Consider the following 121,896-nt stretch of genomic DNA (forward strand, 5'->3'; position numbering starts at 1 on the left):
TTCCTTACCACTGTCACTTTGAGTAGTGCAGAAATCTCTCTGAAGAAATTCAAACGCACATAAATGCCTGGGAGTGGAGACTCTGCTTATTCCCATCACCAGCGTCTGCCTCTGTGCCTGATCCATCTCTGTGCAGGCCAGTCCCACCACAGGAGGCCATAAATGCCCTTACAGCTCCCTTCAAGCCCCCCGAGCCCTGCCTGCGCCATGGTGATGGGGAAACAGCGGTTGGACAACTGGCCAGCGGAAACCCTTTGAAATCACTCTGGATGGGGCACGATGGAGGGCAGGTCTCTCCCAGGGAAGGGTTTCATTGTGCGTGAATATCCTGTATCCCAAGTGATGCTTTCCATGCTGATTTAGGCTCTGCCCATGCAGCTCATCAGGTTTTCTGCCGCACGGCGTGCTTTGATGCGGTGGTTTCTTTCCCAGGGCTGCCGCAGCTGGTGCAGGCGATGGAGAGCGGCTGGTGCCCAGGCTGGTCGCCCCACACAGCCCCTGCACAGCCCCCAGCACCAGCAGACGGAGACGGATGAGCTGGAAGAGGAGCCCAGGGGCTTCCAGCAAGCCCGGAGGGTACCTGGGATGTTGACCACCAGCCAGCAGGATCCCACCGGGCCAGAGAGGCCATGGAGATGGCAAAACTTAACGAGAAACAGGCAAAACTCACAATAATAAAAGCCTTTCTCTGCGTTTTCCTGAGCCTCGTGCAACATTTAAGCTGTGCAAGGGCAAGGTAAACTCACAGCACACAGGGAATATTTTATATATCACCTGTGGGTTTTTTTTGGGGAATGAGACAAGTCTTTACTCATTTTGCTTTTGTGAGGTTTGGGAGTTTCCAGAAGCAAATCAGATGCCTTGAAAAATAGGCTAATGTGAGCGTGGGGATGTCACACACATCCCCTAGCAAAAGAGGCATTGGAGGCAAGCCCAACAACCCAGGTGCTCCTGGTTTGTGTAGCTCTAGGATGATGATGATCCAGGTAAGCTGGAGGAGTAGAGATGCCTTATTGCTTGATAAAAATATAAATTGTCTGGGTGCAGTCCTGAGGTCTGTCAAGATGAGATTTCACTGCCTCGGTCTCCAGTGAGATACTCAGTGAGGCGGGTGATAAAGATGAGGCCAACAGAGAGGCTGGGAGAGGAGGATCAGAGGAGAGCAAACGTGGCCACATCTACCTGCAGCTGTCAGACATCAGAGGGAATGCCAGAGGGTTACACTGTGACAGCGTTGACACAGCTAGAGGAAATATTTAACTGGACTCATTTGCCATGAGGTGTCATTGGAATGAAGATCCAACACGTCCAATGAAAGGATGAGGTGCAGCTAGTGCTGTGGTTTATGAGGGATATAAACCACCACGCTTCAGGGAGTGAGCCAGCCATGCTGGACGGAGAGGAGGAGGGACGCTGTGGGCAGACAGGCATTTTCTGGTTTTCTCCATGGAAAAACCTGCTGGCAGAAACTGCAGCTGGGTTTGCTATCTGTCTGCCCATGTGGTGACACGGCAAAGCACCGAGGATCACTGCTTGGAGCTGTCTCCATATGGCACTTCTACAGCAAACCAAGCTTCTTCCTCCATCTCGTGCATCCTGCTGTCACGGCTGGATCTGTCAGGACAAGGTTCCTGTCCCTTTGCCTCCCCTGCCCCGCATGCACTGGCAGTGCTCCATGAGCACTGATGGGACAACAGTGAGTCCTGTGGGCAACTGCTCAGCCTGCACCAGGTGGCCCACCCACCAGCACCGCGAGCACCTGAGGGACATCTCCAGACCTTCGCAACCCAATAGTTCTGCCTCAGAAACTGCAACTGGCAGTAAACCAGGGCAGTTAGCCTATATCATCCTGAATTATCATGAGTCCTCATCCATCCCGGCTTTTCTGCCTCTCCTTCTCCCAGAACTTTGCTCTCCCACTAATCAAAACAGAAGTCTCATCATCCAATGTCAGCTGCCTGGAAGGATAAAAATAAAAGGTGGAAAGTGTGTGCCTTCAGTACAAATAAATAGGTGCCATAGAAGGTAATCTAATTATGCAGTGATTGGATTAAGCAGAACAAACTGCATTACACCCACAAAATATCTGCCCTGATGATGCATTTGAGGCATGGTCAGTGTTTGGCCAAGTGATGGGGTTTGGATGGGAGGGCTGAGGAGCAGCTCCCACCCGGTGCCATTGGGATCATTGCGGATACCTGGGCTCACCTCCACTTTTCTCGGTGAATTTGGCTGCTGGCAGAGAGGCTAGTACTAAAATGCTCTTGTTGTCCACTACAAATTTTCTGTGCAAGAAAAAAGTACTTTAGAGCAGATGAGCCTTATGGCTGGACTGTGACCTTGCATGACCGAACCTCCTGGGCGATTACATGGGACAAAGTGGAGCAGTTAAGGGACAAAAGGGAAAAGCTCACTGTGGGTGTGTGCTACTCAAAAGTAAAAGCCATGAGGTGTTTATATGGGAAGGAAGAAAATATGGAGTTTACAGCCGATAAAGGTTTTCAGGCAGGTCCTGGAGCCAAGCACCCTGACGAACACACTGCAGCCCAAGCACACCTCTAATTAGGATTAATTTCCCCGCTGCTGTAGTTAATGCATTATATATTGAAACCATTTGTGTTCATTTGTAGCAAATAATTACTTTAAAATGTTATCATTCATTTGGGTTATTTGACTTCTCTATTAATTCTATAAATAATTGTTTAAAAGATTGTGTTTAGGTCAGTGAAAAGCATCAATATTATTCTGCTATTGGTTGACAAAGGTGGTGGAGTGGCTCCTCACAGTTGGGACGGCTGGTGCCTGACCTGTCGGCATCAGCTTAGACTCCTCTGTCCCTACCACCTTCCCACCGCTCCTCGGTGACACGGGCTGAAAATCACCTTGTACCTCGAACTTGCTGTCTCTCTCTCAATTGCTAGGAAATGCTCTGATTTCAATGTAAAGGTGCGCCCACATCCTTTCTTGCTTCCTCTTGCTGTAAATTGTCTGTCCTGTGACACCTAAAAGAAAACACGGTCTTCTTAATCACACCACTCGATAACACAAACAGAGGTACAAGGTAAAAGGCGGCAGGGCAATAAGCTCCTCCGTTGTGTGCCCTTCAATCTGGCTTGATAAATGGAAATTTTGCTGGGAAATTTTTCGTGCGTTAACATTAAAAGGGGAGCAAGGTTATTTTCTTTCCTTACGAGGCGAGACAAAAGAGCCCTGCTTTTGGATTCAGCAACATTAGTCTTTATTTCAAGAGGGGAAATTAAATAAATGAAACTGAAAGCAGCAAGGAGGGAAAAGCCTTCTCTACAGAATTTTAAAAAATTATTTCTGGGTCTTTCCACATCCTCCCAATGTTTCAGCCAGTTCCATAAAGCATTAGGGAAACACAGGGACCCCATAAGCACCTCAGCAACCACCCCTGGCCAGGGGGAAGGGAGAGCAGTTCCCTCCCACTGATGCTCCAACCCAGCAAGCTGCCAAAATTTTCTAAAAGTAACCCATCAATTAGGTGATTCTCTCAGAAGAATTTATTCCAGGTAAATCCAAAGGGAGAACTTAAAAGCTCTCTATGTTTAATTTGATCAAGGCTTTAATAACATCTGGTTGGATTAGCAGGTGGGTGCTGCTGCGCTCCTCGGAGCGGGACTGGAAATGGCCTTCTGCAGCACCACGTTTGCTGTGCTTGAGTGATTTCCCCACCAAATTTGCACCGTTTGCAAGTAAAAAGGATACCGTGGGATTTTCGTGGCGCAGGGCTCCTGCAGACACCCCCTGGGAGCTGGGGGTCCCACCGGCACCGATCGCCCGCGTTGGCACCGGGGGGCTGCGGGGTGTGAGGATGGTGGAGGAGCTGACTCCGGCAGAGCCCCTGTCGTGCTCAAAGGGGTTTGGTGCTCTGTGGGGTGGCTGGGGGGCTGGTGGGGCCAGGAGGATGAAGGGGCAGGGGATGGGGCCTCAGCCGCTCTTGCGCCTCCTGCGGTCACATCTCTTGCCTGTGGTGGGGCTGCTCCTGGCGAGGCGTCACAGTGGCTGGCACCAGAGAGGGATTTTGCCTCCCCTTAAGTCATGAGAAGATGATTTAAGGGACCGAAAGCTTCAAGCCAGGACTTCTAACCGAAGAGACACATTGATTTTCTGTAGCTGATGGAATAAAAGAACTACTGCAGTGCAAAAAAGAAAGAAGAAAATTTTATTCAAAAAGCCACGTCGGCACATGCTGTGTATTGGTGGGGCTGGTGCACCAAGGTGATGGAGACCCCCATCCAGGCGGGGGAGGCTGGGCATCGCACCCAGCTGCAGCCCAGCGAGGAGGGAGGTGTTACCTCTGCTCGCCAGGAGGGACCTGATTTCCTTGCTGGCTTTTCTGTGATGCCTCAGACATTTTAATCCCTCACCCCTCACCAGGGTTTTTATGTCCATCTTGCAGATGAGGGATGGAGGGGATCACACAGGACCAGCACTGGGCCTCCCTCTCTCTGGGTCCCTCCTTTTAGGGGTGCAGAACCTCAGCTGCACTCTGAGGTTTCGGGACCGAAGTGCATCCCTTGCAAAATGAGTACCATAGCCAGTGGGATGAGAACAGGGAAGCAGCGAGCTGGGGTGTCTCTTGCCCCGCGAGGGTACCCAGCCACTGGCAGCAGGGTGCTGGGAGGTTTTGCTCCTCTGCTATTGAAGCCGCTCTGCTGGGAATGAATAACTGAGCTCCCCTTGCCTGTGCCCTAATCGCCCGGCCACAGAGTCAATCGCTCGCTTTCTCACTCACTTTTCCCAATGAATATTTCATACCTCCCCGAGGCAGTGATGCAGCTTGGGCAGCCTGTGCATCTGAGCCCTGCCGGGATTTCGGGGAGTGCCCACCTCCAGTCCGCCTGCCTGGGGGGAGAGGGTGGGAAAAGGCAACGCATTGTGCAAAAATGCTTTGAAATGTGTCACCAAGTCGTCCCCGGTGCTCGCAGCGAGTCTGGTTTGGTGGCTGCATCTCTCAGAGAAGGGATGAAAGGTGGGAGGGCTGCGGCCGTGGGGAAAAGCAAATGGGGGTGGATTTGGGGATCCGTGGGCATCCTGACCCTTGTCAATGCTGGATCCAGGTGATACCCACGGTGGTGGCAGCATCTCACCACAACACCCCACTTTCCCTGGCACTTTGCTTTCCCAGGAAACCCCCTGGACACCATCCGCCTGGTGACCATGAGGAGCTGGGAGTGCTTCCCTGTCGCGCTGCGGAGGCACTTGTTAATTCTCTATTTCTTCCTTAATTACACAAAAGCAAAGACCATTCTATCATCGCTTTACAACGCCGCAGCTTAAACCCGCTATTAAGGCAGGAGTGTTGCGGCTCAGACATTTTAATTAACATGAATGATCTTACCTTTGTCCACAGCATCTTTTTACACATTATTATATCAGGTAATTGTTAAACTACTCACTGGTTTAGAGAGGTCTGTACTTTTATTAAAATGTCCTGCTTTTTCTGACCTGGCAGATTACCCACATTTTTAAGCCTAGTATTTTCAGGTGATTTGAGTTAAATCCATCTGCAAGAAAGCAGATTAATTATTTAAGGTACTGGTGGTCTCAAGTTAGGAAATGGGGTTTGGTCAACATTTTTTCAAATTTTAGGAGTTTCAAGGTGCTCCCAGAGCTGGTTGGGAAATCAACTCCCTATTGACCAAAGCTATCAAAAGAAATAACTGAATAGTTTAAATTAATTTGAAAACTTTTCAGACTTGTGGGAGGGAAAAAAAAAAAAAAAAAAAAGGATTCATTGATTTTTAATGTCCTCTTTCTTGTTTCCTCTCTTACCAGAAAAAAGGTTATGAGAGAAATCAGGGGCTCTTCCCTCAGGAGAGAAAACCTCCTCCAACTTTTTTCAGCCTTTTAGAAATGCTGCCTGTGTTTTTTTGATGTGAAATTTCATTGAAAATGAGGGAGGATTAAATAAATCCCAGCCCAAAAACCCAACTCAGACGCACTTTCAGGGCAAACTCATAGGCAGATGAAACTGCCACTTCTCGCTAATTTTGACCACTTGAAGATATCAGTTGTAATCTCAGATTGGAGAAAATGTAAGTACTGGTTGAAGCATCTTGCCCGCAGCCACCCCTCAGCCCCAAGGGTGGGCAGTGATCCCGCTCCATTGCTAAAACATGGCCTGGGGGCTGCAGGAGGCTCAGTCCTGCCCTTCCCAAGGGCAGCTCCAGCTCCTGAGTTTGGAGAGCGATCAGGTGAGACCAACGTGGGGACTTGGGCATGGGATGAGACTTTTGCCTCTGCTCAGCAAGGACCAAAGCACCGGGAAACCCCTGAACTTCCATCTCCTCCTCACCCCAGGTTGCTGCCTGAGGAGCAAGAGGGGAGCTGAATTAGGACAGACCAGGGGGGAAACCCCAGCACTGCTGCCCTTCCCCACCAGCACTGGGAGCATCAGCTGTCCCCAGCCCACAGCGAGCACAGGCTGTGGCACGTAGAATGTTTGATGGTTGCTCACTGCTCTGTTATCCCTGGAGGAGAAGCACCTGAAGGCCCTAATGACCTTACCCAGACTCACCTGAGACACGCACCCACCCATGGTCACTGGGGCCCTATTTCAGCTCAGCCTTGGGCCAGTAGTATTGGTTTAAGCCTTGCCTTCTGAAAGTACCTTGGGCCCATGTTGTCCCATCTCTCCAGCCCTGTCTCCTTTTGCTCCCAGCTGCTGGACTCTGGTGGATCCCTGGACGTGGTTCATGGCTTATTGTATGTAGAGGTGTCGGTGGACTCTGTGGGACTTTACCCCACTGGTGAGGGTCACCCTTGGCTCCCAGCTTCTCCTGCTGCTCTCTAACAGTAAGTTGTTGCGCTTCGGATGGTGGCGAAGGCAAAGCTGTGTGCTTATCATATTGTTATGCAGGGCATGAATCTGGTAAAAAGAGCTGGAAGGCAGTCTGGCGTAAGGGTTTATATTAATTTTTGCCATGTGTTTGATCAACCTGGGACTGGGGTGGGTCTGCTGTGGTGTTAACCATCCTGCTGAAGAGGTGCATTTGAGTCATATAAACCATGTAGAGCAAGGGCTGTTGTGTTGTCCTGCCTCTGAGAACAGCCTCTACCACTGCTGGGCTGTGGGCCAGGTCTGTAACTCCCAAACCCACCCCCAGAGGAGGGGAACAGGGACCAGCTCTGACCTGCAGCCCTGTGGACATGGCACCTGGGCATGGGGCTCCGCAAGGCTCCTCTGCCAGCATGGGCAGCTCGGTGCGGCAGTGATGAGAGCTGTGGTTAACTGCGTTAATTATATTCATGTTGCTAGGAACACTGTGAATTACGTTAATAGCAGCATCTGGGGAAATTACATCTTCATTAATTGGTCTTGATTGCTTTTTGGCAGATGTGAGATGTTTTTGACTTTAACATGCAGGACAAAATTTATTGTAGTCAACACATGCAGTAAATGCTCAAATACTATTACCTTGCCAAGCTAATTAACTCTCTGAAGAGGTAGGAAAGACCTACTTGGTCATCTCTTCTTTTCTCTCCTGCCCCAGCCAGGGCAGGCCCGTTTGCTGTCAGTCCATGCTCTAGTGCTTCTTCTAGTAGAGTTTTAAATGTTACTTTGAAGTTAGAAATGGTAATAACATGGTTGGCAGACACAGAAAAGCAGTCATGGGGCTGAGGATGCTTCTGACACCACGTGTTGTATACTGGAGTTGGCCTTGTTCCTTTCTGGCTTTGATATTCGCATAAGGCTCATCCTCATGGATGTAACTTGGTGACAATCAGGTCTATTCACATGTTTCAACTCAAGTAGGTTGGTGATTTGGAGACCTTTGATCTCATCATGTCCCTAGCTGGAAGATGAGGCTTACCCAGGCTGGGCTGTCCCCAGGAGACCACCACTGGCTGGGAGATGGGCCTGTTGGGTGATCAGAAGACAGTTGTGGCTAAAGCAGCAACGATCTGTGTGCAATGCATGGCATCAATCTCTGAAATACTTTAGCTTTCAGTCAAGGTAGCAGCAAACAAGGAATTAAACCACATTTCAATGAGCTATTGCCACGTAGCAGAGAGCTCCATTTTTAACTATGGCAGAGATCCTAATCTCTTTGGATAAAAACCCAAAGCCCTGAGCGAATGCAGAACGCAGGGCAGAGGTAATGTATTGCCTCCCTGGGGAAAAGCAAGCTAAAACTCAGGCGAGGCATTGAGCTACTGGTAACTTATGAGGCTGTTTGTCTGGGGATGGTGATAAGTTTTACGGCCCCACTTGTTCTGCCTTCTATTTACACAACAGCATTTTTCATTTTAATAGAGTTTTTTTCAGCCAGCTTGGTTAGGGCTGCTGCTAATTGGGGTGGATTCATGTGTCCAGCCAGGGCAGGACAAGGCCAGAGCTGGTTAAATGGAAGGGTGAGTTTTACTGCCTGGCACTCTGGCTGGGCATTGCCCAGGTTGGGGCAGCAGGAGGAAGGGGTATGGCAGGGGTGAGAGAGGAATTTAGGAGCAAGTTTAACCCTCTGGCTGCCATGGAAGCTCAGAGGTGCCCTCCCTGTGGCAGTGATGGGGCAGAGAGTGACTCCTCGTGAGTCAAATAGCCCCCAAGGAGATGAAAACCTTTTTGTGGGAGACCTTTCTGACCTGTCACCTCTTTTGCTGGGAAACTGGGTTTAAAATTTCTTTGGTGCTTGAAGGTGTCAGCTTCAGTCCTTCACAAAGTGGTTTTCACGGGTTACCACAAGGAATCAGAATTTATTGTTGGGACAATCTCATCAGAGCTGTGGAAGGGGCAAAGTTTGTGCCCTCAAATCCTAGAGCTAGATTTTACTAAGAAACTGTAACATGTGCTGAGCAGGGAGCTTTTTCCATCACGCTGCCCCTGTGAACAGGTGAGCAATAGCACAAGGACCAGGACAGCTGTAAAGCATGTGAGATCTGGCTGCAAAGCAATGCTTCTGGCTTGTGGGACACTTTGACCCACTGCAGGGCTCCCCAGGTCCCTCAGCACAGGGGCTCTGGAGATTCTGTTTGCATTCCCAGGGCCTCTGGGGGACTTTCACAGAAATCCTCCCCCATCCCTGCACCACAACACCTGCCACCCCTGTTCGCCACTGCCCTACAGTCCTCCCCAAACCCTGGATGCTGTGGTCCTGCCAAGCTGACTGTTCCAAGGTGACCAGAGCTTCCAGCTCCCTGTCACTCCACTAAAACAGACAAACCTCACCAATTAGATGGGCAAATATATGTCTAGCAGAGTATCCACTTGGGATGTCTCCAAAAACACTCTGGCTCTACAGGCAGAGGTGCCATCGTCCCACTGCCCCTTCAGCTGACGTGGCAGCATCAGTCCCCACCTCGCTATAGGATCAGACCTCTTCACCCAAAGGACAGAAAAGCGTTGTGCAGAAGAGCAAGGCTCCTGTTCCTCACTCATTCAGTTGAACTAGGTAGTAAAACCAGGCCACCCATTTGCAATGATTTTTTCCCCATCAGCCACTGTTGTAGTAACAACAGAAATGTCAGGAAATTCCCCCAAAGAGGAAGCTTGCCCATGCCATACACCCAAACAGTTCATATTTGTAGCCAAGAAACACAGCGAGGAGCTTACTAATTGGCAAAAGTACTAATTTGTGGCACTGCCTTTATTTTAAAGGCAATTAGCACTGTGGAAGGATATTCTCTGCCTCTTCAATATGGCATGTTTGTTAGTTAAAACTTCAGTTTATGGTTAATGCTGCTATATCATAACATATGTTGCAGCTCTGCAGTTGAGTTGTTCCGTCGCATCAGCCAAACAGAGCCAGAGCAGAAGTCCTGTGAGATGTGAATGTGGAGGGAAACAGTGCTGTGAAATAAAATGGTACTCGCTGAGATGCAGTGGGGAGGTTTCAGTGAAAGACTAAAATTCTGGAAGATGTAACTATCTGGGGTTTTCCCTTTCTGTTCTCTTGTGAGGTGGGACTTTGTGGTTTGGGTATGGTTTTGTCTTTGCAGACAAGTAAAGTGCAGATCCCTCTAGGTGAGGGCTGCGCTCAGGGCTAGAGAGTAGCAACATCAAATAGGCTAGGGGAGAGAAAGCAGACTGGTCTGTGAACTGCTTTGGAAACCCAGTTTTTGGGGCAGGTAAGACCCAGCACTTCCATCAGGCAATGAGGATAAACGGGACGTGTGTGGGCAGATGAACGTGCTGGCCAGCCTGAGGCTTGGATGGGTCCTCAGGCTGGAGCATGGGTTTAACTTCATCACTGAGCCATGCAGTCACAGCCAAGTATTGTCACTCAGCTAAAGCAGAAATGACAAACACGTCACCACTGTGACCACTCTGGTGATGGCTCCAGGCCACCATCTCAGCTGTTGTCGTGCCCACTGCTGACAGGGAGCAGGAGATACTCTTTTGTGGGGGGGAAAGAAAGTTTTCTCTTAGTGGTTGCAGAGGGCTAGGTGATAGGTTCCTGCTCTTTGAGCCAGGCTGTCACCAAAGAGGACAGAAATTTATTTTTAAGGCTATGAATATGTACAAGCTCATCTGAGCTTCTCCATGCAGCAGCCATGAATGTCGAAGTGGTGTCAGAAATCAGTGTTTGGCATCCTGCTAATCGGGTCAGAGCTATAAATTTCTCTTATTAGCGCGTGAGCCATTTGCCATCCATGAGTTTCTGAATTTGTGGTCATTTCTCTCTCTACCCCCGTGTGCTGAGTGTACAACTGAGATTTTTATATTGCGCCTCTGAGACACAAAGTCATGCTGGTGCTTTTGCCTGGCATTCTAAACAGGCTTGCCTGCCCTCCTCCCTGGCCCCTTTGCTGGTGGCTTCTGGCATTGAAATCACGGGCTGTACCTGGACAGGCAGAAACCAGGACTCTCCCCAGCTGGGGGGTGTTTGCTGAGATTGGGAGCGATGAGCCTCTGAACCCATGTGGTTCAGCCTTGAGAATGGCTGTTCCTGTGCTGAGACAGGTCCTCTGACATGGATACTGGAGCCTCTGCCCACGGAGCCTGCAAAGACCTTCCAAAATGTTCAGTGAGCCCTGTCAAGGACAGTCGTTCTGAATACAAAGGGAGGATGTGTTCAGAGCAGATATTGCGGGGGGTCTGTTCAGATGATCTGTGTGTTGTGAGGAAAAGCTCAGCTAAGGCAGTTCACACTGAGGGGACTGGGAGGTGGTGCTGCCATCCACCTCCTCTTCTACTTCACTGCTTGGGTTTTTCCTCCCTCGCCTATATATCTCTTTTTATTGCAAGATCGTTTTTGCCTAGTGAATTAAAATGAAGTGTTTGCAACCCCTCCTCCCCATTGCAGCTGCCCCAGCAGCAGTGCTGGTCTCTGCTGGCCCCAGCCTGAGATGGTCTTGTCGCAGTGGTGTAACCCCATTGAGACAGTTTGGTGTATTAACACAAAACAAGAAAAGTGGATTCGCTCAGATGCTGCTGAGAATGGTATGTAGGTGTCACCAGGGTCCGAGCCCAATTACGAGGGAAGAGCAGGACATTTGAAACAGCACATTTCTGGGGTAAAGACAGTGCTGAAATGGCCCCTACTACTAACCCACAGCCACTTTTCAAAGCTAAGGTCTCCGTGTACCGCTTCGTTTCCCTTTCCTTCCCAGCCAGTGGAATGAGAGCTAAATCCTGCCCCATACAGTAGCTGAAGTAACTGCATCCCAAAGAGTCCATCACCATAAGGTTTCTGTGCTTGTGAACCTTTGTGCCTTTTCAATTTAATTCTCTTCCAGGTGTATTAGGGTTTTTTTTTTGGGGGGGGGGGGGCGCTTTTTAAACAGCAAAGTTTCCTAGGTTTCTGACCCATTGGTGCATATCTAGAGCACTTACCACTGTCCATCAGGGCCCTGCCAGCCTGCTGTCTGTATAAATGCAGAGAGAAAGCACCTTTGCCATCAAGTTTTTTAAACTATAAGTTGCTGGAAGGCGATCTTTGTGAAAACTGCACTAGCTTCGTGTATTTGGCAGGGAATAGGCATCAGACAAAGGAATTATCAGCTGGAGAGCCAGTGGTGCAGGGTTATGCATGTGGAAACAAGTTAATGATAGAAACTGATTCGTAGGTGCTAGTAGACATGAGCAAAGGCAAGTTTTGAAAGCAAAGGTTTCACAGGACTTGTCCCAGAAGAACCCCTCTGAAGCTTTGGCAAATGCCATTCTCAGTTGCCACCACAGACAGAAAGCAGAGATGGTGACAGCATCCCAGGAGATCTTAGCAGCTTTCTTTTTTTTTTCTTTTTTTTCCAAGCCTCCATGCATAGCTTCAGTGTTAACCCATGTTCTTGCCTATATTTCAAGTTCCATAACCTTTTAATCAAAGGACCACTCAGCCTTCAAAAATGAATCCAAGGTCTGCTATACTTTGAAGAAACAATAGTCTTGTATAGCAACTACTTACAACCAAAAGGGAAAAAAAGCATTAAATTTTGATTGTTATGGTAAAGAGTAGGACAGAGGTAGAAAGTCATAACTGCTTTGTTTTGTTCCTTGGAGACTGGGAACTGTGCACATCTAGCTTTAAATAAATCATAACAGTAACTTCTCAATGGCCTTTTGTATCCCAGCTTCAAGTGTTTCCGAACCAGCTGAAAGCCACTTTCTTGCCAAGGGTTTTTGTCTCGCTCCATCCTAGAGCTTTGTGACAAAACTGGAGTTATTTTGTGGAAAGGAAGGAGTAGGTGCATTAACGAGTGCATTACCTCTTGGCTGAGGTTAAGTTTATCTGAACTTACTATTTCTAATGTGATCAACTAATCACTTGTTGACCAGTTTACTTTAATGTGGTCAAGGGCTGCAGTCTTCAGTCGGTCTGTCTTCTCCCACTTCCCACTCTTAGTCCCTCTCTGCTCTGTAACCATGTCCCAGCACTCCCACTCGAGTCTATTGCCAAGCCATACTTGCTTCACAGCTGAGAGCTGCAGAGCACTTTAAAGATCCCATCCACACAACAAGGTGGAATCATAACTGTGTGTGCTCTGTTTTGGTTATAACACTGAGAAACTGATTAAACACACCTTTCTCTTCCCAGCCATCATTAACCAGTTATTCTTCTTTCAGCTTAACTTCAGTCTGTCACTTAACCATTAACTGTGTCTATCTGTACCTAAAAATTATTTGAAATGAAACATCTGGCTTAAACACCCAGAACAAGGCTGCCATTTGGTTTCTTTATTTTGAAATGATAAAGCACTCTGGCATTAAACTCTTCCCTCCAACAGCAGCCGAGCCACTAAATTGATGACGCGTGGATTAACCAAACAGTCTAGCAAGTCATTGGTAGAAAGGGCTGCTTGTGAGGCGTTCGGACTGCCATCTGAATCCATTTGGTGTGCAGGTGTTTCACAGACATTACTCGTTACTAATTCCTTTCTGGTGCAGCGTAATTTTCTGAAATGTCCTCCTTCATTTTCATGGAGAAGATCTGTACCGTCACCTTCAACTGCAACTGTGCCTGTTGAGCTTGTTTCTTGAGACTGTGGTAAAACTTGAATAAGATGAGGTCCAAAAGGTATTTTCTGCAGCTTTTCTGCTTTAAGTGTTGAAAAGTCAAATTCATGGGTCAGTAATCTGCCAGCCTCTGGTTCACAGCTAACTTCTCTTCTCTTCCTCTTGCACGAAGTGCTTGTCCTTTGCTCTGCACCAGTGCTGCTGGAACATGCCGGCTCTGCCACGCTTGCCTTTTGACACTTGAAATATGCAGACACTGCTTGATTCAGGTACTGAAGATTGATTTCATGGGATGTTGCCTCAACCTAAGAAAACGCACAGGATACACTCAGTTAAAAGGAGAGATGTTTCATTTCAGCATTGCGTGATTATCTTCCATGAATTACTTTTGCTACATGAAGGGAAGAAATTTAAAATTCTTTTTCTCAGGCAGCAGTAAGACACAGTGGGAGCTAAGCAAAATGTCAGTAATTCTCTGTTATCACTGCTATAATGGGAGCAAGAGAGGGCTTACCTCAGTGGGATTTAGCCAGAGATCTCCATCACTGGGATTTTCTGCTGATTTTATGGCACACACCAGCACCCGAGTTATTGCTTCTTCTACACGGGCTTCATGATCTGCATCCTGCCTCAAGGGAACAGAAAGTGTTAGGAGACAGGTGAGCACTTGGGTCTCTCCAGAAAGCTGGAAGATCTTGGGAAGAACTAAATGGCTGGCCTTAGTTTGAAAGCCATGCTGATGTGTGCCATGTCAGTGAAAGGCTTCAGACTTGATGTTCCTACTCATGCCGCTACATGGGTAACAGCACAGGCTTTGGTGTCTGGTGCTACTCATCTGAACCAGAAAAAAATAAGTTGCGAAAAATAGGTTCTAGTCTGTTTATAATCTTTTCCCTTATTAGTGTTCTGGCAATTGAATCTGGTGCTTGAAATTAAAATGTAATGTTAGCATTTGATTTATCTATGCATTTATATAAGTCTTTAGGACTAGAAGGACCATGGAAGTATATAGCAAATTTTATATATCTACATCTCATGCCTAATTTAAGTACTTAAAACATACAGGATGTTACAGCAAGACAGCAACTATTACATCTGGGGGCTACAGGGGCACAAAATGAGTCTTAAGGAAATTCAGGAAATATTTCATCATGTAACATTAGCTGACATACCACTGCAGTTTTAAACATGAGTAGAAGGAAAAACATGTTTCCTCTGAAAGCTCTTTTGCAAAACTAAAAACTAAGTTAACAACTGGCTCTTTCTTTCAGGCCTTCGCTTCCTTCATCATCCCCTTGGGCAGCTGGATATTGGCTAGTTTAGGATGGCAGATCAAAGATTTATGTGATCTTTTTTAGCTTTCTTGTATGTGGAAGGAGGCACTAAGACTCTCTAAACAAGATGGGTGGCTTAGTTATTTCAATGACAAGTGCCTAGGAGTGGATACATAAATTTGCTTCCATTGAGGTGCTTAGGCATGCAACTTTCGGAGGAAAGATAAACCTAGTCCACTCTTAGCCCTGAACTGCCTAATTGTGGTTTCAGGGAACATGTCAAGCAAACCACACATCTTGCTAATATGAGTGAAGGCAGTAATTCAACCTGGAACCCTGAGCAGAATTTGGGACAGAAGCAGGGGGAAGTGCTCTTAGTGCTTTGTGGCTTCAAAATTGGCTTATTAATGGCCTTGTATAACAAGCCCCCAAATCACAGAGTTTGGTCTCTACGTGTGGAAATTATTTAAGGTGTTGCACTCTTGGTATTCAGCCTGGTCTGCTGAATAACAGCGTTGTACTGATTGCATGAGAGCATGTTAGGAAGCAAGGAATACTTTGACTAGCTCACGTCCAGCTGAAAACAAATTAAACTTCTACTCTAAAGCCTTGCCAATATAATTAATGGTTTCACTAGGACTATAGATGTTGGCATGATTCACATCTGTCAATATGAAAGCAGCTGGTAACAGCTGCAAGCAAGAACTGCTTGACTTGGTAATGGACATGTTCTCAGTATTGTCTTTCAGCATCCATCTCAGAATTTGTTTCTATAGATGGATTGCCCAACACCTAACAGTGCTGCCATTGTCAGCTGTGGGGATAGTTTCTGTCAGGAAATTTCACCTGGGTTGCAATAGCTACACATGTTTATGGCAGCTTTTGATATCCAAGGAGTGGGGTGTCTGTGTCACTCATTAGCAAGATCAAGCAAACATTCCTCTGTTCATGATGCCACACAACTACCTGCTTTTGGTGTCACCAAACAGGATCTTGGTGACTTCTGCAAGACCTTTATGACCAGAAAGGCCATGGAGTTTAGCTCTGCTTTTTTTTTTTTTTTTTTTTTTTTTGTGCAGCACATAAGAACAGCTGGAAATGCTGTTGCTAACACACCACCCAGCCAGCCGGGAGTTACCAGCCTGGCACAGCTGATCCAGCCCTGACCTGCTCCTCCAGAGAGGGACAATTTGGGAGGCACAGCTTAGGGTGCGAGCATGTGTGGTGACATCAGGGTCTGGGCGAGCACAGGGCACACAGCCAGTTCCTCTGAATTACCTCAAAAGCTGCTCCAATTTAAGGCAGGCTTCAATGGTTGCTCTACAGAATTGTTGGTGCTTTCTCTGGCACCAGACACAGCATGACTGTACTTAGGGCTATGTAAGAGCTCGGGTGGGCTGTGGCCTGCTGTCCTCTCTAAATACATAGTCTCATCTGGAAAATTTCTCCATAAGGGAAGGAAAGATCCAAGTGAGTTCCTCTGCTCTGCAAATGGTTGGCTTGATGTTGGTATGAGAAATGTATCGTGTGGTCTTTGAACAGCAACTGAACATGTGTGTTCATCTCCCTGCAGATTTCCAGTCTAATAAAGGTGTGGGGTTTTGGTGGGTTTTGTGTTTTTTTTTTTTTAAAAAGCAATATGTATTTTAGTGAGGCAGATTTCACAGGCCATTTCAAAGGGTCTTTTTTATATTAAGCTAGGATTAATGATAAAATAATTTGAATCAGAAAACCTTCTGGAGCACTGAGATGACATCCCTGGAACCATCCCATACATACTGGTTAACATGAGCAAGAAAAATCAAAGCCTGGGGAAAAGAAAATTAATTAAATACTTGAGAAAAATTCAACTCCAGGCAAATAAAAACTATCACAGAGAAATGAAAATTCAAAAATCCTCTGCCACCCCCTTCCTATCACATTAATCTGATTTAAAGTCTAAGTTACCCTTGCACACAAGCATGTGCTTGAGACAGAGCCGTTTTGTCTTCCCCTATTCAGCATAAGTCTAGTTAGCCCATAAAAAATTGGACATTAATAGCTTAGCTTGTGTTTAACTGTTTGCCTGATGGAGGTAAACTTGCATGTGATTTCTGCTGAATTGAGGCTTCAGATCTGGAACCCTGGGAGATTCTTCAGGAAAAACTGTATCCCCAGTCTCTTGACTATACACCCAGTAGGGCTGCCCCTGGCAGACAAGGGACAGAAGTGCAGGCAGATATGGAAATGCTACATCACCATGACATGAAAAGGAAAAATACCAGTTCAATCCAAGAGTTTATGCTGACAGTGATGGGATCAATGGATTCCACGTAGTGCCACCAGTGCCTTGGAACGAGCAGGACCTGGAATCGGAGATATTGCATGAGGGTACTAGCAGAAGCCTGTAGAAGGATAAAGTGTTTTAATCAAGGTGACGTGGGATGCGGAGACAGAATGAGGCAAGGAATAGGGATGGGGTAGGAGGTGATCTTTATTTCCTTCTTCTAAAGAGCCTTTTCTCAAGGTTTAAATGCCCACTCTCTCCTCCCATTGTATCAATGCTATCATGTAAGAAGTGCACATGATCTAGAACTACCTCTCATCCAAACTCCTCATGTGAATCAGGACTGTAACCTTATAACTGCTCTAGGAAAGCAAGGTCTGGCTGCACAAAGGGAGCGCAGCTGGTGCAGCAGCAGAGCCGGGCTTTGGAGAGAGGCTCAGCCAAGCAAGAATTCTTTTGTAGACTCTCCAACTGAGCAGACCTTCCAGTTCCTTTAGAAGGGCTGCCAGCTGGCTTCCCCAAAGAGCAGGTATCCCAATGCTCATCTAGGTGATTAACAATGTGCAGCCTTAATTCTGGTAAATAATGACCAGTATTAAACTTGTCACTTTCAGTAGACAGGCTTTTAAAATAAGCTGTCCCAGAAATCATGGCAATCTAGTTTAGATCGGAGCTTTACAACTGTATCAGGATGATAGCTGTGACATAAAATTGATTCTAACCCATGGCTTTTATGGTACAAAGACATTAATGTTGTTTTGATGATATAAGACAAGCTTTACAGATTACTGAACATTAACATAGAGCTATCAAAAGTATAAAAGATGGTTTTTGACAAGGAATAAAAATGGTCAGAGACAGATAAAAATATATACTTCAGAACGGGGAGAGTGAAGCAATGATCTGTATCTGAATTGCGGACAAGTCTTTTTCTTGGTAGGTACAAATTACTTTAAAAGAATGTTCTGCTACTGAGATAGCCCTGTGCTTCATTACAACAAAACACAGCTAATGAGAAAATGTCTGTATAGGAAACAATGACGGTGGCCCTAGTCCTGCAAACACTTACAGGACAGTTGGAGCAGAGGCATTTTTGGGCCAGAGGACAAAATGTTCTCCACAGGTTTCAATTTAAGTCAAACAGACAAAGCATTGGCTCTCTAAAGGTCAAAAACATTTGGAAATTATACTTCAATCCAGTAGAGCATACAAACCAGAGAAGGAAGTCAGTCTGTGAAGGGCTGTTATTTAAAAAATATCACCAATTAGTTATTCCTGACATCTAAAAGTGTACAAAACCCTACACAGTCTGAAGCCAAAACATGTTTTCTAACCTGAACAATTTTCAGAGTCGTGCTTTTACCACAGAAACCTACACTTTAAATGAAAAGTGCAGTTGTATTAACCGTTAGCAAGTGTTGACCCACATGTCATTGACTGCAGAATCATACCAAAAAAAACCAAGCACTCATCTGCCCTATAGGGGATCTTACACTGAACTCTGTTAAGGAACGTGGGTGCCCTCCAAATGAGAGGGTGTAATGATAAAGCCTGGAAAACTTCATTATACAGCAGAAGAAGGCAGAGCTGCTGGAGTAAGTAGCTGTTTCCAACAACAAGGTCCTTACTGTGAGACTTGTGCAGGACGAGTGAGCTTGTAACAGGCTGGAGAAGCGGATGAAGACACCAGGGAATTGGGGAATGGTGCAGAGGGACTATGTAGCAAGGGAAAAAAAGTGAGAGGCAAATTTAGTGTAAAAAGGTTCAGTAAGGCTGCCTGGAAAAACAAGATGGAAATTATGAATGGAATGTGCTGGCCCAACACAACTTGCATTGCAAAGCAGAGAATTACTTTGGAAAGAAGAGGTAAGACTAGGAGGAAAATACAATCCCCCCAAATAGTCCAGTCTTTTCAAAGCAAAGAGAAAGAACTTGATCTTTGGAGAGAGTCATCAGATTTTACTTGCCAGCAGGTTAAGGGTAATAACTGCAAAGTTGTGCATTTCTGCAGCTGGCACTGTTTGCTGATGCAATTTATTGAGCTATGACCCCAAGAGGCAAACCAGGTACTATAAAGACATTTGCTCTCCCTCTTTTATTTTTGGGTAAGCTTATGCTTATTAAAATAAGGACTTTTACCAGCAAGAAAACTGAAATTATCAAAAAGCAAAAAGGACTCAAACTGTAAGGAAGATGAAATGGAAAAAAAAAAGTAAAAAAAAAAATACAGCTGGCAACAGAGCAGCAGAACTAACAAAAGACAAAAAAAATATCCAGCAAAGAGAAGAATAGGATTATGCTACCTTTGCAAATTAGTATTGTTCTTGGTTTGCAAACTAGAAGCAAAAAAAGCCCCACAACAAAACCAAAACAAACAAAAACCCACTGCTACCTCCTCCAGCTATCAATTCCACAATAAAATAAAGCAGATTCCATATGTTTATGAATATGGGACACAGATTTAGCTATATTTGAAACTACATTTTAATAGGCAATATTATAGTAAGCCACAGTGAAATAACACATGCACACAAAAACGCAGTAAATGTTTTACAGGGAAAACGTAAAGTGCAAAAGCAAGACAGAACTATTCCAACGTAAAAGATAATATTTTGTTAGCTTGCTTCCTGGAGAATATATCTAGTTTTGTGGGCTGGGAAGATACTGATCTAAACAGCAACTAATCAGATAATTTTAATATTTAGGCTAGAGGTAGGCAAATTTAGCAGATGAAATCAAAGTAGGACAGAAATCTCAGAAAAGATATAATGAAATTCTGGTCTGTAATGGGAGGAAAGAAACCAAGAGAACAGTTGGGTGAGCAAGTGGAACAATGCTGAAGACTTGTACAGCACAGAGAACAGAAAAGGTTTAAATTCTCAATGGACATGATTAACTTGATACAGTGCAAAGGTAGGGCAAAGGTGCGATTGCTTCAGAAAGAGAGCACACCCTGAAGTGAAATATTATACCAAGAAATTCCTGCTCATTAGAAAAAGGTTTTTGGGTAAATGTGCAAGAAAAGGAAGCACCAAAGAACGTCAGTGCGATGAAAAGAAAAAGATGGGAGGCTACGGGGGGACCCAAGCAAATCCCAGAGCTGTTTGCAACCCTGGCAATGAAAAATAAAATAAAGAAATGCATAGTCAACTCTGTGCGAGTGCTGCCACCCCAGCCTGTGCCCCGTTCCAGCTGCCGCCTGGCTGACCTGCTGCTCTCCTCCCTCCCCAGCTGGGGTCTTCCCACCTGCTGAAACAGCGCCAAGGGCCACTGATGCCAGGAACATGGCACAGCCCCAGGGAAATGCACAGGGAACAGCAGGGAATGGGGCTGTCACCGTGCTGTGTCCACAAGGACCTGGCAAGGGACTCAGGGAAGAGGTGGAAAAATAGAGTTGGGAACTGGCAGCTTTCATCTTTGGTTTGCTGGATTTTTTGGAGGGTGCTCATGGGGTTCTCCATGTGAGTTGTACACTGGTGTTTTCATCACCAGTTCTAGTGTAAATTTGGCTCCTGGACTTTTCTGCCTCTTCTGTGATGGAGATGACAGCTCTGGTGTTCAGAGGTTGAGCTGGGCTGTCTGCCTTGTCTCATGGGTGATTTGAGGCCAGCTCTCTAGTCTCCCACACGAAACTTTTTCCTTCCTTCCCTAAAACAGAATTATCAACAGTCTACTATACATAAAGCTGCAGACAACTCTGAATTCTCCTTTTCTAAAAAATCTCTTTTCCGTCAAAAGTAGTTTCTCAATGTAACCCTTTAGAAAAAAAGTATTTTGCATACATTGTGCTGGAACATTTAATTGCCTTTTAAAAAGTTTGAGTTACTGCATTTCCTGACTTAATACAACACTTTGGTTTTGGTGGGTTTTTTGTTTGTTGTTTTTTTTTTGGTTATTCAGACTGTCTGTTCTGCTGTTCCCCACTTTAAGCCCATGTGAAGTTTGTACCCCCTTTCTTTAAAGGGTGGCACATAGGGAAATCCCTCCCTGACTTACTGAAGATTTCTGCTTGGTCAGGGTTGGCTTAGAAGGCAGAGGTTTCTCTGTGCTGCTGAGCAGGATCCCATGGTGTATTTGATGCTGCAGCAGGAGCACAGAAAGAGAAAACCTTGCAGCTATACGAAGGAACTTAGTGGTAAGTGTAGTTGTGGACGTAGACTGAGATTAAGATGTGTTTCTTTAGACTTTCAGAAAGCAGGCAAGCAAAGGCAGAGGAGGAGAGCTGCTTTCTGAGCAGCAGACCGCGGTGAATGACAGCAAGCAGTAACGTTGACCTTTTTCTAAAATCATTTTTTCCCATGCTGTGACAAAGTTTTTCAAGGCTGGAAGGGAGCATCCTTCTTGGACTCGATGTACCTCTAAGACTAGCTCAGTTAGGCCTTGCCTTGCACATCTGGTGTCAAGAGCTGCCCTGCAGCTCCTCAGGCTCCAGGCTGCACCCAGGGCAGGGGGCAGGAGAGCAGCAGCGGCGCAGCGCAGTGCTGCCTGCACAGCACGGGTGCCGCTGCCCCTCCTGCCCGGGGTGGTGAGGGAGACGATGGCACTGCCCACAGAAGCCTGGCAGGCGAGCCGCTTGCTCTCTGTCTGGAGGGCAGCTGTGTGGAGCCTCACACACACACCTTCGGACAAACTGAGATGAGCTTCCTAGGCTTTTTACCACTGTCAAGTTATATGGATATGAATTAAGAGGAAGATGGATTAAGAGCAATTACATTAGTGAGCAGGAAGGAAGCAAGAAGCTGGTGAGAAGTGAGGCGGAGGAAAAAATAATCAATGATTCTATATTTGTATAGCATCTCAGTGTTTCATAGCCTTTTCAGCTAGTATTCATACCTCCTATTTTTAATCATCAAAAAAGTTAAGCATCTATGCGCACGGCCTCCTTTTATAGCCTGCGCTGAAGGACAAGACAGGATGAATGTTCCTGCAGGACTGTAATTGTACAGCAGGGAGGATGAATCGCCTGGTAGAGGTGCCAGGTTCTTCCCACTGATGGCAGACAGGACATCTGTCCTGGAGAGGGTTTAAGTTGCAGGTGGCAGATCCCATCCTAACTCTCTTAACACTTGTGCCAGAGCGTGGGGTGGAAGATACTAGAACAGACATGTGTTGCCTCATTTGCAGTCTTTTAAGCAGTATTTGTATATTTGTGAAAACAATCAAGGTGTTACTACAGATATTGCAGAATTTTTGAACAAATAAAATACTGGTGCTTTGGGTGAAAACTTACTAGTTCAGCAAATACAAACGCACCAGCAGTCAACCTCCTGCTCTGTACTTACCACTTTCCTTGCAACCATCATGTAAGTGGCCAGGTCTAAATATTTATAAGGAGGGTGACAACTTGAGCTTGTAACTTTGTGCATATAGTCATGTACAGCTGTAAAACTCTGAACTACTCAGCTGCCAATTTAAAGAAGTTAGCTATCTAAATGTTACTACAACTTGTATCGAGAACAGATCACTAATGTATAACTAGAAGTTGCATTAAGATCTCTGTGGAAATGCTGCCGACAGCCACTGGTCGAGTACAGGATGAAACCTTATAAAGCCTAAAGTCTCAGCCACCTACCAAAATGTGTAACAGAGATTCACCTCTGAACAACTCGGTGAAAAAGCACAAAGGGTGCAATCGAAGTACACATCGTGCATCGGCACAATGTTATATCAAGGAATTCTGCTTTGAAGTCTTAAAGGGGTGTAGGCAAAGGGCTTGTAGCAAACAACGACCAGAAGGTGGCATTAGACACATGACGTTTTTGATATTCAAAACTGCACTCACTCTACATGCAGTTGCTCTCCTGAATACCTAAGAACACCTTTGTCTTTATTTTCAAACCTTTATTGTTCCAATATCTAATCTAAAATGTTCTACGTATCCTCTGGGAGAGAGTGGAGATGCTATATATTATCACAAATAAAACTGGCTGCAAACTCTGCATTAGTTGTATTAATTCTACATGAAAACCACTGCTAAGCATGTATCAAGATTGTTGTTATTTAGGGATCTGCTCCCTTGTTAACAAAGGTGTCATTCCTTGCCTCCCCATCAAATGCCAGCAGTCTCCAGCCACCTGCCCCAGAAGCTTCTGGATGAGATCCTGGAAAGCACGACCTGAAAGGTGCTGATAAAATGGATGAAGGCAATAGCTCACTGCTCCATCATTGCCTCTGCATTACTTTCCCCCCAGAAATCCACACAGTGTCTCCTTCATGGCAACACAAACAATTTGTATGACTGAGGTGACTCAAGATTTTTATTCCTAGCAAGGTTAATTTGTAATTGCTTTAAGCCTAATTAAAATCAAGATCATATTAAGGGTTCACTACCATATTTGATCATTCCAAAGGAGAGTATAAATTGAAATAGTGTTGGGGATCGTGGATAATGCAGTGCTGAATGGATGTGGCATTTTTATCAATAGCAAAAATTTGTTGAGTGCTGCAACCTTACAAAGTGCAGAGTGTAAAACTAATCATTTGCTTTAGGAGTATGACTGGGAGCTAATGCAGTGCAAACAATGAAGGTTGATCAGAGATACCCCACTCGCAACTGCACCAGCAGCAGAATATATTGTTTCCAGTTGATAGACTTCATCTTCTTATTGGAAACTACTATCCTGCTCCAGTCTGCCATCTCACTAATTCACAGGAGTGCCCCTCACTCTGTCTCCCCAAAATTACCTGGATTAGCAAAAATCTGTATTTTATATTGTTGAAGGCAGCTGAGTTTGCCAGCTAGGGCCAAGCAAGGGAACACCTGTGGGAGTCATTGAGCTGGCAGGTCGAAAGAGGTGTCAGCATCTGGCAGGAGAATGGTGAAAAGGCTCTAGAAGAGGCAACTCCGCTGTCATAAGGAGTTGGAGCAGTGAACGCTGCAAAATTCCTTTGGAAAGGCTTGATAGTTTGAGATGCGTGGGAGTGCTTTACAAGGACATGCACTGCTGAACAAATGAAAAAGGGTAATGCAGACTCCAAATACAGACCATGTAGTTTAAATAAAGAAGGACACTTTATGGCAGGAGACTAGGAATTAAGAGTCCTGAGCGCTACTCCCATCCTGCTGCTGACTGCCTGTGTGACAAGGCAGGCAGTTATAATTGAACTTTCTCAGTAAAACAGGGTTAACAATATCCTCACATCCTTGTAAAGCACCATGAAACTTCTGGATGGTGTGCGCTCTACATGCAAGTATCATCATTATAATATTCTATTGCTATTAAAGCAACAAGTTGGGCCAATGTTCCCTGGTCAAGGTTATTCACCATCAAAATCTGAGTTCCTTTGCTGGCTCTATATCCTCATTAATCAAACACACTTTATGGAATATACTGGCTTCAGAGTAGACAGGTTGAAGTTCCGTTCAAGAAAGTTTTAAAGCAGACAAATTGGAGGTGATTGCAAGAACTGTGATGGAATTGGGCAGCTGATTGAACTAACTCTCCAAATGTTTGTGGGTTTTGTACAAAAAAAGGCTAGTAACGTAACTGTGAGCAGAGAACGTTCCCGTGCTGAGAGAAATAGATCGAGCCTGAGTGAAGAGCATAAGAGGAAGGAAGTACCACAGTCAGTTTGTTAAGATTTCCTAGCCTTTAATTAGCCAGTTAAATAATTTACTGGAATGTTTAAACTAATGTAAAGCTCATATGTGAAGGATACCTGTCCTGGACTGAGTGTAACCACATGGGCCGTTGTGTTCCTGAACTCAGGAAAGCGTTTCAGATCAGGGTTGGCAACGTTGACTTTGCTGAATATGCTGGATTCCTCATAAGGGATCCTGGTGGGATAAAGGAAGCTGGTGTCACCAGGCGGAAAGAGGTGCCATCTCTTCCTGAAAATAGAGAGAAGATAAAAATGTATTCAGTGTGTGACAGTTACAGCAAAGAACTAAAGGCAGTAGCAAGGTTTTCAATAAAACATAAATCTGCCTTGCTGTGTGAATCTCCTACGCAGTGAGAACACAGGCAGTGCTCACAGGCTGTCTCCTAAAAGTGTTTTTAAAATATTCCACTTTTTAATTTTTTTAAACTGAAAAGATTTACAGCTTCTCACCAATTATTTTTAAAAGGCAGATAAAATAACATTAAAAAAATAACCCCCCTCCCATCTGGTTCCTCCTTCCTCCCTTTTACAGAGCAGCATGCAACATTTACAGATGCTGAGCTCTAAAAACTGCTCTATAAACCAGGGGAAACAGTTTTGTTAGAGAAAGCGTACTTTTGTTTGCCGAATGAATAGCTGCTGTACTCATGTTTGTTTTAAAAGGAGGGTATTGTGTGTTTAGAATAGTAAGAGTAAAGGAGTGTGGATGTGATCATGTTTCCTATCATCACCTACAGTAACTACTTGGCTGTTAGGTCACAAAACCCTCATTCCTAGTAAAACTCACATTGATGCTTCCATCTCACAGACATGGACATAAACATAGACATAAACATCCTCAGACACCCGTATTTTTTGGTGTTATCAGTACCACATGATGAAAAAGTGTTTTGTTTGGGCCATGGTTTTAGGAACTCACTGGCGTGACTAAATGCCCAGATGGAGCAAGACAGGGACACTCTGCTCATGAGGGGACTCGTGTTCCAGGTTGCTCTTCATGCACCCAAAGAGATGGGTTAACACACTGCGGTGCAGGGCCAAGCAGAGCTGAGAGATGGACCTTGTCCTCAGGAAATAATGTCTCTATTTTACTTACACAGACCAGATCAAAGAGAGAAAAAAGAATATGCCAGAACTGGTGGTGCCAGTTTTATGGGTACTATAAATGAAATATGTTAGCAGGTACATATGTTATTTAGGAATAGGAGTTTTATATGGCAGTACTTTAGGTGATGGAAATACAGAAAGAAATACAGAAGGGGAGAATTTATTACATTTAAGAGGTGCCAGACAATCAGTACAACACTGACCAATGCATTTAGCAATGGAAAAGTAGAGGCAGTACTTCACCGCACAGCTGGACAGTTTGTGCAGCTCTTCTCTTTGTTTCAGACTCTGGCAAGATCTTTTCTTTTTGCCCCTTGCTTGGTACTCATTTATTGCTTTTTGCCTACTGCTTCTGGTTGTCAGTTCTGAGCCACAGACCTGAAAATGGGAGAAAAGCAGCCAAATGGCACAAAAACAGGAGAGAGAGGAATAGCAGGATAGCCAGAACTGCAGAGATAGGCACAGAGGGAAGTGCCATAGGCTGCTGACATTTCTTGGTAATTCCCAAAGCTGGGTGCAAGCACAACAAATAGTTCTCCTGAAACCCAAGCCCTATTGCAACTTTATTTTGCCCTCCAAGCTAAACTCTCTGAAGGGGCAGAGAATAACCAGGTTAGGAGGCTCACAGGTTAATCCTGCAGGCTCATGACAAAGCAGTATCACGCAGCAAAAAATTAAGAAGCCCGAGGGACGCAAGGAGGAAATTCAAGACAGCAGCAAAGGGCTAAAGAGTTGTCTCTGACTTTCCAGCAAAGGCAAATCTATTTAAGTTTAGCATAAGCTTATATTCTGTTACAAAGCCTGTCTGATTTTTGAGTCTCCAAAGGGAATCTTTCTGCTCTGAAGAAGCTCAGGATTCACAAGCTTGTGGAAGTTTGCAATCTAGTTATAGACTTTGCTATGAAGAGGAAAACATTTTTATTTTTTCAGGCCATGCAAAGGCTTTAGGCTTTTTCTTCTTTCCCTGAGAGGAACAAAGATTTTGTTTTACCAGAGGGGGAATAATTGTCTTGAGAAAGCAGGCAAAATCACTGCGTGACACTGAAACTCTGGCTCCAGTTCAACACCTGAAGGTAAAGAGCAAAGAGGCAGGGCAGGTATGAGGTCTGCTGGACCACCGTGCTTATGTAGCCTAACCAGTATTTAGGTAGATCCTTAGAAGAAATTTTAGGCAGGTAAATCTCATGGTTTTCAATGAGATTTCTGGCTCCTAAATAGACTTTAGTGTCTGGAGTTCAACGCATAATGCTTATTGATGTGATATGAAGCCTACAGGACTGGCTGCAGCAACGCGCAGTGCTGAGAGGGGCTTTCAGAGTGTCTCTGCTGCATGTTCACCCAAGGATCTCAAAGCTGTTTAGAAACATGAATGAAAACCTGCCTGAGAGCTAAACAGAATTATCCTTTCACAGATAAGATGCTAGCATGCCTCACTTCCAATCCTGCACCTTAATCACAAGACCACCATGACTTCACTGCTCTATAAAATGTCAGAGTAATTAATCACACTAAAATCCCAATGGCAAATTACTCCTTCCAGTCTATACTATCAAACTTTAAAAATGCATGCAACTTGTTTTGTTACTCTAGCATTACTCTAGCAATAATAGTAACAAAAAAACACCCTGAGGCCTATATACAAGGAAAGGAATAAAAAAGAATGAGGGAAAAAAAAGACAGCATGCAAACAGGCAGAAAGATACAGCAACAAAGCCACATGCTCCAAAATCAGTCTGGAGCCTCAAGTGTACCTTCCAACTTTGCTCACAGCTGGCTGCTCCCATTCTGATGTTCCCCTTTTAAATTAATTCTTGCAGACTATTAGAGGCTCTTGCACAGAGAATATCGTAAAAGTCTGAAGTAGTTTGTTTCTATTTTGTTTCTGGGCTTTTTATTTTTAACTCTGTCTCCTGATTCCAAATTCCTGAATTCATAACTATGAGGAAGATTAAAATGTTTATTATTGGACCACATAACAAGCAGATCAGAAAAGATCTTCCTCAAACAGAAGAAAACAAAATTGTGTTACATTCATGATCCAGTCAAACTCCAAACCCCTGAAGTTCTGCCATTTCCTACAGAAGAGTTCTGATGCTCTTCAACCATTGAAAGCTTAGAAAACTAAAATAATCAGGACTTAGAATTAATATTCAAGAGTCCTAAACTAACTCTATAGCACAGTATAACTTTCCCCTGTAGTCCTTGTATATATATATGCACTTGTTACCTTCCTTGTACTTGCAACACCAAGTTGCAGCCGTAGGAGTCCAAATGGCAGGGGGTGTTCGCTCCTTCAGAACCGATCCATAGCGTGCTCTCTTTTCCACCTCTTTCAGGAAAACCGAAGTCAGACCACCGTATATCCTACAGCAATGAAAAGGTTATTTATGCAAGCTGTTCAACTGATTCACATCCCACCCTCAGCTCTCCGAGTCTCTTGTCTTCTCCCTCCACTGCTCAGTTGCTCTTTACCCACTTGGTGGGGTTCCTCCGTGCGTGGCCTCTGCCCCTTCTCCAAAATTCTCCTCTCGTAGCACTTCTTCTGTTTTCTTCTTTTTCTGTCTGACTACAGAGCCTCCCAGATTTCCATCTCTAGCTCTCACCCCAATATTTCATACTCGTCAAGTTACCCATTTGCTCTACAGAAGGACTGCCCAACCACTCGTGGCCACACGCGGCTTCTTTTCCTTCTTTTCAAACACTTTTTTTTTTCTCCCCTTTCTCCAGTCTTAACCACCCACCCAAGCACAGGATTGCTTTTGGAAAAATTCTGATATATGGCACTTAAAAAAAAGAATGAAAGGAAGGAAAAAGCCCTATTCCCTTTTCAAACCAATCTAATAATCCACGCTGCATGTTTGCTCTCTCTTTGCTCCTGTCTCAGGTTTCTCCGTGTACTCTGGAATTACAGACTTTACCCCATTTGTATGACTTTATTCCTGTGGTATGCTGGGTTTTCTAAGTTCCTTATTGTTTAATGGACACATTTTTCTCCTGTCTTTGCAAGTGTGGAGACAGTGAACTTAAACCAACCCAATTACATGGCGAGAAGGGTCAGAACAGGCGTGCATCTGTTATGAACATGATCCTGGAGCCTTCCAGTCCACCGACCCTCCCACCAGCAATCCCTTGGGGATGACAGCTGGAACGAGGGTCAGCGAGGTATTTTTCAGGCAGTTCAAGGGTTTTGCAGGATGGCTCTGTACAGCTTGGATAAAGATTTCCTGTCTTTCTGTAGCTGACCCTTCTACCTGCAGGGTCTGATCACTTGTTTATTGGAAAGCATTTGGAGTAAACCCGCCAGAGACACTGGTGCCTTCTGGCTGCAGCCCCAGACTGAGCCTTAGGAAACAGAGATTCAATTCCCAGCTTCCTGATGGTTTCAGGCAAATCACTTAATCTCTGAGTTTTATTTTTCCCATCTTGAAAAGGAAGATAATGGTATTTGTTCCATTCCAGTAAAGTACTTTGGGGTCCTTCACATCATCTAACTTCAGGAACCTAATTTGAGCTTGGCTCCTGCTCTCGTCACAGCACTCTCAATCACCCCTTGGAAAAGCCTCTCTCTTTTTGCTGTTTATAAAGAGAAAATAGGAGTTAAGCCTCCTAATTTAAGTATGTGAGCTAGCTCTTTGCAGACAGGTGGATGACTGTCCTTTTTTAAGATCTATGGATGAGGAAAACTACAGCTAGACATTATTATAAGCATGACTCTGTATCAAGAAACCCTTAAAATGAGTGATAGCCTTCCCAAAATTAGGTGTTGCTAAAGATTTTGAATTTCAGAGTTATTGATTTTAAAGATACCATTTGAAAAAAATGCAAAGTGTAATATAAACATTTGTCAAAGGCAGCAAAAAATCAAAAAGAAAAAGTTGCTCCTACAGATTTCAGCAGCCATAAAATTTAAAATCCAATAAAACTATTTCAGTGATAAAGTTAAGTGTAACACCATTTCTACACTTTAATCTCACACCTTAATAGTTTTTGTATTTTGTTACAATTTAAGAGGAAAGAAAGCACACATAATAAATATTAGATTTAACAGAACTTTTTGAAAATGCTGCAGCAGTATTAAGTAGTTGAAGTGATTATGGGTAAAACAGTTTTTAACCAATGAACTGAAAAGGAACTGGTAGGATTACCGAAATCTTGTCACAGTGGGTTCCTTTTCTACCATAAAAAGCCACAGCAAGAAGAAATGCACTAAAAGGTGTTCCAACCATAACAGATGGTACATTAGTTGTGAATTATATTTATTTCATTTGCTGCTTATAATGAAGTTAATCTGTACCCGTATGTCACTTTAAAAGGTCTCATTTCTATTTAAACTTCATGCATATATCTTGCTTCTGATTTATATCTCAAATTCTGTAATGAAATATCAACTGAACAAAAAATGTAAGATGCTAGATACTGCTCATAGATTAGAATAATGGAATCATTACCTTAGCCTACACAACTGTAAATGATAAACAGTGCAATCTAAATTTCAAACAACTTCTAAACGGCCCTATTAATCACTATAAATAACAGTGCGGTTGGCCTTCTTTTCCCCTTCATGTCACCTTACGTAAATCTAAATAAAATCTAAAAAGAAAAAAAGGGGTTATCATCAAATTCAAACAGGAATGGAAGATAATTTCTACAAAGAACTCTTTTAGCTGGTAAAAATTTTGCAGCAGCGTTTCAAAAGCCGTATGAGCCTGGAACTGATGGATGCATTTCACTCCCATGCCTGTGAAACTGGCAGATGACATACACCATATTTGCTTGCATAACACCATTGATTTTTTTCCTTCCCAGATTCTGCTCAAAAAAAAAATCCACAGTATAACCATTACATGTGTCTGTTCTAAAATTGCAGTACAATCTGTTGCTTGTTATAGGTCAGGTGATAAGGTTGCGGTGTGGCACCTGCACACAAATGCGATTCCTGGAGCGTCAATTTTGTTCTTGAACTGGGGCAAGGGGAAGGAGGAAGAGGTAGGAAAATGCTTTGTTTCCTTCAAGTGTGTTTTTATTGACCGAAGGAAGCAGCAGGCTATTCAGGTCTTCTGAGCTGCTATTATCTTGTGCCACAAAACACAGGAAAGTGCTGTCTGTTGAGGCAGAAAGAGAGAAGACCAAGGCAGGACCACAGAGAGGGGATGTCGCCCAAAGATATGGGGAAGCCTGAAACATCCCTGGAGCTCCCAGCTTAGTTCAAACCACACCATGACCCAGTATCAGTTGTGCAGCCCAAGTTCTGCGATCCTGGTTGTGTTTCAGTGTGCCAGGGAACCGAGGGGAGAAAGAAAGGTAAGATGGTCTCCGTGCCCAAACCCTGCATTCCCCCCCAGCAGAACAATGGGAGACAGTCTGAAAAAGACTAAGCACTGAAAAATACTGATTTTACTGGTATAAAAGAATAAAATACATGTAAGGACTACAGGAAACGGTTTCTGAGGAAATAATTAATTTGAAGGGGCTTGTCAGTTTGTATTCTCTGTCAGTCCCGTGATACAGTGTTTGAAAGGAATTACAATTCCATCTTCACATTTGAAAGTTTAAAGATGAATAAGGCTTCATTTACTATTCTTTCTTTACATCTTTGGAAAAAATACACCTTTTCTAGAGCTATGCTTAATTTTGCCCTCTTATAATCTGCAAGAAGTAGCAAGAATATAGATGAACCAATACACTGACATAGCAGGTAGACACAAGGAAAGTAAAAGAAAATACCCAGCCAGGTGTCCTAATACCTGCATTTGGAAATCACCATAGATTATGTACTTCCATGGACAGATTACTTCATGTATTTTACCGCCTCCACAGACAATCAAGGATAATAATCCCGCAGACTCGGAATCTCTCCTCCTTGCAAAGAGCCTAAATATATTAAGGGAAGGAACTGTGCTACTTGAGAAAATGAGCCACGAGGCACAACATGGAGCAGACTCATGTTACAGCCTTGTTGCCACAAGTGAACCCACGCCACCAAATCCCCTCTCCTGAGTGGAGCTGGTAATCCAGGTACCGTTTGGTACAAGGTGGATCTGGGGCAGCAGCAGGGTCTCCAGTTTGCACCATGCCAGGCCTGCCTGTCATCTCCACAGGCCATTCCCACCCCATGTCCACACCTCCAGCAGAGGTGCAGGGAAGGCGCTTGGCTGCAGAGGTCACACACATCACTCCATGCTCCCCCAGCCTGCACAGGCACAAAACAATGCTGGGCTAACTGGGAAGGGGTGTGCTGCCAATCTGGTAGTTGTTTTTGTCACTTTTGGTGGTTTTTAAGCGCATAAGGAGACCTAGAATTTGAGATAGCTGCCACTTGGTACTAGTTCTCTGTCAGCCTGAGAGCCAATAGCTTTTATTTCAGAATTTTAAAATAAATGGCCAAAGAAGCAGAGAGGGGATAGCAGCAAGGGTTTCAGAAGTGACATTAGATAATTTGCAATGATTAAGCTAGAATGAGATAATATTAATGCGTTACCTGGAAAATTTCTGGCTTGTCTTCAAATATCCTGGCAATGTATTTGTAGTCAGCATAAGCCCAATATTTGGAGTACTCGTAACAACTGAGCGGTCCAGAGAGAGAAGGCGGCTGCCCACAGCTCCATGCCAAAAACTCTTCAAGTGTAGCCTCCACATAGCTACACCTGGTTTCAAATTGGGGAACTAGAGCAACAAAAGAAAACCCAAATATCACAGGAGCACTGAGCACAGAAACAGTAAAAATAATACGTAGTTTCTCAGCTTTGGTTAAATGCAACATGAGATAGGAAGTGGGACGAGGTGGCTTGACTCTGGTCAATAAAATGGTTCTTATCACCCAGCTCATCGTTAAAAGTCTGAGACTACTGGATTTTCATTAAGGTTTAAATGAATGGCGTTGAACTTGCCGTGAGGTAAAAGCACACCAACAGCTACTGCTGTCCATGTGCAAGGCGCCCGTAAGCACAGTAACTCAGTAACACTCCCAAGCTCCTAAACAACGGAGAGCCTGTCCTTTGCATCATCTCCCTTCTTAAATGTGAGCTGCAAATCTGCACACAAGTATTTGGGTACCCTTTATTTTGTCCCCATGATGGACATGTTCACCTTTCCTACCTAAGCAATAACCAAACCAGCACAGCAATATGTAAGAAGCAAATTCTGGAGCCACCATGTGCCAGTGATCCATCTCAAATGCTGTGTCCTTATTTTTCATTTGGTATTGACAAAAGCATATTGTGGTGTTCCTCGGCAGACATAAAAGTATTTAGCAGCAATGTTTCGCCCCTGTCATGCTTTGGTCAGGCTGACTGATCCAGCCTTTCAGCTCAAGGTCATGTCACTTGGAAGGCCTACAAGATAACCCACATCACAGCATACTCTACTTCTGGTTAATCAGAGATCTCCCTTTCCCACAGTTGCTAATTGTGCCAGCTTCAAAGAGACTTATCCAATGTTAAAAAAAAAAAATCAGTCACTTTAACATAACTACTACTGGGAAAAAATGACTGCAGCCTGCACGAATGACAATGACAGAGCTGCAATTTAACCTTGTGTAACTTGCACGGAGCTGCTCAGAAATGGGATCCTTCCACTGTTGTGCAGCAGCAGCAGCTCTTCGTTCTTTACTGCTCTCATTTTGTTATCGCAGCAATTCCCATAGAGTCTCATACATTTGTTCTTATTCCCTTTGGGCAGAAGAACAGCTTTAACAAACCTTTATCACTATCATTTTGCCAGTTTCCATTTTAGTAGCCTAGGTAGTGGTTTTTCTTCTCCTCGGTATCAAATTCATTAACTAAAAATGTCAGATAAGCCCTACTACTCAGCAATCTGTAATGTGGGTCTGTGCAGTGGAAGGGCTCCCTACCTAAGACCTGCACACCAGACAGATCAATCACCTGCAACAACCAACCCGTACATCTGATTCCCTGTGTTGCAGTCCAATGCCCTTTCCTGATACCCAGTCATTAATGCAAAGCACATCATTTTACTAGAAGATGGTCTGATGGAAAAATTAGATAAAAGATACAACCACCACTGAAGGTGCCTCAATATCTGTATTGTTTTGATGAGAACAAAGAGTGCTCAGGACATTGCCTATTTTCCAAGATAACTCAGGAGCAAGTGTTTTAAAGGCAAGAAATATGCTCTTTCTACCTCTGCCTCACTTTGAGCTTCATTTAAAAAATTCCAACTATGAAAGACAAGACTATCTTCTAGGATACAATATCCTCAGGGCAGGGCTGTTGGTTTAATTTATAACTTGTTCAGTACCAAGGTGTGGGTGCTTACGGAAAAATAAATAGTAATAAAAAACATCTCTGGGCAATCTAGACAGATTGCTTAGATGGATTTGTAGACTGCAACTAGGGTGAAAATGGTAGCAATGGGCAGCTGGGAGCAAAAACATTATTAATCAGTTTGCTAATACTTAATAACTAAAAGCTGAGGGTGTTTTGTAATTGATAAATTATAGATTAAGATACATAAGTCTAAAGGAAGCTACCAGTGCTGTCTGGTGACAGTATCTGGAGGCATGACAGCCCTCTGCTTTCCTACCTAATGCCACAGGGTGGGGGAGAGGGAAGATGTGCTTTTGGAGGAAGAACTCCCCTCCTTAGTTGAGGGCTGGCCCTGACAGATGCCAAGTTCTGTTCTACTCAGAAAGACAGTGTTTGCAATGTATACTAAGGGAAATGTAGAAAAAATAATAGCCTTAGAAAATACCCTAAAGCTCGAGTAAGAACACAAGTGAAATGTCTCCTCCATTTCTTTAAACTTAAAAGAAAACCATATGTCTATTCACAGATGCTGGGGAAGTAAAATTGTTTAAATGAACAATCCAAGCAAGGAATAACTATTTAATGCTATAACAAAGCACAGGCACACTTACAAACCAAAAAAACTGACCATCCACATCTGACTCCAATAACCACCTCAAATATCAGCTTTATGTGACATTTATTCACGCTACGGTATTTGTACTGTATTTTCAGCCTCCTGTTTAGCAACTGAGTCTATAGCCACCTTTGCAGTCCCTCTCTTTATCAAACCTCAGAGGCTTGAATTCTTTTGCCATCCTTAGTGGAAAAACCTCTTGGGCAGATGTCCAAGCTGCAGCCCTTTTCTATCCAACTGTGTATCTGACAGCATCAGCTCTCTCCAGCATGTCTAAGAGAAATTTCCTCCAGAGATCTTGTGACTCATAACTGATGAGCATGACAACCTCTTGCTCTCTCCAGCCTCTTCATAGTAAACTCATTGTTAATTCATTTTACTACACAACCAAAGAAAATGGTCCAACTAAGAAACGTCTGCATACGGAGGTCAGTTTTGTGTAAGCTTTCTGCTTCATTTGTCATTGCTGGTGTGCTCCAGGTAACCATCAAATAGATGGGCTACAATGCTGCATTTTCTCTGCCAGAAACTCAACTTCCATAGCTGCTGCTCACCCTTTATCCCACCTCAGAAAAATAAATCTTTTACCATGGCTGGAACTACATGGGTAGGGGTTTCCTGATTAACAGCACCTTCATTGTTCTTGTAATGAACGCTGCTAATCTCTCTGGAGATATCTTCTCTCTGTCAATGCTTAATCCTCTGACTGTACTTTTTCCCTTCTTATGTACACATACTGTTTAACTTGTGTAATCAGACAATACTATCAAACACACAAACTTAGGTAAGTACAAATAATTCACACAAATAATACTACTAGCTCCCATGCTTTCCATGTTTCACAGAATCACAGAATGTCCTGAGCTGGAAGGGACCCAAAAGGATCATCGAGTCCAACTCCTGTCCCTGCATGTGACAACCCCACAGTTCATACCGTGTGTCTGAGGCTGTTGTCCAGTCTCTTCTTGAACACTGTCAGGCTTGGGGCCGTGACACCTCCCTGGGGAGCCTGTCCCAGTGCTCCAACACCCTCTGGGTGAAGAACATCTTCCTAATGCCTAGCCTAAACTGCTGATGCCTCAGAAGTTCCAAACTAGCAAGAAAAGCAAATATAAAATCCAAGCAACTCCCACCAAACTGCCCCACTTGCAGTTCTAACTTTTTTGTATTAAGGAATCTTCAGTTTGGGAATCTCCACCCAGGCAGCAGATGTGGCAGTAAAGAAAGGTGAGAAGTTGTCACAGTAAGAGGTTTCAAATAATTTTGGATCTTCCAGATGAGCCTTGTGGCTTAATGATTCTCTGAACCTCTGAAGCAGCCGTTTCAGAGTGACACCAAAATACACCTATAAGCAGGAGAACAGCTTCTTTCTTGTACACGTTTCCAACTCAGTGGCAGGAGTGGTTCCATCTAGTCTTAAGGCAATTAATCTATTGTAAACAGGGGAGGACTATTCAGAGAGATCAATACAATTATAGTTGTATTCTCCTGTTGCTTTCTCTAACCACATCACTTCCTCCATTTCATCTGGGAAAATCGGCATGAACAATGATAAGAAATAGAGTCTCTTGCTAAAAAACAATGTTAAGCATGCGAGAGTGAGATCAAACATCTTCCAAATGACAGTAGCACATGAAATGTATCACATTATTTCAGACTCTGAGATGGCTTGGCTAATGGCTTCACTAATATATCCTTACGATGCAAATTTTTTATAGCATCTCAGGTCTCATTCAGTTACAATATAACCCCTGAAGGCTCTACCCATCTTATTGAAGACATTTCTAGCTCACATTAGCATATAATGGAGGTTATTGGTGACAAACTGATTGCTGCCTAGGGATTGATGCCGTTAGGAAAAAGCAAAATACAGACAGATGCAACTTCAAGATACAAATTCCAATTTAAATCCACTCTATATCCCTAGTGACTACAAGTTATTGTAAAGTGATGACTCTTATCTACTTAGTTGGTAGCATCAATCCATCACTTAGCTATGCAGCACTCCATCAGTACCACCACAAGCTTTCCCAGTTGGCATTCCCATTCGGCTCTCAAAAAGTGCCTACCACTTAATGGAGACTAGGACCAAAACTACCTTTTTATCTGGTAAGGCTTGTATATTACAACTGAGATATATTAACAAATGTCATATATATGCAACATTTTCCCTATTGGCAATGAGATGCCTTTTACATGTAGTGCAAGAACTGGCTGATACCTCACTGAACTATAAAGATGTCACTGTGAAGATGTGTACCAACATATTAACTCTACACCTCAGTTATACCATCTGTAGAAAGTGAATAAATAACATCTGTTTTCCCAGGAATGGCATAGGAATCATTAATCCATGCTAGTAAAATGCTTTGAAATCCTAAAATGCCAAGTATTTTCACTCTAACACTTCTTTCTGTTTCATCACTTCTCTTGCAAAAAATTGCACATGAAATAATATGGTCATGAAGCTGTGAAAAAAGCAAATTTCACACAGTGTTGTTAAGTAAGATAATGTGATGTAATCCTACCACTTCCACAGAACTGTCAGACCCCCATCTGGAGTCTTTGGGCAGACCCTACATTCCAGAAAGAGGTAGTCCAACTGAAGAAGGTTCGTACAGAAAGAATAGCTAGGTAGGGTCTAAAAAAACTATGACTTATATTGAACATTTTTTAAGAAGTGTGTTTGTCTGGCCTGGGTGGGGGGGCAGGGCAGAAAAAAAGACTGAAGGGAGACAAGATACTTTAGGCAAATGGGAGTAAGTGCACAGCAGAATGTATATTGGTATGTGGTTGGGAGGACAAAGGATGTACAGGGCACAAACATAGCAATGCACAACCTCTAAAAGTAGGTAGCACATCACCAACTTGCAGAACGTTTCCTGTATCTTCCCTCCTGGGTAGGAAACTCTGCCTGTCCATGGACAGACTATGACTAGTATTGCGTGGCTACAGACAGAAATGAAGTTGTATTTAAAATCAAGTGCAAAAAATGTCTTTCGCCCCTGGCATGTTCCTAGATGTCTGAGCAAACCTGGAGGCTTAGAGGTGAAATTATTGTTCTGGTGTTAAGTGATTTTCTTAATGCTTTATATTTCTATAGCACCTTTCATCACAAGACTTTAAAGTATTAAAAACCACCACAGTCTTATAAAACCTCTGGAGGAAGTTGAGAATTATCACCATTTTACAGATTTTTTTTTAAAAAAAGAATGTTTAATTGACTAATTCTTTAACGCACTCAGGTTTGTGGATATGGAAGCTCAGCTGATGTGAACAACTCAATCATGTATAAGACCAGGACCAAACACACACAATACAAAGCAAGGAAAGAAAACTTGAGATACCGGATTCTTATGTTAGTGTTACTCACCAGACTTCCTACTCTAGTTAAGAATAAACACACAAGAAAGAGAAAGTAGATTTCTACTGTTGGCCAAATCCCATGCCCTAAAGACAAAGCCTGTGGTGAAAAGCAGTACCTTAGACAAAGAACAGTGATAATGGAGAGACAGAGGATGGCAGAACCTAATAACAAGAGTTGTGACATGTAACATCTGTCCACTTCAGTCTCACCCAAATCCGCCGTCTTCAGACCCAGCCTAAACTGTATCGTCTTTCCATCCAACACCGCAGAAAGGTGTTTCACATTCCAGCGCAGGGCTGGCCAGTCGCCAACCATGTTACAGAAGACTGCAGGTTGCTGTAGAGACATCACAATTTCCTTGGTTTTCTCAGGAGTAAATGGTTTGACATCTTCACCTATGTAAAGGAAAAAAACAAAAAACAACAACAGCTGTAGAGAGATGATTTATGATACAAGAACTGTTACTTACCATCTCCCACAGCACAGGAAACATTAAGAACTAACACCTTTGTTTATAGTTGATTGGTTTATTACATTCGTAGATTTTTGTTAAGTTTAATTTCTACCGCAAACACTGAAAGAACAGTCTTACGCTAAAGTTTAAAGCAGTGTATTAGCACACAAAATGTAAAAAAAAAATAATAAAAGTAGACATGTGCTTAGAATTTTCACTTGTAGCTTAGGCAATAAAGCACTGTAGCCAAACTGTTTAGAATTAAGCTAACAATAAAAAAACCTTACAAATAATGGCCAGAGTTTAGAGAACATAAATTTTATGAGTAACAGTCTTTCTGCATGGGATTCTTTCCAAGAAGCGATGCATATTCTGAGATAGCAAACCAGGTTCCTATGCATTTGATTTAAACCAAGGAACAGCAGTGTAACCAAAACAGCAGGTATTTTTAAAGTGTTTTAAAATTTCTTTTCATCTCCAGAATTTTAGGAAAAGGAAACTGTGCCAATCCAAGAACTAAACTAACCAAAGATTTCCATTTACTCCTTTGCTGTTTAGAGATTTATATGTCCCACTGAAACTGTCAAGCTGAAATGCTAGCAACCTTGAATAAACTCAGCACTTTCAGAACAACTTTTCTTTAGGGACGTATTGAGAATGAAAACCTGATTTTTTTTAAAATAACATCTCCATAGAGCTGAAGCAGTGTACTACAACTTCAGATCATTTTTTAAAAAAATCGTTATTTTAACCTCTGTATCTGTGTGATGCCTAAGATTTAACACACCAAATCGATACGTATGCTTCCCTATGACTTCCCTATGGCTCCCAGCAGCTCATTTAAAGCAAACAAACCAATTCACTCACTCTATTCAGGGGCCAAATAATTGTCTGGCATGCTCAAGGGGTTAAACAAATACAGGATACGAAAATTCCCTTTCCTGCTGGGTGCTAATTTTGCCTCTCGCTCCTCCCTGTGTGCGTGTGGTGGGACAGGCCGTGGAGAACGCACGGGGCAGCCCTGTGGTGCCAGCTGGGGCAAACACAGGAGAAGACCCACCTGAAGAACATTCTTCAGGATTGTTTCAAACATAACAGTTAAAATAAATATATGAATGCTGAAGGGTGAATGGCAGGAATAAGAGGAGCCCTGTGCAAGCTGTATGCCACATCTCTGGTAACTTTAGCGAGGCCCCCTTCGTTCGACAGGTTTTATACTCCAGCACAGCTGTACTTTTTAGTTTTCTAAATTAAGCCACTGTCTTCACACAAATGCAGTGGGAGGTATCAGGGCTGGGGTTTGCTACAGTCCAGGGGTCTGTTCTCCTGCAGACTTCCAGGGAAACTGAATCCTTGTCTCCTTTCACTCACAAAAACTCCATCATGAAGATTTAAAAGCAAAGACCTCCCATATTTTATCTTCGGGGATCATAAAATTTTTAAATGGCTTCCCTTTCTTCAGGGAGATGACAGGAGGGAGTTTGGATTTTGGTTTATTCTCCATGTTTCCTCTTATACGCAGAGCAACACTTGACAGGATGGTGTTGCTGTGAGACAGGGATGTCTGCGACACTTGGCCTTCAGTCTCGCGCTCCAGCAACTCGCACAACCAGGACATAAGGAGGCCTCACGGGGACCGTATGTCTCACCATATGGTGTGCCCTACCCTGGGTGGAGGCTCTGGGGGTTCCTGAGCAGTAGGTTAGTACACCTGGAGGGAGCAGGGCCAGAGCAGGCGCAAGGACCATCTGCAGACACAAGGCCACGAACTGGTGCCGGCGCCAGGAGCTGCTGCGGGCATGGGAACAGGTTAAAGCTCAGCATGTTTTTCACTGTGATGCTGTTCAGAGACTAAGGCAAGACTCAGTCCAGACCTGAACGCTCCCAGGTGATTTATAAAACTTCTTCTGCCTTTAACCAGTGCAATTACAATATTGTACACAGGTGTCTTTCATGATGCAGGAGCTGGCTGTCCTTACGTACCTTTCAGATTTTCCAACTTATAAGAATGAAATTATTCCTGCTAAGTTTATCACCACATGGGTCTCTTCTCGAGTTCCCAATTGTTTATATTTTAAGGGCAGTACATGTAATTATTTTAGAGGATGTAAATCCAAAGAAATGCAAGAAACTGGTGGCACTTTTTTGGAGGATTTTGTAAAGCTGAGTTTTATGGCAAAAGCTTCAGGTTTATCCTGTAACTTCAGTCAACAGTTGGGCTGTACTACCAAAGCAGAAATTTTACTGGGAGAGACAGGAAGGCTCATTAAAGCCAACTGTTGATTCTCTGTGGCTTTCTAATGTGACTTCCACATGCATATTTTGCTTTTGAAAGGTGTGGTTTTAACCACGGTGAATATAGAGTGAGAAGCTCAGAGCTCAAGCTACTGGGAGAGTTTGTATCCATGCTGAACAAAAAAACACAATTAGACTAAATAGCCTCTCCTCTACTGAATGTCAGCTGGAGGTTTCTGTCATGTCACCACACTTTATTCAGTTGTAAACCTATTTCCCTATAAAATTTAGAAACCATGAAAAAGGACAGTCTGTGTTAGTAAGATGCTAATCAATCTTATCTTCGACCAGTATTTAAGTATATATATTAATATATATATTAAAAGTATATATATTTTCTTGATATAGATAATCACATACAGCACATAGGATATAATCGGCAGAGAAGTTTGAAACATTTTCAAAAATTTAAAGCATTAGATAAATGAACATTGGGGGTTTTTTTGCAAAGACAAATAGGGATTCTTGCCAATTTTGTGCGAAGGATCTTTTAAGTGTCTTTATTCATTTTTTTGTATTCCTTGGTGAGAACAGCAGCCAGCTAGACATAATTCTTTCCCATAATATTTGTCATGCATGTTAGAGAAAAGGCACATTATAAAAGGTAAATATCATATACTACATCAAGTAGTTATTATGATAATTTGGAGACCTCTGCTTATGACCAACAGAGATTTCTGACGGAACTATATGCTGTAGGAGTGGTGAAAAGTAATTAAAAGAGATATCTGAAGATAGCTCTTGAAGGAGAGATTAGCAGAAAAAAAATCTAGTTTAAAATAATAATAATCTTTTCCTTAGCTATTGTTGTCACAGCTTCACAAAGACCTCATGAGCTGGGCTTGTGCTTCTCAGTGTTTCCTAACCTGTAATTGATGGTAATTGATTCCTAGGCAAAACCTGAGATTGCATACCATATCTAAGAGCATATAGCTTGGACATGGGTGTGTATAAGTAAAAGGTGTACAAATAAAATATGTTGCAAGGAAACAAAATGTCCATGGCATATTTTGGGCATTAAATATCAGATTCCTAGGGGAGATCTGGTAGCAGGAGAGAATAGAAATACATATTCCCTTTGAAAAGAAAAGCTCTGTTGGAGTCTTCATTTTCTCAGCTATACTCTGATCCGAAAGAGAAAAGGAATACTTTAAATTAGTTCTTTCTATCAGGCTCAACAACTGGTGTGGTTTCACAGTACAAAAGGAAGCAGGAATAATTTGTCTCATGTTTTGACTTTACACAAGGCATGTATAGAATCCAACCAGGAACTGAAAAACCAAACCAAGTTTTAGCTCAAGTTTTGTAACTGTGACAGCTTATATAATTGGCGAAAAATGTAGGTGTTCTTTAGAAAGGTAACACATTGCGAAATAGAGATCTTCTAATTAAAAAACCAAAGCTCTCCAGTTGTCTTTACATGAAGTGTTGTCAAATATGAAGACTCATCCAGACTCAGCATTGAGGGCAGGTAAAAGAAAGCGATGAATTGGCTAAGTACTTTCCAGTAGCCTTTGTGCTTCTAAAAGAGAAAATAATTTAATGTTTCTGATTAACAGGTTTTCTGAATAACTGAGTGGGGTTTGGGAATAAAGAGTTTAGCACAGCAGGCAGTCTGACGAAAAGTGGACTTGATCAAAGTTGTTCAGAAGTTAAATGTACTGTCATTAAAAAGCTAAATGTATTGTCATTCATTTAAAATAATTTAGCAAATTAGAAGAGTTCATTAGTGCATGGTAGTTGGCTTTTGCCAAAGCACCCTGCTGCTTAAATATGAGATTTAATTGAGAGGTATTAAAATTATTTTCTAAAAGAGGGAGTACAAGGCAATCCTGGTAGCATATCTCATATAAGCATCATCAAATTGTTTTTCTTGCAAATCTGTAATGCTTCATTATCCTTATTTCTTTTTTAAAAAATTAAAAAGTTAAAAGAAAAAAGTGAGATTTTTGAATACATTAGTACAGAGCAGCCATGTCACTCAAAAAATCAACTAACTTCCAAAATCTTGACTATCCAACAGCCAGGAGAGGGAAAGAAGAAAGTGTGTGGGAGGATGGGGAAACTCCCCAAACTAAAGAGAAGTGACTTGGTTTGGAGGTCAGACGTAATGATTTCACAGAACATTAACTCTGTAAATTGAAAACCGACTTTAAATAATCTGCATGTGATTACAACATTATTCGCTATCATCAGCCTACTCTGGGCAAACAGAATTCATCTAAATGTACACAAGTAGTTTTTAGGATATACCGCATGAATATCTAGATATTATTTCCTGACCAATTAATACTATTATTTTTGATGCTGGGAATGTCAGTACTGCAGAAGCAGCATAGCCGGGGGGCATTTAACCTAGATTTGCGTAAATATTTTGGCTACTGAAGGCTAGTTAGCAGGTGCGTGGAGCCTCTCAGGACAGACAGGTCTGCACAGGTTAGACTGGCACCGGCAGCTCATTCTGGTAGCCTGAAGTCAACACACCCTTCCTCGCCCTCCGTGTCTGCTGCTGCGGGAGGAGGGCACCAAGAGAAAAGGCCGAAAGAGGAGTTTGTATTTGCACTCATGTCCCAGTCCTGCTGTGGCAGGGCTGAGCATCTGGCCGTTTTTCTTAAAGCCTGAGGGACTCAAGACATGAAGTAAGAAAAGAGCATGGGCTGTGCCCGCAAACCTCCACCTGTCCTTCTGATAAAGACGAGGAAAGAGCTGCCAGACATCTCAGGGATGGAGCAAGGGGCTGAGCCCAGAATACAGCACAAGGAGGGACTGCCCACTCCTGTTCTAAGTGACAGCCTATCATCTCAAGCATATATTTATGAAATTCCTCCCTAAATCCTTTAGGGCTCTTCTGAGAAAGCTCTTCCTGAACCCTTGGCCAGCTCCTGCCTGTTGTCTTTTCCTCCTCCCACCCTCTAGTGCACCTGTAGAAAAGAGTTGTGTTGGTCTTCAGCAAACTTACTCACGTTGAACGACCTCAGGTCTTCCAGCAGAAGAAAAGCTTTCCTTTCCCTCCTTGTCCTTGCAGCTCCTGCCTGCATCTTCAGCCAAATACCCCCTTCCTCTCCCACTCCCCCAAACCCAGGAAAATTAGGATATGTACAACTGACAGATGTAATACTAAATGTATTTCCAATGACCTTTGTACACTTCTTATCGGCAAAACTGCTGAAAGCAAAGTGAAGCACAATGAAACTGCAGCACTTGTCAGGTAAATGGCATTTCATTTCCTTTTGAAGGAAAAGACTATGGTCGTTGACTAAAACCTTCCATCTGGATATAAAAGTTTCTCCAAAGGAAAGACTGTGCTTCCTTAAGCTAGACTGTGAAAATTCCATCTTTCCGTCTGTTTGGGGTGTAAATTACACTCACTTGCTGCTGGGGAAATTTAGCAGCAAAGCCATTTCTTCCCAATGTCCCACTGGCACTGATGTACATTTCTCACAATATCTCCTAAAAGATGGGAAATTTAATACAAAACCTAATGCTAATATAACATTATGATTGAAGGTAAAGGAACTGGCACATCATGGAATTTAAGAAAAAAAATGTGTTCGTGTTGTAAGTAAAGTTTATTTCTTGTTGTGTTCCTTGTTAGTAGTAAATATGAATACACTACTCTTGAATGAATGCACTGTGTAAAATTCATCATCAGAAACTGTAACCATTTATGACTTTATTGTTGTACTATCCTGCAAACTTGACTGACAAGAACTTCTAAATGACAGCAACAAAAGAATCTAAATCTTCTAAAATACACCATTTTCCCATAAGCTATTGTAGTAAACAGTCAATAGTATCCTAAAAATATGGGGGTTTCCCCATAAAGCATTGTAATAAATTGTCAATAATACAACTGAGCTTCTTGAATTTGATCCACAAAGGGGTTATGATGGAAGTATACATGACCTTGTTCACTATTATGCTACACAGGATACAAATTATGATTAATGGCTGAGTCAATTAAAGGCATAATTGTCAGAATGAAATTTTACTTAAGAAGAATAAAAGAAGTATTTTTGAGATACGTAAATTATTGAATTTAAAGAAACCAGAGAGACCCACCATGTAAATCTCAAGAGCAGTTTCTGAAGTGCACAATAACCAACATGCACAATCAGGGTATTAGATTCAGGGATTGCCATTATTACAGGAATATTAAACAAAAAGCATGGCTATTATTCAACCTGTTTACATCATCCCATTTCTTTCAGCATGGGTAAAACAAGCGGAAGTGAGCTTCACCTTTGTTTCAAGTTACTATTTCTCTTTATAGATGTTCTTGTGCGGCAACATGAAATTTGTCTGTGAAAAACTGTTAACAGTGTATGTTTTGAATCTTGGGGTTCATATAAAGAACGTAAAACCTTGCTTTGAGATAACGTAGAGCTAAGGATGCATTCTACCTAATGCAGCTCACCAAAATGTAAACTACCAAGCTCCTCTAATTTAATTTTCAACCTTAACGTTTAATTAATGTTAGTTCTGGGTTTTAATATACATATTAAACATAAAAGAAACTCTGTTGTCACTGAAAAAGCACAGCCTAGTTACACAGAAGCTTACATTTCACAGCTTTATAATATAACAAGCCACTGCTAGCAGCGTCAACATATCTTTACCATCTTTCCTCCAGAGATTTTATTTCTCTTTTCTTTTTCAAATAACAACTGCCTGCAAAGTTTCTTTATCTGTAAACACCAAGAGCTAAATATCAGACAAGATCAAGGACTCTGTAGGCCCAAATCTCCACTCAGATGTGATGAACTCTTGTTCTAATCAGCGGCACCTGCTTTTCTGGAGACTGAAGATGACCTTTAATTTTAGAAGAAACCATGGCAGTGCAGCTGCTTTGAATTTTGGAAGCTCCTTGCAATATGCAAAATTTGCCAAAACTCAGTATTCGTCAACCTATAATATATCTGAAAAAGTCCTTTCAGTAGAGGAGTTTCAATATTTTCAGATTCCTTTTAAACATTAATGTCACCAAGTCAACCATTGACTAATTCAGTAGTATTCATAGTATTAGAAGCAATAGTGTCTTCTGTATCCAGTCTTCAAAAGCACATGGTACTTCCAAAAAAAACCCCTTCGATCATTAGCAAAACAATAAAATTGCAAAAGGCTAAAGTTGCACTTTTATACCAAGACATCCAAACTGTTTTACCATTGCTCTTGTTGAAATATTCTAACAGAAATAAAAGTCTCATGTAAGATAGGAGTTGACACAAGAAAAGTACGAGATTGTACACGTTAGTAGTTGGTGGGAGAGAGGCGTAAGAAACAAGGGGATGCTGATGTTCATCTAATCTCTCTGAAGAAAGTCACATGGAGAGCAAATCTGTCAAAAACCTGATGGCTGGAGAGAGCAAATGGCACTTCCTAATGGGCTAGGCACTGGGGGTTGCACCATTTGGAGGATACTCTCCTGGACTGCCCAGCTCAACCAGTACATGACAGGCGTGTTTCAGCTGAATAAGACTCTCCAAATGCCTCAAGGTTAGAACAAATCTGTCAAAGCCTTCAGTTTATATTAATAAGCCAGGCTTAAATCAGCACAGTCCAGGTGCCAACCCATAAATGAATCAGCCAGGATTGCCTCAGGGGTGGGCTGAGCATTTGGTAGCAATAACAGCTTCAGCCTTATAATTTTTATCCGTTACCAGTAGTCTATCAGAGCTCCAGGCCACCAACTCCTCCTAGGATGAATTCCAGAAGGTTTTAGGCTGGACACAGGCAGACAGGCACGAATATGGAGACACAACCACCTTGGAAGCTTTTAGGATTGAAATGGAGGCACCTTCCAATGGACATGATATTGTAGATGGGCTTCTGTATCACAGGTTTGGATCTAGGTGCCGTTAAGTCCGTGCAAGTCCTGCAACAGGCATGGGAGTTCTGGGCTAGGAGACAAAATAACCTTTCCACTTGCCTGAATATGTGTGCACTTCATCTGATAATATTCAAATCGCTTTAGCTACACTATAATGAGGTTAAAGCAAGAAAAGGTTTCCCCACCCAAATTTTACAAATGTCAGTAATGAGAACAGTAAAAATGTCACCACACGGAGAAAAGAGTGAAATTAGCATATTTAGGGAAGTATTATACCCATGAGTGAAATAATGCAATCAGCTAGCTGCAAGATAAAGCTAATTTGGTTTCCAACAGTTTATCAACAATGCACTGCTCCTTTATATTAACAAATTTAAATGGTACCATATCCTGCAAACAAGAATAATTCACACAGAATATTACACCGTGTTAATTAAATAGCTGGAATAGAAAAGGTCAGACCATGACTGAAAGATGCGCATATGGGTTGTGAAGCTATGAAAATACGGAGTGATTTCAAATCAAGCAATTAAAATAAATTATTTTAATCATGATTAAGTCAACAGTAAATACACCCAGATTTTCTAAGCCTATTTTGACAGCTCCTTTCTTTTGTCGCTGTTTCTCAGAACTTTCTTTCTTGCTGATCCATGCAAGAGTCAAAATATCTTTAAACCCATCATAAGATGAGGTGGCTTGGATAAGCTTTCACGGAGTTATCCTGCTTATATTCAAGTTTCCATTTTACTACGCAGGTAGTAAGAGGCAAGAGGCAAGTTTTACAGTTAAAGAACATGGCAAAGCCCCACTTGCTTTATTTCTGGATGGGTTTCCTGCCACTAGAACAACCAAGAAACCCTCACCATTACTACAGTTAATTGAAAAATGTTCAAAGAGAAATATTTTTTCACTTTGTTTACTTCCGCAAATGACAGCACTTTGTCTTTGGCACAATGCCACCGAATCAATTAAATTACAGTAGTACCATAACCATTTTAAATTGAAATAACATTTTGGCATGGGCTAAATTATGCTGAGGTGGTAATGTAATGTACCTAGTAAAACAGGGAATTAATCTTACTTGGAGCCTCAAAGCACCACTGCAATATGCATTGGTCGTGACTGAATCTGAATCTTGTCCAATATTTTTACTATACTTTTGTCACTACAGTTGTACACGACAAGCTCAAATTTTAGCTTGTTACTATCTGTACGTCACCCCATTATTTAATTGTGCATGAGTTTTGATTTTTCCTGGAGAATTTCCTGAACTTTTCTAGGCAAAATCTCATTTTCTTTTTGATCATTGTTCTGCCAATTTCAGTTGATAAAAACTTCCTTGTTGCACTTTCACTGCAACTTCTAATTTGAACCTTCGTCTATCAAACAGTGCCATGTGGGCTAAACAAAACGCAATATCTGTATGTTTTGGGAGAAAATTCATGGGAGTGTGTGGTTTTGGCTGCCAAACCCTGGGATGAGCACCACGTGTGAAATTCAGTGGTGCGCTGCACAGGACGTCAACAGTTGCGACATGGACACTGGATTTAAAACCAGCGCGCAAGGATCCCACTGGTCAGCTCTCCCCAGGTAGGCACACAGGCATTTATCAAGTCAACTTCCAGACTTTGTGACAGAATCCCTAAGCGAGCCAAACTGATATACTGTTTTTTGTTTTTTTTTTCCAGGGAAGATGCACCATTGTGCAGTGTACAAACCATTAATTTTATGGCAAGTGCAGACAGTAGATATATAGATAAATACCCAAGCTAATGGAATGAATATATACTTCCATCTATTTAAATGATAATAATTTCTAAGGAGCTTAGTGTAGCCCGCATGATGGTATATTAATCCAAATTATTTTAAAAATTATTTCAGTGCAGGTTGTAACTGTATCCTACTATTTTTCCCCCTAATTTGGAGCACGGCTCATGTGTATCCAGCTCAACACGAAACCACGTGTCGCTTTAAAAGGGCGATGCCGCGGGGCAGCTCTGCCGCGGGATGTCCCTGCGTGAGGGTCCCGCACCTGCTGGAGGCCCAAGCCCGCTCTGCCCTCTGCAGCGGGCCCAGGCCGGAGAGGGACGTTTCGGAGGAGGAGCTGAAGAAGAGCCATGGAGTCCCCGTTCGCTCCCCTGCCTTCCCCTCCCGCGGCCCAGAAACAAACTGCCCTGCCCGGCCCGGGCCGCGCGGCTCGCCGGGCCGCACCAGCCGCAGCGCGGCGGGCCCTGCCCGGGGCGGCGCTGTCCGCGGAGGGGCTCAGGGCACCTACCCGGCGCGGCAGGACGGCGGCTCGCCGCCCCGGCCATGCTGCTCCGGCTCTCCCTCCGGGACGGCTCCGGCGCGCTCCCCTCGGCCCCGCCCTCGCTAGCGGAAGGGGGAGCCCGGCCCCGGAGCGAACCCGGCCCAGCAGCGCGGGGCGGAGCCGCGGTGGCAGCGTGACGGCTGGAGCTGACAGCGGCCCCCCCGGCCGGGTCTGCCCCGGCCCCCAGGGTGACACCCGAGCGGCCCCTCGCTCCCAGCAGCGGCTCCCACGGGCCGCCCCGCTCCTGCCCCAGAGCCCGAGCGCCCCGTCCCCACGGGGCGACGACGCAGGGGCTCCCCCACCCCAAGAGGCCGCGGCTTTCTGCCGGCTCGGCTCCCTCCCCGCGGGCGGCGGGCCGGGCTCTCCTCCCCGGCGCCGCTTCTCTCCTCCCCTCGCCGGCGGAGGAAGGAGGTGGCCGCCGGCCCTCCCCGACCGCGCATGCGGCTGTGCCGGGCCGGGGCAGCGGCGCCGCGCTCGGGGCTTGAAGTCGGGGTGTCCCTTCCCCCGTCCTCCGCCCGGCGGGCCCCCGTCAGCGCCCCCGCAGATGGGCTTAGGCTGGAGCAGCGCGGAGGAGCGGCAGCCCCTCCTGCCGCCGCCGCAGCAGCAGCAGCAACGGCGGCGGCCGCAGCCGCGGGGGCCGGCGGGGGGCCCGGCGGTGCCGGCGGCGGTGCCGGTGCCGGTGCGGCGGCTGGCGCCCTTGGCGGGCCGCGTGTACGGGCGGCGGTGGCTGGTGCTGCTGCTCTTCTCGCTGCTGGGCTTCGCGCAGGGCCTGCTGTGGAACACATGGGGCCCCATCCAGAACTCGGCCCGCCTGGCCTTCGGCTTCAGCGGCTGGGACATCGCCCTGCTCGTCTTCTGGGGGCCCATCGGCTTCGCGCCCTGCTTCTTCTTCATGTGGCTCATGGACAAGAAGGGTGAGCGGGGCCGGGGGCGGCGGGGCCGGGGGTCGGGACTCCCCGCCCCCTCCTGCGGCTCCCCCGGGCCAGGCGGGGACACCGTGGCCGTGTCCCGGTGAGGGGCGGCCTGGCCGGCCCGGGGCCGCCCGTTGCGCTCGGGGCTGGTGGCCTCGGCATTAAACGGGGTGACTAATACTTTAAAGGCATCATGAGTGCTATTTTCGGTACAGTGTTCAAACAAAGGCACATCAAAGGCCATTCTCGAGGAAGGTACTTAAGCTGTTCCTAAAGCTAAGAGGAATTATGGCATCTTAGCTGGCGACTGGGGCGTGGGTCTGGAGATAGGCTCCAGCCTGGCGTTGCCGTGCGGGTGTTTGACCTGGAGATGGTCGTGTTTTCTGGTAATCAGCAGTGAAACAAACACCCTTGTTCATGTTTGGATTGAGTAACATCAGTGCTCAGGGCGGCCACTGCATCTTGAAGGAAATACTTCGTTTTTTAAAAGCGGACTGGACGCGAAGTCGGTGGTTTGCTTATAGTTGTGTTAGGGAGGTGCAAATACAGACGACATAAACCAGAAGTTGCACTTCAGGGTTTCGGAAGATGAGCACAAGGGAGAGTTTCCTAATTTGCGTTCAGGCCGTTGTGTCTCGGTGGCAAACTTCTGAAAATGGTGCCTGTCTCTGGAGAACTTCTCCAGGGCCTGTGCAGTTCGGCTGCGGTCACCTCGGTGACCGCTCCACGAGGTCAAGTACCTGTGTTTGCAGATTTGAACTTTTGGGCCTAAATCCACAGAAGTGTTTAGTCTCTTAATTCCCGCTTAAACAGGCCCCTAAACAGGAGATAGGAGCTTGTGTATTCTTGTGGCTCCTGATGTTAAGTGCTACTTGTTCCATTTATTAAGGAATTAATAGCTCATTCGTGGGGAGGGGAGGAGGGAAAGCAAAAGCAGGCAGCTGAGAAGGCCTGGGTCTGGAAATTGGACTTGCTTTTCCTAAAACTGAAGAGGCATTGGGGGAATAAAACCTATTGGGCTGAAAACAGGTTCTCCAAATGAGTCCGTGGTGGCTGTACAGCCAGTCTCCTCTCAAGCAATTTAGACTTAAGTCAACAATGGCTGTCTAGACTGCTGTATAATAATGGTGTTAATTATCTTAAAATTAAAGTAAGTTATTCTGTTTTGTACAGCAAAGATAATGCTCATGGTCTGAAGGAAATAAAGCTAAACTTGAATCTGTGCTTGTAGAACCAAGTCTGTATTTTTATTTCTTCATTTTCTACAAAGTTGATTCTGAGAGATGCAAAAAAAAAACCTGGAAAAGATATGAAGTAACTCATAGGAGAAGAAACCTAAGTGTCTTCTTGTTCTTTAATTTGATTAGTAATATAGTTTCTGGATTTTCTCATGTTTTTATTTTTTTTAATTTCCATATTCATTGGAGATACTGATACAAACTACCCCTTTGCTCTTGCTTTGTTGCTTTCCTTGTTGAGAGAATTTTGGTTGATAGCCTAAATAGAGCATCTCAACTTGCTATCTTTATGCGTAAGGAGTATGTAAGCGCTCTGGGCCATGTTCTTTGCACCATGCAGATTTTGTGGGGGCCCTGTTGTGTTTCATGCTGTTTTCTGGGTCTGGATGACTCGCACAGGGGATGAGGTGCTGTTCGCTTTGGAGGTGATGGTGAAGCCCTGCCATTTGGTCTCTCTTGGAGCAAAGAGGAGAGCCGCTGCTCCCCAGCTCTCCCGTGGGGCACGTTTTGGCTGGTGGCACCTTGCAGGGACGTGTCTGCTCTTTGAAGTACACATGTTCCCGGAGCAGCGTGACTCTGCTGCTTTGATGCTGAAAAATTGGTTGAGTGTGACCTTGCAAGGGCAGTATTTAACTTGCTTAGGGGTACAAATGCTTGTTGTTACACCAATTTTTCTCTCTGTACCAAAAATATGGAGAAACAACACCATTTACTCTCTGGCTTCAATCATTTGTCATTGGAGTTAGCTAGTAAGGGAACTGCCAGCAAAAAAATGTATTTGTGAAGTGTCAACGTGTAAAACCTGGCATGTATCAAAAGTATGACACTGTAGATGATGCATGTCAGAATTCGAGAGGAGATTCTGCTTTTAGATAGTCCTATACTTCACAGTCAGAGGTATATCTAACTGATATTTATACATAGCTGCCTGCCGTCAGTTAAGTCTGGTTTTGTGTTATGGTGCTCCAGATGAAGTCCAAAATTATTTATCTTTTTAATTTTTAGTTGTTCATTGTATCATATAGTTTGAAACATCTGTTTCCATACCAAACTTCTGTTATGTTATTTGTGCTCCTGTTTCTTATTTCAGCACTGCTTATAAGGGTTTAGTCACTTTTTTTTTTAACCTCTTAACTAATTAGAAATTAAAAGATTGAATATTAAGCAATAGGCATTTTACTAATCCTACTTAGAAGAAGCATTTTTTTGGGCTGCATGATTCAGCTCCATCACAACTTCTCAGAGGAGTGGAGGGTCCTCGGAGAAGACAGGACAGCAGTGTTTATTTTTAGTAAGTAAGCTAAATAAGCTCTAGACTATCTGTTTTTTAGTTCTGTATAGAAGGTGTCCAGGATGGAGAAGCTATACATTTTTTGTTTTCTAACCTCTGAGGGTTTCTTGGCTTATGAGACCTTTTCCCACCTGGCCTGCCAAGTGTGTCTCCTGGACTTTTTGTGGAGGCATCTTTGCAGTTGACACAGGTAATGCAGATGGAGAAGAGGAGGAACACATGGGCTGGGAAAGGTGTGTAGATGGTGTCACTGGGGAATTTTCTGCAGGAGATGCTGCAGGGAACTGTACGTCTCCCCCAAGGACTTCAGTCACCCAGAATGATGTTGGTGTCAGGAGCAGCGTGACAAACAGTTTGGGCTGGCTAAGCCCACGATCCTGGGATCCACAGGCATTTCCTGGATTTTATGAAATTGAGGGTGGATTTTCATCAGGCGTGTAGTGATGGTCTTCACAAGGCTGTATTTGCAAAAAAAAAAAAAAAAATCTTACTTGAAGGTCTGAACAGACTCAGTAGGAATAGGCAATATTTTTGAAGAATGTTAACATGTTATTTGAAAGGGTCTTTGAGGCACTGGAGGAAGCCTGGGTTTAGCTGATATGCTGTAAGGTGTGTAAATTGAAAGCTAGTTTGTATTTTTTTGCCGAGCTCTTGTCGTTCTCAAAAATAAATTAATTTTCAGTGCTTAGCAAGGCTCACATATCTGGAAATTCTTGTTTGGGGGGTGAGCTCTGTTCCTCTTCTCCCCTCCCTTCTTCCCCGGGCTGGATGGAGACTTCTGCCTGCCTGCTTTTCCTTGAGAGCTGGGGAGCTTCCCTTGCTCCTCGGCTGGGTGCTGTATCAGCGACAGTGGTGGCATCCATAACGTTTCCCAGCCCTGGTCTGGGATGGATGCATGTTGCAACTCGGCAATTATGTTTGCATGCATTGTTTTTGAATGTGTGCCATTTCGAAGTAGGTTTGAGATCCTTCTCCCTACGTAGAATTGCAGTTCTTGTCTTGATTGGTTTCTCAGTGAAGAAGGGTCAAAAGATGGAGTGTGCTGTGGAGCTACATGTGTCTTACCTGTTGCATTTTCTTTAGCAATAGGATTAGAGAGTCCTTGTTAAAATGCTAATTACCTTTAGAAATTCAATAAGATTGAAATTAAATGGGAAATTACTTCAGTGTGCTGTTGGATGGACCCTTGTTGTTTACATAATTAAAATTAGCTACAATTTGTCACATGATGCTTGAGTGTTTATGGATGTTTTGTGCCTTGAGTGTTTCATTTTCTGGGAACTGTAAATATAAGCATACAGAAGTGTTAGGATGCTTATATATAAATTGAAATTGAAAGCTTACATACTTCTGTGGATCTGGTTCGCTGTTTTTTACTTAAGTTCATAGTTACAAGGTGAGACCTAGAAGCGATATAAATATATGGTGTCAGTCTTCATTGTGTTCCCATATAAGCAAGAAGAGGCAATGAAGAATGAAATGCTTTATGATAAATTACATTAAACAAATTTAATAGAATGGTGATATTTTTCAGTAATTTTTTGAATATAGTGAACACCGTTTTATATTGATTTGAAGAAATGTGACATATTACTTGTAAAAGTGAAATGTAATCTGTTTCTTGGTCCTTTTTTTGTAAAATAATATATGCTTAACATGGGTTGTGAATACATTCTTAGTAACTTTATTTTACTGAAATTAAGTTTACATAGCGTTGTTATCCTAGTGATTAAACTGTGAAGTGGAAAGAAAACTTCAATAATCAGATTTTGGTTTTTAATGGAGATTGGCTTGTCTATTGAAACCATTAAAGTTTTTACTTGTATGAATAGTTATTCCTTCCCTGAATATCAAACTCTTGATTTCATCTCTGTCTCTTAAATCATGCTTCTCAGTTTCCTTCTCTGAGACATTTGATGGTTCTTATCTCTTCCACCTGGGAATTTGGAGGTTAAATCCCGTAATACAGTCTGACAAAATAGTCATGAATGCTGAATATAAGTACTAAATCAAGCCCTACTAATATAAAAATGTCTTAATAATGATTCTCTATACAAAATAAACTACATGTGATGGATAAAGAGAATTCTGCATAGCAGCTTTCATGTTTGAAGTCTGCAGATTGTCACTTTTTGCTGCATGCATGGAAACACTGATTTTTGCTTTCAAGCGACCTTTGGACTCCTTTAACTCACATCTCAGGTCTCTGGGACAGAAAGGAGACTTCAAGTGAGCTTGTTCTCCCCCTAGATTTTCATCTAGGAAGTGTTTATGAAATGCCTTTGGTTTTGAGAGATATGAAGGTGGGTACAGACAGCAAAGGGGAAACAGTTGTTTGTTCCAGACATCTGTGGAAACATGAATGGTCAAGTGAAGCCAGTAGATGGGGAAGACTTTCTTCCTTTTAAGTGTTTCCATTGCACTTGGTGTCTGAGTGTCCGTGTCTGTCATTCAGGCTCTCAGACAACATGGTAGTAAATATAAATTGGAGCACGTTAGTAATAACTAAACAAAATTACAGCAGGTCTAGTTGCTGATAGGTATCACTGTTGGTATATTAATAGATGAACAGTGTAAAGTACTTTCCGTGGTGGCACGCACAGGAACGTGCACCTTTTAGTGAAAGTGTTCACAGTTCAGTCATGTCCCAAGCGATTGTAAACATGGAGTTTTGGTTAACAGAAGGACAAAACCAGGTGAATCATGAACCTTTGAAGTCTGAGAGTTTTCACCTTGTGGCAAAGGAACACATTTTCAGCTCCTTTTTGTCTTGATCTCAGAAATAGACTTTTCTTATCTCAGCTGCATGACTGCAAGATATGTGGCTGATATTTCAAAATGACCAATTTGATAATTCACAGATCAAGTTCAAGTGTGAGCCTCAGCTAAAGATGCCTAGGATAAGACTCCGCATAAGGCTGTGAGACTTTAATATATTGGTGAGATCAAGCTAAAAGGATTTACACACTTCAACAGTGGAAAAGGTTTATACAGACATTGTAGTTTTGGTAGGTTAGTAGAGCCTACAGGAAACAAATACCCATGGGCAAACTTAGAGGTATGAAGCTGTGGGTAGAATGGCAAGGAGCCAGTGAGAAAGGAAGGTGTGATGTTTCTGGTGCTAGACTGCAATATGGTGGGATTACAGAGAATAGTCTCATAAATGCTACTGAGTAGAATCAGTTGTTTATGTTAATGGTGAAGGTCCTGTTAACTCCAACAAGAGCAGCAGAAAGCTCTCTTGGAATTCATTAAAGCTAAATGCAAACTTAGTGCTTCAGTTTAAAAAAAAAAAATAAAGGGAGGCAGGGAGGGAATGCCTTGACTCACATGAAGTGAAAGCTGTATATGTTTGATGAAAAGGCAAGTGATGCACTTCAACCGAATGCAAAGGAAGTTTGAGGGAAAATATCTGTTCTACCCCATTCTGTCCTCTCTCATCCAGTGAACATCTACTGCATGCTGTGGATGATGCATATTTCATTGTCTTATAAGTGATACTGATCCACACCTATCAAATTCCATGAAAGAGATTAATTTTCCTAAGCTAACAAATCTTGGAAGGAATGAGATGAAGTGTTGTTTTTCATGTGGAAAGATGAAAGAAGCAATTAGAGGGCTGAATATATGTAAATCCCAATAGAGCAGACATTTGATCATCTTGATTTTACAAAATTTGTTTTGATGAGCTGCTGGTGAGCATATAGACATACTTTTTCCTCTTTACCGTAAGAAGAAAAAGGAAGACTGAACCAAACTTATCTTTTGTTGCTTATTTTTTTATACTGTGCCTCCATGGAAGTCCACAGAGCATTCATGCAAGTGCTTGCAGAAGGGAGGACTCATTAGAGAACTGATTGGCCCACCCTCGCTGGAGTCAGGCATGCTGCAAAAGACCACTTGAGATACACAGAGTGATTAGCAACATGGAGTGGTTTAATTAGGACCTGATGAGTTGTATTAGAATCTGATGAGTTGTATTAACTGGATGCCACTATGATTCATCATAGTGATACTAACTTGATTGTTAGCAGCACTTCCCATACCTCCTGGTGGGCCAGGTTGAGTTAAAAGCATCAATCATGGCTGCAGACAGATGTCCTCTTCTGGAGCTAGCTCTTTTTCTTAGATGGTATCACCCCCATCCCTGCTTTGTACCATGTTTCCACAGACATTGCTCTGTGTACTACTACCCTTTACACAACTCCTGTGCTCTCTGTGCTCTTTGCACACCTGTTTGCATCTGCAGCAGTGGTGCTAGGACAGCTGTTTGAAACACCGGGTACTGAAGAATGTCAGGAAACTGCATGCTGGATTTAAAATAACTTTTTCATTATGGAAAATAAAACCCTAACATGTTTGTGTAGCTCATGTGAGAACAGTAATGGCCGCGTTATCTGAGGGTAATGTCATCTTGAGGTTTTGGTGCACTGTGAGCATACAGGCACAGTGAGCGTGGGGTATGTAACTTGCTATACCTTGATGTTGATGAGTTGATGAATAGGGAAATCATTCACCGGTGTAAAATAAGATCCCTTTTATTATGCGGCTGTTAACACAGAGTCAAACCACTTAAGCGTCCCAGAATTGGGTCAGGACACAGCTCCAGCTAGGAAGATATTTTGTCAACAGTAGCTTTTAGAAGTTGACTACAGAGAGTATAATACTAGGGCAGCTGTGCACTGATACCGCCCCTATTGTGTGCTCATGTATTTTTACTACCCCTCATAATCTTCTCTTGACACAAATTCTTCCTAATCTGACTGCTTCCTCTATCTCCGGCCTCACCTGTGTGTCTCCTTGCTGTTGTGGTGTCCCCAGCTTGTCCTCCCATTTCCCTCTGCCCCTCATGCCTCCTGCTTGTTGAGGAGTAGAAGAGGTTGGATATGAGAAACTTGGCTCGAAGGAGTGAGAGCAGATGTGAGAAAAGCCCTTGGGTAGGTGGGACAAGGTAGAAGGAGAGGGTATGGACAAGGTAGTGGGTGAAGCATGGGAGGCACAGATGCAGAAACAGGATCTGGAACCAGAGGGCAAGGAGTGCTCAGGAAGGGAAAAGTGGAGGAATGAGATGAGTAGGAGGCACAGGGAGAAGGATGCTGAGCAAGCAAGAGGCAGTAGTAAATATGACTTAGGTACCCAGCAGCAAATGATGGGGTGGCAGGTGCCTGCACCCCTCCTGGGCCGCCTGGGCAGCACCCCAGCTGCGGATCAGCAAACACAGCTTTTGTGAACTGGCTTGAGAAGCGCTTCTAAAACCAGGAGCTAGGAAGTCTCTTTCAAGGCAGATGACCTTTTTGCCTTTTCTTACCTCCAACAAGGTCCCAGTTTTCTGCCTTTGCACAACCCGACCTCTGAACAACCCCTCTGGCGGTGCCTCTCATTGACCAGGGGCTGTGTGGGCCCTTCCTTACCTCTCCCCTTCCCCAAGGTGACCTGGACACAGCCACCTGCTCCCAGCGGGGTCCCTGGGCACTGCTGATGCAGAGGAGGGCAGCTGTTCTTCCTTGCATGGGTTTGGTGGTGATGAGCATCTGGCCCCATGATGGAGGCACAAGCAGGATGCTGGGGTGCATGTGGTCTCTCTGGCTGGTGCCTCACCCCTTCTGGAAGGCTTTGTGGAATGGGAGAGAAAACACTAAAAATACCATTATATTGTCCACTGCCTTGCTGCGTTTTAAGAACATTTAAGTTTTGCCAGTCTCCTTTCTTCTAGAAGTTTTTTAACAGTGCAGCAGCTGTGCTACATAAAGGTAGCTGGTGCTAACTTCTGTAACAGAAATTACAGCAATAATTCCACTGTTATCAAAGTTCTTCAGGCTTTCTCATAGATTTCTGTTATAGAAGTAGTAAAGTACTTAGGAAAGTTGTATTGCATTCATTTTGCTAATTGTATGTTTATACTGTTCTTATAATTCCTAGCTATTAGTTTATAATTCCTTTAAAGAGGAAAAAAAAAGTAGATCAGGTTTTGGCCTGCAAAAACTGAGTCTGATTCCTTTAAAAAAGTTGAGTGTGTTTCTTTTAAATAATTAATATGATATTGTTTATTTTTCCTATCAGAAGGAATTAAGTATGAACAAAGACCATTTTCATTTGTCAATCCTGAACTAATGTAGCGTTACTGATTTCTAAATTCCAGTAGCAGAATTACCATTGCACAAACAAAATGAATTTTATTCATTATTTTTGGCCAATGTTGGTTTTAGGAGTTAGTTCCATGTTACATTTTAGGAATTAAAGACAATTTGAAGTGAATGCAAAAATGAGGTTTATTACTTGTTAATAAAATTCAGATATTTTCTGCATTGCCAATTTCTACCTTTTTTTTTTTTTCCTGATGAGAAATGCCCTGCTTATGGGAAAGGAGCCATGTAACCAGTGGTATTTGCTTGGCTTTCCAGAGCAGTAGTAGTAAACAGTTCGTAGTGCAGATCCTGAAATAGTGTCCCCTGTTGTGAAAGTTTATAGTTTGACATTAGCAAACCAAAATATTTGGTTTCAAAACACCTAAAAAACAAAGTCAGTGCTGAGATGGATCAGAAGTAACTTTAAGAAACATGTTGCTTCAGCAATTCTCTGTTAGAATATTTTGCAAATTTTCTTGGAGAACGTCGTTTGAGTTCTCCCAGTGGCAACCGAGTTTAGCCTCAGTTGAGCAGACCAAACACCTTGCTGGTCCAGGTTCTGAAAGAATTCTTTAGTTAAAACCCTGGGGCAAGGGAGACTGTGGCTTGCTCTGCCTTTCTCTCACTGGTGACATTCAGAGCTATTCCAGCACTTCCTGCCATAATTTTGCTTTTTAATGCTTCTCACATGCATGTGCTGTTGTGGCTCTGTAGCCATGCTGTAACTGTAATTACGCAGAAGCTTGTGATCAGTGCTCCAACTTCCTCAAAAGCTACAAATTAAGCTTTCTCATGCAGTTTTATAATAGAAGAGGATTTTTAGATTTTTCCTCTTTTTAGGGCTGGAGATCCATATGACTCAGCCTGAGGGAGTGATGTGTTTTGAAAGTGAGAGGTCTTCTGCTTTTTGCCAAGTGTGCTGCTGCTTTTCTGGAATACAAGATGTCAAATACAACTGCATTTAGAAACTACTTGGTTTATGTGGTTATTTCGATGAACACCATCCCTTTTGAATATTTGAGGAAGGGGAGGGAGTTCATATATTTGAATTGATTAATCACATGAACCTAAAGAATTGATCAGGAGCCTTAAAGAAATGCAGTGGGTTTAGGACCCACTGCAGTGCTGCAAAGTGTGTCTTTTAGGATTAATTATGTACCCTAAATAGTGCCTGATGCTTTTTAATGTCAAAGTAAAATCACAGAATGTGTTGGAAGGGACCCACAAGGATCATCGAGTACAACTCCTGTCCCTGCACGTGACAACCCCACAGTTCACACCGTGTGTCTGAGGCTGTCGTCCAGTCTCTTCTTGAACACTGTCAGGCTTGGGGCTGTGACACCTCCCTGGGGAGCCTGTTCCAGTGGTCCACCACCCTCTGGGTGAAGAACCTTTTCCCAATGTCCAACCTAAACCTCCCCTGGCACATCTTCCTGCCATTCCCTCAGGTTCTGTCATTGGTCACTAAAGAGAAGAGATCAGCGCCTGCCCCTTCTCCTCCCCTTGTGAGGAAGCTGTAGGCAGTGATGAGGTCTCCCCTCAGTCTCCTCCAGGCTGAACAAACCAAGTGACTTTAGCTGCTCCTCACACGGCTTCCCCTCCAAACCCTTCACCAACTTTGTAGCCCACTTCTGGATGCTCTCTGTAGCTTAATAACCTTTTTTTATCCTGTGTCGCCCAGAACTGCACACAGCGCTCCAGGTGAGGCCGCACCAGCGCAGAGCAGAGCGGGACAATCGCCTCCCTGCCCGGCTGGCGATGCTGTGCTGGATGCACCCAGGACACGGGTCCCTCTTGGCTGTAGGGACACTGTTGGCTCATGTTCAACTTGCCATCAACCAAAACCCCCAGATCCCTCTCTGCAGAGTTAGTAACATTGAAAATGTTCACACAGAGGAAAATTGAAAGCTCACTCCACTGACCTTTCCTACAAGTCACAAGACCCACATGGATATTATGTCGACTAGACTCTCACATTCTTTTTTTCCCTGCCTCGCAGCAGGAGTAGTAAAAGGCAGAAAACTTTTCACTTTGTGTCCTGCTTGGCAGATGCACTAGGCAGTATTAAGTGTAGCTGCCAATCCATGCTGCGTGGTCGCTTCTTGATGCTGTGCTGTGGCAAAGCAAAATACCCCTGTATTTCTTAAAATGAAGAATTTCATGGACCACTGGGCGGCGTGGGCAAGTACGACTAAGATAATGACAGAACATCTTTCCTGATAGACATGTACAAGAGAGATTGTTTTTCCCCTCAGTCACCACAGGTAAGGATTGGTAGTTAGTTGTGTGGTAATTAAGCCTGCTGTGCAATTGGGAGTCCTTGAAATGAGTAGCAAGAGAAAAGAAAAACTCCATCCCCTTGTTTGGTGTTCAAAGGGCTTGTGTTGTCAGTGTTCGTCCAGGAACAGAACAGCAAGAGCTGGAGCAAAGGCTTGTTGTCTTGTACTTTCTCTCACCTTGTTAATAAGCATCCATAATTTACCTTCAAAATTAATGAAGAGGTTTAGTCCCTGACTGCATTGTTAGCTATTTTTGTCATTTGCGTCTCTCACTGTATGTGTACACTAGCACACGTGTACACACGTGCATGCCACATTACATAGTTGTTCAGTTTATCAAATGGCAAAAATGAATTAAATAATTCACTTGAATCTTCATGTTTCAGTAAATATTGGAGCTGAGAATAGGAAGCAGGTACCTTAGGTGAAGGAAGAAAGAACAATTCTTACAAGTGTAATAGTGGTGTGTGTTGTTTTTTTAATTGGATCCCAGCACTGCACTGACCTCAAGTGAAGAGAAGACCTGATTTACTAGCCTTTCTAATACTAATGGTGGGACTGGTACCTGTTTCCTTGTGTTTTTAGCCTGAGTAAACAAGGCATAGAGGGGGAAAAAAATATAAAAGTGAAGCAGAAGGTAAGTGGCCTGCCCAATTTCATAAGGCATGTCGAGAAACGCAGGTCCTGCTGCCCCAGGCCAGTGCTCTCATCTCTCGGAGGTGCTCTGCAGCCATCGAGAGAGGTTCCTTGCACTTGGATTAGTTGCAGATAAAATGGATGCTCTGCAGTAAACTGTATAATATCAATAGGCAGCTAAAATAATTGGTCTCCTTTGAAGACAAGAAACATGGTATTAAAGAATAGGAGATGAAGAGTCTAAAACTGGTTCTAAAATCAGCATTTTGATCTCCAGGCAAATACCATTCAACTCAGCACTTTGTTTATCTGTTCAAGCAAAATGTCAGTGTCTGGTTTGATAAATAGAATTTACAACACTTGTAGAAACTTGCAGTGCTGATTTTTAATCTGCATCTTTTGCCATTTGTTTTTCCATTGTTGAGGTTAAACTGTTAGGATGCCTCAAAATCCTTAACTGACACGTGGAAGGAAACTTCAATACCTGTAAACTACCTTTTCATATATCCAAAAGCTCAGATTGAACCTGTTCAGTTTTTTAAATGAGGACTACTTTATTTACAGTACCAAACTTTTAAACTGCTGCACAAACTCTGAAATACTTGCTTTATATTTACAGATACAGTATGCCACCGACCATGGTTAGATCCATGGTAGTGGAGCTAACTCTGTAAGACTCCATAGAAAAAATTTGGGTCATCAAGTTTGTAAGAACTAAGCATGGAGGGGTAGAAAGCTGGAGAATTAGGCTATACTTTCCATGACATATTTTTAGAGATTACATGCTCGCTTAATATGCTGGGATGTTAAAATGAGATGGGTCCACTGATGGTATTGGCTTGACCTCACTGATGCAAATGAGACAAAAGCACCCTACATCCTCTTGACATGGTTATGATAACTTGTTATTCCTTCTAACAGGTGCCTGGAAAGTCTTATCTCTAGAGCGAACAGAGAAATAAGGATTTTAATGTGCTTTAATGAATGTTAAGTTGGAGGGGAGGGGGAGAAGGAAGACAAAAAATAACCATAAAACAAGAAAAGTATTTACAATACAAACCAGAAGGGAGTGATGCAGTTAGAGTGTGAATACTTAAGTGTCTTGGTTTCCTTACAATCAGGATGCACCCAGAAGAAGATGCACCAGATCAGGAATTCCAGAGTGGTTGTGTGATTGTCATAATAATTCTCAATTGCATTATATTTAGCTTTACTTCTCACAACTACATCCTAGCAGCTTCTATATAACATATACACATGTTCAGTCATTTCCCTCAAGATGAGTGTCTTCTCGCTGAAATGCTTGGCTGGCTAAATTTTATGCTTTGGGTCTTTTAGTTGTGTCGGGATTCTTTACAAGATTCTTAACTAGCCTCAAAATTTGGGAGCGATGCTCTTCTTACAAGGGCTCACGTGATGACGTTTATGCAGAGAATGCATGTTTTTATTCTAAAGAGTTATACAGAAAAAAAGGTGGGGGCAAGTGTTGGCCCTCATATTTTCAGTTTTGCACACAGCCTTGCTGTGTCTGTCCAGCAAGTTCTAGCAGCAGAAATAACCTTATCTTTGGGTCAGATCTGGTCCCTGGCACCAGTCTTTCTTCCTGATTTGGCAGGGACTTCCCTGTGGGTTCCCCCGGATCGCTCTTCTGAATTTCTGACCCTGATTAGAAAGTCTGTACCAAACCACAGGAACTATTTTACTTGAAGCTGCTGTGTTTATACAGAAAAAGTTCGCTTCCTTGAATTTAAATTTTGCAAATTAATTTGTAAGAAATTTCAGTCTCCTCCTGATAGCCTGAGTGTTGACTGAGCAGCTATTGCTGACAGATTCTGATACAACATCTATAAGAAATTATAAATTGCCCCTTTGAAGATCATTACCTTCTACATCTAGTAGAATCTGTCCTTGCCATGCAGTCCTTCACTGGAAAGTGGAAATGGGTTGTGGGATCCATACAGAGGAAGGTCTACTTTTTGTATCCTAGACAAGACTTGGGGTTTGAAATGTAGCTTTGGGTCTAATTTATTTCAGGTATGTCCTATATGATAGAGTTTGGTTCTTACTATTCAATACCAGCAGGATGCTGTCATCTGTCTTGCAGAATGCTTAAATGACGTCACTAAGAGTTTGCTTCATTTTCAATCAGAAAAAAAAATACTTAAGTCCTAAACTTTTTCAATTGAATTTGGACGCTATTTTGATAGTCCCACATAGAGCCTGTGGAACGGATAGGAACAATTGGCTTTGGTTTGTTTTAAAAACACAGCTTACAAAAGATGGGACAGTAACAGAAGCATCAGCATCATGTAGCCAGAGAGAAAAGGAAGATCCAGGCTGTGCTTAATAGCACCCCGTGACATCGTGGCCATCAAACTAGGACTAGTTTTTGATTAGCTACATACAACCTGGTACTTGTTTGCTCTTGCATGCAGTCTTATTATTTGGTTGCCAATTTTTCTTGCTTCTGAGTGTAGTTGATGCTATTCTTGAATGTATTTATGTTCCATTGAGTTTCCAAACACAATTTATGTCTCTCTGCAATCAAGTGCTTTTGTGGAATCTGAGGCAGGCCTGATATGCTGATTTTTCAAGTTTGTTCCGTGTGTTAGCAGAAAGATTTCAGGACCACAACTCAGCTATGAAGTCTTTTTTACTTTGGTGAAAAGCTTATTTTCTTTTGAGAATTGTTTCTTGATGCAAGGGTGCTGCTTCTGAAAGAGGATTGCTGCTTATCATCCTTAATGGCAGTGATCAATCTTAACTTCACCACAACAGAAGTTTTATTCACTGTGATCTGTAGAAAGGTAGCAATTTTGTGTGCATTTTAATCATGACAAAGATAACTGATCTTGTGAGAGCAAGTGGCACAGCTATTAGTATAATTTTGCTAGAATTACATTAAAATACAAAGACTTCTGGAGCAGTAGCTAATGATGAAGCAGGGACTCTGTGCAGAGCTTTCAGGATAACCTGATAAAAGTGAGCTGTTTAGTCAAGCTTTTGTTTTAGTACCACTAAATGTAAAGGCATGCATCAAGGAGGGAGAGAAACAGGCTCTTTCTATGAAATGGAGAATTGGTATCCAGCAAAGAAATCCATTTTTAAAAGGATGCTGGAACAATAAGGAGAGTATTTAGACAAGACACACAAACAATTCCAGGACCAAAGAAAAACAATGTAAAACTTGGAGGTCAGTGCTTTGCTTACCGAAATCAAAGGTAAACATTGTTTATTGTATCTTAACATCATAGAAGGAAAAATGCGAGATCCTGTGCTTTCTTTTGTCAAGAAAGGCAGAGCAAAAATTTGTTTGAAAACTGTATTTGCTTGTAATGGAAGAGAAAGCACAATTCAACAGCGAACTGTTGGAACAGCTGTTGAAATTGGGGAGTTTTTCATTTTCTGATGTGTGTGCATCAAGAGAGGATTTTTTTTTAAATGTTTGTATTTTTTTAGCTAGATATGCTTTAGTCAAAATAATAGCAGAGTAGTTAAGTGAATTAAAATGCTCTCAGTTCAGTGTCAGAAGGGATGATTCTTGCTTCCAGCCCGGTCTTTAAAAACTCTGAAAATGTGCAGGAGGCTGATGTAATAAGTTTCTAATCAGAGGTTTGTTGTATTCCGTATTTGTGAGGCCTGATTTTAGTTTCTGCCGCTGAAGGAAGGAAACCCCTCAAATGTTGATGCATCCACGAGCGGGGTGTGTGAGCTGCCCGAGGGAAATCAGCTGCTGGCTCTGCCCAGCTTCCAGTGATTTTAGCAGAAAGGTGAAAAGTGTCTGTTCTGTGTATCCAACTGGAATTTCCCCCTAAGATGGATGTTTCATTAGGAGAGGGAGAAACCAAACCCAAGCAATATCTGCCATGTGGGTGATGCTCTGGACTGGCAGCGTGTTGCTCTCCAGGTCTGTAGCAGTTGCTGGGGAACCAGGTGCTGCTTCTGCCAGGGGGATGCTCAGGGTTTCATTGCCATTAGACCGCAGAAGAAGAAACTTCCACTTCTTGATGTGAAGACAATTTTGACTTAAATGTGTGTTCTGTGCAAGTAAGGAAATTTTTACAGTCTGTCTGTCACTTGTTTTATGATGTTTTATCATAATGGGTGACTGACAGGTGAGAGAAGGAATGGTCTTGCTTCTCAAAAGCTTACAAAAGCATTGAATAGTTGTTAATCATGTTCTCTCTGAATGACGAACTGATAATGTATAAAGAGTTGGAATGAGGAGTTCATTGTAGCTGTACCACATCTTGTATTAAGTTTCTTATTGAACTGGGCATAATAAATCACTTACTGGGTTACAAGTCAGTAATGCAGTGTGGGGGCTGGGGAATGCATTTTGTTTTCATGTACTTTGAAAACATCTTGGTAGTAAGGTAAGCTGGAGGAGGTGTGGGGAGTGCAGCACCCACGTTTTGATGCCATCGCTTGATGTCATGGGGACCTGAAGAGCAGCTGGTGGCACCGGTGGCCGCTGCCTCCCGCTCCGGTGAGAGGCCACGTTGCAACGTGTCAGGTTTTGCTCATTTTCTGTGTTGTGTCTGTGGTGGGGGGCCCTGGGTTCATCACACCATGGGTGTTGCTACAGCAGCTGCTTTCCCAGCAGAGAGGAAAGGAAACCAGTGGGCTGGCTAGAAATGTCCCAGGGCCAGATCTGGTCACCGTGTTCTGCTGCCATTGGTGATCATTGAGATTTACTAGTACAACATGGTCTTGGTAGGATTAAAAGTCTGTGTTTTGCAGGAGAGTGCAAGAAGATGGTGGGTTGAGAGTTTGTGTTAAATCTTGAGTAATGGCAGGAGTTTGGGGGGAGTTGTTTTCAAAAGAAATAAAAAACAGCAAATGCAGCGTGGGCTGCTGAAGTTGTAAAGCAGACCATGTTATTAGCTGCAGGAGGGTTAAACAACTGAGCAATATCAACTATTTCACCCCAAAATTACAATTAATAGGTCTTTTTATTACTGACTCCATTTCTGGTGTTAGCTCAGACTTTTCTGTTACCATCAATGACGTTTGGCCATCCTGAATGTGGCCACACTCTGCTCAACAGTCAGTGTCACCCGTGGGGCCAGAAACCTCCCGCAAGAGCAGGGTGGGAATGAGCAGCTAACGAGAAAGGCTCCAAAGAACAGAAAACTTCCTCCATTGGCAGAAAATCCCTTTAAAGGAGTTTCTTCCCTTTCCAACCATGTGTCAGAAAGCTCTAATAGAAGGGGACTGGAAACGGGATGATGGATTTTAAGAAGCTGTAGCTCTCCCCTCCATCAATTACTGCTTGCATTGACCCAGTAAAATTAATGAAGTTAATTACATCTACTCAAAATCTGGGTTGTGTGAATTGCTTAGATCTTTTAAAATAGAGAAATAATTTCTTGCAGGTTCATGGGCTTTTTTTTCAGTCTTGGTTGGTTACTTTGGTTTATTGTCCCCATGATGTATGCTGCTATCTGAAACACTCTGGCGTGCGCCTTTCAGAGTAATGCAAGATGTCCAGTTCTGATTAAGGACCACTGCAATGTTCAAAGCAAAAATGCTGAAATAATTATAAAAATACTATTAAAGAATGATTTCTAACAAAGATGAAAAGGAGGATGGATTCAGAGAGTTAAAATGTAAAGCGAAATAAAGGGGGAAAGTGCTTAGAGTGCTTAGAGGGTAGAAATACATTGTGTAATTAGCAAAGAAAATGTCTAATGCACTGAACGCTGCATGTCTGACAGTCTTTTACTTGTTCACTTTGGTGTTATTGTTTTCAACATGCAGCTTTTACCGAAGGAATTTTTAGAGGTGTGTTTATATGTTAAGATGGAAAAAAAAAAAAGCCAAAGAATAATCCGTGCAAGCAAAACATTTAAAAGTGATACATTACAGTGTGTAGTATTCAAGATGAGGATTTCGAAGCATGTTTGGAAAGATCAAACACACATGACTATGAGGCTTTAACTGATAATTTTACTTTAAAATTACCCAATATGTAAGGCTGACATTAAAGATAAGCCCAAATTTAGGGCTGGGGGAGAACTTCAGCATCCAATTCTGTTTTCAATGAATTGCATGTTGGTTTTTTTAGGAAGCTTTTCTGCAGATTTAATTTAAAACTTTTTCTTGATTTGTGTTTTTCTGGTTTTGTGATTTTTATTTATTTATTTTTTAATTAAAAATCAAATATAAGGTTTTTATTTGGAAACACTCCTCATGTGATGATTTAAACTTAAATGTCTATATTGTACTCATGTACTGCTGTGCCCTGGGCTTGCACCTGGCTTGTGCCCTCCGTGGTGCCCCGTGAGCTGGACCTTCCAGTCTGCCTCTGTCCTTGTGTCCCCTGAAAGTCAGAACGTGCCGTGTTTTGTGAAATGTAATTCAAGATGACCCTGGTACGTGGAAAATAAGAAGGTGATATGTACATCATGCATGAAGGTGATAACCTACATTCAGCAGCTGAACATTGCAGCGGTGTTTCCAAATGGCAGACTTCAGATTTTTCAGTTTAAAGACTTGTGTTTCTATTTTCCATCAATAAAATTCTAATTCTCGTTGCGTACAAGTTCTCATTATGCACAAAAGCAATGCTAACAGAGATCCATTTCCCAGGAGAAAAGGTGAAAACATGACATAATGCAATCCTGATACACATGGTTCTCCCCACAACATAGGCAGTATGGTAATACGGGGTTAAGCATGGCATGACGGTTGATGTGGTGGCCCAGCAAACATGAAGAACAACAGGATTTGAACAGCTGCATTATCTGGGCATTTGGTTAGGGCTCTCTGAACAAGCACACTTGAAAAACCAGTTTAGCAACAACATGTGCTGGTTGAGCACAGGGTCAAACAAGTAAGTCTGGGCCGGCATTGGAAATCCTTCAAGGAAACAAATATTCTTGGCTGATGATACTTCTCCAGGGCATCAGGGGTGTGTGGTGTCGTTTTGTAAATGACTGAGCCATACCAAAGGAAGTCATCCTTCCATTTCAGCAAACCCTTAACATTAACTTCTTTTTGGTTGAGTTGTATTGGGCTCTGTCAATTGAGAGAGGAGCTGGATTTGTTTTGATTGGTGTAGTTTCCAGGACAAGGAGTTGGGTACCTGTGAGTGAGGTTCACCAAGAGCTGTCTCGTCCTCTAAATTTACATTTTTGGAAAATCGATGCTCTAAAATCCCCATAAAGTTAACATGGAGGCAAAATATTTAATGTGACTACTGGTTGAATTGTACCGATTACAAGAGTCAATAACACAGAGGGAGCACTTCTCTGAAAATCAGCGATTTTAGAAAAAATCAAAATTGTTTGTTAGGTGGGTTCTCGTGAGGGCTTGTTCTTTTTGTGTCTGTGTTTTGGGTAGTTAATAGTTTCACCTAAACATTAGAGATACTGCATGTTTGTCCTCATTTAATTGTTTTTATTACATTCCACTAAGAAATTGGAAGTCCTTTATTTTCTGTTTGTTGCTGTGAAATTGTTTCAAGTTTTATGGCTTCACAGATATAGACTGTATCAAGCAGTTTTTAATTGTACATATTTATGATTTTTGGTGGTTTACAAGAGTCTGGAGGTTAAGCCCCTCAGCTGTCACCATTCTCTTTCCGTTTGCTGATGGAAACACCTTAGCAGCAGCGAGCAAACTGCTGGCAAAGGAATTGCGGCACTAAGATAAAGTTGTTTCTAATCTAAGTGCCTCTCAGTTGAGCATCGCAGTATGAGGAAAAAACACATGCAAGGAATTGGTCAATTGCAGCTTTTTTCTAATGTGCTATATTTACAACCTCTGACAATTGGAGCTGAGCACAGCAAAAACCTGGCCTAATTGCAAGGACTGCAAAAAAATACTTGCACTTTTTCGCCGTGAATAGATGGTTATTCTTCAGGATGAAATGCATATCTGCATTATGAAAGAAAACACTAACAGTGCTGTGTCTGTGTTCATTAGGTGGCTGGAAAAAAAAGTACAAGTCTGGATTTTTCTTTGTATCTACCTGGATTTCAGATCACACACTGCAGCATATTCCCTGATACTTCTAATTCTAAAGGGAATATTGTACATTTTTATGATGCTTTTATCATCACTTTTCACTTCCAATAATGTTTGTAAGATTGTAGGTACAGTCCTGTGTGATAGTGTGCCAACAGTCAGCCTTTGTGATTCTGGAGTGTAATATAGAAAATAACACAGGATTTCATAATGTACTGTAATTCATATCAGCACCAAAGTGTTTATGATTTGAAAGAGATACACATTACTTCTGTGAGACTATATGCAAATATATATATTTAGGTAATATTTTTTGGCAACATTGCTGACTTGTAAAATACTGTTATTTTTTTTATCTTAGGTCTGCGAGTAACTGTGTTACTAACATCATCCCTCATGGTATTGGGAGCTGGCCTGAGATGCGTTCCAGTTTCAGATCTAGAAATTAGGAAGAAGTAAGTGAATTAGTTATTTTTAATATACATATTTTATACTTTCTGCTAATGTATTTTTTGCTGCTACTGCAAAGAAATGTTAGTACAAATTTTCTATATGAATTTGATACACCAAATGTTCGTTGTGTGGACATGGGCTTACACACTTTCAGCTTCTTCAATGGATTCTTCTAGTCCTTCTTCTACATAGTATCTGAAGATCAGAAAACGCTTTACAAACTCAAGTTAATTAAGCCTCACCCCATCCTGCATAACTAATATTAATCTGTTTTGCAAACAAGGAAGCAGAGATTTACAGAGGTTCAGAAACTGGCCCAAGATCACACAGGGAACTATGCCGCAAAACCCTGAAAGATGTAATTTGTATGCAAATGCTAAATAATTAGTTCATGTTTCTCATATTATATGTATGGGATTGTGCAGTGAGACAGATGAAGTTATGCAAAATGTCCTTTTTCATGTAGTCCCTTCCAGTCTGCATTCCAAAGTAGCCTTGTACTTTCTCTGTGGTTGAACTGAACGCCTTCTCTGCTCACGCAATCAAAGAGTTTGTGATAGAGACAGATTCCTTCCTAAAAATCACATGATCCAAACAATTCATTTGTCCCGTCAACGTATCCTGGGCCTGGGAATCCTCAGGAAGTACAGAACTCGCACTTGTTTTGTACAGCCAGGGAATGTGGATTGTTTGTTGTTCACTTAACTTTGTTTGTCTCTCATGTGGAAGGAGGAAGGAATACAGGCATTACTACATTTTTCTGCTTCTTTTAAAAAGAGTAGTAGCACTAGCTCTTCGCTAGTTATGCTTGCATAATATGTCAGCACTAAGAAAATAACTTATTTTTGAAAGGTTTTTATGGATTTTTTTTCTTTGAATTCTGGTCAGCTTCCAGGCTGTCCTTGTATTATTTCAGCAAGCTCTTTTTTTTTCCTTAGTATTGCTTACCCTGAAAGTCAACTTGGAAACCTTTAAGTTGAAAAAGAAAATGTTTGGTGTGAAGCAGAAGGCGAATGACTGGGTACCATGGATAAAACAAAGGAAGAGGTTCAGGAGATGGGACTGAGAATGTAATAAGCACATTGACTGTAAAACTAGCCCCGATCAGGTGTAAGTAGCTAGTATGTACTGAATGGCTTAGTAAATTAGTGCAGTGTGCTGAGTAGAGGGGGTGCAGTTTCAGTTCTTAGGTACTTAATGAGCATATAAGGAAGCACCCATGGTGCTCCTGATGTTAGATGCTTAGCGTTGCCCCTTTCAATGTGGTGTTCAAGGATTTTGTGAGCAGGGGCGGCCGAACTAACCGTATCGTGCTGCCCTTCACAATGACCCTTCTAAGGCAAAAATGTGCTGTTAAGGTGGCTGGGAAGAGCTGTCCTCATTGTGCCCTTGTTTTACCTTTCCTCAAGATGCTAAGGGGTCCTCAAGATCCAGTTCATCTGTTCTGACCAGTCTTGGATTAAATACATAGATCTTTTAAACGGGCCAGGTGGCATAAATGTAATGACGTGTTCTGTCTTACGTAGCTTTTCATTTATGATTTATACCAAAAGACTTGTGCTGCCCTAAGTTTTACCAAAGCAAGGATGCAACCTGTAAGAACCCGAGAAGAAATTCCCAAATGAGATTTAGATGTGAGGAATCATTTGGGGAGTGGGAAGGAGAGTTTCCACATGTTCTGATCACCTTTAAACAAGGTTTTCCAGTGTAACCACAACAAGGAGACTTAGGAGAGCAGTGAAATGAATGCCTAAAGGGAAACATTCAAAGAACAGCTTCTTTAACTAGGGAAAGAAAGGCTGTGGACTGTATAGAGCCCGATGAGATGTATAAAATATGATGATACATTTTATTGAAAACTATATAGGCAAAAAAAAAGCATGAGCAGAATCCTGATGGAAGAGGTTACTAATTTCATTTATTCATGCTGTGAAAATATGCATCATCTCCAGCTGAAACTGATAAATTTGCTTTCTTAGCCTATTCCAGAAAAGACATTTTCAAGAATTGCAGCTCTACCTGAGGAAGTAGTTTGATCTTTTGCACAGTTTGATTAAAAATCTACAGAAAATGAATTATAGCTGTGTGAAGCAAAAGGATGGTTTTCAGTGAAAGTTTCTTGAAATATTGTGAATAATTGTACAGATTGTGCGATGTTATACCAGGTAACCTGCATTGTTTTGATGGCCAATTTTCATCAATTACTTGAAGCATGACACCAAATAATATTTTTGAGATGAGCATTACTGCTGAATGACTTGGCAACCACTGGCTGAGCACTAAACTCTGCACTTACTCTGAATGTGTCTATGCATTAATATGACAATTTGAACATTACAAAGCCAGTCAGATGGACAAGATCACGCGCAAGCTAATATTGGAATGTTTCAGAAGCCAGTGTAACTGGAATTTCTTCAAATGCTTTTGCATGTTTTGTAATATGTTCCTTCAGTCCCTGGGTAGTCTATAGTAATATAATGAAGGATTTCCATGGGACAATTATGTCAGAGTTAAGATACATAAAATTACTAGAATGTTCCTGAGGTTTGTCAGGTTTAGGGGTTTTTTTCCTACTTTGTAGCTGTCTCTGCTCCCTAAGCTCTTGTAATTTAGCATTAAGGAGAGCTACTGAAGCCCATCGCCTATCAAAGCAATCACAGACGTGAGGAAATCACCATTAAGACTGACATTTAATCCTGGCTGCTTTATGCTTCTTATCTCACACAGGCCTGTAATATCCAAGTGTGTTCTTAAGCTCCTTTCTAGTCTGTAATTATTCTTTTGGCTGTAGCATGTAGCAGCAGGCTAAGGCCATCTCCAGTTCTCCAAGTCATGTTTTAAACACAAACCTTAACCTCTGTTTTCAGTTCATTTGATGCTCATGTCCACGCGTGACTTGTATGAGGGAAAATTCAGATTGCACATTTGAGTGTGTCTCTTGATGCAGCTGTTACTTATGGTGAATTTTCATTCTCTGCCAGTGTGTGACCTAGAACCGAATTGGGAATCCATGCCAGAACTGCATAAATTCAGTGAAGGCTGAAGTGGGAGTGCATGGTGAAAATGTGAAAGTATGGACTTGCATGTAAGATTGAGGAACCATCCTATACACGGACAAGTAAAGTCCCTCTCACATACACATCTGCGCTTATTTACTTACTTTCCTTTCCAGCCCATTAACCTGTGAGGTTAATGTGTGTATTGTACAGAAAAGGAGGTTAGAAAGATTTTTTTCTTATGTACCATGCACTTCTGGGTTTGTCAGATGTGCCAGGTATGACAGTGAGTTTGAACCATTATTCTTTATGAAAACTTTGTCTGCCACACCTACTTATTTTAGTTCATAATTTACGTAAATTATATAGAACATTTTAAAAAAAGATGTTATCAAATGGTACCATTCCTGAACTTGTACCTCCTTCCCTTCCCTGAAGGCTACAAGAGCATAATTACTGCTTTTTGCCTGCATTTTGTCCAGTCCTTCCATTTTTCACTACTGCTTGGCACTGAGTGGATATTTTCATTGGGCTCTTTTAGAATTTCATTATTTTGTCCTGAATGTTAACATTACTAGGAGGCCATTTTTTATAGACAAAATCAGGATGGTGTTTTCCGCCGACATAACACTTCATATTTCTCTCATATTCTGTGTTTATGAATACATTTACATACAGCTTAGGTCTTCCATATGATTGTAAAATAATAAATTGGGCAAAAAGCTATATGAACTGAAATGTAGAAGAAGGAAATAAATGATGAAATCAGCCCATAGCCATAAATCTGTGACTTTTAAGACTACTGTGTGATGTAAGACTTCTTAAAATGTTTTGAAAGACAGGATAATTAAAGACATGGAAGTAAAGTAATTTGTCATTTGTATTGAATATATTAATTAAGTAATTTATTGGAACTTAGTATGCTGTGGATTGGTAGGGTTTGGCCTTCGCATTAGATTTCACAACAGAGAAGTAGTTATTGAGGACCTTGAGTCACGGCTCCTTGATAGTAAGTATCATTAAAACATTTGTTGGGAAGTAAACAAAACAATAATGTCAAGAACGACAGTGGAAACAGGAATGGTTATTTACCGAGTCATTTATGGGCAACACACAGGTAATTGGTAGTTCCTGTAAAAGAGCTTTTTCTTTAATAATATAATTTCTAAGGATTTTGAAATTTTTTGCCTATTCTTAGATATATTTATATTAACTTCTCCCTTTATGGTATTTGTAGATTTGCTCTTACCACATCTTTAGTACATTCTTTTATCCAGTTGCAACCTAGTTTGTGTCAAGTATTTAATTCTTTTTGGACATATTCTTTAATAGTTCCACATTTTCCTATTTTCATTTCTGAAATCCTAAAGAATGACATGGGATCATCTCATTATTTGTCTTTCTTGATCCTAAAATGACCATGACTCACTGTTCTCATGCATGAAAAACACAAAGAGGCACCTCAGAAGAGGTGATTCAGTAAAGAAAGGACGTATTAGGACTCTTATATTCTCTGGCAATACTGAATGGACTTCTGTGTTCAAAAACACACTCCAAACTGGAGCAGCTGTGGAGAAGGGGGATTAAAAGGGAATGAAAAGAGCCTTTTAGGAGAGGATCGTAGAAGAATCTGCTTGTAAAAAGTAAAGACAGAGAGTGATGCACGTTGTGTACTCCCTAACTCACTGGGGAAGAGAAATTTTAAAAGCGTTTAAACCAAAGTGTGGTCCTGAGAGTAAAGAGGTGAATAAATGTACCTGTTTGTATGCTGTAGCTCAGTGAGGGCCGGGCAGGGTGTTTCGAGGTGGAGCTCTTGCCCGGCACTGATGGCACTTGCTGGGTTGTGCTTTGGCTGCAATGCTGCGGGGAGGCTGAGGCGGGTTAATCTGTAGTATCAAAACAAGAGGTAAGTGGAGGAAAAAGGAATATTCACAGGTGAATTCTCATGGGGAATATTTAATCTTTATAGACCTGTAATTTAACAGTTTAGCTTGGTTTTTTTTTTACCTTCACCAGCTTCATTTTGTATGCAGGTTTTACCTTTTAACTTCTGCCTCGAATCTCTTGCTTTGGGAGAGCAGTCCTATGAGTTGTTTCTAAGTGGTGGTGATTTTTCCTGCTTTGCTTCTCTGTGGATGGTAGCGGTGGATTCAGTGGGCGATTAAGTGTCTCCCTGTCTGCCCAGGGGTCCCGCCTGCCCTTGCCCGAGCTGCGTGTCCCGCGATGCACCAGCAGCCCCATCGGTGCTGCCGCTTGAGTGGCAGCCAAATGGGCTTCTCCTTCAGCTGAAACAGCCTTAGTAGAAACAGGGGACGTCTCCGACAGTTTTGGTGACATACACACTTTCTTCTTGCTCCTGTGCTGGATTTTGGCTGGCACTGTGTGTGTCATCTGCCTGGCCCAGTGGTGGGGGTAACTGCTGAATTAAGAATTTACAGAATCTGTGTAAACTCTTAGAGGGGTAAATCCATTAGATATATTAAAGGAAACTCTGAAATCTCAGAAAGGGCTTGATATTTTAGCAGTATTTAGTGGACAACATTTCTACAGCTAGCATCAGCCTGTGCTGGAAGGGAAAAGAATTTATAGTCTTTGTGGGATTTTCAGCTCAATCTCATATAATGGCAGGTGTTACCCTCAACTGTAGAAATTTTTAATCACATTGAGCTCTTTGCCTTAGTCTTGTGACTGACATTCTGTTGGCTAATTTCTGTCCTTGAAGAATTCATATTAATTGAATTTATATTGAAGTTGCTGCATTATAATTAAAACCCTCTTGCTCTTTCACTGAAAAATTGTGCAAAAGCATTTAAAAAGGTCTTGTTTATCCCATTCCCTAATTTGCTGTATCTCCTATATGTTCCTATTCTTTTACTAAAAAAATCCTACTTAGGACCTGTCTTGTGCTGGATAATCTCCATCAGCTTTCTCCCATGGCAGCCCTGGTAGCAGCCTGTCCTGATGCCTTTCTCTGATAACAGGTTTCAGTACATTTTGCCTCATTAGCCCATAATGTAATTACCTACTTTGTGTTTACAGCAATGATGTTTATTTGGGGTCTGTTCATATTTGATGAGTATGTCCTCTGTTAGTGTTGCTTTAAAGATGTCTTCTTTTAATAATGGGTTTGTAGAGTGGGTTAGCTTTACAGGAAAAACAACAACGAAAAAAACCCTTTTAATTAAAAAAAAAAAGCCAAAAGGAAGCTTTGATTTCATGAGCCCTCATCCTTCAAACTTAGATAAAGCTTTAAATGAAGAAAACCACTTCTCAGCCGTGTGACAGCTGTGATGGCCACACAATAACGTGGCGGGACGATGTGAGGATGTGGGTGAATTTGTCACCGTAGGGCCGGGGGTCTGGCTGTACCCCCGCCTCGTTCCTTTGCTCTGTCAGGACGGCTGACGGGGAGGTCAGGGGCTTGGGCTGAGGCTGCTGCTGCCTCTCCTTGCAAATCCTCATCTCTCTCTTGGCAGGCTCTCAGTAATAATAGTTTCAGAGTAACTCTGTTTTTCAAATGCTTTTAAATCTGAAACTGGAACTCACTGTTTTTCAGACCATTGCAAATGTGTTTACTGTTTTCTTTAAGAGTGGGAGAAAATGTGTGAGGCTGAGGTGCCTGGGAGATGCTGTGGTCCTTTCAAAGTCCGCTCCCGTAATGATGTGACGGGCTGTGCTGAGGGCCATGGTTTGTAGAGCGGGTGCTGTGAGCCCGGTTTCTGATGAAAATGATCAACAGTACATTTTCAAAAGTTTTTCCTTTTTCTCTTTATTGCTGGAGATAATGTACCACAGAGTGACTCAGGCTTTCTGCTGGTAATAATTTTTCTTACTGATGGGGAAAAACAGCTTTAAATTATGCCGCATATCAATGGTCTCATCAAAAACAAGCTAAAAAATGCTAATGGCCTCAATCCATGAGTATCCAGAAGGCATAAAGCTTTTGTAGAATAAATATATAATTTAATGAAAATATTGAAAGGAAGTGGATTTCCATGAAATTAATCTTTCAGAATGTTATTTTTAATAGATTAATTCATTGCTTTACCCAGAGGTATATTTCTTTCCAGTCCTTTTCCAGACATAGAGCCTTATTGCACTCTTTTCGGGTTATGAACAGGACAGCATTTGCATCAGGTTCTGCTCATACTCAGTAGCAGTGAATTGCTGTAAAGCATGAACTTGACCTCCCTAATTCTTTGTCTTAAAGCGCACCTGAAAAGTTTCCACTGAATAGAGGGTTCTTTTGTTGCATTTAGTTTTGTGGGTCTAAAGGAAAAGCTTTAAAGTTTGCTGTAACTCAATTGTGAAAAATCGGAGATGGTTCTTTACAAAACTGGTATCAGTTCTCTCCGAGGTGTAATAAATCTCTTAATGTATAATGTGGCTATGTTTCATATTCCTTTTCCTGGGCAAGCAACTTGCATCATACATCAATGTAGACGCTCTAGAGTAGGAGGTATTTACTTGCTTTGTTTCCATGTAGTGAGGCTGAATTCAATAGCACTTGAAAAGCGCTCTGAAGTCCTCCACTGGAAGGATCTCTTTCATTTGCTTCCAGTAGTTCCCACAATGAGCTAATAGTTATAGAAACTTATTTGTCTTCCAAATTAACAGGCATTGAACAATCCACTTCTTTCAATAAATGAAAATGTCAGGCGTGTGAAAGAAAAACCAGCCATCCATTTCTGTAAAACATTAACTTCTTTATCCAGAATCTCTTTTTGGCGGTAATTGTTAGGATCAGCAATTAATCTGCTAAACTTTTCCAGACCAAGAGGCACGTTACAGCACTCGCGTCCTGCAGCAGCCGCCCAGCGCTCTCAGCAGCTTCGGTGCTCCTTACGCTTTGCCAAACAGCGGCAAAACTGATTTACCAATTTTTTTTTCATTACATCTGTTTAGAAGTTTTATTAGTGACTAAGCCGTCAATTCTCATGGCAGTGAGGAGGAAAAGTGTGGTAAACGTTTCAGGGAAAAACAAACAAACATCCTTACAAGGCTCTTGAGATGAGCTCTGCTCCCTCCTAGGACCCTGAGGAACCTAATTTCCCAGTTGAACAGGGTCTTATCAGAGGCTGGTAGAGAAAATCCACGTTTAGAGAATCAGAGCAACGTGCTGGGGCTGATGGCCTCGCTCTTCCCTGTGTTGCCTGCCAAGGAAAAGGTGAAAATGCGCTTTCCACCCTGTTAATCAGTGTTAAAATACTGAACAACTTCTCCAGTCCTAGCCTTCCCAAAACGAGTTCAATTAACACATCTTAGAAGTGAGCTTTGGAGACTTATTTTAGTGTTAAATCCGTTGTATTAAAAGTCATTTCTTGAGTAAGTCATTTTCCTTCTACCATTGCCTTTGTTTTCCTGAGTACAGAAAGTAATGAGATTTTCTTTGACGTAAAATGCTCCTAAGTCTAGGCATGAGATATACTGTGGTAGATACATTAAATGTCTGGGTTTTTAACACAGAAAAAGTGTTTATGTAACACAGAGCTTTTTAATAGCTTAACAAATCCAATACCTGACGGGACCGTGACCATGCATGAAAAGTTTCAACTCGTACAAGGAGAAAAAGATAAATAAAGCTGACTGTAAATGGAAGCTCTTTCCCATCCTAACTATACAGTATTATCATCAATCACTAAAACCTTTTTTCTATATAATTTTTTTTTCATACGCGTTTGCTCGGTGATATTGTAATTTCAGCATTTATAGCCTTACTTTTTGTTGTTGTTTTTCCTGTTAGGATATTGCAGCAGTGACAGCAGGGAGTGAATAAAGCGGGTATAACCGTGTTACTTCTTAATACTCATATAATATATTCTCTCAGGGAAGTGATGAAAACCGTATAATTTAAGTTATTTATAATGTGACTTGACAAAAATTTGGAAAAGAGATGACAATATAGTACAAGAAGTTTTTCATCTCTGTTGCTGTATTTGAACCATCCATCGTTTCATCTTTTCACAATTCAGAGGCCAGTTTGGGAACAAATGTGACTTCTATTTTGTGCAAAGCAGGGAGGTGTGTGTATATATATATATCTGTGTATTTTTTTTTTAATATATGTAGACAGGTATATCCATAATGTAAATGTGTAAGTTATCCACTACTGTGATGCTCTGGCACATGATATTTCGCACTGGCATTTACTATCAGTCCTCAAATAATTTTTATTTATTTTTTTGGTGAAGGGCTTGTGTTCATCTACAAGTTTGACAGAACACACAAATTCATTAGCGCAGAGGTCAGGTGTGCAAAAACCTTGAAATGAGTTCCTGACCTGCCTTCTGGAGTGGCTAGAAACAAGGTATTTTGGGTAGATGTTTATTTCCCCAGTTTTGCTTTAAGCTAAAAAGTCATCAATTATTTTGTAAGTCAGGGATGAATTTCTGGTGTCATTTTGTCCAGTTTTCTCTTTTATGATTGTGATTAAAAAGCCTTCTACTCTTCTGTTATTTTCTATTATTTGAACTCAATATCTTTCTACTTTTTGATATCTGAAAATAAGTAGATCATGATTGGAAAAATAATGCATCTGAAAATAGAGCAGAGCTGGTTAAATAACAGATGAAAATTGCCCTGTTAGTGTAATAAGTCTGAAAAATATTTTTCCAGCTGGGTAGAGTCCCGTGCTAAAGTTCTGTTAGCCCTTTTCTCAGGGAAGAGAAATCTTGTTGTGCAGAATGAAACTGAAATTGTGACAGGGAAAAAATGCAGTTGCTCTTTGCACCTTTTCGGCAGCAGAAACAAGAAAATCGGGGAGTAACAGAATCAAATGTCTCTTGGTGTTGGAGCAATTTTTAGCACTGACGGTGTACAAGGGGAGACTCCTGTGGCATGTGAGAGTAAAATCTAACACAGTGATGATAAGAGTTTGTAACAAATAGCAAAAAGCCACCAAAGCTGTTGTGTTCATATTTCTCTGTCAGATGGAGCGTCTGCTACACACATCTCCCGGAGCAGCAGCTTCATAAATGCACCAAATCGTGTTTTGAATCTCTCGTCCCTGCCTCTCCAGGGAAATGATTGAAGGATGTGCAGAGGAACAATGCAAATAATCTTTTTTCTCAGGAAAAAGAAGCTTAATTCAAGCCAGTATTGAACACCAGATAAAATAAGATTTAGACTGTTATCATACGCAGAGGTTTTTGTGGTAGTAGTCTGTATATCTGTGGCAATTTAGTCTGAAAATAGTGTTTATTAACCACAATATGTTTGATTTGAAAAATTAAGCAATATAAAGATAAGAGATGGTTTAGCTTGGATGATAATGTCGAGCTTGGTAAAGGCCAGAAAAGCAGATGGAAAGGCAAATTGATAGGAACAGGCAGGGCAAGGCAGGAAAGCAAGCAGGCAGGAGGACACCGACAGAAGAGACCTACAGCGAGATAAAAATTGTCTCTTTCTTTGGAAAAAAAACTAAGACAGAACAGTAATGTAGATTTAAAATTCTGGATTAACGTACTACTTTCTCCCTTTGGATCTGCAAAGTAAAATTAACATCTATTTTTCCCTTGACTATAGAGGTCTGTTGTAGACCTTTACACAGATGATGGAGTTTGATAGACATAATTGAAATCTAAAGCTTAAGTACATGAGAAGAGTATGTATGATTGTCACAATATATAAATTGAGGTTTTTGTTCAGTGATATATATATAGATTTTTTTTTTTTTTTTTTTACAAAACTTTTCTACCAGATGAGGTGCCTACATGTCAAGAGGTGCTGCAGAACTGTTGTACTTTTTTCTGATTTTAGTGAGTTTTATTTGCCCTTAGGATTTCAATAGAGCAGGCATACTTGAATTAAAACAATATTATCATAGTAGGATAAACGAACAGAAGTGTTCGTATGGCACCTATAGCTATAAAGGTTATTTTGTGGTAATGCACTTTTCCTAGAACACAATAACAAACCCACAATTTAAGTATTAAATTCACTCTAGATCAAGAGGAAATACTAAAATAAAATCTTTATATGTTGCAATTGTTACCTCACTTGCTACTGAAATGCAGGTGGTTTGGGGGATGCAGCATAGCTCTGCAAATCCACTGGAACAGTTTAGAATAAGTTTGAGAATAACTTATTGTGGTGAGATAAGTAAAGCAAAAATACCAAAGTATGCAAAGTTACCTTGGTTTGCCCAAAGTACACTGACTTGAAGAGTAATCATAAGGGATTCATGTAGGATCTCCTCCAGAAACCTATACCAGAGCATTATTTAGATAGTGCTTTTTATTTCTTTTAAAAAAATTCATTTTGTTTTATTGGGGGGGCCCAGTTTAACAAACATTAAAAAGGCCTGACCAGGCCTTGGTGATGTCCATCTGAAACACGTCACGAGCAAATAGTAATGAAATCTATCCTCATTATGTGAACTTTTTTTTTTTTTTAAAAAAAAAAAGGTAGCAATTGCTTATATTTAAGAGTGGATATTACTTCTGTCTCAGCTCAGAAAGTGTTTCTTTCAGATGATATGTAATAGCTTTTTCTTTTCTTCTGTATATTTTTATAAACTTGGTTTAAAAATTTGATTTCTAATCCACTGAAAATCAGTAGCATCTATTCCTTTTTGTTGAAAGCTAGCTTGTTAATTTGATAAAGAGTCTGTCAGCATTTCTTTTGCATATTTTATTCCTTTATGTGCCTTAAAAAACTACTACTACACTGTGTATCATTCAGCCATTTGTGGCTTGAAACATTGCCTAAATGCTAGCTTATATTTCCCCATTTTCAGGCCGTAGCTTTTTGTGTCTGACAACTCAAGTCTTGCAGCAATAACAGCGAGTTCCTGCTGTGCTTAGAAACCCACCACCAATTCAAAAACGTCATCTGCCACCATTTTATTGTACAATGGATAGATCTGCCTTGGAGGGTTGCAATGTTGTGTTTGACTCGATAGCTCTCTATGGGAAAACATGAGGTTTTCATATAAATTTCAAAATGGTTTTGCCTTTCATGGCTGATCACATTTTGGAAAAGTCAAAGTGGAAGGTTTCTGGCTGACTTCCACAGGTAGAAGAGCCTTCAAAAAGTCCTTTCTGTATGTGTTCATTGTACTAATATTAAGCCAAAGTTATTAGAGACTTGAGTGCTTGGAAGTATTGTCTCTGTTCTGTCACCAGTCTTATCTGTTAAATCCCAATGAGTGTGAAAAACGAGAAAAATCTGGGTTTGCTCGGCTGACTCAACGGTATGTTGAGAATGGCCAGATTGCTGGAGAAGACGATTCTCTTGGAAACCTCAACAGCCCAGCCTCCTCATCTGTAGGCACACAGAGCTCATCTGAGTGTGTAAATAAAAATAAATAATGCAGTGAAAAAATATGCAGAGTATTTTGCTGAAGTGTTTCAGTTTTGGATCTGCCATAACTAATTTAAATATTCTGTTGAGATTTATGCAGACAAGGGGTCAGGTTTAAGATGTTTGTAATTTAAAGCTTTCCTGCTACAACACCTTTTGTACTTTTATATCCTATCATGATACCTTTTTCCTGCAAAGAAAGTCCCTTTAATTCCCTCTCCCTTTCCTGCTTTGAAGAGAACATTTGCTTCTCCATTTATCTGAGGTAATGAGAAGAGAGAAGCTCTGGATTCTTTAACTCAGTCTAATTTGGCTTCTTTTAGTGTATAGAATACCCTTTATTTGCACAGGACTTTCATTTCTTTGTGCAGTTACTCCGTCTCCAGCACTCAATATCTTACATGCTTTTTTAATTTAAAAAAAAAAAAAGAAGGGGGGCAAGAAATTGTCATCCAAATGACTATAGTCTCTCATCTCTGTTACAGGCTGATTCACGGAGGGCAGCTGCTAAATGGCTTGGCGGGTCCAACTGTGATGAACGCAGCACCATTTCTTTCTACGACGTGGTTTTCCCCGGACGAACGTGCCACAGCAACAGCCATCGCATCACTGCTCAATTACCTGGGCGCTGCTGGCGCCTTCCTAGTGGGACCTCTCGTAGTGCCATCTCCTAACACATCGTCTCACCTCCCGCTGGCGTCGCAGAGCAACACAGAGCACATCAAGGACCGCATTGAGGCTGTGCTGTATGCAGGTGTGGCTTAAAAATATATATATATTTATTTTTTTTTAAAAAAAAAAGAAAAACAATTATACCAAATTTACATACTTTCGTGTGTGTTTGGTACTTGTGAACCACTACCCTCTAGTGGCTGGTCCGCACAGAAAACAGCTGCTGACATGGAAAATAATGAAGTGGTAAAATGTTGTACCATCAGAAGGGTTAATGTTTTTTTTCCTTTTTGTGTACGAAAGATTTTAAAATAACCTTTTGCACGACTGATTCCAAATGAAGTATTTCAGTTGTTTGTATCAGCTGATCTTAGGAGAGCCTGTGCTTTCACTGGGCTCCCAAACTGTTTTTTGCTTCTTGAATTTTCATTAAAAAAAAGGTGTCCATGACAGGTTAGGTTTTTCTTTTGTTTCTGTAAGGATGGAAATCCAGCAGTCCTTCAGCATGAAATTCTTTCCTGCGTTAAATCAGCCTCAATTTATGACTTGCATATGCCTTTCAAATGTGATTAGATCATTAGTATTTAAGAACGTAACACTGAAATTGAAACTCAGTAGATTTTGTTTTTAACTAAAACCACATAATTACTATGTGGTGAGCATTTTCAATGAAGTTTAGTGGAAAAAAACACTGATATAAAATTCACCTGATATAACCTAGATTTCATGTCCTCACTGTTTTTCATGCAGTGACTTCCGTGGCTCTTTGTGTGACTTATAAAAGTTATCAGCAAGCTTTAAGGAAAAAGTTGGTTAAGTGGCTTAGGAGTCTACAGTCTGATTCTTAGTGGACATAAATTGACATAGCACTAAGAGCAGCTGAACTTTAGTGTCATGGCAGTTGCACATTCGGTTGAGTTTTTCTCCCCTTAAAACTGCAGGCCCTGAAATTCAGCCAGGAGTTAGCCCTAAGTGTTCCAGAAGTCTTAAATTATATATAGTGTGTAGTTTATATGCAGGTTTATGGGACTCAGTGAGCTGCTTGTGATCATTGATTCCTGAACATTATGGAAATTTTGCCAAGTTAATGCTCCTGTTGGGTGAGGACCACTTTACTGTTCATCTTAAAGAAAGTACAGTAGAAGTTGGATCACTATTTCAGCAAGTATTTTTGAGTAACCTACTTTTTACTGCACTCAAATGATTTGGAACAAGGAAACTTGGAGTTGGTTAAGGCCTTTTTCAGAAGTAAGTGTTATGTTGGGCTCCGAAAATCTCATGGCAGATGAAAACAGCCAGTGTGAAAGGAGAAATGAAGGCAAGTCAGCTTTTGTCCTGAGGAGTGGTACGTAAGGGAAGGAGAAATCCGGAGATTAGAGAAGCTCTCCTTCTCCAGATTTTCCATGGAGAGAGAAGAATTCATCTGCCTAAAGGAAGTACAGTTTTGTGCCTAAAACCACTGTTTTGAGTGTGGTAGCATAAGAAATGTAGCTTTTAGGAGCCCATTAGATTCACTTGCTCCTCTGTTCTCTTCTGGGAGGTTTTCCTAAGCATTTTCTTCAGAAACTGATGGATCTTGCTGGCCACCAAGGTTCAGAGATGTGTCTTGCCTGTCCTGTGTCTCGGCACAGCTCTTGCTGCCTTTCTGAGCCAGCAAGGGTTTGGGATCATCCTGTAGACCTGTTTGGGATTTGTCCCAGCACAACATGATCCTACAGCAGCTCTTCAGCTTCCATCTGTAGTTTTGACTTAGTACTTCAAAGTGCTTTGAACAATGGTCAGCTTCATTGCACAACTGCAGTTGTAGTTGTGTTGTATGGGGTGCATCTTTTCAGGAGCTACAAGCCCTTTTGTTCTTCAGACAATGAAAGGAGCTGGTTCCTGAACCTTGCTGGCCTGCGGTGAATCGTGGTGATGGTGGCAAAATGTCCAACTGGTTTTAAATTGGTAGGAACTGTGAAAGAGGAGGTTGCTTTGAATCCTTCCTGGGGTTTGTCCTGTCTCATCTCAGCCCTATTTCCCTGGATGAAGGAGCAAGGTCCCTGCTGCTCTGTTGTCCCAGGTGAGCTCCAGGCCTGGAAGGATGGCTGCCTGGTGCTGGGTCCCTGCCTCGGGGTAGTTGTACAGCTCTGTTCTGTGGACCAAAAAATAACTGATAGGTGTGGTAGGGTATCGTTTGTCCCCTCAATCAGCTGGGCAGAGAATGAAGCTCAAATTGGCTTCACAGGTTACTAGTAAAGGTGTTACAGAATGTGGCAGAACAAGGAGTTGGATCCAAGTGTCCCACTTCCCCACTTCTTTAGCAAGTGCTCAGGCTTGGCGTGACATCTCCTTTCAGATACTGTGGGAAAGCCAGTTCCATGAGATAACCACTCTGCTAACTCCTAAAGGAGTTGTGTTTGTAGTGGAGCTTGTTGTTTTTGTGTGAGGTAGCTTTAGATAAGCAGCCTCCAAAAGTTAGGTGATGACTTTTAAAAGATGGCAACGATGTGAATTGTTACCTTGGGATCAGTAGCATGCTAAGAGTGTGCTAATTTTCCAAGGACTTAACCTCAAACACGATTACAAAGCAATTGCTTATAAACCCATTCTGAAATTGCTCAGTTAACTCCAGTCTCTTCTGTGTTTTAATAAATTGCTGTTCCTTTATCTCAAACATGGACTAAGAGCTCAGCTGAATTACCACAGCCTCTTTCTGTGTCATCTGTGTCTCTGCACATTTGAGTTCACAGCTGAAATAGTACAGATATAGCCAATTGGGATTGAATTGTATTACCTGAACCGCATAAGGAAGCTTGAATTATTCTGCACTGCAGCCAGAGCTTTTAGCCATGTGCTTTCCTAAATATCAATGTGAAATCATTATTTTTTTTTAAAGTGTGTGTGTGTAAAATGCCCTCATTGCCTCTTTACATTTTGGGACAAGATGGGGAGGAGGGTTTCTGGGTTTGGGTAGGTTTTTATGCTATGAGTAGCCTATCAGAAGGAAAAAGACCTTGTATCGAGGAGGCTTGTGCCTCTATAAACCTAGTGTTTTCTGTTTGGGGCTTACCTGGGCAGCAGGGTGCATGCTTCCTAGGTGAAGATGCACGTATCTTTCCACATTGATGTCCACAGGGCACTGTGGCATGGTATTCAGATTGCTTTTCTGAGGCTTCCAGATTCACTCATCAGCAAGAGATACAGACCTGTCTTTCTGTACACTAATTCATGCTCACTTGCCCAATTCCAGGTACTTTGCTGCATCCATTGCGCTGTTGAGAAGCTGATATTTCCTGTGGAAGAGCTCCTCTTTTGTGGCTTTAGCTCCCTCTGTCTCAATATTGACCTGTTTCTTACCTTTTCTCTTCTACTTACTTTTACTCCCTGCTTAAAATCTATAACTTGTCCTGGGAATGTATTTATCTAGTCTGGTAAAGTAAATGGTGACGGAGATAAAGGTTTGGGTTTCCTGCTGAGGGAGGAATGCAACATGTAAGAAGTCGGATGTGTTTGGAAATATCTGGACTTTTGATAGAGATGCAAGTGTGATACACAAAGCTAGGATGGCACGAAAGACTTTTACTTTTCAATAGAGGCAGCTGCTTTAGTTTCCAAAGTGAATTCCGCTCTTTTGTGCATGAGGGCCATGCTTGCGAGGCGAATTCGTTAGCCTGGAAAGTATAACACTGGGAAACATTAAAGAGTTGCAAGAAAGTACTACAAGGACTGCATGCTAAATGTAATAATTAAAAAAAAAAAAAAAAAAGTGTTTCTATACTGCTCCTACTGCAGCAGTTTGACTGGCAGGAATCTTGAGGAGACCTGTGGAAGAGGCCCCAGATGGGCACCTATAATAAAATATTACTGTGACTTAAAAAAAATTATGAACATGTTTTACATTCTTTAGAGAAAGACCTAGCTTTTCCCCTTACAGCACTGCAGTATAATGAAGTATAATGAAGTGAAATAATAAGTACCTTGGATAAAGCTTATTATGGGGTTTCGTGGTCACATTCTTGTTGGCTATACCTGTCTGCGCTCTGAAATCTCGCTTTAATAAGTGATTAAAGTGTGTGTATGCATGTACATATGTGTACTTGTAAACCAATGTGTAGGCCTAGATGCAGGAGAAGGGAATAAAAAGCTTTTGGCTTCCCTGTCCAGTATCATCCTGCAGTGACAGAGCATCTCATCCCTTTCTTAGATCTGGGATGATCAGTTACAGCTGGGTCTTTATTCTCTGCTCATGGTCTCAAAAACAATGTACACGAAGATAGAAATGAATCCGTTTCCTGGAGAACAGATGAGATACAGTGAGAAGGTCTAGTTAAAGTGCCCTTAACCCTTGAAGAAGCAATTAAACCCCAGCAAGAAAAGAGACACTACATAATTCAAAATCGTGAAGAATGGTATTATCACATTCCCAGTATGCCTTCAAAAGAAACTTAGTGTAGCCTTTTTTTCCATATACCAAATAGGAGCATTCATTTCCTTCCCCATCTCCAGCTGATCCATTTAGACTCCAAGTGTTATTTACTTTTCAGTTTCCTGAATTTATTTTCTTCTGGTTTAGCAGAAGAGCTGGCAAAGTGCCATGTTCATATTGATTTATTAAAAAAGAGAAGAAAAAAGAAAATGAATGCAATCGAGTATCCAGCTCTGCTGGAATTTATTTGTGGTGTCAGTGAGCACTTCTTTGTTATAAGATCACAAGTTCTTTTAAGATAACACACTTCAGCTATACATTTTTCTCTCCAGCAGCAAAGAATCTTGTTTTCAAAGGGGATAGGAGAAATGTTGGGATTGAGGACTGTGGAGAACATGATATACATTGTAAAAGGCCTGTAAGACAAATTAATTAGGCTGACTGTGAGTAGAGTTGTTTATCCTCAGAATGTCTGATCAGGGGGCTTAGTTAGTATTTTCCGTGAAGTGCTCATCACTTTGCAAATTCAGGTCCAAATTTCTGCTGTGAAATTTTTCAAAGATCTAGAATGCCTGCTGCTGAACAAAAGGAACATCTGCAAACAGCTGCATGCTTTCATTTTTCTCCCTACTACCAATGCTCTTTGTATTCCTGAGCCATGGCTACTCCTACACTTTTCTCTTTATATTCTATTGACATGTAATAATACTGTTTGTGTCAGAGATGCTGCCTTGCTTGACCTTTTGTTTGCCTTCATAGAATCATAGAATGGTTTGTGTTGGAAGTGACCTTAAAGATCATCTAGTTACAACCCGCCTGCCATGGGCAGGGACACCTTCCACTAGACCAGGTCACTCAAAGCCCCGTCCAACCTGGCCTTGAACATTTCCAGGGATGGGACATCCACAGCTTCTCTGGGCAGCCTGTGCCAGTGCCCCACCACCCTCAAGGCAAAGAATTTCTTCCTTAAAGCTAATCTAAATCTCCCCTCTTTCAGTACAAAGCCATTACCCCTTGTCCTGCCACTGCATGCCCTTGTAAAAAGTCCCTCTCCAACTTTCTTGTAGGTCCCCTTTAGGTACTGGAAGGCTGCTCTAAGGTCTCCCTGGAGCCTTCTCTTCTCCAGGTTGAACAACCCCAACTTTCTCAGTCTGTCACAGGAGAGGAGCTCCAGCCCTCTGATCATCTCGTGCGCCAAGTAATTGTCTTTCCATGCCCTGGGGCTTCCCCAGTCCCATCTGTTTAAAGTCTCTAGCATGCTGTTACCTGAACTGTGTTACTTCCATCACAAGGAAACGTGGCCAGATTTTCACAATGCAGTTCTCTTTAAAGAGAAAAAAACAAAAGCTTTCCTTTTGCTGCACTGAGTTCCCATGTGTGAGCCCACTGCTCTGCAGCTCCTTTCAATGGAATGGACTGCCAGTATTTCTCCAGCTCATTGATTCTCCATCTCAAATTGAAATCTTGCTTGGGAAGGAAAAAATAAATTTTCCTATAAGTTACGGAGTTCTGTTGTTGAGATCAGTAAAGCACTTGTGGTGGGATTTATGTGTCAGAGGTGGGCTGATAACAATGCTGTACTGAAACAAGGCTTTCGATGCTAACATCTGTTCTCGGTTTTGTTTTCCTTTGCTCTCTTGTTTAGAATTTGGAATGGTTTCCCTGATATTTTCGGCGGCATTGGCCTACTTCCCCTCAAGGCCTCCATTCCCTCCCAGTGTGGCTGCGGCGAGTCAACGGCTCAGCTACAGGAGAAGCTTCTGCAGACTCTTAAGGTAGGTCCTCACTGGGTTTCCACTTCAAAGCAGATCAGCACCTAAATAAATAACACCAAGTGTGCTTTAATCTTCTCATTTAACAAACAAGTTGGTTTGTAGTGCTTTTAAGCAAAATCAAATTAAATATTAATGCTGAGGCATAAAAGGATGCTAACAGCTAAAAAGCAGACATTAAATTTTAAATCATTGGATATATCTCAAGCCTTCACGCCAGAGTCCTTCAGAGCTAATGCTGCTTTAGTCATCCTATTAGCATGGCTTTTCTTATGCAATGCTTCTGTTACATCAGGTTGTACAAGAGTGTTCACAGTGTGTGTACTGCTAGGTGTGAGATAACAGTTAACAACACTGGGCATAACTAATAAGCTGCTTTCTTCCATGCTTATTATATTGGAATGAATTTGGGGTTTGCTTATGAAAGGAGTATCCAGCTGCTTTCAATCAGCCATGGGAGCAATGAATGGAGTAGCTGAGACTATTATGCAGTCTATTAAATCACATTAATTGTATGTTAAAATATGAAGTGGGGAAAGGAGAAGTGTCTCCAGATGGGTTTCTGGACAGGTTCAAAGGTGAGTTTCCTTTAGATTTTTGTGTTTAAATATATAGATATAGATATATATAAAAAGTGACATCTCCAGCTTTGCAACTTCTCCCACTTGAGTGTTTTTGGTAAGACACAGTCCCGTCCCCCTCAGTGTTCGTAGCATGTCTGTGGAATGGGAATCTGATCTCAGAGGAACAGCTGAAGTGACTCTAGCATTAATGGTGAATAATTGTGAAGGCCTGTGCCCTGTACGTGATACTGCACAGGTGAACTTTCTGGGGCAAAGAAGAACCGCTCCCATCATGCGGTTACTCTTGCTGTAATTGTTTCTTGGTGATGTAGTGATAGGAGCTGAATCTATCTCTATCTATCTATCTAAGTGCTGCTTGAAACGTGGTAATTGTGGAGCTTTAGGCATTTGGTTCTTACAGACCTATTGTGAGCTGTACTTTCTAAAAGTGTATTTAGAGCCAGCAAAAACAACTCATCCCTTGTTGTCACTGGGGTTTTTTTCTGTTCTTTTTGGAGGCATTTGTTGCAGTTTGGAGAAGTAAATAGTTGACAAGGTGCTTAATCCTGTGTGTTCATCCTGGAACAGGCTGGCTGCTGGCTGTTAGGAGAAAAGTGTGAATACAGCTGTCTGGTTAGTCTGCAAAGTGACCTGTTCAGGATACTAAAAAATCACAATTCCCATAAGGACACTTGGCGCATGCAATAATGTTGTTACGCACCCAAGCTGGTGTGTGGTGAGCCCCTGCCTGAGGGCTGTGTTGTAAAAATGTTGCCGTTGAACAGAAATCCAAACAGCAACTGGCTCCACAGGTGAAATACAAAATTTCTGTTGACAGTACTTCATTTGGGAGCTTTATAACCGTCAGATTGCTTGTTTGAAGTGGTGTAAACAGTGAACCTGAGATACTGGTAAGGTCAGGAGGTAAACAGTAAAGCTGTCTTAACTATTCACCATCAATGAAACTTAAGAAAACAAACTGGACACCTAAATAATAAGCATAGTTTATAGTGTCTCCAAGAACCAAGAGGTTTTTTAAAACACATGCAGATCATTATATCTCCCTTCCCTCTGGTCTTCATGCGTTCTTCCATGCAAGCCCTCATCAAAGGCACTTCTTCATTCCTCTGTGCATGAAACAATCAACAGTTCATCATTAAACCCACTTATCTTGAGGAGCCTTTCAGCAACAATCCATCAAGCAAGGGGGCTTTATAAAAGAAAATGGTATCTGCCGTGCTTCAAGAGAAATCCATCATCTGGTTCGTTAGGCTTCTAAGATGTGCTGCCTGCCTAATCTGGACTTCATAATTCTTGGCACAGAGAGTCTTTCTTTTGACTTAATGGTGTAGACTGAAGGTAATCAGCTGACGCGCACCAGGAAATCATGATTTCCCCTTTATTGCAGGCTTAAGCTCTGGTATGAGAAACTGTGTCTAAGGCATTTAGGATGTGTGTGAGCTGGCGGGCTGACCCGACTCAGCACCAAAAAACACTCATGAGAATTGAGATGTTCCTCATTTCCCTCTTCTCTCCCCTAGGCTGCAGTTTTAATACTTCAAAATAAAGCTGCACAGCATAACTTTACCATTGAAGTCATTGACCTTTTTCCTTGGACGCCAAGGGGATCTATCGCATCCTTGCAGCTCCCACACTCCTTCGTGCCTTTGGGTCCTTGAGCAGTTGTCTTCATGAGCTGCTTCTTGCAGAGTCATATTATAAATATCTTCTTTGGGTCAACCATCCCCTGTAGGCTGTTTTTTTTTCAACTTGCTTAGAAACCTGGTTCTTCCTTCTGATTCGGATGATTCCTGTTTCTGACAGATTGTAACCATTAGCTGATCTCTGGTTATCTCCTGATAGCAACTCTCTCAGCCTGCAGTGGGAGATGGCAGATTACTCATGGTTTGGGAGCTAAGCCCAAATATTTTAACAGTCTATCACTCACTGTGACATGTGTAGTTTGAATTTCCATTAGAAAAAAGTATGGTGCCCTTTCTCAGTTTCTTGAGTAAAGCAAATATGACTTTTTAATTTTCATTCCTATTTCAGAATATGCCACAAATTCTAAGACAAGTAAATAGTTGATAAGTCTTTAAATCTGCATTAAGAAAACATGTAGTGATTTTTGAAGTAATTAGGTGCTTTTAGCTGGTTACGTGCCTTTTATATTTTCAAGGGACTATGGAAGCAATTTTGAAATTTTGTAATAGAGTATTTGTGCATCATTATTTCTTTAATGAAACTTCAATGTGACATCACCATCCAGCGATGGAAGCTGCTCAGAGTGTGCCTGATGTTAATAGACTCTGTCAAAGTTATTCTGAACATGGTGCCTGACTTTGACGGGGCTCCCCTCTGAACCAGCCTGTCTCGTGGATTCTGGTGGCATTTTGTAGCTTTCTGAAAAAACAGAAGAAAAAGCCAATTCGTATTCCAACAGAATGGTTTACCAGAGGCTGGTGCCGATATCCTGATATCCATCAGGGCTGATATGATGGAAAACAGTGTGTGTTCACCAACTGATGATGTGACAGCACATTTTTCTATTTCCAGTGGAACAACTGCAAGATTGCAAAAACAAATACAAGTGACTGGAGCAATGAAAAGCGGAGCTGCTGCTTAAGATGTATGTTTCGAATAGCTTTAGCACTTAATGTAGCCGGTGGTAGTTATTGCTGGACAAGGGGACAGAGTGGCATCTGGTGATCAGTGCTGCTTTGTCACTGCCATGCAACTTTCTCCTGGTCACCTTATTCTGGAGCAGCCTCTGTCACTGGAGAGTGTCATGACACGGCTGGTTCTCTAGTACTGGGACTAGAAGTTGGACGTGGCACAGAGCGGCTATCCCACGTGGGATCCCACCAAAAGCAGCTCTTTAGTGAAGGTGAGGTTCAGATAGCCAAAGATTTTGAGTATCAAGCAAGTGTTATTCTGGATGAGTGCATTCAGACTTGTTCCCTTTTGCAATCTGTGACATGGCTACATAATGTCCATGCAAAATGGGCACTTCCCTTTTTATTTTATTCTACAGATGTTGAATTAGCTTTTACATTAATAATACCAAATAGCAGCATAAAGCTTACCTTAAGAGATGCCAAGGTGATACAAGATAGACTAGGATAAGAGTATGGTATTATTAAAAGAGAAAAAATGTCAAGAAGACAGCAGATGCTTTAGCATTCAGAGAAGTATAAGCAGTGTGTGCAAGAGCTGGAAGTTTGGAAGTTGTTTTTCTTTGCATTAGAAAATAAATCTGACATGAATGATAGAAAGAGGAGGATATGTTCATGTGATAGAAATGTGTTATTCAAGAAGAGGATGTGTGAAAAAGAACAGTGCAAAAAAACACTGGCTGGTGTGCTGTGCGTGGATTTTCTAGGGGAGTAAAACAGTGTAAGCTGCAAACCTCTGAGTGTTCTGGAGAGTATTTGAAGCTCTTTCCCTACCTCTTGGCTTTTGTGACTACGTGCTATCAAATTGCTGCTGCATGCCAAGGAACTGGCACTGATCAGGATCAATTTTATGTACATTGTTTGGGAATGGGGGGGAGCCACGTTTTGTGGTTATGCACGTATCCTGTGAGATAACCTTGGAATCACAGTGAAATCTCTTAACTTTAAAATATCGGTGTTGCGGAGTCCAAAGTGTATTTTCTGGTTTTATTCCCAAATCGAAACATTTTTCAAGGAAAAGTTGGATGTTTCTTAGCAAAGATGTTGCATTTGCTTTTGGTTTCGGTGGGTGGGTGGGAGAAATTGGTAGTGGTATTTGTCTGCCAACTCCTGTTTAGCTGTGTACGATGAAGATGATGATACGGCTTTGACTGCTTCATCTTCACTGAATACTAAAGGTTGAATAATTTTAATTGGGAGGGAAAAGAAAACACATTAACTATTTAGAGCAGAAGATTATGCTTCTGTCTGTTTTTTGACAGTTCAAACTATCAAAATTTTCCACTCTTGCAACTGTACCCATCTCATTCCCAGAGCTCACCCTGCCTTTCACCAAAATAAAGAGAAGTGAACCAATTTTGTTGGGGTTTTTTGTTTGTTTTGTTTTTAAAAGTACAGTTCAAAAAGTATGAATGTCTAATTTTATTCTTGAAATATGCTTTTTGTCATTTAACTTAGTGCTTATCGTTCCTAAGATGCACTTAGGCGAAGTAGGTTGCCCATGCAAATGCAGAAGAATTGCTTGTGGAAATGAGAAACATATGAGCCCAGCACATTACAAAAATCTTTGAACTACATGGAGAGACCGGCTTTTTTATTATCACAGTGCTAGGGCAGTAACATCTCAGCCACTAGAATTTCGGTGACATGGCCTTTCTTGGTTTTCCTGGCTCAATTCTCCTTCAGACCTCTGCTATTTTTCTCAATGGGCAAAATATAGATTCTAGGGTGTCATTAACTCTAGCAGCTAATCTTAGTGCAATTTCTAATATATAAGCTGCAGTTAATTGCATATGTTTTGTCTTCAACAGCAATTTCCGATTCTTGATGATTGCTTTAGCCTACGCTATACCATTGGGTGTTTTCTCTGGCTGGTCTGGTGTTCTGGATTTGATATTAACGCCAGTTCATGTAAGCCAAGTAAGTATCTCCTGACTTATAAACAGCAGCTGTTTTGTAAGTGGCATGTTTTTATTTTGTACAAGCACACAATTTTATCAGGTTTTTATGAGATTAGTACATACAGACGGCTTTTCTCCTGAAATTTTAAACAAAATAAACTGTAGCTTTGGCATCCCGAACTGTCACGATTCTCCCTGCTGATTCTCCACCAGTGGTACATGTTTTCGGAACTGTACACACTTTTTGAAAAGAAGGAAGAGGCAGGTAAACAGACGGGAGTATTGTTGGCTGCTGCACCTTTAGTAAAAGAAAATAATATTTACCAGGTGGAAAAGATGAAGTGGGGAGAAGAGGATTCTAAGCTTTTGATACAGAGTACATTTTGATACAGAGTACATTTGATCCAGAGGACATTACTCAGATTCTATAAAGAGAGGTCACATTTAGGGCATAGGCTACTTAACCATACTTTCTTGTAGTGGATTTATTTCCTTTTGAATATCCTAGAAAAATTCATGCACTTCAAATTGTTGTCAGGGGCCGTTGCCAGCAGTTTGCAGCTCCTGCACACCTTTTTTTTTTTTTGAAAGTAACATCTTATCATCTTATTTTCTCAGCTTTAACACATTTCTATATGTTTTGTTGTTGTTGTTTTTCTTGTCAGGTAGATGCAGGCTGGATTGGATTTTGGTCTATAGTTGGAGGTTGCGTTGTTGGCATAGCAATGGCAAGGTAGGAATAATTACATGTCCTTTTCCATTTCCTTAACTGTGATTGTCATTTAGCTGATCTTCTTAATAACGTAACTTGTTTTCTCTCGTCTTCTAGATACTTGAAATGGGAAAAAGCATAGTTCTGGGGTTATGATGCCTTTCTTGTAAAGCAATGATTTGTATATTCCATGCTAGTGGTCGCTGGGGGTTGAGAATTTCACACTTGTGTACCTCAATTCAGCAAGTCATACTGTTAGTTCTGACAAGAGCTTCCTGTATGCTCCTTTTAAACACAGTTCTTGTGAATTCAACTGCCTGGTGTCAGAGAGAACCCATTGTAGCACATTTGGAAAGCATTGAGGAAATTAGTGTCTGTCTCCTTCCATCAACACTTTTGGACATATTGATTCCCAAAGGAATATTTGGAATGTAGCACAGGCAGCTTGCCCACAATAATGTTATATTCCTCCACAGACAGATTAGCCTGGGCCCATTTTGGCCAGATTTCTGGATTGCAATACAGCCTATTTTAAGTTATTCAGCCATGGGCAGTATGGTTATACCTACACATTTTATATAACCAGACACAGCTCTCTCTGGTCATCATGAATGCTAATGATAAGGGGAGCAGAAAAGCAAGGAATGCCCATCCAAAAGGATGCTGCTTTCTCTTCATCGAGGTTCCCTTTAAAAAAAAAATAGGTGAAGGAAGGAGAAAGTCTTTTAGGAGGCACTCAAGCAGTGAGTTTATAAAATTGATTAAAACCAGTTGCATGTTCCCCTTGCATCGGGATATCTAAGCATCGTCCTGGCTTCTCTGTGTCCACTCTTCAGACTCCAGCTGTGCAACGAGTTTAGCGCACGTGCTGGGGTCTGTCATCGTTGCGGTCACTGAGGGACTGTGGACCCAAAGAGGCATCTTTTTAGGACAGAAACTGAAGCTCTCTTTTTTTTTCCCTTGCCGTGCATCATCAGAGTACACGATGCATTAAGAGATGTGAGGTTTCTCATCCTGACATTTTGCAGGCTGCCTAGCAACTGTGACGGAGGGAGAGGAGAAAACTCCTGACCTAGGAAAAGAAACAAACGCTTCCCTCCCTCCGCTCCAGATGCAGGCCAAAGGACTTAATCTGTTGAAACAAAGTTTACACCCTGATTGCCTCTAAAAAGATTTGCTTTCGATTAGCTAAGCTCAGAAATGAGGTTTTCTCTCCAAGAGAAATAGATGTTTAAAACCAGCTGCTGTAAATGAGACAGATGCTGTAGCAGGTTACATGCTGAAGCAGGTAGCCTACCAGTTTGATCTTTTCCATCATGAGTTAATCTATGGTATATTTGCAACATTTCAAGAGTAGAGGAGCACCCTTAGCTCACTTAACTTTGTTAGGAGAGAATCTGCTGACTCGATGCCAACACGCAAATCTCAACCTTTATGGTAGATTAATTTATTTAGTATATTGCCTGGGTTCAGTTTCAGGAAATGCTGACAGCCTCTTTAACTGCTTCAAAATTTATTTCAAACCTTGTTGAATACCAGTATTTTGTAGCATTCAGAGCCTCGCTTTTGAGTAAATTAAAAAAACACCAACAGTCCATCTCCAAATATGTCTTCTTAACCTGGGCAACGCTCAGTTCAAACGGGAGGGTTTGCATACGGAAAGGGAGGGAGGAGGTGATTTGTCACTCCTGATGGATGACTCTCCCTCCTAGGCCTATTCAGCATTTATCTGTGTAGGGATGAATCAATGACGAGTCTGACTGTAATCTGCTGAAAGTTGTAATTAGGAAAATTAAGTAATGATTCTTGTCAAAGCTGACAAGTTGATGTATTTCAGTGTCAGAACTGTGATTTGCCAAGCAAGCAACTCTCTCCCTTAACCATCTCTCAAGAAGCTGTTGGTTTTTGGTTTGGTTTTCTTACTAATTTTTTATTTTCTGCTAATTTATCAAAGCAAAACAGGTGCAGTTTAGGAATTTGCTCCTTCAGTTTTTGTCAATGCATATTCTACCATTTAGAACTGTAACAACCTGAGCCTTGCCGTGGAGCATTTGGTCCTGCACATCAGGGTAGATATTAAATCATCTATATTTAAAGTAATGCCCAGTTTGGAAATTTGTTTCTCTATCTCATTTTCAAAATGGTGCAAGTTTTCCTCAGCACAATACGTAAATCCTCCTGCTCTCCACCCACTGATGTCCCAATTGCTGTGAACTTAAGTATGTTTAGCTAATTTGTGTGATGCATTTTTATAATTGAAAAGCCTGGGCTATTTTGGGCAGCTGGCAGGTGCTGTACCCTTTGCTGACAGCTTTCAAATGGTACTGGTTTGAAGAAAAGCAGTGTCAAAGAGCAACATTTCATATCATTGCATGGAAACATAAATCCATTCCCTTTTCTCAGATTTTTTTTTTTTGCCACATTTGCTAATGATCATAGATATTTCTGAGGTTTTGTCCTCCACAGCTCCGTTTTTCTTCCTGCTTTTAACCTGCAGTGTAGTCAAAATGTTGAAACTTTGACATGGTGATAATTTCCTTAGCAACAGCCAGTGTTGTCAGCAACGCAGGTTTGATTTTAACTGTAGGATCCAGCCTGGGGCTGGATTTGCTGGGCTGCAGGAGACTGCGAGCAGCAGTAGGCTCAGGGTCTGTGTCTGGGTAGGTGTACACCTTCTCTCCCGGCGTGCCTGCTTTTTTAGCAGCTGCAGACATCCCTGTACATGCTAGACAATGAAGAAGGATTTAAACAGAATGGAGGGTTTTGAAAGCAGGTACTGGGGTCAGAGGATAAAAATGATTTCTCTCATTTTTTCGATTGAAACAAGTATTCTGAAGAGTTGACTAGATTTACAGTTTTCTTTATTCTCCTGTAACCAGACAAGAAGTGGTAGTCCCTTGATTACCAAGTTTGGACTAGTTTGCTGTGTTATTTTTCCCCATTATTTCTGTTGCTGGCTGAATTCAGTAGCTGGATAAACCTTTAAGTTTGTATTTGACCCTTCTGAAGTCCTGTGATATCTAAGAACTCCTTGGAGCGCACTGCTACGGCTGATACCCAAACCAGGGTCTTTTTGTTAAAGAGAATTGCAGCTGCTCAGTAAAGGTAGATATTTGCTCCACTTAACTATCTTGGATGGTTTAGTTGCAGATCATCCTCCCATCCCCGCGTATCCCTGGTGGTAGGAGAGAGATGGGAGACCCCCTAGAGATCCCTTCCAGACCTGTTGTCTGTGAATGTCCCTCTCTGAATGCTAGTATTTCTCACACTGTTCCATTAGATGGAATATACGTAACTGCTCTTGCCTGTAAGGAGAGGGATAGTGATGTTTGCCAGCAGTCTCTGTGGAAGGAGCGAAAAGTTTGTACTTTGAGATGCTTCTGAGAAGCTTTTAAAATTGCTGATTTTTGACCCCAGTGATCCCAAAGAATAATTAAAGAAACTAGCAAACCACTGAGAAGAGGTGATCCTGATTGTTGGATGTGGATTGTCAGAAAAAAAAAACAACAGTAGCAGCTAACCTCTGACAGTTAGAGATTAATGCATAAGCCACTTGAACATTGCAGTCAGTTTTAAGATTATATGCAGCATTGGTCTTCCTCTACTGCTTATTGAATTACTTGCTGCTAAATTCAATGTGGAATTGAAGCACAGAGGGAATCAAAATAAGAGGAAAGAAGTGGGGGTTTTATTTATTTTTTTTTTATTGGATTACTTGTACATCTCCTATGGTGTATGTAGAGCGAGGCTTCCTAGTTCTTAAAATGTTGGTAGCATTATCTGTTTTATCAAGTAAGCTGTGCGGTATCAGCCTGTAAGGTGATGTTTGTAAGGCGGGAGAAGGCAGTTAGCTGAACAGATGGGGTGGATTTCGTCATGGACCAACCTAGTGGAATAGTGCTGCCATTAGCCTAATTGAGGTAGGAGGCTATGAGGGTGGAAGACATTCTTTAGACATACATACCTAACCCATCTGGCGTAAAATCACGTCATCGAAGCAGGAAATTATAGAAAATTACTAGTGGATAAATGACACTGCCTTTTCTAATACATCTTTTTTAGTAGCTGTGCTGAAATCCCTTTTGAAAAGAGCAGTTGCACTGGTAATTGTGCCATGTGAGCACTGCCCAAAGCATTGTGTCTCCTTGAAAGAAAAAAAAAAAGATTAAAAAAGCAATTGTACCATCAGGTGGTATAAAGATCGTATTTCCCTCTGTGTAACAGTTCGAGTGCCCAAGGGCTGGTGGGGCTGTCCCCCCCCAGCCTGTCCGTGGGGCTTGAGGAGAGGAGGAGCACTGAGCTCTTTCTTTCTGGAATGTTTCAGCCCAAACCAGCCACCAGCAGTGACCTCCTGCGCAGAATTCCTCCTTTGCCTAAGCCACCCAGAGCTCCATTGCCAAGGCATCCGAGGGTTTGGAACCTGTTCCCTGTCATCTTCCATCTAGGGATTCTGGTGTTTCGAGTTTTGTCATTTCCCACAGGAATGAATCTTGACAATTAACTGTGTCCTGAATGAAATGCAGCAGCCTCCTCACATGCTAATTGAGCGGCGTGTCTGCCAAGGGAGACTGGCAAACGCTGACAAAACAGCGATGTAAGTAGTGGTGTGATGGTGTGTCCAACAAATGCAGAAGGAAAAAACAACTCTTCCTGTATACCAAGTGTTTTCAATTGATGCCTTGAGAATTGTTCTTGTTTGGTTGTTATTTTCTGACAGATAAAAATTCTATGGCTCTTCAGCTTGACAGCTGGAAATATCACCCTGCTATAAAAACGCTTTTTTTCTATTTCTGAAAATGAGAAATGGTTTTAAAATTGTTTTTATAGTCTCCAAAATGTTTAATAGGATATACTGAATTAATTGTCAAGCATCACATTTAAATAATATGAAAATCAGCATTTGTACTGTTCTGATCTTTGTTTTTATTTTAGATTTGCAGATTTTATCAGGGGCATGCTAAAGTTTATACTGCTGCTGCTTTTATCTGGAGCAACATTAGCATCGACCTGGTTCACTCTCACCTGTCTAACTAGTGTCACTCATCTGCCTTTAACCACAGGTAAATTCCTATGATTTATAATTGGTATTGCAGGCAAATATTTGCAGTCCTAAGTCAACTACGTTATAACCTGGATTGGTATCTTTAGTAATACAGTAGTTTATCAAGACAGAGAAAAAAAAAAAGTTTAGAAAACCTCTTGAATCTGAAATGTCTTTACAAGCTTTGAATAACTTCATAAGAAGATTAAAAACTACAAAACCCAATATTAAGAACACAGAATATATATTTAAAATTGATTTGGGGACTGAATGGTTTTCTGGTTTGAGTGTTTTGGAATAACAAAGGCGAGAAATAAACCAAGAAAAATCAGGTGAATGGGAGTAGTGTTGTGTATAAGAAACAGTGACATGTCTCAGAATTTAAGGCTCAAAGCTTACATTAATTATTGGAAAGATGTGGTGCAGTTCAAACCAAAGTGACCCGTAGTGTTTTCAGCCATCAAAATCTATCCCTGCACTGTGCTGTCTTCTTTTTTGCACCTGCATGCAGGTTCAGGGAACTACTCCAGCCCAAAATTAACTCAGTCTGTGACTTCAAAAGATGAGAAAAAGCTGTTGGCAGGAGTGGGGGGAAACACTCAGAGGTCTACTGAAGCTGCCAGTGAGCTGGACCCTTAGTTGAAAATTAGCACTGCTTAGTTCTTAAAAATCTGTCCTTCACCTTACTATCTGCACCAGAGGACTGACCCACCCGTGATTCCAAGACCTTCAACAGAGTAATGAGTTACAGTAAAACTAAGCCATCAAGGCTTTAAAAAATATTTTTATTAAAGAATTCTGTAAATCCATCTTAAATAAAGTACCATCCTTGTTATAAGCAAGCTTATGTATTATAGGAGAAATGAAAATTTTTTTTTTTCCCCCATTCTTAATAAACAGTTTGGTGTGGAGAGTAGTATATAAAGTACTGGTTTACTCAAATTAACTTTGAGTTTCAGTAAGTGCCCTTGGTGCATTGCATATGTCACAACTATAAACTAAAGTGGGTACAGCAAATTGAAATACGTGATCAATTCAGGAGAAACACCATCTGGATGGATAGGTCAAATTTGTGATTTATCTTGAAATTTCAACTTTAAAAAAATTCTGCTTAAAGAAAATTTAATTTAATCAACAAACAAAACAAATTTCGTGGTGGCTATTGTCATACCAAATGAATACACTTTCGTTTTCCATCAAATCTGAAATAAATGCAGCAAAAACTTATTTCTTGTGCTTGCCTGCTTCATCACTACAAGCCTGCAGTAATGTAAATTTTTACAGTAACTCTATCCTCTGAATTAATGCAACAAGCCAAACACATAAATGTCCCTTCAAATCTATGCATAAGAATGAAGTGGCGAGGTTTCACAAGGTGAAAGTCATTATGTATGCACTCAGCAATGATCCAAAACAAAACTGATGGAGCTCTGTCTCTGACGTTATTTTATTTTTGTAAAGAACTCAGCATGCAACATAGACTCTAGAAGAATCCTTTCTTGTTTATAGCATGTGGGTTTTTGGGAAAGGTGATCCACTGTCAGGACAGAAAAGTACCTAAGGTATTTGGGATTTGATATAAAGTATCCTAAACTAATATCCTTTGATAAAAATCTAGGGGTTGGATTGTTCTTTTCATGCAGTTATCATTTCTTTTAAAATGGATGATTCCTTAGATTCAGTTGTAAATTATATTTTGGAGTTTTCTGTCTGTGCTGTTCTTATCAATGTCACTGTAAATGTTGGACCCTTTTTCATAAAACATAAGCTTGTTTTGGATAGAAATGCCAGCAATATGATGCATTCCTCAAAAAAGGCAATCTAAAGTATCAGGGCCTAATGTGCAGCTACCAAATAAGATCTCTTTTTTCTTCTGTGTCATACTGTTTAAATTTCATACGTAGGTGGAGGGGGCTTCATATCAGCCTTTTCTCATTAAAAGTTCGTATAAAATAGATGTAATGTGCCTGTTCAATTTAGAACCTTGTGCACAGAAAAGCGGTGCTATATCTTTATGAAATATGCTCTTATGGATGAAAACACACAAGCTATTTAAGCTAATTTATAGGACTTCATGCTAGATTATTCCTCAATGTAATGATGCAATATGATGATAACCTCTGCATTCCACAGTAATTGGGAGAAATGGTACATTTGAATTGATTTGGATGAACTTTTTTTTAAAAATTATTTTAATTAAAAGTTTGAGATGTAGAGTATATTAGAGTATAAATGTAGGAGGTCAGATGCAGGCCATGGGCTGGCAGCTTTGGTAAGTGATTTGAGGTGGCTGGTTAAGGTGGAAGCCACTCTGCATGCTCAGTGCTGACAGTGGACCTCCAGATATGGACCTCCAGGTAGTTGTTCTCTCTGTGTTTTTGTAGAGCTGGAAGATGTGCAGAATGAATGCAGCCATCATTGTGGTTTTGTTTGGGGTTGGTTTGTTTGTTTTTGTAGTAGAGGTCCATGGAACGCTTTGTATCCTGGAGCTACTTCGCAGGCATCACTGAACAGCTGCTGCAAAGCAGGGGTTGTTGTGTTATTGCGGGCAATGGGGTTTGATGTTGGCAGGAGGTGGGTAGACTCCTCAACTTGTTCCTGTCCTGTGGCAAAGAGCTTGTTGGTGCTACGGAGCCAGTGGTGGATCTCAGTCCACACTTTCAATGATACTCAACTGCTGAGGCAGAGCACTTAGGGTTGTGGAAACTTGTGGGGGTGTACATTTGATCTTGCAAGCAGATTTTCCCTTCCAACCATCTAGCTCCCATTCCGAGAGGGGCCTCCCCCTCCTCTCTTGTCCTGCCGCTGATGTTGTTTTCTTGAACCCTACAAAACCACAAGCATTGCCATCTTCAGCAATACCTGGAAACTGCTGAAATATCTGTGTGACCTGATGGGCTGCTGGACAGGACAGTCATTTTGATGAGGAAGGAGAATACCTCATGGGAGTCTTGGTACTGGCTCAGGTGTTAAGGCAGGCTTCACCCTAGAGATGAAGGCTGGTTAGAGAACATCGTCATCCTCTTCATCTCACCTGACAGCTGCTTGATCCATGAATCAAGTTCGCATCCATAGGTAGACCTTGCCAGTCATTTCCCCAGGTCCAAAACTAGTATTTTCTTTTAGCATGTGGACATTGTGTGGCATACGTGCTCCGTCTCCTTCTCTTCTGAAAACGCTCTGCCTGGCTCCCACCTGGTCTCCAGAGCGAGCAGTCAGGTGGGTACATTTGCGTGGAAGCAGGCTTTTGAAATGCTAAAAAGATGAGAGTTTGGCCAGTTATTCACCCCAGAGAGAAGGGAAGAAAATCTCTAAAGATTTGTTTTTAAAATAGAAACAAACCAACCCCCCTCTTTTAATCAGAATTCTTTGTAGCAGCTATAGTGATATCTGGTTTAGATACTGGGGGAGGAATTGTATTTGAAAAAATGGTCACGGCAAAATGGTTTTTCCTGCACATGTTAGTATAATATTCTCCTAATTCCTTGTAAATAGGCACAACATCATTTAAAGATATTTCCTACAAAATGTAATTACTTAAAATGGAGACCTTTAATGCAGATATTAAAAATCAATGACTGCTTTGTGTTTTCTTTAAATGATACTGTTTAGCATTGTTTGTATTGTGTAATGCCTGCATTGCTCTTTCATTATCATAATATGCTCCATTTTAACTCCTGCCAAGACAAGTTTTCTGTCATTTGCTGACTTCTTAATGTATCTCCAAAAGATTTTATAAAAAGTGTATTCAGAGTCATGTGTATGAACTATAACTGCCAGTGTGGAGAAAAAAAAGAAAGCAAGGCAAAATAATGATACAGTGCCATCATAGCTACTATATCATCTGTCTAAAACACCTCTCATCAGCTAATCACAGCTCTGAAAATCCCTTGATTCTGGAATTGGTTTATATTTTAAGCAAGCTTGAATTTTCTTTTAAAAAAATTTAATTTTAATGTATATTATTTGCATTTTCCAGCAAGTTTCAAAGACGATTTTATGTACACATTAGGCATTAAAATAGTTTTCTCCATTGAATTCCCAATGCAGCTGCTGATCTGTTTCTCTGTGCCAAGTCCATTGTTAGTTTGCTTTGTACTGAACTTCATTATGTGAATTTATGTACAATGGGATACTTTGACCCAAAATAATTGTGTAAGGCATCATAATGCCAGTTTCAGTATCTTTCCACTTTCTATTGCTGGTAGTATCTCTGGATACAAATACTAGCATTTTCCAAAAATTAATATGCAATGCTGGTTGCTCACAGCTCAGATTGAATGTTTTCAGCTTAGCATATCAAGAATATTCTAATATTTGTCAGCACGTTCAGCAAAATGTTGCTTTAAAAAATGTGTTCTAGTGCTGCATGGCAGATACTCTGAATATAGTGGCAACTCCAGGAGTTGGTAATTATATTTAGGTTAAGCAGCCTACACTTTATTTTCAGGTTCCACAGATTGAACATTATAAACACATCTGTCTTCTGTCGTCATCTGCAAAGCACAGTATTGAAGAAGAGAGATGTTAATTATTCAATACTGATTGTTTTATCCTTTGAGTTTAATTTCTTTACTATATACAAGATATACTTGATAAGTATAAGGCAGGGGGACCCAGAGGATAAAACAGTGGCCTGAAAGCATTTATTTTTGTAGCTTCAGCATTAACCTGCTTATGGCTGTGGGCAAATCATTACCTCAAGTCCTGTTGTGCTTTTCCCATTCATAAGATGGGAATAATGTCTTCCTGAAGGCTTCTGTAAATCCACAGATACAGTAGTGCTTAAAGAACTAATTTAAGGGGTTTATTTAAAAACAGTTTTAAAACCCAGTGTTAAATAGGGTACAATGCTTGAAATTTGGGAGGAACATTACAGGGATGAATATATATAAATCCGGCCACTTTAAATATCTATCGATAGCAAGCCTCAAGTATTGTATGATTTCCAGCTCCCTTCCCCTCCTTTTTTTTTTTTTTTTTTTAAGTCTCATGGCTCACTCAGTAATTTCTTCACTTTTTAGTTCTCCAAAGTGATTGCTTTGCTTTCAAAGCAAGTTCCACTTGCTTTTCTCTTGGGAAGTGTACAGAACAAATCCAGTTTGATCAGATTTTTGGTTACTTTCATAACTATATAATGAGATAAGTATTTGATAAGAATTTGATCAGTGCATGCTGGAATGGAAATCCAGGCAATGAAACATATTGCACTGCACCACAGGGACATCCTTCTCTCAGGTTTTTTGTTCCTATAAGTGAATTATAGTAAAAATTACTGTCTTACCTTGAGAGAGTTACATTTCTCATGGACAAATTAAGGAGGACTTCTTCCGTGACTATTCTTACCATGACCAGTAGCAAGAATTAAATCATATGGAAGTTCCCTTCCACTTTACTAGTCTTTAGAGGGTTTGATAGGAACTAACTTTGAATTGTTTAGATCATTTGTGGGGAAACTAAAGTGCTAAAGTCAACAAAACATCCATCCATATGAGGCATTATACTTCATTTTGGCATTTGGGATGCTGTTTTAATGGGCAATAACAAAATGCACTAGATCCCTGTAGGTTTCACTTTCAATTGTGTGTTGCACCCAAGAGAACGTGTTCAGCTGTATTTACTTTCCTGTTTATCCATATGAAATTTCTGGGAGTCTTGGCTCAGTTTGTCTAAGAGAACTGTTACAAAATGTACAGAGTTCAAGGATTTTGGAGGAAGATACTGTACCACCTGCCAGCACTTGATACTGCTCTGGAGTATCTGCATTTCTTTTGTAAAGTTATCTGCAAAATACCTTTTTAGAAAAAAAGAAATAGTAATATTTCATATAATTTTTAAAATCAGCCAAAGTGTACGTGCCAACGGGTTGATAAGAACTATTTACATCAGTGGAGGTTCTGCCATTAGTTGCATTCGGGCTTGGGTTGGGGTCTGTAGTTATACATTCAACGATGGTATAATCTGAGAATAAATTGCTGAAAATGCTGCAGAATATCCTGGGAAGTTCTAGGAACTTGTCTGGGTGTCAGAGATACTTGAGACTCCTGCTGTGTTGCAAGCTCATCTGGGGACACCAAGTGCATGCCATCATTTAAATCACGTCCCTGTTTGAATTCCTGTTTTTTTTTTTTTTTGTTTTTTTTTTTTTTAATTGGTATAAAGCTTTTGTCACAGCTTGTGGCTTGGAGATAAGGAAGTCTGTTTCTAGGATATGGGCATGGATTTGCCATCTGGTAGCTGAAGACTTGCAGGGGATAAGAAGCCAGGAATCAACCTAACTTCTTATTGCTCCTTCTCCTCTTTGTGCTAAGCCACGGTATCACCAGCAGTCCCCAGCTTCATCTGACTGGGCACATCCTCAGAGCTGGTATCAATACACGTTTCATTCCTCATGTCCTTCCTGGCCAGGAGGAGACCGAGCGCTGGGGAGCAGCAGGGGCTGCCTCACACCTCAAGCGTGAATGTGACCTGTCGGAGCCTGGTGCTCTGAACATGACCTGTCGGAGCCTGGTCTGAGCCTCCTGCCGCTCCAGAACAGTTCTCCGAAGCAGCTGTGCTTCAGGTGGGGGTTTTGCCTTTCCTGATCTTTTTGCGGTGGGCCAGCCCGTGAAATAGCTGCTTAATTCACACAAACATCTTGAAAACATGACATCAGTTGAAGTCATTTAAAGAAACCCAGCCCAGTTCCATTATTTATTGCTGCCCACAGCTGCCACTGTCTCGGGTACATGACTTTGTGCAGAGCTTCATAAGCACTTAATTCCTTTTCCTAAGAAAAAGTGATTTCAAAAAAAATTTCTTTTTTTTTATACTAACAGCATGACACACTTCCCCAGCATATGCCTATCCCATCTAGTTGTTTGTCCTTGTTAGGCTTTAAGACATAATGTTAGCTTCTTGGTAAATCTTTTTTTTTTTTTTCTTCAGCACTTTCACATCCTTATATTCATTTCCAATGACTGTCATCAAGATTGTCTTAATTGAAAAAAACATTCACTGCAACTTTAGCAGCTGTTTTTCTACAGCATAAAATCATGGTAATTGTGTTCGTTCAACGCAAGGTCGCTGTAATGCAAAGTAAATGGTCTCTGTTAATAGGTGATATTCTCCCTGCTACAGTATCTTGTTACCCATGAGCTGGAATATGAGCTGTGCTATTTAGCGTATGAAATAAAAGGAAAAAAAATACTTTCGAACTCTTAGTTGACTTCTTCCTGTAACTTATTTTTCTGAAACTGCCTATTTTATCCTTGACTTTCTGTTTAGTTGACCAGTTGCATTTATGACTTAATCGAAGCTTATTTGTACAGCACTCAGGCAGACCCTGAATGATTTCCAGAAATATGAAATAATTTTTTTACATCACTACAGTATGTACCCATTAAGGGAGAACCCCGTGGGCTTTCAGATGTGTACATCTCCTTCACTTTCAGAGCCGCTTTTTGAGGTTTACCAGCTAAAGCTGTCATTTCTGTTCGATCTTAGAGTTTAAATTGGCATCTGCTGGACGCTGTGTTCTGCCTGTGCTTTTGCCTTGACGTTTTCTCTTATTAGTTTCCAAATATGTGTGTGCATATACATACAGCTTGTTTTAGAAGTATCGTCTGTGATCTCAGCAGGGGTTTTGTCACTGCTGTTCAGCTGGCAGTTTTTAGTTTACATGTGTGAGGCAGGTAATAAATACTGCGGGGAAAACACCAGGTATCGCTGAGGCTGCTTTGCTCATGGTAGTACGGAAGCGTGAGTTGTGTGCCGGTGGGTGGGTTTGCTAAATGTGTGAGTAAGCAAGCTGTAGTGACAAGGAAATATAAGGAGGTAATTTCTAAAGTACGGAGTTTTTGTGCTTACTTGCTTACAGTCTAGTCTTCTTAATACAATTTAGTAAGTGATGAGCAGTGATGTAATTCAACTAGCATATTTTAAACTAGCAAATTCATTTTGAAGGCTTCTGTTTGTTTAATGGAAACCTTTGCATTGAGTATATTGACTAAAATTTGAAGTCTTGATCTTTTAAATCGCTGCTAATCTTAGATGCCGTATTTTTGCCTTCACTTCAAGTGAATCTAAGATTTTGGAAATTATACTTCTAGAGATTGTTTTCAGAGGCGCATGATTCCCCTTTCCTGGCTGTTGCTGTTTATGGAAGAGGTTTCGTTCTCCCTGCAGAGGAGTCGCTTCTGGTGCTTTCTATGCAGCTCTACTTTTGATGGTGCTCATTGTGGCTTTCAGCAACTTCATTACTATATTCACTGTTTGGGTTTCTAACACAGAAATTACTACTGGCTATTATCTTTTCTTTGGCGAAAGTTTTGAAAATTTTATCAAGAAGCTACGCATAGTTATCTATAGATGCCTTTGAGTGTAACAAGGTGAAGATGTTCATTTGTCTTGAGATATATTTCTGTTTCATGTATGTGTTGGTTTCTCAAGCCAACACAAAAATATCCAATTCAATGCTTGGATTTGCTGGCTATATCCTATAGCAGTTAGAGACAGTTAGAGCAATATGCAGTTGTGTTTGAGGTAAACAGGAATTCAGAGAGACATTCATGAAATTTTAAATACTGGTGGGGGCTTGCAGCAAAAATCTATGGATCTTGTAAGCAGGGAATCAATTCTTCAGTGTTAACTGCAAGAGCCTATTAGGAAGAGCATCCTCATACTGGTTTGTTTTTTTTTCCTTGCCCTCTGAGAACGCTTGAACATACCTGGCATCCATTTCTCTGACTCTTATTCTGCAGTTTATAATAAGAGAATTTGAGAACTGAAAAAGTTATCGTGGTTTATTTGTTCTTTTTTTTCCTTTCTTTTTTTCTGAGCAACTCAGAACATTCTGGTGTATTAAGAACCAGTGGGGGCCAGCTGTCCCTCCTGAAGTCGTGCCATCTGTATCATCATCTTTACGGCTGAATCTTCTGTCTTCTTTTTCCTGTCCAGGCAAATCCTCTGTAGAGACAGAAATATGTCTTTGTGCATTGGAAGCAAACCACATCAAACAGAGGATCTGATAGATAGCTCTTTCTGCTTCTTAATGCCTTTATCTCTTTTCCATGATTCTTCACGTTTTAAGAAACAGTGATTGATTGATTGATTGATTTTTAAGCTGGAAATTTTCTGCTTCCTGAGTTTTCTCAATTGACAGACTGACTAATACTTAACAGAAGATGAAGCAAAGCATTTTCAGTTTTCCCCTTTCCAAGACAGAAGAACGTAAATTAAACCGAAAATGCAGGTTTTATTTTATATAAACATATATATCCATATGAAAAAAAATTGTCTAAGGCATTTGTACCATACTGCAGTGAAAAGATGCTATAAATAATTTCCCTGTGACTTGGTAACACGTTTGCATCTGAAAAAACTTCCGGTACATTTTCTTGCCATTTAGGTGGAAACTTCAGAAAATATTCCAGATTTTTTTTTCTCTTTTTCCCCCCAAGCCTTTTAATAATTTCATTATACTTACTACTTGATCAGTAACCTCAGGTTGTTGAGGCTGCAGGTCAGGAAATCTTCCCCTTCTCAAGACATCACTTAGCAAAGACTTATTTACATTTCTGAATAGGTACTAAATTCTTCTGAAGTTTTCTTTTTTTCAGAAATAGATGTAATAGGTTTATTAATAGATAATGGGGCATATTGAGCGTCTTTCAAGATACTAAGCACTGTACAGTATTTGGTAGTGTCAGAAATTGTAGAACAAAATATCTGAGGCTACCGAAGAAGTGTTTGTATTCTTCTATTGATTCATCCAAGAAAAATAATTTGTTGTACAGTGGCGGATAATCTGAATTATCAAATACATCCCCTTCCTGCCAGGCGCTGGGTGCCCTTCATTTCCTTTTGAAGCCAAAAGGGATTCAACGCGTTGCAGCTGAGGCCGTGATGAATACTAATGTCTTGATATCTGGTAGATCATTAGCATGCATTTGTAAAGTGGAAGCAAAATTAGTTTTGACCTTTAGAGCCAAGTCAAAGGGTTAATTCACGTCCATTTCCAATTTGGTGCATTAATTGCTCACTGTCTTAATTGTGTATAGGACAACAGGTTCTCTTCTATTTCAGAGGTAAATCAAACTGTAGGTGATACTTTGCATTCATAATTTTGTTCTGTTTGTTTTACTTAAAAATGAATTCCAAATCACTGAATGTGTCTTCATGGGTTCTGTTAAAAAAAAAAAAACAACTTTTTTTTTTTTTTTCAAAGTTAATGGCTAATTCTGCCTAAAACTAGTGGGATGTGATATACTTCATGGTACACAGAGGATAAAAATAAGTTTGTGTATTTCTCAGTTACTCAAGTATTAGTATTCTTGGCAACTTTGAATAAGACCAAAAAATGCCAGCGTGAAGTTAATAACTGTTTTTGGTTTTTTTATAGCTACACTGTACACATCCTGCATTTTGCTGGGTATATTCCTCAACAGCAGCGTACCAATATTCTTTGAGCTCTTTGTGGAGACAGTCTACCCTGTTCCAGAAGGAATTACCTGCGGAGTTGTCACTTTTTTGAGTAATGTGTTTATGGGAGTGCTTTTGTTTTTCCTCACATTTTACCATACAGGTAAGAAATATAAGCTACTTTGAAAATATATTTCTCCATGAAGACCAGGATTTGCGCTTACAATTTCTGTTAATAATCAAATGTTTGAATCTCCGTATGTATTATAGTAGCAAAGGAAAATAACTTTAATTGTTCTTTTCTGTATGCATGCTAATAAAAATGAAATGCTGTAGTGCACCATGTGTATAGTCGTAGTCTACTTAGAATTTGTAGCCAGGAACCATCAAGATACACACTGCCATCGTAATTTTATAAAGACCTGGGTAGTGTGACCATTAATAATGTTTGTATCTGTGAGTGTTCAGAACCACAGTAAAACTCATCCAGTCTCGTGCTTTGGGGTATCACTGTGTTGCCCAGGAGGGGCAGAGCAGAAATGCCCCATTGATGCTCAGCTCTGTTCAGTGGGTTGGACATCCCATTGCAGGGAAGAGAGCATCTCCTGACCACTGCTCAAAGGCGAAATACTAATTTCTTTAGATAATCTAGTGGCCTACTGAGGCAGAACAGTATTTTGTTTGATATTTTCATCACCTTCTTCAGACTTTCTCCTCATCTCTGGAGTATCATTTGCTTCCATATAATTCATAATTGTAATTTTCAACTTGCTGTTTAGTAGACTATAATATACATTATTACTCTAAGCTGTAAAATAAGAACGCATCTTGCTTTAAGAGGGAAATGGTCCTTATTAATGGTTTTCAAAGATGCAGATTTTTGGTTTGTGTTTTGTTGTTGTGGTAAACGTTTGATGCAAGATTTGTAAAGCAATGTTTTGCTTTGGAAGCATTAGAAATTGCAGGCTCTTATATAGTATCATGAGTGCGTGTACTTCTTAAGATGGTGTGTTTTATAACAAAGAGGAGACTGACAAATTTCAGAATGAACTGTGCTTGAAATTATGAAGGTTACAGCCTGGGAACAATTTTCAGTGTGGTTTGTGTGTCTTTCTGCCAGGGAATTGCAAGCAGGTTGACAATCCCATTCCAAATTGTGGTCTGTGGATACAAACTGAGAGAAATGAAGTTTTTTTGGTTTTGTTGTTGTTGGGGGGAGGGGGGGTGGTGGCTTGGTTTGTTTTTTTTTGTTTGTTTGGGTTTTGGTTTTGTTTTGGTTGGTTGGTTTTTTACTGTCATTGAACCGCATCATTGTAAAATCTGGATTCCATCCCTGCTAGCCTCAGATGGAGTGATATTTAGTCTTTACATTTTAAAGAATGCTTTTACGATTAATACTAATTGGTGTGAACTCTGTTCTCATAGGCTATTATTTCCAACATTTACACCTGAATTGAAAAGATTATGCAGAATATTCTGTGAATTTCCAGTGTTCAGAATTAATAATTGAGGATGCGATACAGTGTCTCATTTCTGACTGAAGAATTATGATAAAGTGAACTCTTTCCCTCATAAACAGGGTCCCTATTTAGAGCTATTTTTTGTCTCTAGTATTTCTTTCTCTAGCAGGTATCTGTAAATGCAGGTAAGGATAAACCTGAAATTAGCATATCCATACACTTGGAGTATTTTCCGTAGCTCTTCAAAGGAAAAAACTTTAAAAGTAATTTGTGGTTAGGATGATCCATTCTCCATGACGCAGTTTCACAAATGATCGAAAGCACAAGAGCTCACGTGATTGCTGGGAGGGATCAATGCCAGTGGGTGCTATTGGCTCCTTTGATTAAAAAAAATCCTTTAGAAGGTAGATAATGATCTTAAACATTTGTCTTTCATTTGATTCAAATACATCTTCTAATGGGATTTAAGAAGCTTACAGATAAACCAGAACTCAGTCAAATTCATCTTGTTTCCTCAGTCTTGCTTTTTAGGCCAGATAATCTTTAGCAGTTTTAATTCCGATTTCTCTCCTTTCCTCCTCGTACTCTGGTATTGCAAAGGCTGTGAAGGAGCCAAGCCCTGGAAAGTTTCCAGTGCACGAAGATTTTGGTCCAGCTAGTGCGGTAGAGACATCAGGCTTCCTAAAGCTCAGCCTCCCTCCTAGTGCTGTGCCCCAGACCCAAAGCCGCAGCCCCCGGACACTGTTTCCATCGCCTTTTCTGCAGGGGCTTCCAAAGCAAAACCAAAAGCAAATCGACCTTTAGCTTCACGCCATGGATGCATTAGTGCCACCACTGTCACAAATTCTGGATTACAAAAGACATGAAGGATTCGCAAGTTAAATGTGGTCATTTAGGGTATTTGGGTTAAAGTCTGTTTAATCCAATTAAGCAAAGGTATTGTAAGGAAAATAATAGCAAAGCCTTTGCCTGTTGACTTCTGCCATCGCATAACATGGGCTTCTCCAAGCCTAGGAAAATTGTACTAAGGTTTTAATAAGATCACTGCCTCAGAAATCTGTAAGGGGTTTTTGTGGGGTATGGGGGTGTCGTTGAACATTACTGGGTTTGGAAGGTTAAATTTTGTGTTTTTTTTTTTTAGGCTTTCTGACTTTTGTCCTTTGTATTGTGTAATATAAATTATACTGCCTCTTTTAGCAACATAAATTACAGATTTAAGAAAGCAGCAGTGCTCAGTTCTTGATTTTGATTAACTCAAACCTTGAGGGAGAGTTTAGATTCTGTAAAAATAAATAATGATAATAAAGGAAATTTTAAAAGGAATAAATCACTATCTCAAGTAAAATTAATGTTTCTTCAGTAAATTGACAGATTTACAAAAAAAAATGTGGTGCACTTTAAAAAAAACTTAATAAAATTGCTAGTTAGTAGTCAAATATCAGACTGTAAGATTTCTTGAATGTGGAACACAGGCTTTTAAGAGCAGTACATTATGTCTAACAGCTAAGAAGAGGCTTCTGAGGAGCTGTTTGTGCAACTAGTTTTAAATTGAATTGATCGTGCTACTCACAAGTTTCTTCTGAGGAATTGGTTTTCCCTCTTCAAACCGTGTAGCAGGTTTGATTCAAAATCAAATCCTACTTCTTCTTATGCTTTTAATTTGTTTTAGTTTTCAATCCATAGAAATCAAAGAACTAATAAGTAGAGTCCTCAGAAGTGGTTCATTCTCCATTAGCAATGATAGATTCTTTTTCTTCCTGACCTTTTTGCCATGGACAGGTTGAATAAGGAGGATTAATATTGGCTGGAGGCATTGGTTAGATATATAGAGATATATAAAGATTCATATATATGTAAGGCATCCATGGAGAAGTCTCAGAGACCATGTTAACCATACAGAATTTAATAATAACCATACATAACCGCAATTTCCTTCAAAGCCACCATCGATCAAAGTTTTGATTGCTTTAAACACGTTCGATAACTCTGAGGCTGGGTCTGTTTTCTGCTTTGCAGAGTTTTCCTGGTTCAACTGGTGCCTGCCGGGGTCGTGTCTGCTCAGCCTGCTCCTCATCCTCTGCTTCCGCGAGTCCTACGACAGACTCTATCTCGACGTCGTCGTCTCTGTGTGATAACGCCGGACTGGTGAGGAGTTGGAAGAGACTGGAGTCAGCTTTGCAGTCTGCACACCTGCCTGGATTTGCACGGCTGAACACTGGAAAAACGAAGAAATTACAAGACTTAATTGTGGCTTTATTAGAAAGGGCGAGGGACAGGCTGTTCTTAACCTTCAAGGCCACCTTTATTTGTGATAAATGTGGAACTTGAGTGGTGATACTGATGCTGAAATGCACAAAGTGAATATATCTGATGTACAGGTCCTGGTCCCAGAGCTGAGGCTCTGTTTAAAAGGATGTTGATGTAGCAGTGAGATGTTCAGTTGTGTGTGTGTGTGTGTGTGTGTGTGCTGATTCACGGCTAAACACACCGGGGTACCAGTAACCTTAGGGGTCTTCTGTCAGAATAGAAATAGTGAATAATCTTTCAAAAGGAGAAAAAAAAAAAAAAAGATAAAAGGAAAAAACCCCAACTTTTTTTTAAGATCTCGCTTTGAAATCGCTATTTGTTTATATAATGAATGTCCATTAAACAGTTAAGCTAAAACGATTTGGTGCTTGTACACTACATTTGCGTTCTACTAAAGTGAGTTCTGATATAAGACGCTGGTACCAGGGTTTTTAGCCATACTAAATGTCCCACCCGATCCCTGCCATGTTGTTGGAGGTGTGTGTTGTCACCCTGGAGCACAAGTAAACGATAGCTTTAGCTGCCACTGAAACCTGGCTTGCACCCACAGTCACCTCTGAAATACCCCCTGGTTCTGTATCTCCTGAATACAGAGCACATGTGGTATCTCAGAAGTTTACTGAAGAGTCACTCTTGGTAAATGTTGGTGGTTTATAGGCTACCACTGTGTCACCTTTTCATCCCCTGTCTCCAGTATCGCCGTTTTTACTGTGAAGACCTGTTTGTGTCACTGAATACTGTGGGTGTGGATGTCCGGGTCCCACTAATTCTCTTCTGATATTCTAAGGTGTGCGTGGTTTTTAGGGTTAGTTTATGACTGAGGGTGCCTAAACAATACTGTTTGTTAATCCAAGTCTTTAAAATTATTGTTTCCTAAAACATATTTCTAGATGTTAAGGTGCCCTGATGGCGAAATGACAATGACTTTGACTTGAGAAATAACTAATGAGTTTTGGCATAATATGGGAAATAATGCCAACTCTTTTTATCAGTACTAATCTGTGGTCGTTCTGGCCCTTACTTGAACATAAATATTAAAGACACTTTGAATAGTGTTTTAACTCAATTTTAAACCTGCTAATAATTTTTTAATTCTATTCTTAGATTTCAGTTCAGCATCATTTACAGTATTTCCATGTGTGCATTCTGTGCTTTGTGTTGGGGCGTGTGTTTGTGTGTGCGTGCACATATTTATATCTATGTATACACAAATAAAACTTATATATATGTCTTTTATATATAAGTTATATAAGGGTATGTGTTTACATAGGTTTATTTTAAATAATGTCTCTGGATGGTGGTATGCCACTGCTCGTAACTAAACCAGTCATTGCCGTGAATGGAAATGCGTACCTACACTGTCTGCAACATGAATTTTTTCAGGAGGTGGATGATTTCCTACTGTAGCAATTTTATTTTATCACAGGGGGTGCATGCACGTGTTGGAGGAGGCTGGTGCGCAGGGTTCTGTGTCCATACAAGTCTGAATCAAGCGCCCTTTGCTCCTGTGCGGGGCTGTTCCCTGCCACCCGGGGTGACACCGGCACTGTAAGCTCACCCAAATAAACCCTGACCGTGGATCTGATCGTTCTGTCTGCTCTCCTTCTGCAGAGAGAACGTGCCACTGACACCTTCAACTCAGGAGTATATCCGTGCAGTAAAATAAGAGAGCTGTTCCCTGCTTTTATGTCTTTAGAGCAATGGATGTATTTACTGTAGTAACAGAAAATTGACCTAGCTCATTGCCTATATCAGCTATTAAATTATCAGTTCTGTCTTGAAACAGGCTCTTTATAGATGATGGAGATAACCTACCCTGGGATAACTAAATCAATCTAACCAGCGCATTCAGAAGCACTGGCATAATACTCTTACTGTTTTTCAGATGAATGGTATTAACTGCCCAACTTCTTTTTACTATGTTTTAGTGCCTGGAATAGTTTCAGTATCCAGTAGCTGCTGCTACCTATTGTTTTCTGAAACCAAGGATAGCTTGCCAAGAGTCTGATTGGAGTTGCATTGTCATGGCAGAATTGTAAGCTCGGATGGCTCTTCGGAGCTCTGCTTCTGCAATTTACTGTAGCTATATTAAGATTAAAATTGCACGGTTCAGGCACTGTCCCGAGTGACAGAGATTTCTAATCCTTTCACTGTTCTGACTATTTTAAGATGGAGAAGCACTTCAGGCGGTATTCAGACTATAACCTATTCTGCCTCTGTTCCAGAAAGCATCGAACAATTCAAAATGTTTGCCAGTACTGCCAGATGCAAAATCTCTGTATAGTCAAGGGAAAAGGGTGAACATCTTGTTTTAAACCTTGTTTATTGGCTTTTCCCGAGTTGGTGCAAATTGCTCAGTGCTCTCCAGAACTTCAATGCTTTGGTAAGAGTTTCTGTGTCTGTCTTGGGCACTGTGTTGTGTGGTCTTAATTACAGCCCTCGATGCCTCTGCACCAAAATAGAGACGTTACCCAGAGCTAGCATGGCGGGGCTCTGCTGGAGACCTGCGCTGGGGTTGCAGGCACCGTTCTGCAGTCAGGGTTCAACCAGAGTTCCCAGCAAGTCTGATGAAAACCAAAGCATCGCTCCCAAGTTACCTGAAGTTGTGCAGGATGCTGCTGTGTTCCACACATGCAATGTTCAGGCTTTACGGTTTTATTAGATTAGCAAGTCTGGCTCGGGACAGAGGTGGGGGTTGCAAATGTGCTTACTGAGATCTCAGAAAAATATTTTATCCTCATCTGTGCCCAGCAGCATCATCCTTCTCTGGAGGAACAGTCCATTTCAGGCCAGTAACCCAACTGCGCCTGTGGGAATGTTTTTCAGTATAGGTTATCACTAGGTGCACCTTTGGATTTTCCAAGGGTCCAAGCTGTCAGGATAACCACACTTTATTGGAAGTTAGAGACTGCAGGGAGAGCCCTCAGCAATGCTGATACAATTAGCAGTAGCACAGAACGGGCTCAAAACAGTTAATATTTCTCTTACTAATTAGTGAAAGTTCTAAGTCTATAATTTGAGTCAGCGAGCAGAGGATTTTTTATCGACATGAGACGTTACCTTGCACTGCTGCAGAGTAGCGGCCGTTGGCTGCTGCTTGGCCTATGACATGACGTGCCAGCAGAGCAGGGTGGCCTGGGAAGTTACAATATTTGCTTCTCTTTGTGGTCTGTAAGTTCACGGCCCTGAACAACATTTTTTCCAGCATTGCAGAGCCCCCTAACATACAAATAATTGTGCTAAGTTTTATACTGAATAAGCTGAGGAGGACGCTCTGTAGTGACTGGTGTCTCTTAGTAGTTCTTAGTTTTAGGTATGTGCTGCTCCTCAGGTTTCTGCTTCCTCAGTAACAACTCTCAGCTCAGCTTCCTGTGCTGCTGTTTTTACTTTTTGTGAGCTGTGCTGGCGTTCGTGCTGCTGCTGAGGAAGCTCAGGGTTGGTAGACATAGGCTCCCCGTACAGCCCTGTTTACTGTCTTTCATCACCACTGTTATCCATTAATTTCCTTTTGATTCCTTTGCCTTCCCATGTGGCTGCCCCCTCCCCTGAGCCAGAGTCCGTGCAGGAGGTACAGAGCAGAGCTTCCCCATTCCCAAGCCAATTCTAGAGGGATGGGTTGACCAACCATCTGCTTAAGATGCATAAAATAGTGATTTTTAGAAAATCATGGAAGCTGGAAGAAGGTGCAGACCCAAAGGATTTTGCATGTATGTGAGCAGATAGTTATGAGCAGACTATGACTTGCTTGAAACTTCAAATTTTAGCTCCCACACCTAGAGAGGCCAAGCTGATAGACTCTGTGTGGTACGTATTCATGTTCACAGCATCGCTGAGTTACTCCCAAGCATCTGACAGAGCTGAAATGAATGGGAGTGGGAGGTCTTTAGTCTTGGAGTGGGCTGAAAAGCCCAGGCTGTGTCTGTGTTTGCGTTGGTAACTCGGAGGAGCACAAGGCTGATGGTTTGAGTAAGGGGGTCGGGTTTCCAGAGGGCATTTCAGCGCTGAAATACTGCCTTGAGTTCATCAAATCCATATAAAATTCAAAGTTTTCTAATGACAAGGATGTTAATGCTTGGCTTATTCTGCAGTAAACTTAGTAAGTGACTGCGTAGCCTTACACTGTAATATAAACAAGCTGGATTGATTGAGATGCATACATTGGCTCTTGCAAGAAAGTGAAGTGCTATTTCATTATGGGAATTAATTGAAATATGAATGAGAATTATACAGTTTGCACAGTGGATATAACTGTCCTATAATGCTATGACAGCAGGGTTTTAATTTTTCTTCTTAATTTCTTCTGTTGGGTCACTTGCAAATATTAATAATTATCTATGACAAAAGCATTTCTATGTTTCAGTAGTCTTTTGGGGTTTTCTTTTAGACTAAGTTTGGATCATTGTAATAATTTGGCAAGACAACTGCTACACTTTTATGAGAGCATACATTAGTATTTGGTATTGATGTGGTATTTGATGCTGGTGCCAGGCATGGGGAGAGGGATGTGGTGTGTGCAGGGAGGCAGCTGCGCTCATGGGTGCGCAGTTGTGCGAGGGTAAATGCTGACCCTGCCTAAGTGAACAACTTTGTCAACTTCTGCTGGCCCAGGATGTGGGTCCCGGTGTCGGGGCTTACTCCATCGCATGTGAGAGATCAGAAGTATCGACACGGGCTTCATTCGTTTCCCTGCAGCCACTACTGCTGCAAGGCTGGGCACAGCTGGCACAGGAACATCTGTATTGCTTCCTCCAGGAGCGTCATTTCAGGCGGCGGAGGAGAATTGCCACAGAGCAGGCGGCAGCCCCGGGAAAGTCAGAAGACATCAATCCACTTACAATTTTTGCAGTTTGCGTTTCAAGACAGATGAAACTAATAGAGGAAGAAATGTAACTCTGTCCAAAGCTTTGACACGCAAAAGCAAATATTTGCACAGATGTGCTGGCTCCTGCCTTTTATTTGGGGTCGCAATGTGTTTGGAGCACTTGGTGCCCGGCCAGAACTTTAACCCCCAGCAGCACAGCGGGCGCTTTGTGCCGGTGCCGGAGGAGCGATGGGGCAGAGGGGAAGGGGAGCGCTGCAGCCGGGTGCCCAGAAGGCGCGACCTCGGTGGGTGCCTGGGTTATTGACACAAGAGGGGTGGGTGTCTTCTGCAACCCGACTTTAGCAGAGTCTCATTTTTCACTTCCTGAAGGATGAGGTTCTGATCATTGTTTTCTGTTTGTAGATGATTTGTGCCGCCGGAGCGGCTGTGGCACATGGTGTAGAGGTGCTGGTTTTCCAAGATGCAGCAGCGAGGGCAGGTGAGACTTGGTCTCTGTAATAACAGCTTCTTCTTCCACGGTCTCTCTCCCCACTGATACCTTCTTTATAACCTCACAGGTTGTAAAGTGATTTCCGTGTGTCACCACTAGCTTCCCCCATGTGATTTCACCATTTGTTATATCTGGACAGACTCGTTGCACTCACTTCATGTTGCTACATGAAGAAAATACCATGAGCAAATCCGTTTTTTTCTTTATGGGGAGCTTTTCCGTTTAGATTCGGGCCACTTCTCCAGCCTTAGTCCATCTGTTTGTAAAAGCCAAAAAAAACCACCCCAACCGTGTGTTTTCCTTTGCAGAGGGGATGTGCAGCTTTGTGTGACGCTGGGATGGGTGGCAAGAGCCTGAGCTCGGTCACAGAGCTGCTGGGGGACATGGGGAAGGGGTGCTCATGTGGGGGATGAGAGGCAGGGATGCCCCGTGTGCCTCCCCGGGCAGGGACACGCTGCAGTCGGGGCTGGGAAGCGCTTTGGGATCCTGTGAGGGATGGGAGCTGGGAAGTGCTGTGTTTAATGGGCTGCGTGTCCTCAGCCTTGAGACTTCTGTGGGGAGCACAGACCCTGGTTTTCTGTGCCTGGCCAGCATAATCCATGAGGCATAGACAGTATGTACCGTATAGATAGAAAACCCCTCTGGCAGGACAGGTTACCTTAGCAAACTGTTAGGAAATGGTTGTGTTTAGGGAAAGGATGCTCAGAGAGCCCATCTGCCCGGGGCAGTCAGGGGCTGCAGTGCCCCCAGGCTGTATCCAGCTCTCTCTGGATGCCCTGGATGTGCAATCAAAGCCACGATGTGAAAACAGAGTGGGCTTCCTCACCTGCAGCTCTCTCTCCTGCCTGCCCGACCTTTCTGCTGCCACTGGTGCCTGGGCTGAGCCAGCCCCGCAGAGCCGCAGGGCAGGCGGCCACCAGCTGCTGCCCCCAGGACAAAGGTGTATCTTCCAGATATGTGTATTTTCTCTGCCCGTGGTGTTCCCTTGGTCAAAATTTCTTTTTCCCCTACCAAGTTTAACATCTTTCGCTGCTGTGCATTTTAGGAAGAGGTACTTTATAAGGTGGAAAAAATGGCTTTTGATTATGTGGCGCACCTGATGGTTGGGGTTTTTTGAACTGTGTGAACATACAGAGGTAGAAGAGGTGTTTTACATGTTGGAGACCATCTTTGTAAACTATCCTCAACCTGTAAGGCTGTTCAATTTTACTGGAGTTTTTATGCATTTTACCTTTGTAATTTTTTAAATAATTTGATAGAATTTGATTTTAGGGCAAATTCTACTTTTTGTATGCAATATTCCAATGTGATGTATTTTTATTTTTGAGAAAATAATGTTGAAACCACTGTGTACTTGTCAACATAACACATCCACCCTGTCATTTCTTTTTAAAACTGGAATCTGACCATCAAGTGCGTGTCACTTTACGTACTGGTTGTTGCACATTAAAGAGGTTACTCAGATGTGCTGCCATCACTGTTCATTAATTGCCAGAAAATACAAGGGAATAGTTTATTTCTGCTGTAATATTGCCAAAAACTGCTGCAGATACTGCTGCAAAATGGGGTTGCTCAGTCTAAATGAACGAAGCCCAACCCAGCCAACAGGCAGATTTCCATCACTTTCAGTGGGGTTGTAGCCGAGGGTCTGGCGCTGCTGTTGGACCGAGGGTCCCCACGGGCTGGGGGTGCAGGGGGCGGGCTGGGGCAGAGGGACCCCAGCAAGCGGGGGACCGAGGGAGGGGAAGGCACTGGAGGTGCTGGTGGCCCCACTGCCCCATCACACCGTCCCGACTGATTTCACACCCCATCTCATCTGGGCTCCGGGCTCAGGATGCTGCAAAGTGGTTGGTTTTGCTGGTTCCCATCATTAGCATCTCTGTTCGGGCTTTTGGAAAGGAGATCCTTCTTAATAACCTTCCTTGTGTTTATTCTGCTTTTAATTGGAACAGACTCAACCCGGGATCTCTTGATCCATGTTTATTTTCTAGGACCAGCTCTTAAATAACGCCCTGACTACTTACTAGGGTAAGTTTAAAATAGCCTCCCATCCTATAAGTGCTGGGAAGAAATCTGTCAGCTCTCGTATCGTGGAGTATCTGGGCCCCACTATTGTTAGCAACAGTCTCTTTCCAGGCTATATATGGGAGCTTCGGGCTCCTCTTATGATACAGTTTCCAGTCGTATTTATCTTTGCAGTGTTACGGAAATCTCTGCCCTTGAGGGGATGAGAGCTGATTCCCCGTCTCAGATCTCTGGTCCATCTCAGACCCCTGCCGTAGTTTTCTGTGTTGGTGATCCCTCTATGCTCATCTTTTCTCAAAGACGTTTGTTGGTTTGTTGGGGGTTTTTTTAAATGTGGTTTTCATTTTATCTTTCCTGTTGTTGAAATCTGCCATCTCTCTGGCACATAAATAAAACTTATTCTCTCTTTCCCGATCAGCACATCCTTGCTGGGTGCTCACTGGTGGCTTCCTCACTGACCACGTGGGCAGATGGGACCTGCAGGAGCAGCTGGGCCGGGGGCTGGGCTGGATGCGGGCATGTGGTGTTGTCTCCAGATGTGCCCAGATGTGGGGGAGCTGCTCACAGCTATCTTGTGTCTAATGGCTGCAGGACCAGCAGAGTCTGGGAACAAAGTCAGGGCCACAGGTAGGCACCAGGTA

At 41.8% G+C, this 121,896-nt stretch overlaps 2 protein-coding genes across 2 annotated transcripts; one reads left to right on the forward strand and one right to left on the reverse strand.

Moving 5' to 3' along the window:
• Positions 1-13,162: 13,162 nt before the first annotated feature.
• Positions 13,163-48,920, reverse strand: HSPBAP1 (HSPB1 associated protein 1). The gene is made up of 8 exons (XM_065637558.1): positions 48,768-48,920; positions 38,123-38,308; positions 32,145-32,329; positions 27,894-28,030; positions 24,617-24,788; positions 16,953-17,036; positions 13,932-14,042; positions 13,163-13,722 (listed from the first exon to the last, which is right to left on the reverse strand). Exons 1-8 carry the CDS (start codon positions 48,802-48,804, stop codon positions 13,168-13,170), a joined length of 1,467 nt encoding a protein of 488 aa, XP_065493630.1. The 5' UTR covers positions 48,805-48,920; the 3' UTR covers positions 13,163-13,167.
• Positions 48,921-48,957: 37 nt separating this feature from the next.
• On the forward strand, positions 48,958-120,824 carry SLC49A4 (solute carrier family 49 member 4). The gene is made up of 9 exons (XM_065637557.1): positions 48,958-49,714; positions 69,616-69,709; positions 82,492-82,760; positions 88,732-88,861; positions 93,908-94,016; positions 94,663-94,730; positions 99,642-99,769; positions 110,132-110,314; positions 113,628-120,824. The coding sequence occupies exons 1-9, from the start codon at positions 49,345-49,347 to the stop codon at positions 113,741-113,743; spliced, it is 1,467 nt and encodes a 488-aa protein (XP_065493629.1). The 5' UTR covers positions 48,958-49,344; the 3' UTR covers positions 113,744-120,824.
• Positions 120,825-121,896: the final 1,072 nt, after the last annotated feature.

Source organism: Caloenas nicobarica, chromosome 6, assembly GCF_036013445.1.
Source record: "Caloenas nicobarica isolate bCalNic1 chromosome 6, bCalNic1.hap1, whole genome shotgun sequence".
Lineage (NCBI taxonomy): Eukaryota > Metazoa > Chordata > Aves > Columbiformes > Columbidae > Caloenas > Caloenas nicobarica.

Excerpts from the sequence above, each read along its gene's own strand:
- HSPBAP1 (XM_065637558.1), bottom strand. The coding sequence starts at position 48,804 with ATGGCCGGGGCGGCGAGCCGCCGTCCTGCCGCGCCGG. Across the intron at positions 32,330-38,122 it reads TCTGAAGACGGCGGATTTGG|TTCCCCAATTTGAAACCAGG; the intron begins GTGAGACTGAAG and ends TTGTTGCTCTAG. Across the intron at positions 24,789-27,893 it reads GTGTTGCAAGTACAAGGAAG|GAAGAGATGGCACCTCTTTC; the intron begins GTAACAAGTGCA and ends CTCTATTTTCAG.
- SLC49A4 (XM_065637557.1), top strand. The coding sequence starts at position 49,345 with ATGGGCTTAGGCTGGAGCAGCGCGGAGGAGCGGCAGCCCCTCCTGCCG. Across the intron at positions 49,715-69,615 it reads GTGGCTCATGGACAAGAAGG|GTCTGCGAGTAACTGTGTTA; the intron begins GTGAGCGGGGCC and ends TTTTTATCTTAG. Across the intron at positions 69,710-82,491 it reads GATCTAGAAATTAGGAAGAA|GCTGATTCACGGAGGGCAGC; the intron begins GTAAGTGAATTA and ends TCTCTGTTACAG.